This window comes from Varroa jacobsoni, unplaced genomic scaffold (assembly GCF_002532875.2).
Source record: "Varroa jacobsoni isolate VJ856 unplaced genomic scaffold, vjacob_1.0 contig00224, whole genome shotgun sequence".
NCBI lineage: Eukaryota > Metazoa > Arthropoda > Arachnida > Mesostigmata > Varroidae > Varroa > Varroa jacobsoni.
Window position 1 is genome coordinate 38,141 of NW_019214431.1, and position 144,179 is coordinate 182,319.

General features: G+C 38.1%; 9 protein-coding genes and 2 long non-coding RNA genes across 25 annotated transcripts in view; 4 read left to right on the plus strand and 7 right to left on the minus strand.

Moving 5' to 3' along the window:
• Positions 1-2,144: 2,144 nt before the first annotated feature.
• Positions 2,145-10,426, minus strand: Isha (Insulator su(Hw) mRNA adaptor). The gene is made up of 7 exons (XM_022851451.2): positions 10,133-10,426; positions 8,325-8,471; positions 6,489-7,583; positions 5,246-6,311; positions 4,792-4,965; positions 4,291-4,560; positions 2,145-3,604 (listed from the first exon to the last, which is right to left on the minus strand). Exons 1-7 carry the CDS (start codon positions 10,415-10,417, stop codon positions 3,249-3,251), a joined length of 3,393 nt encoding a protein of 1,130 aa, XP_022707186.1. The 5' UTR covers positions 10,418-10,426; the 3' UTR covers positions 2,145-3,248.
• Positions 10,427-10,484: 58 nt separating this feature from the next.
• Positions 10,485-19,035, plus strand: Enoph (enolase-phosphatase E1). 2 transcript variants are annotated; one of them, XM_022851453.2, is made up of 4 exons: positions 10,485-10,733; positions 12,141-12,396; positions 16,159-16,321; positions 17,674-19,035. In XM_022851453.2, the coding sequence occupies exons 1-4, from the start codon at positions 10,570-10,572 to the stop codon at positions 17,988-17,990; spliced, it is 900 nt and encodes a 299-aa protein (XP_022707188.1). In that variant the 5' UTR covers positions 10,485-10,569; the 3' UTR covers positions 17,991-19,035. The 2 variants fall into 2 exon arrangements, with proteins under 2 accessions (XP_022707188.1, XP_022707189.1); XM_022851454.2 differs by having other exon boundaries at positions 10,702-10,829.
• Positions 19,036-22,025: 2,990 nt separating this feature from the next.
• On the minus strand, positions 22,026-23,782 carry RpS25 (ribosomal protein S25). Its single transcript, XM_022851459.2, has 3 exons — positions 23,682-23,782; positions 22,986-23,159; positions 22,026-22,229 (listed from the first exon to the last, which is right to left on the minus strand). Exons 1-3 carry the CDS (start codon positions 23,682-23,684, stop codon positions 22,056-22,058), a joined length of 351 nt encoding a protein of 116 aa, XP_022707194.1. The 5' UTR covers positions 23,685-23,782; the 3' UTR covers positions 22,026-22,055.
• Positions 23,783-23,907: 125 nt separating this feature from the next.
• Positions 23,908-27,166, plus strand: LOC111270960 (uncharacterized). The gene has a single exon (XM_022851455.2). The coding sequence runs from the start codon at positions 24,199-24,201 to the stop codon at positions 26,410-26,412; it is 2,214 nt and encodes a 737-aa protein (XP_022707190.1). The 5' UTR covers positions 23,908-24,198; the 3' UTR covers positions 26,413-27,166.
• Positions 27,167-27,758: 592 nt separating this feature from the next.
• rept (RuvB-like helicase 2 rept) lies at positions 27,759-31,540 on the minus strand. The gene is made up of 6 exons (XM_022851456.2): positions 30,943-31,540; positions 30,258-30,497; positions 29,850-29,975; positions 29,493-29,657; positions 28,853-29,049; positions 27,759-28,376 (listed from the first exon to the last, which is right to left on the minus strand). The coding sequence occupies exons 1-6, from the start codon at positions 31,405-31,407 to the stop codon at positions 28,208-28,210; spliced, it is 1,362 nt and encodes a 453-aa protein (XP_022707191.1). The 5' UTR covers positions 31,408-31,540; the 3' UTR covers positions 27,759-28,207.
• A 1,874-nt stretch (positions 31,541-33,414) lies between these two features.
• Positions 33,415-71,534, plus strand: LOC111270963 (uncharacterized). Of its 5 annotated transcripts, XM_022851458.2 has the most exons (7): positions 33,419-36,614; positions 40,454-40,501; positions 44,404-44,560; positions 44,932-45,028; positions 45,309-46,432; positions 67,516-67,741; positions 70,723-71,534. In XM_022851458.2, exons 5-7 carry the CDS (start codon positions 46,367-46,369, stop codon positions 70,785-70,787), a joined length of 357 nt encoding a protein of 118 aa, XP_022707193.1. In that variant the 5' UTR covers positions 33,419-36,614; positions 40,454-40,501; positions 44,404-44,560; positions 44,932-45,028; positions 45,309-46,366; the 3' UTR covers positions 70,788-71,534. The 5 variants fall into 5 exon arrangements, with proteins under 5 accessions (XP_086828836.1, XP_086828837.1, XP_086828838.1 ...); XM_086972710.1 differs by lacking the exons at positions 44,404-44,560; positions 44,932-45,028; positions 45,309-46,432; positions 70,723-71,534 and adding exons at positions 59,759-59,819; positions 60,620-60,839; positions 61,081-61,273 and having other exon boundaries at positions 33,415-36,614; positions 67,516-67,731; XM_086972711.1 differs by lacking the exons at positions 44,404-44,560; positions 44,932-45,028; positions 45,309-46,432; positions 70,723-71,534 and adding exons at positions 59,759-59,819; positions 60,620-60,839; positions 61,105-61,273 and having other exon boundaries at positions 33,415-36,614; positions 67,516-67,731.
• A 13,186-nt stretch (positions 71,535-84,720) lies between these two features.
• On the minus strand, positions 84,721-85,160 carry LOC111270955 (uncharacterized). Its single transcript, XR_002686571.2, has 2 exons — positions 85,048-85,160; positions 84,721-84,799 (listed from the first exon to the last, which is right to left on the minus strand). It is a non-coding gene; the product is annotated as an uncharacterized LOC111270955 (long non-coding RNA).
• A 346-nt stretch (positions 85,161-85,506) lies between these two features.
• On the plus strand, positions 85,507-126,603 carry LOC111270951 (uncharacterized). Of its 6 annotated transcripts, XR_015315129.1 has the most exons (5): positions 85,507-85,636; positions 96,603-96,663; positions 103,367-105,596; positions 123,140-123,356; positions 126,184-126,603. It is a non-coding gene; the product is annotated as an uncharacterized LOC111270951 (long non-coding RNA). The 6 variants fall into 6 exon arrangements; XR_015315132.1 differs by lacking the exon at positions 126,184-126,603 and having other exon boundaries at positions 123,143-123,234; XR_015315130.1 differs by lacking the exons at positions 123,140-123,356; positions 126,184-126,603 and adding an exon at positions 113,503-114,064.
• LOC111270953 (zinc finger protein 219-like) lies at positions 94,070-111,955 on the minus strand. 3 transcript variants are annotated; one of them, XM_086972709.1, is made up of 3 exons: positions 109,154-111,955; positions 99,528-99,703; positions 94,070-97,984 (listed from the first exon to the last, which is right to left on the minus strand). In XM_086972709.1, exons 2-3 carry the CDS (start codon positions 99,654-99,656, stop codon positions 97,835-97,837), a joined length of 279 nt encoding a protein of 92 aa, XP_086828835.1. In that variant the 5' UTR covers positions 99,657-99,703; positions 109,154-111,955; the 3' UTR covers positions 94,070-97,834. The 3 variants fall into 3 exon arrangements, 1 of the variants encoding a protein (XP_086828835.1); XR_015315134.1 differs by lacking the exons at positions 94,070-97,984; positions 99,528-99,703 and adding an exon at positions 100,822-101,462; XR_015315135.1 differs by lacking the exons at positions 94,070-97,984; positions 99,528-99,703 and adding an exon at positions 108,660-108,988.
• LOC111270950 (kelch-like protein 10) lies at positions 116,918-133,127 on the minus strand. Of its 3 annotated transcripts, none has more exons than XM_022851446.2 (11): positions 132,996-133,127; positions 128,293-128,493; positions 127,675-127,818; positions 126,810-127,023; positions 124,899-125,049; positions 124,593-124,769; positions 123,119-123,383; positions 122,010-122,167; positions 120,435-120,544; positions 119,745-119,923; positions 116,918-118,815 (listed from the first exon to the last, which is right to left on the minus strand). In XM_022851446.2, exons 2-11 carry the CDS (start codon positions 128,405-128,407, stop codon positions 118,640-118,642), a joined length of 1,689 nt encoding a protein of 562 aa, XP_022707181.1. In that variant the 5' UTR covers positions 128,408-128,493; positions 132,996-133,127; the 3' UTR covers positions 116,918-118,639. The 3 variants fall into 3 exon arrangements, with proteins under 3 accessions (XP_022707181.1, XP_022707180.1, XP_022707182.1); XM_022851445.2 differs by lacking the exon at positions 132,996-133,127 and adding an exon at positions 130,210-130,462; XM_022851447.2 differs by lacking the exons at positions 122,010-122,167; positions 123,119-123,383; positions 132,996-133,127 and adding an exon at positions 130,210-130,461.
• Positions 133,128-142,624: 9,497 nt separating this feature from the next.
• The window catches only part of Ogdh (oxoglutarate dehydrogenase Nc73EF), a 13,028-nt gene continuing 11,473 nt past the window's right edge, over positions 142,625-144,179 (minus strand). Inside the window, exon 9 of the mRNA XM_022851450.2 lies at positions 142,625-144,013. Within this exon, the coding sequence (XP_022707185.1) occupies positions 143,852-144,013 (162 nt within the window). The 3' untranslated portion in view covers positions 142,625-143,851. The remainder of the gene's footprint in view (positions 144,014-144,179) is intronic.

Here is a 144,179-nt window from a genome sequence, read left to right on the forward strand (position 1 = left end):
TAGAAAAGTAATGACTACAAACAAAAATTAACTGGCAAGTACTGGATCAAAATCATATCTTTCAAATAATTATTAAGCATAAAATGGGCAGGCCTATTGTTTATTGAGCGTCCAATTTGTAAATTAGAGTCAACAAAACGACTCTGTCTGTTATTAATAGAAAAGACAAATTGATAAAGGTGATTTACCTGAAAATAACGTAGCCAAATTATGGCATAGAGGAACGGGCTTTTTAGTGCAAGACAATTTTTTAAGATGAAACATTAATTTAAAATAAAATCGAATGTTTTCGATACTTGCATTTTATGCAGATGTTGTTCTAATGGACTGCCTACCATGCATCCGGCAAGACCCAGTGCGATAACTGAATGGCAGCGCAAAATCTCTAATCTCATGCCGGCTTCCGTATTTTCTAGGCTTAAGCGCATATAATTCTTCCATTAAAAAGCGCTATTGACTACCTAAAATATGGAAACGTTGTTTTGTTTAATAAAGCAATAGGAGGGTTTATGTATAGTAACAGAAGCATATAGCAAATATATTCAAAACGAACTTCTAGATCACTAGGCGTAGATAATAAAGAAAAAGTCTCTCACTAAATAATAAAAAGAACCTTTGATTTTATTCGTTTATTCAACGTTATGCCAGCTTTAAGGTGCATAAACTAGAATTCTACAATTTAAACGTAACGGCCAATATGATATATATATATATATATACCCACTTTACTACTAACTTTTGTTATTAATATTAACTTGTACGCAGGTTATGTGTCGCCGCCGCAATTTAAAGTAACGGCCCAATATAGTTCATAATTTTTCGGCCCAGCATACCAGCTTCACAACAGTTCTATTAACTCAACTCGGTCTGTGCGGATTGTAAGTATGGTACAACCTTATACGAAAGATAATGTTAATGATGAAAGTAATGTGCATCAAACTAGCAGAAAGAAGCTTTATATTAACAAAGGATTTGATTAATCTGGATAATATAAGATGACCTCGTTTAAATAGGAATTTAGGCATAAATATTGTAATTTCTCTGAAAACAAAAATGTTAAGGTTTTTTCTGCAAACATAGTAGTATGTGCATCTCAGTGTTGTTTTTTATGTGATCATATGCACACAAGATGAATGGTATGAGATCGGACATGGATTCTGATTCAGCGAATAAAAGTTTTCCAATAAAACATATTATTTCCGTTCACAAGCAAGAATCGATTAAAGCTGTCAGGAAATTCAGATTTACCGACAAGTTGACTGAATTATCCCTGAAGGCTATTTTATTTCAATAATATTTGTTCAGAGCTGTATCAATTTAACTTAATCGTAGTAGCAAGGTGAAATGATGCTGTACTCACGATTCTGAGAGGGATTGCGGGGCTCAATTTTCAATAGAGCTTAGAGATTTCTTCAGAGCTTGAAGTTAGACCTCTTGATGTTAGTTCAAGCTTAGAATAGATCGCTCCATTACTTTGCTACTATATTTATTTGTGTGTTAGTTACGGAATATAATTATGAATTAAAAACGTTCTAATATATTTCGTACTCGGCAGGCCACCCCACATCTTCGAGGTTGCCTTGTAGAGGAAGGGTGCCCTTTGCTGGCACCACGTTCCTCTATACATCTTACGGCAACTTTTCTAATAAAAAAATTTTATGTTCTGTGAACGTCTTTTGCTTTTTATATTCTATCACAAATTTCATCGAGTTAAGTTTGGGTTCTGGATTCTGGTACTCTACGGGTTTAAATGCAATTGAGGCTGCGTCTTTTTTAACATCTCCATTTCTGAAACATATGCTTCTGATTTGGAAACGGTAGCACGGGGGGTAAGCACTTATGGTATTGGTTTTAATTTTAGGCTCTTTAAGAAAAATTATGATCTGTCGTAGTCGTACACTGCCATTTCTAATGAAAAGCTTGACAATTGCTAATTTTTCTAGGTGTACTTCTGTGTCGTCAAAGAACTCCCCTACATCTCATCATACTAAGAAAGCCAAGATAGTATCAGCTAGTAGACCCAGTAAGCCGAAAGAAGCAGCTTTTTCTTGGCGTATTAGGATCACCTGTCCTGCATTAAAATGAAAGAAAAAGCCAGAGTTGCCTTTGTTGTTAACTACCACTCAAAAAAAGACCGATCGATATCGCCAGAGTACCTTCATACACGTTTGTGTTTTATTTTCATTTCACATTTTTTAAGGAAAACGCTTTTAATTATTTAATCTAGCCTATATTCGCGCTCCTTTTGGTAAGCGTTTGATGCATATATACAGGGAAGGACAAAGGATTACGTTACTTAATTATTATAATAATAATAGTAATTAATCACTACTGAGTAACTAATAGCAATTATAGATTTTATGCCATGTTTGCGTCAGTTGGCAAAGTTGTCTGCCTTTGCTACTTCTAGGCAGCGCAGTCCTGTCTGTCTGTCTGTCTGTCTAAATCATTCACTTCTTAAGCCAATTACTTACAGCATCGATTTTGGCCCTTATATTTCAACTCATTCATTGCCAGTTAATAATAATTACTATTAGTATTATTACTATTCAATGAGAATAGTATTTTTAATACGCAATAACTATAATCGATTCGAATATCCGATCTCGGCCTATATCTGCTATATTACATCACTTCTAAACGACTTGACAGCGTAAGCGAGACCGTCGTTCACACTAATCATATGAATTAATAAGCAATATTTATTCATATAAACTACCCAATCGACCCCGTATATATATATATATATATAGCAACGAACAATTCTGTAAATAGCTTTAGCGCATCTGATTGTAGTCTATCGACTTGAAAATAATTTTTCCACGTAATGCTTAATAATATGAATAAAATATGACATGGGTTTTAACTTATTCAACTGACAAGCATTCACAAAACAAAATTACTCATTTGGGGTTCTGCTACTGTTTTGCTGACGGTAGTTTTGTTGTTGGTTTACGAAAATCACTGGTGTCGTTTTTGTTGTTACCCGTTGTTACCATCGAGTGTGACACTCGTTTATTTTGTTGAATCAAATATTATATATATATATATATATGCAACCTATTACTAGACTCACTTACCGATCTTCTGCACCATCTGCTTCACCCCCACAACTCTCATTTATAGTTTCCTTTCTTTAACACTTCCTTTCTTGTCTTATTGTAATTATTTTCTATAAATCTTTACGCAATCTGTTGTCCGTCTGTGCTGATGGACGAACGTGTGATTTGGTTGCAATTTTCGTTATGTTACGTCTTAGCGGTCACATTGGAAGTCGGTGATTCACCAAACATATCAATATTACCGTCTCTTTTTCGTCCCTTCGTCTCCTCGGCCTCATGATCTCGACTTGGTCCTACATTTACAGGAACCAGTTCGGCAGGTTGTAAATTGCCTTGAATCTGCCTCGGTGAAACAGCCTCATCAGCGACAGGAGTGCCTTCGCCAGTTTCTTCAGCTTTGAGAGCTTCTGGGGAGACTGTCCTTATGTCTTCCTCTTCTTTCGCAGAAGGCGCACCGCCCGTGGAGGCAGACACTGCCCCTGCGGGAAACTGTTCCACAGGCGGCAATGCAGCTAACGTTGGTGGCGGTGGAGCAGGAGCATCTACAAGGATTATAATCAAAGAAGAAGATCAGTAAAAACCTTTTTCAAGTGAAATTTCGCAGTTACCTATAAATGCATTTTACTGACAGCTACGAACATTTTTTGCTTGACCCTTTCTTAGTAAAATCCTGACCTTCCTAATAATTACATGAGTCCAAAGAGAAAATTTGTTCTTTTTGCAAGATGAATGAACTTCTAAGATTTGGCAATGAGTCCTAAAAGATGAGCATAATAGAGTCGTTCTAAATGGTGCCACAGCACCGTACTGCCATAGTTTAGGGCTCGACCGCGATAGACTGTCACCTTAAAAGCTGGTTATTGTGTTGGGATCAATAAAATGAAGCTCGAATTGCCTTACCACCCGTCGTATTCTACGAATCTACCGCGACCGACTTTCAACTAGAGACTTTAAAGGAATAGTTAGGACGAACATACTTATCGACCACAGAAAAACCATACGCGCTATAAGCGGTCACTAAAGTCTTTTGACGAACTACTATAAGGAGAGGAAAACTTCTGTGCAATGCGGGAGCGTCACTTCGTCAAAAAAACGTCAGTCCAATTTGATAGACTACCGTAGGGTAATCTTCATAAATGATGCAAAAAGAACTAATATTAAGATTAACCCATAGCATTCAGATGTAGTTATATAATGAAGCTACATAATCTTTAAAGGAAATACAAACCGTCTGGCGCGTCAGACCACCGCGATTTTCGTTCTCGTTTTCGCTCGGTACGTTCACCGGTGGAAGAGGTTGCAGTAACTTCCGCGGGTCGTTTTGTTGGACTAGAAACGGAAGTGATGCTAGACGTTGTAGGTATTACTCCTGGCGGTCCCTGTAACTGTAACGGCTGTCTGACCAAACTGGCAAGGTTGCCTGGTCCTCCAGGACCACCCATACCCCCCGGTCCACCCATAGGGCCGCCCATAGGTCCACCCGGTCCAAACGGACCTCCTAAAATTAACGTGATTATGTTAAAATTTTATAAAAATTGTATTACTAGCTTTTTTTGGGGAACACTAAATCTACGCTTTAAATCCACAATGCAGTTGTTTCGTGTACATGATATCTACGTCTATTAATGTGCGAGATGCAACTAAGTATAATCTAATTACCTTATGCCATTGTGATCTTCAAATAATAAGCTGACATATTAGAGTATTATGGATATAATCTGGTGCAAACCTGGTGGTGGAGGACCGTTGAACATGCCCTGTTGATGCTGCATATGCAGCGGTGGAGGTCTAAAGTCAGGTCGCATTCCGGGTGGGCCATGTCGCCACGCCGGGGGTCCCCCTGGAGGCCCGTTCCACTGTCCGGGAGGACCTCGTGCACCCATAAAACCTCCAGGTCCACCGACTGTTGCAACAATAAAAGTTAAATATATTCAATAACATTCTATCTTTTGAAAATATCGGGATATCATGAGGAAGAACTTCAGATTAACAGATATGCTTTTAATACCATAACTTGCTGATTTCCTACCTGTGAAACTGTAAAGATTCAACAAATTATGCACCTCTGGTTCGAATTTCGGTGTAAGGTTTCAAATATATTAAAGCTATTATAGTATTTGCATTGCTCATGCATTATTAAACTACTAAAAAAGGCGGATTATGCAAAATACACTATTACTTACACCTGGGGGGCATATCCATTGGAGTGTCCATATGCCCTTCAGGTCCGTTTCGCATTCCAGGACCTCTCGGTCCCACTGGCATCCGATGACCCATTGGCCCACCCATAGGCCCCATGGGTCCCATCGGACCACCCATGGGCATGCCCATGGGACCTCGAGGACCGCCCATTCCCATATTTCCCATAGGGCCCATTGTTCCCCGAGGCCCACCCATGGGACCTCCCATAGGCCCACCCATTGGGCTTCCCATCGGTCCGGCACCCATCTGACCCATCGGGCCCCGGGAAGTAGGTACCGGACCACGAACTCCCTGAGGGCCAAAACTACCTGCTGAACTCATCGTCTGAGGTGGCCGTGAAAGAGGCTGGTTATCACTGCTAGATGGTGAAAGAACAGATGATGATGATGGCGCAGGTACTGGAGATACACCAGTCAAAGGTGGAGGTGGCGGTGGAGGAACGACACTGCCGTTTGAGCTTGTTGAAACAGGCGACGCTGAAGGTAATTGTGGTGCAGTAGGTGGTGCAGGGGGTACGGCAGGACGCATCATTCCTGCGGGAAGCATTGACATCATCGAAGGCATTTGAGGCATGGGCGGCATCGATGGCATACCGATCATTGGAAGGGGAGTGCCAGTCGGAGTCGGAATGGCGGGTATCGGGAATGCTGCACTCACTGGGGGAACTCCAAACGGCAGCGGAATCCCGGCTGGAACTACAGGTGGTACCCCCATTGGTAAAGTCGTTTTACCACCCGATTTCACCATATCATAGCGTTGACGAAGGTCATCTGACATGGAGTCGATATCGATCATGCCGCCATCCTCCAGTTGTGACAGATCTGTGACAGCTGGCATTCGATCATCTGGAATGTAGAAGCATCCCTGATCTACATCCCAAAAATCTTTGAGCTCCTTGTGGTTCTTGGTTCCTTTGTGTGGAGCCCAAGCAATTTTAATACGTGAACTTGATCCCTTCATGCGGATGTTGCGTTTGTTAAGCAGAGTACGGTACGCGTCCTGTCGTCGGTCCATACAAATGTATGCACAACCTCGCGGGGGAATAATCTGTAAAAACAAAATCGTTACTCGTTAAGAAGCATAGATTATAGGTTCTCCTGTCTGTTCATTTTTAAACTGTTGTTTTGTCCTAATCTATAAGGAAAAGGTCGATCCAATTGGCACTGTTCTTATTTTATTTATTAAAGATTAATACATTGTTACGCGGACTGAGTAATGACTTACATCAATGCTGAGAATTTTTCCGTACTCTCCGAAACTTGCTTCGAGGTCCGATTCGGTAGTAGTTTTAGACACATGGCCAAGCCACAACGTATTAGAGCACAAGGTAACGCAGCCCTTCTTCATAGGAGGAAGTCCTTTCGATAAGCGCTCTCTCTCCTTTTCTCGGTCAACTGAGCTACTTCGGTCTCGCCGTCGATCCCTTGAACGGTCGCGTCTTCTCGAAGATCGGTTGCCTGACCTTGATCTCGACCGCCGTCGGCCACCAGGACTGCGACTACGTCTTCTTCTAGAATCGTCTCGTTGTCGAAGGTCTTCATCCTTGCCACCTCCTCCACTAGTTACAATTTGCTGACGAATGTCGGTGTCAGCCGAGGTTGCAGGTGGTGGTGGTGGTGCTGCAAATGGGTTTGCTACCATAACAGGAATAGCAAATGGGTTAGGGTGCATAACGGTGCTGGGAGGTGGCACCATAGCTAAATTCATCATTTCAGGAGGAGCTGCTGGATCAGATTTTATTATTTGTCCTACTCCTTGTGCTGCCAACGCTTTTTGGATAGATTCGAGCATTGAAGGATTGAGGACACTATTGGCAATCTTGTGCACATCTTCAATTTTCGTTTCCGCTGGGTGAGGGATTGTGACCGGTGGCGGGGGCGGTGGAGCCTGTTTATCATCTTCCTCTTCTCCATAATCAAAGTCTAGTAATTTTCGATCAAAAGCTGGCTTGTTTTCTTTACTTTGCTCTTTGAGTTGAGATGCCATTGTCGAAATCTTTGTCGCCAAGGACGGATCTTCCACTGTTGCTTTAATCGCTTCTTCTCGAGAACCATTGCGAGACTCAGGTGGCTTGATTGAAGGTGCAGCTGCAACAACTTCATGAAGCATCTGTGTAACTTCAATAGGAAATACACCATTCTTTTGCCAAAGATTTAGAACTCGCACTATTTTAGGTCGCTCATCTTCTGGACATTTTACTAGAGCCTGAAATGTGTTTTTGATGTTTTTCTGAAATCGTGGAGCAAACACGTCTTTCTCAGCCTTAAATTGATGCCGGCTTTGTCGGACGATAGAATCGATAACATACAATCCAGGGACCTGTAAATTCGAAATTACATTATTGGTAACAACACAACTGTGTTTTGGTAAAAGGGAGCTTTTATCTGATACCTTCGACTTGTTCAATAACCAGCAGTATCGCACATAAGCGGAATCCACCCACTTTTATGTATACTATGATATTACAGTAGATGTCCCATGCCCGTACTTCCGTATTCTTTACACTTTCTGTATTCCACCTTTGAGCAAATTTCCTTTGCAGCTATTGAGCTCTTACCAATTTTAATTTTTGAAAATGCCATGTGAATATAAGGCCGTTAGCGAGATCAAACTGCTAAACTATTAATAAATTTTAAAAATGTCCAGCCTATTGTTATAGCCAACCACATAAAACACGAAATGGCGTTTTTTTTTTCAAAATCATAACTTCCTATGTACTACGTGGAACGCGAAAACTTTGCAAGTTTTACAGCCAAACGCTTCGTAAATGATCAGCCATGTCCAAACAAACGCATAAAATGTTACCTTGATCCCCGCTCGCACTTCTTAGGTTATGGGGGATTTACCGATATTTTTTCCACCAAACCTGTTTTTCAAATGTGTCGTTTTCATTTCCCATTTTGGCCGTTAAACCATACCTACATGCAAGAAGATGACAAACTTGTTATAAAAAAAATCACAAGAACAAAATGTCGGTACATATATATAAACGAGCGCTTATCTAAGGCTATCTTAGAATAAGTAAAGAAATAAATCCTAACGAATTTTAGTATTGCCAACCTTATATTCGGGTTTACACTTGTGGATGAATTTTTCCACGGAGTGGACGACATGCTTGTAGAGTTTCACGGTCTTCATCGCCCTCTTCGTAATATCTGTCATCTTCGCTTTCGAAACTGGCGGCCTGGTTTCGTATAACGACTGGAGCTAAAAAGTGCATCGAACAAACAAAATGAAAGTCGCCATATATTATTACTATTATATCATACTTTGCTACAAATAGATAGATCTTTACAAATAGATAGATTTTACATATTGAAACAGCAGCGACCCTTGCGGAAAAATTACGCTTTTAGAATAGGAACTAAGGGCGTTGTAACATTATACTCAAATGAGGGTCAATTTTAAGGCCGTCTTCTGTATTCGAACACCTTAAAGGGCAGTGGGATTATCCTTCCGATTTTGTACAATAATTCCAGTTGTTAGCTCTTTTTGTTCTGACTGTTACTTAATTTGCAAGTTTTCCATGTCTATGCTCAGATTTCACAAAAAGCTCCGATTAAAAACACCGTGATGCACGTGTGTTACATTTTTAACCCCTCTTTTGTTTCATTTCTAAAAGTTTAATCATTTGTGTAAAAAGGGTTTCTTCTGAGTCATTTGGAGAACGCTTTAGTAAAATGCCAAACTTAATTGCAAAATTAATAATTAGTCGTTAGGATTAACGCAAATCATTCAATTTTTGAGCACTTAGATCGAACAACGAGCGTCATTAAAGAATGATGAAAGCGTGTATTTGAGCGCATTCGTTTAGCTTGTTGGGCGTTGCAAAAGAAACAGAATGCCAATAACAAGTTTCCTACGTAAGTGTCAACATCTGCAAAATGCCAGCTTCATTTTCCAAGACTTTGGTAAGCCGATACGCTTTACTAATTGTAATGTGCATAATTAGCTTGCAGGAAAACACTTTCCTGGATGCTATAATTGTTTTTGTATGTACACCAATGCTGGAAATAGCACTGGCAGACAGCTCACATAGTCAAAGATAGCAAGAAAAGTTTGCTGAACAGTCAAACTTTAGTCAATATGAAACATCCGCAACAAAACGTACAATTTCTCTTTCACACACTTCATGTGTCTGCTGAAATTAGCTTAGACAACCAATTATGATGAAGAGGTAGGGTTTGGTTGCGATAAGGTCACGTACGTATCTATACATCATCACCCAATCGTAACAACTGTATATTTTAGCACTAAATTTACCTATATTCAATAGAAATACTAGCATTTTCACGTTAAACTTCGGACGAGAACTAAACGTTCAAAAATTGGGAATTACAGCGATCTTAAACAGCTCTACGAACCAGATTTCATACTCGGGATGCCGATGTTCGAACATTTGTTCATTTAAATGCTGTGATATTCGATATAGGTACTTTGTTCAGGACAAGAGGCAATTAACGCGGTGTCTGTGAAGAATTTCTACACTTCCGAAGCTTGAGCTCTAGCATAAATTATTAATAGAGTGGTTTCATTTATCATTTGTAGGGAGTTCGATAAACTGCAGTAGCAGCTGAACAGCGCCTATTGCTAAATGATGGACTAGATGGAAAGACATATACACATCCGTTCTGGCGATATCGTGTATCATCTAAATAAAATAACCAAAATTTCCCATCGTCCACAAATCCGACTAAAGTAGAGGGCAATGGCAGAGACATGATTTTCTTGATAATTGCAGACTGACCATCATCAGCGCCGCCAAAATTGCTTGTAGCGGCGATACTGGCTGAGAAGCTGTGTCCGGCCGAGAGTCGACTCGATTTAGTGCAGGAGAATAGGATAACACTATAATGAAATATACGAACCTCGGCATTAAAAGCCTTCACTTCCTCCATGGCTGCCTCACTAGCCATCGTCAACCACCACACCGAGTCTTTGATCGAACTCGCACAAACGACCAGACTCCACAATACAGTTAAATCAATACAATTCACAAGATAATACAGCGCCGTGTGAGCCGCATTGCAAACAAGCACAAGCCGTTTTACTGACAGTACGACGCAAACAAGATCTTTGTGCGCGTAGCGGAATGATATCGCTTCATCAAGAAGAGCGCCAACATTTAAATGAGTCCAAGGAAGAGTGCTCATAACCACCGGCCGCGAAACCGACCGACAGTCAGGTGATAGCTCATGTCGTCGTCAACGACAACGACGGCGGCGGCGCCAACCGTCTTCGGCTATGCAAATAGCCGCGATTCAGAAAGCGCAAAAGAGAGAGAGACAACTACGCGCGCCCGATCATGATAGCAACAGCAGCAGCAGCAGTCGAGAAAAGGCCGACAGCTACCCAGTCACTGAATCGTCGGGTAGAATCGCGTTATTATCGACGACGAGTCGTCAATCGAAAACAAAACGAACGGGAAGGACACAAACAGCCGTTTAAGTCGTTCACACTGTTAACCCGGTGAGCTTAAATGAATGCGGGTGATATACGTAAGCATTGTATCTGCCGACAAAAACTGAAAACTTATGATTAAAGTTCAGTATTGCCATTTTTAACGTGAGTACCATCCAGTTTTTCGTTGGAAACTATAGAGGTAAAAAACAATTGGCTAAAATATCCGCCTCTAATAATAAATGGTGAACCATTTAGCGCTAGATGGATGAATGTATTGGCGTGCGCAGCAGGCATTCTATGTTTCAGAAAATAAAACTTTCAGACCGACAGAAAAATGCGATCTATATATTGATATCATCAACAATACATTTCAAAGATACTTAACTAGAAAAAAAATTCCCTCAACCTTCCAGCTTGAAGGGATTAAAAGTTACATCTGTACGACTGTAAGACCTCTGTTTAGATAATGTAATATATAAGTGGTACCATTGGCGGTTACACTAAGATGTAATTATTCTGTAATTTTCTCTCAGTCGGGTCACATCGCAGTAATATTTGAACGAGCTTGCGGCTGAGCATTTGTGCGTAATTAAACTGTATCCTCAAATATATTATTTTACATTTTACGCGTTTACAGCCTAGATTACCATTGATTCACCATCAATACGCTTTGATACTTGATTGATTTTAAAAATTAACTTCTAGGTATTAGCGTAAGTATTTTTTTTATCAACATGTTTCGTTAACACCAAAACATTTTATGTCCAGCTATGCAATTTCTATACGAAGTCATTCACATCCTAATGTGTGGGTATTTCATCAATGGTTATAAGGCTTTGTACGCAAATTTTTTACCAAAAAATTGAGGAGTAATGTTTTTAAAATTTGGATCTACGCGTAGCTGCAAGTGGAGCTATTTACAGTATATAGTAAAATCCATTATTGTGTTTGGTTGGTCGGTTATTCTTGTCGTCGCGGCATAAGAACAGCATCATGTAAATTATATTTTGTTGTACCGCAATGGCGCCAACAAGCTTCATTATTTACGTAACTAGGCATTCAGAAATGGCATTTTTAATTTTGAAGATAAGAATATTTACTCCACATGAGTATTCATGCACTTTGCTTATAGATGCTACATAGTGTTGGCGTGTTTTTTGAAGGAACAATATACATATATCTAAAATGACTAAACTCTTATTGATACGAAAATAAAAAACGAAGTTTTAAGGAAATTTCTGTAGAAATCAACTGTTTAATCAATCGTTTGATATCAAAATATTCCAAAGGTTTTTCTTAATACTTAAGATGAATAAATATGATGAATAATATGTGAAAAGATGCGAAACAGTAAAATTGTTAAACCTTGTAATGTGTTAAAACGGTCACCGATTATATGAGCTTTCCGTGATTGAAGCAAGTTTGACAACAAGGCGCTTATTTTCTTGAATTGTGTATGGCGTTTATTTGTAGAAGCAAAATGGAGGAGTCAGCAGTGAAGTACATTCTGCTTGATATCGAAGGCACAGTGCTCCCGATTTCGTTCGTGAAAGATATTCTATTCGCATATGTGCGTGAGCATCTTGAAAAGTTTTTAGAGGAGAGTTGGTTGGGGAGTGATGTGCAGCAAGCCATCGAAGACATTCAAGAGTTTTCGAAAACAAATCCGGAATCCCCTCTCGTCGACAAGACCGATAAGAAATCCGTCATTAAAAATGTTTTCTGGCAGGTAATATTGTTTATATTCTAGAACGAAATATATATTTTATTTTCTTACTAAAAAGGCTGCCGATCATAGTCTTTAGAATAAGAACGGTGCCGTGTATTCCTTTTTTAGCCTCTATTTTTATTTAAACATATCTGCTTGTAAACCTTTCCGTGTTTATTTTTAATCCAACGAACTTACTATAATTCCATTGTCTGACATTACTAACCTAATATTAGAAATCTCGTCAGCAGTTTGCGTTAACTCCTTTTAGCTCTAGAAATAAAAAAAGAACCCTATATAGGGAAAATGTGGCTTTGATTTAAAATGTTTTTTCCACCATAATTCGCAAGCACAGTGCGGCTTTAAACACGCAAGGGGAGACAAAAGCTCATCATAAGCGTGACAGCCGCTCCACCGCCCATGAACGAAGAGTAGCTATCACACAACTTCTTTACGATGGTCCATACACCGATCAAATTTGAAGACTTCCTTTTCCGCCTGGAATTAACAGTCGCAGTTATTGCTAGGGTTCACGCACCTTCTGAAAAATCTGAGGAAAATTCCTTTGAAGCAAAACCTCAACTGGGTTTAAATTTTAAATTTACACACAAACGCACAAGCTTACCAAAATGCTTGCAAAAATTAAGCCTTATTATTTTTGGAATTAGTAATTACACCTTCGGATGTTGGCGGATAAATGTTCTAAAAACATAAGGAACCAACAGGTCCAAAAGGTATAAAAAAGCATTAAAAGTTCAGAGAAGATTAACCTTTAAAACTCATCCGGATATTTCAGTAACAGATACCCTCGACTCGAAAAGTGGACTTTTTCTGTAGATTAGCCTTCTTGAGCTTTTTGCGCCTTTTTAAATTTTTTGGATTTTTCGGCTCTTGTGAAAACTTGTGTTTTTGACACTTTTTCCTATTACTATCCTAAAATGTAGTTCTGTTTTCTGTTTTTCCAGTTTTTTTTGTAGAGCATATTTAAACGCCATTTTATTATGCCCACGTTTGACAATATCACTTAACGCAGGATTACTATTGATAAAAAGTTATCGCGCGCTAAAGAAAAAATACTTCAAAACCAACTAATGTGTAGATCAAGTCCCGAATGCAAGATGCATTCAAGGTGAACAGACATAACGGAGAATAATCATAATTGTTTGAAATGATACTTTTAGCACAAGAAAACAATTACGTTAAAATATCTCTTTTTATTCAGATACAGCCTTGAGAACCATGCATCAGAAAAAGTTTGAATTTAAGTCTAGCATTCCATGTGTATATATATGCAACCGAACGACTTATAAAAAAGTTTCAGTCTTTATGATTAAAATGGTGAGTCGGTGCGACTTATTAATGAATGAGTGACATGCTTTTTTTATAAGATTATTTTTCCTTATCGTTCTTTAACAGCCCAGCTCTTCATTTTACAGCGGTACAGGCTGAGGAAGTGGTCACCCACTCATCGTCCTTTACCTGTACTTGCCTTCTATATTGGTTTGCCGCAATCTAAGAAGACGTTCCTTTTCCCTTAATATTTTCCTCGCAAAAGCTTTTCTTTGCCTCAGCTGTTGCGCCGTCGGGTAAAAACAGATACAAATACTTTCATATCATTGCATAAAAATATCATAACCTCCCGTGATGCATATCGGATACTGCAGAGTACAGACAGCCTCGAGGACACGGTCAACCATGTGCTAACGGTATATAGGGTGTTTACCTATGTTCTCGAGACTCGTTGTGCTTAAAACACAGGTATCTGACGGCGCTTTGCCAATTCTGTGAAGGTGGCTTTAAAGTGTTCCATTGCTAATAAGGAGCTGTGGAAAATAGTGGGTAAGCTCTCTACCAAGCTTGTTATCCAGGTCTCTATATCCAAAATAGTGACTCTCACAGCTGCATTTATCTTGAATCTAAGTACTGCACTGCATTTTTCTTGGCATATGTTGAGGGTTATTCCGGATTCATCCTCTGTTAGCTCAGCTCATAAGATGTATTTTCATTTTAACTTTTACGTCCTAGAAAGTAGTTCTGGCAAGCATCATGGCCACACAATGCGGTACGCTTGAGTGATCCTAAGCAACAACACCCGCTGCGTTTGAACAAAGGCGTCGACGAACGCCTTCGGTATAGCCCAGGTAAGGGCCCCGAAAACCGTTATTATCTCCGCACGACCATAGGTACCTTGTACGACCGTGAATGTTCGGTAGAACTCTGGCCATTTTCATTAATGTGCTGGCTGCATTTTCAACGGTTTGCTTAGTATATTAAATTCCGCTCATTGCGTGGCGAAGTTAGAGGTCTAAGTATCTCGCCTTTTTAACGAGCTTGATCCTTTACCCCTTGAAGGTGAACATAAAAGATGATTATTTTTCCTCCAGAAACTATTTTGCTAAGGCTAGAAGCAACACATAAGCTGTCATCTGTATCAAAATTTGTCTTAGCATCCGATTGGCTCTATTTTAAAACTCCGCGGCCGTCTTCGACCCCACAGTAACTGCAAAATCATTCACATAAGCAATCTCTTTAATCTCGAGAAGGCGTCCCTCAGCCGTAGGATAGCATCATACATTAGTATTTATCAGGGAATTCAGAAGTGATCCCTGAAGAACTAAAGAAACCTCCCCATTGACCACCAATTTGTCCTGTAATGGTTCGAAACCAAAAAGATCAAATGTTGTAATGTCTGTCCCCCTTTTGAGCAGGTGAGTGCTGTCCACAAAGAAAAATTATTGAAAGCTTTTTTCAAGAGGATTGCGAGGAACATATTTCTTACCTAAAGAAGGCAGTTCATAACTATGGACGGAAGCTTATCGGTACGCGGCGCCTTGCCCGACTTAATTCACTTCTCCGCCTGTAGCCACTTGTTTTTTGTGACAAATGGGATCCCCCCGGATTTAGTCCAACATAATCGAAGGGCAAGACCTTATTACTTTCTCCTTCTCTTCCGTTGACGTGTCTGCTTTTTTGATTCTGCATATTTTTCCGTTAACGAACTCACAGAGTCGATTCCATCCGTGTTTCTTTACCAAAGTTCCTCAGACAAGCAGTCTTACTGACACTGACCCCTTTGCGAATGGCTATTCTTTTTTGCTTGTAACTTTTCAAGTCCCCTGGAGCCCAGTTTAGGACCTGCCGGTTTCCTCACGCTTAAGCTACCTTCGAGGCCCATTGCGCTCTATTTATTTCCGGGGACTCCTCCCTCCATTACTAGTTTGGTCGGTATTTTTGGTTTATTTGCTTGAAGTTTTTCACTCCGCAGGCTGCATCCTAAAAACGATGTATATCGTCCCTACTTTGCACCGACCCGTTCCCTTATACCCATTGGTTTACAGCAGCGGTCATTTCTTTTGAAATATACCGAGGCGGGCCCTCGCGGCCAACTAATCCGGGAAGGTCATTGGAAGCGTAATACGAACGCTGTGAAATTAGGAGAGTATTATAATTCCGATCTGTAAGAAAGGAGAACTCTATTACTGCAGACTGTAGTCTTGTTGTTGAAAAGTTTATCTTTGCATTGCCATGAGATACATCAGTGTTTTTATTTTTCTTTTTAAGATTATTAACACAGTTTTCGTTAACAAGCAAATATGTGAAGTCATGTGTGTACTGAAACAACTAAATCACGAATATTTTGAGGAACCGCTAGTGAAATGAAGATCGGTCTTATGAGGTACCAAGTAATAAATTCTCTACCGGAGTTTTTCGGTAGCACATGAATTCTTGTACATTTTGAGGTAATAGACACTTAAATTAAACTTAATCTCATTGCTCTTTCAGATGGATAGAGATTTAAAAACAGCGGGACTAAAAACTCTTCAAGGCTTGATATGGTTTGCAGGCTATCAGAAGCATGAGCTGGTGGCAAATCTTTATGAGGATGTGTATCCTGCGCTGAAGAAGTGGAATGAAAAAGGGATCAAAATCGGCATTTACTCATCTGGTGAGTGATAACCAACTTGTTGAATTTTTTGGGGCTAAAAGCCAACAAGGACTTAATTGGCAATCGAGCTGTGTGCGTATAACAATCAGACTAAAGTTAAAGATGCCAATGTTAGCGAAATACAGAATTCAAATTTCAAGTGAAATTCAGTAATTTTTTTTTATTTACTGATAAGTTCTTTTTTTATTATGTCAGCGTATCGTACATTTATCCAAATTGACGCCTACTATACTACCCATTCAAGAAAACTTACATACATAAAAATATTATGATTATCATTTGGAATATTATCTTTTTGGCAAATAAGTGGCATACACGCACGATGCACAGTTGATGTACTCTATTTATTGGAAAGGAATTATTGAGTTTTTTGCCCTGTAAGGGGACATTTAGTCAGTCTCCACAATGAGTGAGCAGAAAGTCTAATTCAGTTCTTTTGATATTGTGTTCATTGAATGTTTATGTTACATAATTTTTGAGAAAATTTGCACTTGAATGGTAATTTATTATCATATCCATTGTATTATTAGCATCAACATAAACCAAATTTTGTTCTTAAACATTAAACATATAACATTTCATTAAAATCGAAAATTGCATAAGGCAAATAAACCAGCTGTATAAATTGATCGAAATTGCCACTTCGAGCCCGATTACAGAACATTGGCGCCATAGAATATCTAAGTAGACGTAGTGCACTCTATTCTAGGTGAGTTGAAATAGGGCCAGAAAACAGACGGATTAGGGGATAATATATAGGCAAAAATGACACAGGTTGACATGAGGTACCTATGAATGATTTCTCTTTGTCAAACACAGTTGCAATCACTAAAAACGATCCTGAAACTGAGAGAAATGCAACAATTAAGTTGTGAGAAAATAAGTAACACGTTTTGATGTCTGTGGGAAGTTATATATCTACCTTTGACGGCTCTATCGCTCCCATACCATAATAATCATTGTCGTAAGGTTTTTTCAACTTCGTTTCTTCTAAATAAACAAAGTGAAACAAATAATATTGCGTTCCAAAGGCCGTATATGCGTCACATACGTCATTTCTGTGAGGATATGCCGGACATTTGATCAAAGATCACATTTTTATCTAAGTCAATCATTTAAACCGCCGTCGGTTCGCGACAGGATGTACACTGTTATGGTAGTTAAAACAGGAACATGCGCGAGCAAAGGAAAAAGCAAAATAAAAACAAGGAACTCTGCATCATTTTCTAACTGTTTATATGAGGACAATCGGTCTTTAGTGCAACATATATTTGTAGCAATTTATTTATACTACAATTTTGCGTAACATATTTGTTCATCTTTTAAATTAATGTTGTTTTTGTCTTGAACAGGTAGTATATTTGCTCAGCGTCTGTTGTTCGAACACACCCAATACGGGTCGCTTTTAGACATCCTCGATTCATTTCACGATCTTACGACAGCGGGCTCAAAGTCGCAGCCGTCCTCCTACACGGCAATCGCCAAAAGGATCTCTTGCCCAGTAAAGCATGTGCTTTTCCTGACCGATGTATATGAAGAATATACAGCCGCTCGCACCGCTGGAATGCAAGCAGCTGTTGTTTTCCGCTCTGGAAACAAGCTTCTCAGTAAAGAGGAAAAACAAGACGTCAAGCTAATTTCAACATTTGAGGCAATTGCATTTTGTTAAAAATAACCACAGTTTTGTAATGAACGCTTATAACTGTCACATATAAATTCGTAGAATTGGAATAGTATCTCGCGAAGTAAAAACTACCGAGTGCTTGCTCTTTCCTACGCTTTCTTGAGAAATTACGTAGGACACGTACGAGAAAGGTATCTTCCTCAGACCATTGAGGAATGTATTGGGGCCAAATATAGCAACAAAGCATGTTTACAAGTGAAACGCTAAAACAATGTTACTTCTGTGCATTCTTTACGATTGAAGACGATAAACATTATGCCTATTGATACCGGGATGAACTTTTGTCTTTTTTGCAATAATCCTAGCTTAACGCTAGCAAGAAGATCACAAAAATGGAACAAACATTATTTATGTTCTGCGAGCCGTGCATTCAGACGCACTTCCTAGTTCGTTAAATAAATTTCATCGTTTAATAGAAATACACCTTACTGCTAGCCTTCTTTGACGACTTACAACATTCTGAGACGTATTTCGCCTAACATTTAAGGAGCTTAATTGGGCCTGATAAGGCGTAAACTACACGGCTTAAACCATTTCAAACAAAAATACGAGGTATCTGAGAAATTACCAATTTATTGAGAAACTGTTTATTATGCCTTACAGTCGAAGCTACTAGGACTAAAGTTTTGATGGTTAAAAACTGAACGCCAAACGAATACGTGTGCTCTTTCAAGCAATATCCTGTTCACCAAACAAGTGAAACGGCTGAACTACATCTGTGTTGGATGCAACAGTATCATATATCAATAATATATATCAAAATATGCATGAATGCAAAGTATATGTATGTATGCATTAAAACTAAATAACTAGATAGCACTTAATATAGCTTAATAACTCAATAGCGTACGTTATGTGAATGATGTACATGTTCAAAAAACAATCGTCTTATGAACCACATTAAGTCTTATAGAGTAGTAATGTTTACGTAACCATTTTTATTAAAATGTTGTTTATTGAAAAATAAGTGAAGGCATAATAAAGAGTTTTGAATAAAATTATTTGTTTTGGCTATAAGTACTCGTCAATATTTTTTGACTTATCATTCACTAAAGTTGCAAAGTCCTAGGTAAAACATGTAGAGGGTTGAACCTTAAAACTTTTGTATACCTCTTTTGTTTGAGTGAACAAATTTAGGTACTTATGCAGCTCAATAACTGTTTAATACCTTGTTTGAGCAATGAATACTGACTTTCTTCGATTTCTTGTTTCTAATCTTTCTTTTACATCTTACGCAAAATATGCTCTGCAAACGTGTCTGGGCTTTAAAATACGTCAATGAGTCTACAAACCATCCTTACCTTTAGTCAAAAAGCCAGAACTTAGACTGCAATCCCTAAGCCTCACGAACAAACTGCCTATCGATTTGAAAGTAAAAACCTTAGTTGATGTTGTACCTATAGTAAATAATTTTTTTAAAATAAAATTATAACTAAAAAATTGTAAGTAGAGGACTGCCCCGAGTTATATTTATTCTGCGAGATTCGTACTCAGAACTGTAAAGTCCTACGTCTCCGGCGCCGTTCTTAGGCCATCTCGATTAAGCTAGCGGGAATGAACATGAGAAAGTAAAGCCACCTATTAAACTTCCTTTGACGTGATCTTTACGTTGCATAGATAATTGTTATTACAAAAATCATTTGGATTTATGTTTTCCTTGCTTCTGCGAAAAAATAACGTTTTTTTTTGTAAAACAATCCTATTTATATGGCTCAATAGGTCATGTCGGCGTAGGAAATAAAACAGCAGTTATTAAATAAAAAAGCTAGGTTTTTAAAGTATCTTTTTTTCTAGAAAATTCAGCTACGACGCCTCACATATACGAAGATACGATGAATATTCGAAAAAGAGGCAAACTAGAGGTGCAAACTGCACATGTCGTATAACCCTGCTGCATGTACTGAATTATGAATTATTGGCGAACTCCTAATCCTCAAAACTAAATCGGTTTTACTCAGCTTACTTGACCTATTTGTTGTCAATTACCTTTCCAAATATCAACTCTGTCGCTATAATGGAAGATTATATACTTATCAGCTCGTTACAGAGATTATAATTTTTAATATATATTGTAATAGATCAAATATAATAGTACAGATAAAATAAGTACACAGATATGGCTCTGTAAGAACTAAGCAGGTGGCTAAGAGGTGCTCGTTCCTGCCAGCCAGAGACAAGACTAAGTCAGCTTGTTTCATTTTGGTGGTTGCGGTGGGATGGTTGGCAATCTAAATGCACTGGTCAGGAGAGTCATGGAATGTTTAATTAATCAGACGGCGTCTCCTTCGTGTTCGACAAGGTCAAGCCGAAAAGGCGTGTCGAAGGATTTGAGGGCCGAGATGAGTATCGCAAGTAGTCTGTCGACTAGGTTGATCCAAAAGCGCAGTATTATCTGCGAGTGTAATCCGTGTGTGGCTTTATTCACGACCGTGGTGGAGCACGGCTATATGGGACGATCTCAGAAAAAAACTCCTTCCTTTTCTTAAAAGGAAGCCGAGTTGCCCGAACGGTTCCCTTGCTACAGAAGCAACGAAAATATATGGTTTATTTATTTTAGTTAAACCGGACCAATAACTTTTCTTTTTAAATATATAATGTATATGTGATATATATATAATTGTCAGCAAGCCTTTGGTCCCACATAAGTCTAGTAGATTTTTATGGATTACCACAACGTCGTTTTGAAAAGACTGTCGATCGTCCACCTCTTGACCCGAATCTCACCTGACAGTAACAATTATATATAAAGAGAATTTATCATATACATTAGAGGCAAGTTGGCGGCGACAATCTAGAATATCAGCTTTTTGGTGTAGCGCATACGCTGCAAGAAACGTAGATTCGAAACCGAATACAAATTGGTCTTCATAAGGGTTATGAGTCATAAATGGCGAAAGCACAAGCTAACAGGCGAATCGTACATTTGTTCAAACCCCACTGAGCTATCTAAAACAAAAGATAAACAGATTATTTTGCATTTGAACATATTATTTTCTATGAAAACTGTATATATTCGTTGACTGTTTGCATGCGTTAAGCAAAGGTTGTTGGATGAGCTGGAGGTAAAGGTCGATATGACGGGTTCCTGGCTAACGTCCGTATATCTACAAAATCTGCTACTTCTGCGAGCTTCATCAGAGTGGATAGCCAATTTATACGAAGGGTGCGAACTGGCCTGAAACATGCCGCTTCCGCAAGGGCAAGAGAATCCATACTTGGAAGGCTCAGCAATGTTGGCACGCGAAGCTCCAAGGCTGTGGTGCGGATTCCCTAAGCGTTGTCTTCGCCATGGTCACTCCAACTACATCAGTAAACTTGCAGTACCCAGTAGGCCGCGTAAAGCATGGACGGTTAGTACATGCAAGGATTTTGCACATTGCCGAAATAGTTCGAGAGGAGCAGCGTCCGCCAAAATTGCTGCTGTTGGACAATGCAAACCTGTCATCAAAACCACCTAGATGTAAACAATCGTACAGCGGCTGATGGTTCGCAATTTTCCGGACAAAGTGTGTAGACTTTATACGTCCTCGATTTTATACCAATTTTCGGCTAGAAGCCAGGATAATACGCTCCCTTCTACTCCATCGACAACAGGTCTGCGAAGGTGGGAATCAATTCCATTGGGTGGGGCGGACAGCCGCCATAATAATAAGTGCCACCACAACGGTAGGCTCACACACATAGGAGTCCCGAGGAGATCTGAAGTTAAACCTACCGGATGCTAGACACTACCGACAAGATAAGGATAGCTCGCGGGATATGAAGTACATTTTACGCTTTCAACCATAAACAAACACAAATAGTTAAGGAAGGCTGTTTCAAAATATGCTGTTTAATCTTTCTACACTAATCTATATTAATCGGGCACAAATGTATCAACTAGCGAGTAAAACATTTAAACTCAAATCGTTTGCATATTCGCATATGCTACATCATCGAACTAAGTATATACGTGCTACCACGCAGTGACCAAGTTTTGATATAAAAAAGACCCATCTTCAAAATAAAGACACTACCACATTTACTTTCGAGGATCGAATATTTATTCATTTAAGCATCCTCAGCCTTCGTTGTCCTCGTGTAGATGATCTGAGAGTGGTGCTTCGAGACGAGCCTGATTTGGCCCTTCTCCATAAGCTCCTCCAGAGCCTTCTTCGCTAGAGAGCCACGAATTTTCAGACGCTCGGATACTACGGAGGGCGTAATCAGTTTATATGATGGAACCTACAAACCAAAAGAGCAAACATGGTTAATAATTAGACCATAACGGCCAATTTATTCACGAAGATGTTCGTTTCCGGCTAGTTTATTCGTACCCGCATAGATAGCTATAGCAGAAGCTATATTTTCTACCAGTCATGCAAACTTCGTTCTTCACTTTTATCTTGTTACAAGCCTAATGCCACGTTGTAACTCCACCACTAGAATTACGTTGTAGCGTTGATGTATGTGCGCCGTTTAACCTCTGTGTCGACTGTGTCCATTGTAAGCTGATGATGTGAGATGCCTTCCTGACCGCAGTCTTATAGCTTTAGCGAAACAGATAATATATGCAAGCCAAAGCCACAAGACTACGGGAAGGAGACGTCCCTACTTGCAAGACGTGAACACCAATCTGAGAACGTTTCCATAAACTCGTCATTTCTTGCAATACTGTCTCACGTACGGCTGTCTTCTGATCCTTACGGTCTAAGAATTTTCAAAAGTGCGCTGATCAAAATAAAGATTTTTAAGACAACGACGATCCCCTGTGGCACCTAGCTTACGTGCGTGTACATGTTTACCGATGATGATAAGACCTTGTGAAGCTCACATGCACAATCCTTTCAAACCAGTAAAGAAAACACAGACACGGCAAACCACCAAGAGAAGATGGATATATTCACGTCCGCGTGTAAAGGCTTACATTACTCAATATAGTTCATTTAGTTTTATGCAAAACACATTGTGCTTATTTCGTGCTTTGTATGATACACGAACCTCTTTGTAGAGCTTGTCGTACGTTGCCTTATCGAATAACACGAGGTTGTTCAACTTATCGCGAACCTTTCCTTTCGACCACTTCTTCTTTTTAGCCTTTCCTCCTCCAGAACCTTCTTTCTTTTTTCCGGACTTCGACGGATCCGCCTTTCCTTTAGTGTCCTTCTTGGGTGGCTGTAACGTGTAATGAAAGGCTGCAGTTAAAAATCTGACTTTCAGATTTACCATTCGGAATATAAAAAGCAATATTCATAGGAGTTATGAATTCGTACAGAAATATATCAAATCCGAAACTCCGGGTTTTGTCTAAACTGTTGTAATCTGACATACAGGACATTCATTTCGATATTCTTTCAAGTAAATGAACATGTGTTCAAGTTGGACAGACATATTTTACCTGATTAGCATATTATTACTATAGCGGACTAACTGCAAGTGATAAATTAGAATAATTTACATTATGTAGCAGTACTTCACTTCAGCTCACTGATGCGAATTTTGAATTCTTAAGATAACAACTCACAACGTGGTCATTTTCCCAGTCGAGGCCTATACTATTTATGCACGAATATTGGTTCGATTACTCAATATCACATTTTTCGCGCACTACAGCTATACGCACACGTCGTTGCTAAGAGTATTCACAACCCATTGGCAACAGGATAATCCTGAAAACTTGAAAACTTCGAGATTTACCATTTTCCCGATGCTTCAACAACGAGCTCCGATGTAGAAAGGAAGTTCACCACTGCTGTAAGTTTCGGTTTCGATACTGCTGCGGATGACTAAAAAGCAGTATGGCGCAAAAATTCAAAAGAACGATGTGTTGCCATAGCATTTGTTTGTTGTTACATTTGTAATAGCGCAGTAAGCAATCTTCTTGCCTGCTAAACTTAGGTCAGAATCTGGGCGTGGATACGTTTCGTTTGATGCTGGAAGCCATTCATTTGAAGTAATGCCTAACCTAAATAACGGACTAGAAACAAAAAAATACTGTTTATTGTTATTAAGGTAGGCAAAGAGAAAGAGAGAAAGCAAGCTGCCGGCTGTTAACTGTTGTGAATCCGGGGAACCTCCCTCATGTAGCTTTTAGCTTAAAAGAGTTTAAGTACTACACATCATGAACTGAAAAACTCGTTATAGCTCCATTTGTGGTAACAATTTTACATCAAAAAAGAAATTATAGTGATAAATATTGAGTGAAAAATTGAGAATGTCTCGCGTTGATTTACACTTGCAGCTCTCAGCTTCAGGCACCAGTTTTCTCGATCGGTACACACACATTTGTGAACGAGAAGGACTCTCTTTGTTTCGACCAGTGCTTGCTAAATTATCAAAATGTTGCCTAGATGTTAATCTAGATATGATATTAAAGAATGACTTGATGGCCCTGTTGCACGCATTTTCGAATGACAACACTTTGAGGAGTGTTCGATTCGAGAGTCGGTTACTTAAGGATAATCCTCATTTAACTAGCGACCTTCGCAAATTGCACCTGCATAGCCATGGGAGGCGGCTACCAGCGTACGTTGAACCTGAGGTTATGTCGTCATTATGTAAGGCTCTAAATCGGCATATTAGCCAGAACGAATTGAACTTAAAAGTATTCCGTCTTATTGGGCTGCCAGTTGCTGAAAGCGAGTTGGCTATTGTGAGCGCTGCGCTGCAGGCATCCAAATCTCTTCAGTTGTTAAGCTTTGAAGGAAGCCCATTATCAAGTAAGCATCTAGATGTTTTACTCCCTGTTCTGCCTCATGTACAATCACTGACCGTTCTTAATTTCGCCCAATGCCGCCTCGGCCGTGCTGAAATACTACAAATTAGTCAGTATCTACAAGTCGATCGCAAGCTGCAACGGTTAACTCTAAATGGAAATCCTATTGGTGACAGTGGGATAGAACAACTCGTCAAGGCACTTCGACATCATACGAGCCTTAAAGCTTTAGACCTTCAAAACTGTGGCCTGTCTTCAACAGGATGCCGCAGTTTAGAAAATCTCCTGAGAAACAATTTGGAGATTGAAATCTGTGATATAAGGCGCAACACGGCGGTATCCCGCAACTCAGCTCTTGCTATCGCTGAAATCCTTTTCGAGAACACTAAATATCGTCCCAGCGGCAACACGTTTAGGCCTCTAGACCTAGATATGTCACCTTCAATTGACGGCAATCGATTAGCTTTAGAAGATTCAGGTCTAGATGAAGTACGGCACAATCCTACCATTAGAGAAACGCCGTCTGTTAAACTGCCACCAAAGGATCTTCAGTTAAAGATTCAGGGTAGTGATGACTATAAAACTAAATTAATTATATCCGATGTGCCTGCCCATGAAGGGATATATATCTCAAATGATCTATTATCAAAGTTCGAAACATCGCTAGTGAAGTTCCAAGTGCTCCTTGACTATTTAGAGTCTGAACATCTAGAAACTGGACTGGGGCCTTTAGGGGGAGGAGGATCTCATAGCGTGTCCAGAACCTCAAGCCAACAACATAACCCGCATGTTCAAAAGCGACTTACAACCAGAGTTGTTGTGCAAAAATCAATTCCCTCTTCGGATGATCTACCTGGAATGCCACAAGCAGGTGTACTCCTTACTTCGGAAAAAAAAAACTCTCAACCGGATGATCAAGAACCCGCACTAAAAGAAAACAAAAACAGCAGGTGTAGCAAATCTTACACCAATTGCTTTACTGACTGCAAATCATCATCTACGCTTTCAACGAAAGCAAACCTTATTCCCGTGTCAGATAAGACACCATCTGGAAAAGTTAATCGGCAAAAGCAGGACGAGGAGTCGGCGTTTGTCTCGGATCCTACTACAACCGGAGCTATTATTACAAAGAAAAACAACAGCACTGTGAAGAAGAGCTCATCGAAAGCAGTTGATCCCAAAGCCGAACAACAAGATAAAGACAAGCAGGATGAAGAAAATGAAAATGATCGGACAATTACATCTGATCACGAGTTTGATAACGGCAGCTTCGAATTCAACTTCACGGATATTGGAGGTATTACAAAAGAATCGTCATACATGAAAATAGCCGGCGAAATATTCGATGATCCAAAAGACGTACTAGAAAGCACTCGGACCTCATTAACACCTTCGCGTGTGTCATCAATCACTGACAGTCACGCCTCTACAAAGACCGCTACGAACACTAACACGAACGTAGATGAACTTCAAGAAAGACTCCGAAACATACAATCAAGGTATAACGTCGCGTCGTGCTCATTAAAAACACTGAACAGTGTAACTAATGAGGCTGGTGAAAATGTCCAACGCAAGACGCATGCCGATAATGTCATCAGTAGTCTCGAAAATTGGAGTGCTGGTGACGGTAAAAGATCTCTTGAACTTTCGGACGTCTCATTGGAAAGCTCATTTTCTGGGGATCTTACTGGATCTGATTTAGATAAGTTTTAAGATTTCTTCCAAAAATATTCTTAACTTGATCGCACAAATTCCAAATCTGCGAAATAACATGTTGTTACTACTATAAGCCCCAGTCTGTTTATCTAAAAAGCTGGTATTTGATCTATTTATTTGATAATAGATGTTTTAGTAGATCGTACCATAGATGGTGTAATTACCTGGTACGGAAATCAACATCCGAGCTTGTCTTGCTCTTGAGCTACCTCTGCTATTTCTAATTTTTGCTCGCCGTAATGGTTAATCCATGTATTCGAGTTCCGTTCAAGACGCCGTTTGAAGCCAATCAGCAATCTGTACTCACTATAATCGCGATTTGTGTTATATATCAATAGCTTTTTTTTAAATATAATTAATTATTTATTATCAGTTGTTATGTCGAGCAGCTTGCTTTTATTTTTACATTTACACTTGACTAGCATAAGAAACTGAATCAAATTAGAGACAAAAACTTCGAGAATAACCTCCTTCGCGGCAAGCTAACTGTGTAAGGTACAAGATATTGACAGTAATGGTTACAGTAGTCATTATTACTTACGGTAGTACCAGTAATAGTACTAGTACTGGGTAAATGGTTAATTAAAGTAGCAGCGGCACCTGTAGTAATTTGAAAATGTTAGTAGTGCTAGTTGCTACTAAAATGTTTCGCGACGTAGAACTTCAATTTTTTGGTTAAATTTGGTAAAATTAAACCATTGATAGAGTTGAATAATTTTCACGCTGGAATAATAAATTATACTAAAAAATGTGTATTGGGTTTTTCATATGCTGTGATAAATAAAGATCTATTTTAAATGACTTCGAATTCCATGAAATTGCAATACCACATGGCTGACCCATTACAAGAAATTAAAACACAATGTTCTTTTAAACTTTATTTTGTTGAGAGAAATCTTAATAATGGACCGTCAAACACTGAACAACAATACCATAAACAGCTACATAATATTATACCAGTAAGCTCAAGACATTTAAAAAGTTTAAAAAAAAAGCCATGAATAATGCTATAATTGTATAAACCTAGACTTGTATGAGTTAAATCAATAAGGTATTAGTCAGCGTGTATACCCATGTCGTACGGATGCAAAAATGCAACAGACTCTGCCAGAATACTTGGACCACTTTGAAAATCCCCTCGCCAGAATCAGCTTGTACTCGAAGGGCCCTTCATTTTAACCCTTGATCGATTTTCATAATTATCACAACAGTCTGAAAAATTGTGGCCTATAAACTTTAGCAAAGAAAATTATGCAGCCACAAGAATAGAAAGAAAACGATGCTTCAATCGACTTTCGTTAATCGATATTCATCACTATTCGATAAATGATAAAAAAACAATGTAGACAGACTTTATGATTGTTGCTGTTTTTATTCCTATAATATACACGACTTTACTGCCAAATAAACATAACCGTGTTAACAAAGGCAAAACAAGTTATGCTATGCTATACATGTCATTAGGCATCTATGTCGGGTGCGTCAATGCTAACTTGTCATCATTATTATTACTTATTTACTTACAACGTTAAGATATGTATATATATATATATGTATATATATATATATATATATATATATATATATATATATATATGTAACATGGATAGACTGTCTATAGAAACTGATTTCTAACTACTATGATATATGTTACGCATGAGTTTTTTTTTAATATCTCAGTCCATCCACATATTTAATGCTTTTCATAGCCAATCATCTCACAGATAGATTCAGAATGTGCGCACAGCGAAGCTGTGAAGCTGCACATTGAGGAAACGGCTATATGGTATTATTAAGATGTGTGACACAGAAACTGTGCCTGATATTCGTCAAGGAAGCTTTGCGATCTTTTGGAATCGAAGAACATTGAATAGACTCGTTTAATATCAGGAATCGCTACTTCAGTTGCGCCACGCTTTGTCGCAACAAGATTTGCTGTCGTGATCAGCTGAATGGCATACCTGGAATGCAAGAGCATCGATTAGCCAAAATATAGAAATTAGCTTGTTTTATTGGCACACATGTTGTGTGTGCAGATAAATTCCAATCGACGACGTTTCGAATAAAATTTAGAGACACCAGGTAGATTTTTTAATTGACTGAGCCATCGCCGCTCCTCTACAATGCATTTCATTTACATTTGCAGACTGCTAATACTCTAAGTTGGTGAAGCCTACAAAGACTTTCTAGGGTGTCTCACCATTTTTTTTTTTAGAAAGGTAAAATATTACTTTCACTTTTCGTACAAAATGTTAAAGGTGACCGTCTGTTTTCCTGGGTGCGCTTCATCACTTCTATAGCACATGAAACCTGTTGTGTTACGAAATGGAACCCATTGAATCAGACACAGAGAAATCACATTCAGTTCGCTGAAATTCTATAAACTTCGCTTCCTTAAAAACTGTGGTACTTATACGACAGTTACATGTTTATTTACCTGAGGGAGGTTTCAGAGCCGATTTTGGTGAGTATCGCGAGGGCATCGTCATTCATCTTAACATCTTCTTCTTCACAGCGGACCTTCAAAATTTGCTTAATCTCTTTCTCGACATACGGAATCGTTGAAATAATAAGCACACGATCTAATAAGTCCACAGGAATGCCATGAGGAGATGGATAATCTGTGCCTCGAACCTGTCATTCATGAAGTTCAGAGTACAAGACTTAGAATCAGTTCTGCCAATACTGAACAAAATGGTTGAACGCAGCTGCTAAATCCAATACAATCTCACAGAGCGCACCAAGTCGTTGACAAATCATGGTGCATCTTAGTCGTTTTTTGGAGATTGAACTGACAGGAAACTATTATAACTTGTCATAGCCTATGAACCGTCAAACTAGCGCAGTAGGTTTCGGAGCGAGAAACACACCAAACTAATAAGTCTGTAACATCTCTTTTTGGGTGTTGTATCTTGTTTCGCTAAAACCGCTAATGAACTATATTTCCAAAGCCATGTTCAGTAGTTTTTTTTTGCAAAATCGCATAGCAAGTACGAATCACATAATAAGTAACGATTACGAAATAATAAAACAAACCATGGTGAACAGCATCGGCGGTAGTTTTTGGAAATTATTACCTTCGTCATTCCTCTGTTGGTAGCCATGATAAGGATAGGGGCAAGGTCAGTCTCTAAAGCGCGATTAAGAAAACTGAAGCACTCAATGTCCAGCATGTGCACTTCATCGACGAACAGAACGCCTGGGACGATGTCTGCTTTGCCCTCCTCTCGCCACTCTGTTACCTGTCGCCAAACGACATTCAAATAAACGAACATTTATTGTTACGTACAACGGAAATCTCATCAATTAAGAAATAATAGGAGCTTCTCGAATTGCTTGACATCATTTTGGTGTCTGCTACACATTTTGTGCATTCTTACTTTAAGAGATGTTTGGTGAAACCTGTTTACATAAGCTCATGGGTCACTAATTACCTTAGCATTAATCTGCTCTCGGACCTCAGCTTTAATTTCACCTGTATCTCCCGAAAAGAGCGCAAGGAAGCCGTGTGTTCTTGAGTTGATTACGTCAATCTCATGCAAAGTCACTGTATGGACAACCTGGAAATAAAGTAGTAAATTCGACAATATTTCAAGTACTTGAGAATATTCAAATTTGCTTTTGTCTTAAACATTTATTGAAAAAGGCAGTTAGAAATGAAGGAAAATCGAGTATATGAAATACTATTGAGATTTATTTAAATATGTCAGCCAAATAAATTTTAGTTCAGCTACCCGTGGTATATCTATAGATATATTCTGCGACAAGAAGAACTTTGTATTGTAAATCTGAGCAGAAATAAGTAAAGTCTCTGTCGTGCTTTGTCTAAAATGTTTTGTTACCTCTTTCCGCTTCTGCAATTCACCCTCAGGGCATTGAACGAACTTCGACTGCGGTCCGGTGGCATCGTAATCCCGTGCCCTAGTAAAACTCCGTCCCAACTTTGTGACTTTTCCGGTTGCTTTGTCAATAGAGATGATATCCCCCGCGACGACCTTCTCCTTTAGCATCGACTCTATCATCTTTGAACCCAGGTCGTAAACAGTCTCCATTTCCGTTGTCTTCAAAGTCAATTTACCGACCTATTTGATAGTAAGAGAACAAAATAGAAGTAGCAATGCAACATTTTTAATTGTTTTGAAATGTTCGGTTTAAATTTGGTCGTAATGTGTGCATGTCTTGATTTGAATAATTGATATTTTTTTCGGTATAAGTATTTAAAAAGTCGATACCAAGATTTAGACTGCTGCTACAAGCTTCGGGAAATCAGTTGTATACATGTTTGCTTTAGCTTGATACTCGATTTTTCAACTACCTTTTGTTCAAAAGTTCACAAAGCGGATACCACAAATAGGGATAAACGGACATACTGAAATTGTCAAAATCAGATAGAAGTTCATTTGTGATAAGATTTGGTAGCCGCTATTTTTAGCATTTGTGGCTGACGTTTGTAAATAGTAAGAAATTCATAAGCATATTATGAGCGTTCAGTTTTTTGATGTACTACTATTAGTAGAAAACGGGTACCTTGATTCCCTGTCCAGTGGCTGGCCTATCGACTTGAATTTCGACCACTTCGCCTTCGATAATCTCTGTTTCTTCTTTGATGCGCACTCCGATACTCTTTCGCAATGCTTGCATGAGGGCCTCTGTTTTGCTAATATCTAGAGAGTAGATCTCGGAGCCTGAAATAGCGGTGAACGGCGTATCAGGCCCAAGAGCAGCTGCAAGCCCCATAGCGATAGCCGTTTTGCCAGTGCCAGGTTCGCCAGCAAGTAAAGCTGCTCGACCAGCGATTCTGCCCTCTTTTATCATTTCAAGAAGCAGCCCCGCAGCTCTGCGAGCACTAACTTGCCCAACCATACCTTGGGCTGTTGGTTTGGGCTCAAGCTTTTCATCAAGCCCTAAGCCTCGAATGTGTGAGTGTGCTCCAATACGTTCAATGCGTGTTATCTCTCGTAGCTCGCTAGTTTTTTGAAGAGTCATTTTCATCCAAAGAGTACTCTGGCGTTGCGCGTTCGAAACTTTCTACCGTCTACTATCACTGGTAACACATGAAAATAGTACTCACGAGTTTGTGTGATTATTTGAAAACTAACTGCGCTGGAACGTGGTAAATACCAACCTACCGGCGTTTACCCGTCGGCCAGTACCATTTGGCATTAAATAAAATGCACTAACTGTAGTACCGTATTTGATACCGATTTCCTTACATTTAGCTATGTTGATCAATGAATCAATCAATTATCTATATCATAATTAATATCCGACACCTTTTTTCAAGAAACGCGTACTACTCGTTCATACCACATTCTCTTTAAATTGAGAAATGTCATAAAGCAACAGACATAGAAGGTTCGGTCAGTTTTTCTAGAAATCATTGGTATTCGTTTAGATACACCTTGCTAAAATCAAATCACATCAGAGTAGGTGATACCAGCATTAGAGGGTCATAATCTTGCGCATAATTGTGACCTTATCTTGTATCTACCAAAGCACACCCGCATAACCTAGCAGCTTTGCTATGATGTTCTTTTATCTAAGTTTTTTCTTGATACTTTATACCGTTAGCCACTTTTATCTAATACTCGTTTTTATTCAAATTAATATTTGCGTAGCTTCCGAAACAATCTATGTATCCAGACGTTTCAAGAAATCTACATACAAGAATAGACGAAAGAAAATCATCTACTTTCTTTTAAGACTTTTACCAAAACATACAGCAAACAAATAATATTATTATACGGCCGTTTTTGATTGTAGTTTTTACGCAAATAAAAAAAAATCTGCTTTTCCAGATTTTTATTAAGACCTGTATAGTTTAGTAGAGCATTAAAAATTTAATAGGGCAAGTTAAACCTTAAGGGAACTCCTTTTTTAGTTCGAAAAGAAAGAGATACCCATTTTGATCATGGTTTGCTATATATATACCGGTCCTTGTAAGGTGAATGTCTTGAGCTCTAGTGAAATACTATTCACTTAGAGTTAACCCTTTTGACAAAAGCGTTCTTGATGTCAGGGCAGCTCTAAATACCTTTGGTCTCAAAAGAACCGCCATACGTATCAACCGATTTCCAAAGTAAATCTACATGGAATTTACTCGGTTGGATCGGATAATAATTTATTTCTGAAAAAAGAACATAAAGGAACGGGTATTATCCAAATGGAGTTTGCGCAACTCTTGTAATAAAAAAGTTTCTAATAAACCGTTATAATAAACATTATATTTTTGGACGATGAATTAAGTTATTTTCAAATGCGCTATTTATCGCCAACCGGATTATCCGGGATTTATTTCCAAAGGCTGGCAATAAATGCTAGTTATCTTGCCGAATAATGTACTTGATGTTGAATATTAAAACGATTCCTTGATCTTTAATTTTCGAATTAATAAAAGTTATTTATGTTGCAGATGATGACCCTAAAACTTGTCGTTAGCCAATTCTCAGAGTCGAGCGGTCTAATTTTGCGCTGAGCGTTAGGTAAAGCATCATTACATTTTTGCCTAAAAAAACCGTATTATATATAGTTTGTTTTAAGAATAAGGTAGCAATATCAGACTTTGAAGTACATCTCTGGGGTTTTGGCGGAGTATTCATAACCTTGTGCACAAAAAATTGTTTTTTTTTCCTATAAATGATTCAAATAAGAGAAGCCTGCTCAAGCACTAAATATGATCAGGATGTAATATTCATATATGCATATCCATACAAGCGCCAAGAGGGAGAGATCACTTTGTAAAACTAAAACATGCCACCGCTTGTAAATTTTGAAGTGAACCGGTGCAAGTCAAATATCATTGGGATCTTTTAGAGTCAGAAAAATGAATTTTGTTTGCACGCTCCTAAAAGTTGTAGTCAGATGTCAATGGTGAATGAATTTTTCGATTAGCTTGAAAAAATAGCTTTTAAAAATTTGATTAGAAAATTGATATTAGGAGCTATACATACACTGAGAAGTTTCAGTATCTAAACTGTGAAAGGTTATATAAGTAGCTTTCTGAACATTTCTTTTTTGAATCGAACTTGAATAAAAGTTTATTTATATGACAGTAATTTTAAACTGAAGGAATTTGAGCGCGGTAGCGAGATTTTGAATGGCATATCGAAAACATCTTTTGGTAATGTGCCTTCGACACTGTAAAAAACAATGATCATACCGACGTTTGTAGGCACCTAAAATGAACACGTTAGCAATATTGTCGATTAATTAGGTTCATATGACACTTAACAATGTTTACATCCCACTTATCGACTCTTGTATGTGTATAGAGTAAGACAAAAGTCACATGGCAGCTTGCGAGTCTTGACGTTTTTTCTTCACTCACTCGTATTTGTTTTGCATTTATTTTTCTTGCTTTCCCTAAGATGTATAAGAATACGCTTAAATTGTTGAAAGACTTTTTCTAGCTGCCAGTACCTTTGCCCCACCATATACTAGGTATAAGCTTACCAAATCAAGCATTTTTGTTGTAATATTATTAAGCAATACGTAGATTCGCTTGTTTGAGGCTTTTGTGCGATTTATTAAACATGTGAAGAAGCTCTTCCTTGCGTTGTGTTAATAATCGGATGTAAGGCCTTGCCCATCAGTTATTGACATTTACTTTAACTTCTATGTGTTATTGCTAAGACCATTATAAAGTGTTCAAGTTAACACAGCGAGTTTTTCAGTGGGCAATACTTCTTTTTGTGCTTGTTGGTGTGCTATTGTATTTTAGAAGCCGTTAGCTATTAATACGGTCCTAGGAGTTGCCTGAATCACCTGAGCGGATTATGACTGCTTTAAAAGGAGTTCGAACCTGGCGTGAATTGCAAGATTCTTACCATAGGGTTTAGAAATATAATCAAGAGACCTTTCTTTGTTCTATTGCACGCACACGTATGTAGCTTTATGAATTTGGGGCGGTCAATATAGAATTTTGATTTTATATTGACCGTCAATATAAAAACAGCTGTTATATTAGATTAAACGACATTCACTCTAACATACAGGGCACGTGAGAGTGAAGTGACTAAGAAACCATCTTGATTTATTAAGTTGAAGCAGCGCTACCACTGAGACATATAAAACTTATGACAGAAAATACAAGCACGTTATCTAAATGACAATATTTCTTCAACCTTCTTAAAAAAATTTGTAAGCGCAACTCTATTTTTTTCATACTACACTTTTTTACGCTTGATGGTAACAGTTAATAAGTGAACGCTATTATTTAGATTAGGGCAAGATAATTATATTCCTATAATGGATTTCTATTACTTCGAATTATTTATAATATATTAAAAAATTTCAGTAGGTTTTGTAGTACTTGACAGTACTTTGTTATACCATTTATGAGCGCATGGGACACGGTTCTATAAATTATGAAAGCTATTTCAATTATTCTAAGAATTTAAGAAATTTACGAAATTGTTTTCGATTTTTAAATTTAAGAAAAATTTTAAAAAAATGTTTTATAACGTTTCATTATCTGACGAAGGCCGAATAGGCTTCTGGCTCCATTAAAGCTCGTAAGTGTGCGTGAACTAAAAAAGTCCGGTATTGTCTACATTTTTAATGTGTGTTTTTGCTACGTATGATTTAATCTTCATATATTTACTTCTTGTTGTCATGTTATCTTTGGAAGCCCACTTTATAAATCATATTCCCAGTTCATGAGAAAGAGATCCGGGTCAATAATATAAAATCAATGTATGTCGTTTTCAGGTATCTTTTTATTTTGTCCCTCTCTATGGGAAACCGCTCAAAGCGCGGTCTTAGTTGATCGGAGTACAAGACTAGCAAAGGTATAAGTGTTTCGGGAAAAACTAGAGAGCTCTGCTTCTTAATAATACTTTGTTTGTCCCTCTAAAAAAAGCTTATCTTCTTTACTTTCATTTTATCGAATATTCCATAATTCTATTCTTAATGCAGTTGAGATTTTGCAGTGATCAACGACCGGTATCGAGAAGAGTACGTTAATTTCCAATTAGCTTGTCTAGATGAGCATCAGCGCACTTTTATCCGTTTTGCGCCTTTTTGAGCCTTTTTCATTTTTGACCGTTTTATGCTCCTGCACTGTTAGTAGTCCCAAAATCTAATTACGCTGAAGCTCCTTGTTTCTAGCGTATTTTATGATCCAATATCGCTTGATGCACGGTTATTATTGGAGAGTCATCTGAGCATTAACAACTGAATATTCTAAACATTACTAGTAAATGGTTGGGTCAACTGAAACTGCTCTTATGGTGGATGGTAGTTATATTAAATAAGCATGACACACAACGGAAATTTTGATGACAATATCTGATTTTGTATAAAAGCAACGTATAAGAAACAAAAATGGTCCATTTAAACGTGTCACTTATGTGTTACTGTAATGGGGAGCGCGGTTGTAAGCTATGACGCGTCGGACACAACATCGTTTTCACTAAGTAGCATCATTCGGGCGAGGGGTCCAGCGGTAGTCATGTCTGGTAACGTCATGACGTTCCACGAACGTGTCCTTTCCCTCGGCGATTGCGCGGCCTGTTACTACGCTCTCTACTGTTGAGGCTTCTCTCTGAGCCGTTCTCCCAGGGACGATCTTTTTCATGCTGGTACATTGGCACGATTCTGACTGTAACGACGGCGAGTTATGAGTTTAGTCTGTCTGCAACCAGAAAGAGAACGCTTTGTGTCATCGCTGTCGCGCATATCAACGACATCGAAGCAACGTTCACGGAGAACGAGTGATTGGCACTTAGCTAGAGATCTTCCTCGTGAAAGGCGTCTGAAGTCTCATAGTGCAGAAATACAACGACGAACACAGGGGTACTGAACATTTGGTTGCCGTTGCTATTCATAACAACTACTATGGTTTTCTTTTGAAGTGTGGGTGCTAATTGGCTGTGCAACTAAAAAAAGGCGCTTAGTGTTTACTGGAATGTTACTAGAGCTCTTGATTCGTGAGGTTGCTACCGTTAGTCCGACACCAAGCCTTCATTCAATTCAAGTTCGGTGTATCTACCTCTGCCTTCTTGCAAGTTCTGTTTTTTCTTTGCGACGACGGGATTAGTTGTCAAGTGCCGCAGTGCATCGTACTATATTATTATTGTTAGAACCAACAGCAAATTTAATACTGCCTTGAAGATTTTTTCCTACCAGTGGAGCGTGCGACAAATCATCCGATAGGAGTACACTTAACTGTGAGCGCCGGTGCTCTCAGCTGACTTCGGGTAAGTTTCCTTCATTTGAAACAACTGCGTAGTTGGTTGTGGAATGTGCGCGCCGATCCGCGGACAGGTGACCGAGGCCTGGACATTGAGAATTCATTGAGTTCCTACTGAGACGAAAGCAGAAAATATTAGAGATGCCAAAGGGACGGAAAGAAGCGGAGAGATTGAGAGGCGTTTGTTGGGTCGAAGATTGGAGGAGATTCGATTTAGCATAGAACGTAGACCAGCAATAGGAGACCTATGAGGGACAGTGCAACTAGCAACGACAGAATAACTAGATTGCCTATTAAAACATTATTATTATTAACAGTAAAGCAATGTAACATATACTCTAGACGATCAATTTTATGTTCTGACAAGTTTGAGTCGACATGAAATGAAGAGAAGAAGTCGAAAACTAAGCGGTACAAAGAGATTTATTTTAAAAAAGAAAACAAATATCATTGAATAAAAGTTCAAAACTAGATTGTCATATCCATGTTGGAAATATGCCTTTTAAAAAAATTCAGAGTATGTAAGTAATAATAATAATCTGTTGCGCTTTGCAGTTGTATTGGCTTAAAGAAGACCCTGAGTAAAATTTATGGTTGCATCCGAGAATTCACGTGATATAGCTTTTAAAGAGCTTTCTTTCTCATTTTAAAAAGACTAACACTATCCTTGTATTGACCCCGTAAAAGTACCTTGGTTCTTTCCGTTTAAGCTAACCCGTGCGGCTTTGGCTAGTATCTCACCAAACGCTAAACATGCATACAACAGGACCTAAACCTACGATATACCAGTTTTCTTTACCCTGAACAAAAAAGCGGTTCAGTTAAAAGCTTTTAAGTGAAAAATAGATACTAAAGACCTTCTCAAAATTAATATCATTTTGAACTTTCAACTAATTGAGCTATATGTTTAATCAATCAAGTCTACTATCAGTGGGTACGGGTCATCCTTCGCCTCAGTGGCAACTAGTATGCTTTGTATCACCATAAAGGGGAAAAATCTAGAAGGGCAATTATTGACTCGGTTGTGACCATTTGTTGTTGACACACTTGCTAATTCACTTCTTCAGCTATTTCAGCATAACTTGAAGTGCCGAATTAAGCTATTGTGTGCTATATATAAAAGAAAGCTGCTAGATGTGCAACCTTCTTTATCAAATACGTGCTCATAGGTTACTGCCCAGCTGAACTCAAACGTCCACAAATACGACGGTATCAGGCCAACATAGGCTATACAGACAACGGGATAGGCTTATTTGACTTTCGCTCGAGCCCCCCCCCCCCCCCCAAAAAAGTATGATGGCTTGGAAAGATTCATTGGATTTTGAATTTCAGTTACCACATTTAAATTCGGTATAACCCCAGTGGATTACTTGTGCACATGATATATTGTAAGTATGAACTGACCTAGAACATAAATGATTATATAGCTTATTACCAATACAAATGTTTTTAATAACAGATGTCATGTGTGATTTTTGACGAACAGCTTTAGTACCCATGATGCTGCAACGAGCTGTACTCAATATAACTTGTTCATGATGCTGAACTCATATTTTGATGGATTTACGAAAAAAAGTGATCACACTGTTTTTGTCGAAACACTGTTGGAGATGAATCGCGTTCAGATTGCTTCAACATTGGCGAGTGTCCGCCTGTAATTGTTTCGTATGCCGTAATTAGGGGAAGAAAGGAAAACAATTTCATTATGATCATTGATTGGGCTCCATTTAAGCTGGGGAGAAGACACGTAGGTGGTCACGCGGATTGCACCCTCAACTACTCGCAAAATATAGGTACAACCATTTGGTTTCACTTCTGATCTGATTTCACCTGTCGTCTCCGGATAGCGCAAGTTCGCACGGCCTGAAGTTGTAAGCGTGTCGTACCGTTGAAGTCGGCTCTCATGCCCGCTTTCGTTTCGTGGTTCTAAGTTAGTAAGTAGGTCCCTTCCGGTTCAAGCGGACCGAATAGAAGATTCGTATATATTTTATATGACCGACTCGCTGAGCAACCAGACAGGATGGTCTAGTCATCCGCACACGAACTCTTCAATAGCAGTGGCAACAGCAATCGCTTATCTACAACCGTTACCCTTACCGCCTTTCAGCTATTACCAACGGTTAGCTAATGTATCTGATAAGGGCTATTGTATTTGCTAGGGAAATGGTATAGTTTTGTTACTGATAGTAGCCATCACAGACCGGCGGTCATTTTTCAGCTATAGTACGTTAGCTTGAATAATAGACGAACATCATGATAAACCTTAGATAGTATAATGAATTGTCAAACCGTTCTAGGGAACAGAAAAAAGTCCCCTTAAGTATTACTCATATATATATATATATATATATATATATATATATATATATATATGTGTTTGACTGATATTGCTGTTTTAGTAAACGAAACATATTCAGTTTTTTTAGTTTAACGCAGGGCGTTAAATATGCGGACAACCACTGTATGATAGGCAACTATCCTTCATTCGCAATTGCCCTTGGAAATCGTATATTCACCAGTCACTTTCTTCTGACTTTATCATTTCTTAGTGCCTTCTGATGGTATACTGCTTTGGGGTCTGCCCATAGCTATGCAATAATAATTCAAGGCGTTACAACGAGTGCCTGTCGCTGTTTCCTGCTGACATTCTTTTTACGCCATCACCGATATCTTCAACTGGATTAAGTCCATTTCGTCAGACCCCCATTTTGTTCATGTCGGTTTTCACGCTGGGTTCATGATCTTTACCAGTTTCCCGTATGAATTACTCTGTGTATCAACGTTTGTTAATGTTTAAAGTAAACTGTGGTATCCTAGTTACAATCAAGACATTTTAATTATAATTATAAAGTGAAATCTGCGTTTGTACTGCATGCATAGAGTCAATGTGATCAACATACGTTTGCTTGCATAGAGTGCCACAAAGGCCGATTAATTGCGATAGCATTATGAACAACAACATAGCAAAAACACACATTTATTTTATAAATACAGGTATATGCAGCCGTACGTAATAATAGTTATAACGAACGAAATTCTCTACGAAGGTTTCTATTTCTTGATAGCCCTATGCACAATTTGGATACTATCGTAGAAATGAAGCTTACATATATGTAGACTGCTTTAATGATCTCGTTCAATTTTTAGTTGATAACGCTGAGGCTTCTTCCGCTACTCTTTTCAAACTTATTCTGTTATTGCGAGTGTTACAAAGTCCAACTATCTCGGTGTGTAAAAAGCAAAAGAAATCGACCACACTTCACACTTGCTCTTTTTGTCTCTGACTGTTTATTTCATATATTCTACTGGATCCAAGATTTCCCGAAGCTATCGCTGAGACGAATAATGGGTTCACACACTTCCTTCAGTTACTATTGCATACGCATCGATAATAATATATAATAATAAAAGTAATGTTTAAAGGGTTCGATTGGATATTTCGTCGTTAGAAAATATTTTTGAGCCTTGCGACTTCTTGGTTTGTCCGGAAACAAGTGATATTACGATTTTTAAACTGTACAACACAATGATGAAAAATATACGTTATAAGTACAACGTACAATACAAAATTGAAGGTAGATCCGAAGCGATCTGCACTCACCGGACTGTGGAATTTCAGCATTTATCTTGGTCTTAAATTAGAATTCAAGATTTTGTCTGGCATATTGTTTTTCATATACAATAGTCACTGAAATACATGGAGATTTATCAACTTTAATTACTATTAAAGTTAATGATTAATGAACACGAACGTAAAAAACGTGTTTCTTAGAGTTGGAATTATATTATATTTTCATATGAAATACCTAATAACTTCGACTTGTTCGCTTTAAAATATCTTTCTAGGTCAGACCTCGGAATGAAATCCCGTTGGACTTCACTACTTCGAAAGATGTAAGGGCTGGTTTGTGCACTTGTCCATGTGTGAGTTGTCGAAGTTGAGGAAATATGAAACTCTGAATTCATACATCAATTCACAATCGAACGAATGCTCGTTTAACATGTTAACCAAACCCCAAACTTGGCATAGTCATACATACGACATATATACGACTTATCAAGCAGAATGTACTGTAAGTCAAAAGTATTTATGATACATTTAAATAATGGGTAAAATAATGAACTAATGCGGTATCTACATCAGTTGGGTATGTTTAAAAATGTACGTAATCATCCATGATCTATTCGAGACACGCAGATATGTGCTGTTTATGACGCTTAAAATACCATGTCTTACTTACATAATTTAGCGGATCGGTATGAACTTAGGTTGTAGGGTAGTTAGCCCATTGACTGCCCTATGATATGATAACCTAACTGCTCGCCATTCTAGTGGGTTAGGTCAGGCTTAAATCTTTCGTCGTTCAAGCGGACCTCGTTAATAGGGATCGTTTCTAAGATTCACTTACCAACTGACGTACAGCTTCCTGTGAATGTCTCTATATAGTCATCACAAAACTATCTGTTTGCCAATTATCATAGTGGTAGGCCACCGACTCTGTCAAGGCTTTGCTCGTTAGGTAACTGGTCACGCATCTATATGTAGAGTCAGGGTTCACGTACAACGCATTGACAGTTACACTGGCTGCCCACTGCAGGAGCAGAAAACAAGCGAAATCAACATGAGCAGTGTTTGCATTTTGAAGCAATCTGCAAATGGTCATATTCAAGCTTCACTTGAAACGCGACTTTTTACATTTTCATCTCACGTCAAATAGCCCGTAAGGAAGGTGTCTGCATCCACATATCACACAGCTCCGATTACTTTGTATAGAATTTAACTATGACGCCAAGACGTCTGCTTCTGCATACCACTTTCAGTTAACAATAATAATAATGACTAAAGCTCATTGTTGTCATTATAGTAGTTTGCTGGCGAATTGCGAACAGCAGTCGAAATCAAATGTTATGCACATGAATCAATGCATCGGTTTGAGAAGAATATAAAAAGCAATAGCAATAATTTATAGCACCTAAATGAACCAGAAGATCGCATAATACAACCGTACAAAGTATACTTACTCGTTACCATTATGAAGCATGCTCATGACGTAGCCAAGAAAAACTATTTTCAGTTTGAAGAAACGTTGGTGTTCGGTCTACCGGATCTGACCCACCGAAACGAATCCCCTCTAACATAGCCTATAACGGCTTCTAGTGAATTCTTTTTATCTTCTACATAATTCGGGGGCTATTTTACCCATTATTTTTCATTTAATTTCCTCTGCATTGCTAACAAGAACACTTTTTAGATATAATTTTTGCATGAAACAGGTTGGAAGTTTGCAGCAGATAAAATTATATGGCCATGACGACTGTACAGTAGGTAACATTATGTTTGCCTCGCAGAGAAGTGCTTTTCTTTTCATGCGTGTTTGTTGTGTGCTGTGTAGGGACACACGCTTGGTCATAGGCCCTTGAGATTACTTTTTACATTCTTAAACATGAAAGTTTTTTTTAAGTTTTTACGGGATTTTTTTTTTAGACTAAGCCGGATACCAAAGGATACAAACAAAGCCGGACACACTCTGCCATTTAAATTACATATCTGTATATCTAAGTTCTAGGCCTAGGAACTGAAGGTAGCGCGACCGAGTAACAGGAGCCGAGGTAATCTAAAGGGATTTGGATTAAGATTATGGGGACATATAGCACATCAAATTTAGCTAAAGCTCGTCACAGCATTTGCTTTTTTATTGGCTGCGGCACACTCCCATGTCTCCGCCCATCATAAGTAATGTTTAAGCTTCAAGTGCTGAATATGTACGTGCCTAACTAAGGTCGTTCAGTAAGTCAAGTGTGCTCCCTTTAAGAGTTTCATTGAAACTTTCGAATCGTGTATTAAATCCATAGTTTAACTATACGATACTAAATATTTCAAAACTATACAGTCTCTTAAGGTATCCTAACATATTACAATGTTACTTCGCCTTTAGAGAAAGTACGTCCATGGAGATCCTTGTGAAAGGTATTTACCAAAAAGTCACATTGGTGCTTTGAACCGTCGATCGTTCGTGGGGTCGTCTTTAATTCAGAAAAACCTAAATAGTCGAAATTAACTTTGCACACACACATACTCGACTTGTGTTAAAACGAAAATCTGATTTTATGACTTTACTCTAAATATATCATATAATTAATCGAGTTATTACTATATAGATATATACATATATATTTTTTTTTAGTATGGTTTTGCACCTATTGCGCGTTGAATGAAGCGAGAAACTCTGTGCCAAAAATGCTCTCAAATGGCATGGACAGTGAGAACTTAGCGAATCTTTGAAAATTTCATTTGATGCTGGCCAGTTAGTAATGAATTTATTGGTAGATTAAAACACAGAATATATACGGCATTGGACATATATGCTAATAAATGCAGCTTATTTTAGAAGGCTAGTACGTTATATTATCATTATTGCATATTATATATGTTCAAGTTCACATCAAATCATACAATTACGTACACTTTGGAATGCTCCAGTCTTAAAGCCTGTGCTTCTTTATCCAGGTGCGTATCTTGTAAAAAGGTAGGATATTGACAACGATAGCACGCAACTGACGATTATCCAACTCTACTGCTATAATAAGAAACATTCCAAGGGCTTTTCATTGACCACTTCATAGATATAACTTAATAGACATAACAACACCATTGTAGCTAAGTTAGAGCACGATTTTTGTGTTATCATTGTCGTTATCCGTATGGCGTTTGAGAGACTGTCGTATCCTTAATGAGAAGACTTCGTTATTAACGCGTAGTCGAAGCTTACGTCAACAAGAAAACCAAACCAACCAAGCAAACGTAGAATATATTCTAAGATCAAATACAGTTGATACTCTATGAAAAGTCATTTTAGTATGGATGAATGTACCGTAATGATCAATTTTCATGAACCAGGCTGCATTCGTCGTTCATGGGACTTCCTGTTAGAGGTCAAAATCAGTGTTACATTTTTTGTAGCGCTAAATAAATTTATGTATTAGACGAACATTAGGTGTTAGTACTATGCGATACTCATACTCGCATACATTTCAACATATGAACGATCATGATCCATAAAAATATTATCTTTTGTTTATTCGCAAAGGAATAGATCCGTGCCTGGTGTTAGAGTTTGTAGATGATGCGTGTGATTACAGACGAAGTTACACCGGTGGCCAGACTATCTACACAATGTCTCAGTTTAGACTTCCGCTTCCCATACTGATACGTGTTGTGATATTTGCATTCCTTAGATGAGCACCTATGCACCTATCTATGAATTCTGAAGTAGGTACCCCACTGAAAAACAGACTCTGTGAAAAGGTATTGTATAAGAATGATGGTTGGCACTTGAAACGCCTTAGAGCTGGCAATGGCCATTCGTTAAGTACAAAAGGTCTACGAGCACCGGACGTTCCAGGTTGATCCAGCACAACAAGCACGTGAGTCTACTATAATAATCGATTTGACAATCCGAGTGGAACACGATTCCACCAGGGGTTTAAGGATCGACGGGCCAAAATTAATATTTCGTTGATAAATATGGGTCAATATATTTGGTTTGGTTATTTACTTGCTTACCTAATTCTCATGGGATACGGGGCCATAAAAATTACCTCCTTAAGACATTTATGGTCACTCCAAGGAGACTCAAAAGATGACGCTTCCAATATAGCATAATATTCAAGGAAATCAGAAGCAACGCATTGAGTAAATAAATAGTAAGACATTAAGCCGGACATTACAGGTTAAAAGTAGGACATTGTAGCATGGTTAGTATCTAAATAGTTTTTCTTGTTTTTACCTACCGCAGTGCAGGAATCTATTTAAAGAACAACAAGGCTAAATGCGCTATTATAGCCAACGTCGAATCTTACCAAGCGAGCTGCTTTCTTTGTAAGTCAACATTCCAATTTAGATTGAAAGCAGCTTGTTGGTGCTGGAAATAAAGAAGCCATCATACCTATAAAGTAAGCAATAAATACCGACAGATTCTATGCCTTAGTTAAGAAATAATATTACGTTCTGCATTATTGTTGAAATCTGACGTTCGAAAAAGTTTATTGAACGATCGCAGCGCCGCATAATCTAAAGTACCCTGAATTAATTTTACTCCGCATTTGTTATGTAGGTTCTCGAGTTATAATAATCGTGTTCCGTAAACAAGGAGTGTCTTATGCACTTTAAAGACAAAGCATAAAACTTCCGATTCATAAAAGATAGAGTTTAGCTCCTTGAGATACTTGATCGCCCTTAAAAAACCGAAACAAACACAAACATTTTTATTCTAGTATTTTACCTCCCATAAGATTACTGCATGCTTTGGTATTTTTTTTTGTAGGTTGAGATGTTAAGCAACGGGCAAGCAAGCGGCACAATGGCAAAATCACGAATAAATATGGAGCCCCTGCAGCCAGCATTAGGGAATATAAGCCAGGGTATGTCAATGGGACAAAGTGCTTCCGTGCATGGAACTACTAAGACCAGTTTGCTATATACTCGTATTAAGCGATATCTTTTGGAATCGAGAACTGTTTTACTATTGTATTATTTATATGTTATAGATTATTTTCGACCTGCGATATTTTTTTTTTGAGAAATTGCGCACATCGGACATACGAACTTGCAGAACGTCGCAGTTGAAAGCTTGTAGGTGATAGATTTTTATATTTTTATATGTAATTTGGGCTAAATCTTCCCACTTTCTTTTTTGCTCAGACAGAAAAATTGGGGATTCAGCAGTTCCTACATATTGCTACACGTATTACCGCCAGCACCATGATTACGTCTACCAGATCATCTGGAGAACGGAATGCAGACTGTAATGTAAATAACTGTGGATTTCGATTATGTTTTGGCATAGGCCTAGAGCCTTTTTTCTGAATTGCTTGGGGTTAACTTGGCTCAAATTGGCCTTAGGATCAAGCCTATTCAGAATCAAATTACGTTCTGTCTTTCTCCTACCAGTGACTTTGGGCCAGTCTTATAGTTACTTTATTTAGATGGCGATCTTTTTACAGTGATGTAATATGGGCAGAGTGTGTAGCAAGGACGAAATTGGATTAAGGTTTGTTACACACATTGCCGAAACTAATTAAACAACTAACAGAAGAGACATCATACAGGGTTTCAATGTCTTTCCAATTCGCTTACTTTTCATTTTTTTGCTTTTATGCATATAGCGTGAATCTGGAGAGAAGCTGAAATAGAATGCATTATTCATTTGTTGTTTACGAACCCTGCCTAAGTGATCAAGATCTCTAGGCTATCGATCACGAATATCATTAAGAAAGCAGGCACGCCGGAACCTCTGTGTCAGGCCACCGACATAGTTGCATATCACGGCTAATTGAGATGGCCGATAAAGCCATTCGCCTGTTAAATATCTGTTAGTCAAGGTGCTAGGCGGCGTCGGACTGAAAGCTACAGAAGACGCGAGCAAGGTGTTTAAAAATTAAGAAGTAACGTTGTACACAAAGCCAAGCTTAGGAAAATTTGACCCGAGGGACTAAGGACCCAAAGAGCGCAAGAAGCGCGGACGTTGGACAGAGACGTGCAAGGCCCCTTGGAGGGATTCCGGCGAAGAGAACGAAACCTCGACAATGATGAGAGAATGAACAAAATTGTACCGCTTAAGATCGTACTGATGTGAAGCAGTGCTCAAGCGCTTTGACTTGCAAGTGAAGTGCAGGGGCATATGTCATGGATCAAATATTAAAGCGCGGGCCGAAAAATAAAATGGCCAGCTTTTCACCTCTACAATAAAAATTCTACACATGTCTTTCTCTGTCGGAAAAATGTCTGACGATTCGACCTCGTTGATCGTTCGATGGTCGCCGAAGGTTAGTACACTGCCTTAAACGTAAGGTTTTTTTTAACTTGCCAATTTTTAGGCGCAAAGTGTCTCTACTGTTTTTGTAAGGTTTTTGAAGAATTTTTGTAGCATTTAGGACCGAAATAAAGTTGATTTTGTGCGCATGTAGAAGGAATTCCACGTAGCCCTCCCACACGCTCTTTTCCACACCTTAATGCAGTTATTGAAGCCAGCATAAAGAGTCGCGACGCGGGTGTAGAATAGGTGTAATAGAATTGCTTGACACAGTTTTCTTTAGTTTATTATATACGAATCAATGTTGCACTTAATTTTCATAAATATTCATTCTATGACAATTTTTCGATGTAATAAATATAAGTGGAAAGTATGTGACGTGTGTGGTCTTTCTCTACGCTTTTTTTGTGTTTGTGTACCGGGGGGTGTGCTGTAAGCCACCACACACACACGCATCCATCATATAACAGATGACAATTTAAGAGAATGTATGTATAAAAAATCAGTTGAAGTTTTATGTGAACAGCTACGTCCATCCCATAGGAAATCAAATAGCGTTGAATTCTACGAAACAGATTGTGAAAACCGTTCCGGCGGTAGTGAGCTAGGTCAATCGTTCGGTGATTGAATTAAGTAACTACTTACGAAATTATGGCACTTTTCACGAATTTGGTTGTTATGTGGATTCAACCCCAGGACTTAATCAATAGAGTGATTTTACTTAACAATATAGTTGGATTAGAAAAAATAGTATCTATGCTGGACTGTAATTCGACCAGGTTTGGTTGCCAATAGCAAAACCTTGCTTTGAAGGGAACTTTGACAGACATACAAGAATATCAAATAATTGTTCTCACACTTTGTCATAATAACTATGCTATATCGATAATTAACATTTGGTCAATAGAACACGTAAATTAATAACGAGATATCGATAGCCAAGGAAACCGGAATGGAATTCTTTCAGTCCAACGAAGAACTTCAATGAACTCTAAAACGTTCCATATTTGAAATACACAAATAAACGAAGTAAAAACATTTCATAATCTTTACGAAAAAAAACAAAAAGAATATGACATGAAACGAGGATTCGTGAAGGATGGCCGGTAAATATTGCAAATATATTTTAAAGTAAGTTGTAAAAAATAATAAAAGTACATACCATCAACAGGACAATCAATGTAAAAATGAAAAAGTTAATGCATACTTGGCTCAGTTTTATGGATGCAGTCATAGAGCGCGGCTGGCGTTTAACGGGTTGTCAACCGCTTAGAGTTGAAATTTGGCGAAATCGACAAGAACTTCTATAGTAGCGAATCGAAACGGTAAAGCGGTTACAAGTGTTATACCGCGTATACTTACTGTCTCCTATCGTAATTTGACCAGTTGGAAATATTTAACTTAAGCTTGACGTGTTACATAGATATTGAAAATGTATCGCATGCATATTAAAAGGGTCATTAATATTATGGATAAAGTTACATAAATAAATGATTTAAATATCGTTTCTATGAGTTTTGCAATCGTAGACAATATTGCCTTTATGTTTCGAGTTTTAAGTCCGGTATCGCCGTTAGGCTTCTCATCTCATGACCGGCTCCCAGCACGAAAGGAAGCCTGTCTATGCTCGAGCTCGAGCCTAGACCATACTGTGTCCTTAATATTAGTGTGCAAGTACGTTACCTACTAAGCTATTATGGGGACAGGCAATATTGCCTATTGCAGGTGTATTGAATATATATATAGCAATTATAAATACAAATGGCTTATTATGACAGTCTAGGCCATTTAGTAAGTACGGTGGTAAAATATTTAATCATGATAGGCCAGCGTTTACAGCTTTGTAATAACATGGATGCAAAAAAAACTTTTTCGATGAGAAGCCATATGCATGACATCAGGACCACAATGGTGATAATAGAGACTTACGTTTGCGCAGTGTACTTCTTGGCAGACGGAAAAAAGCTGTATATTAAGGATAACTGGTCTACACGACCAACCTTGGGTAAGTCGTTCAGAAAAATTTATAGAAATATATCGGTATTTTACTTGGTGAGTCCTGAGTACGCCGTTTTACGTGAGATTGAGACGAACTTCGCTCTTCTTCATGGAACAATAATTATCATCCTCCTTTCCAGTGATTGGTTTTCTGTGTACGTCGATACACATATATGGTTTAATATTATTCTTGCCATACCCTGCAAAGCACTAGTTTATAAAGAACAATTGATTATAGTCGATCAATGCATTTAAAAAGACAAAAAAAAGCAAAGAAGCACACTGCTTTAAACAAGAAAAGCTTATGGTAAAACTAACGACATTGAATTGCGAACCTAATAAGGATACTTAATTGTCAAGATTGACTATTTTATCCCTTATCAGTGAGCCTTAATTTAGGATCAGCTTTACGTGCAATGGACTACGAAACTGATCTCCAATTGATAAATCGTTAAATCAATAATATTGCACAGTTGTTACTTAGCGATGTTTTAATGTCAGAAGATTTAATATAGTTGAAGTTTAATGCTGATTGAGGTAACTACTTTCGATTCTGGATTTTATTAAGGACTTTGACTGACATTATGGAAAATCTCGTAGAACAGATCTGCAAGTGATGTTATGTTAACGATCATTGCTTTTATTTGCTTGTCTTCCAATGAAGATTTTGGGTCGTCTTGTGATGATCTAAGGAAATCAACTATCCATCCTATAGAGGTTGAGAGCTATGCGCTTGTTAATTTCATGTTTAGAGTGTAGAATTTTTCGCCTATGTACAGTTTCTGACTTCGTATCCATCCGGCTATGATATGGTATTACATTAACGATAAACATTTTATTTACCACCACAGAGATCGGCAATATGACATCGAATCTCATAAGAAGTTCTTTACGACACGACTCGCCTGGTAATCGTTTAAAGCCGCGGCTAGTGTTAATTGTTAAAAAATAATTTTCACGAAGTAAAGATGTCATTTACCGATTCCTCAAGTTATCAGAGCACTTACATAAGGCGGAGGAATTTAGCTGCTAACTTTGATTAAGGTTCCTTCTAGATTGAAGATGCAAGGCAAGGCAGTCGACTTTTCTGGAAGTTAGTTTAAAATTTAGCTCTCCTGAGCTTTCAAACACTGTAAAAATTTAAATCTTTTACATATTTAAGTTGATAGTATAAGAAAAAAAAGTTGTTTAGACATCTGTTGTATTTATAGTACGGTGATCTGTCGACAAATAGTCACGTACGGCATCTCTATATTTTGAATTTGTTTGATTCTAATGTTTATCTCATTTAGCGATTAAAAACAATTGTGAATAAACTATAAATGGTTATACAAAATTACATCTTAAATGTTGTGGATCATATATGTATAAAAAAAAATATATATATATATTTTTTTTTTTATACATATATATATGATCCACAACATATATATAAAAAATACATAATTTAAGCGTCCAAAAAGTTCTGAGTCAAAAATGATTCGCTGACAGCGCTTATTTTTTTTTCAAATCATGCTTGTATCTGTTTAACCTAGTTCAGCTATACACATTCCTCATTATTATTTTAACGATCTGGAGTGCCATTTGGAAATATACGACTTGTTAATATTCCGTTGCATAGATCTACCGGTCAGATTAATTTAATGTAGAAAAATACACAATATATATACACGCACTCATTGAATTTTCATGTAGATTATAAGCTTCTTGGATCTCCCCCAAATTGACAATGTGCCGCGTCTCAAAACCAATGTGCGGTTTCAAAACAAGCAACGCCAGCTTTCAGCACAGTACAACGGTAAATCACAGGGCGAACTTCCCAAGTGATTGCTGCCGCTCCGAAGTGAACATCTGCTGATCGTCCCCTCAAGACGAGGCGTTAAGGAAGAAGTTCAATATGACTAAGCGTGCGACATTACTGAGTGCTCACGAAGATCTTACCTAGAAGAACGCAGACAGATGTTGTCTGATAAAACCAAGATATTTAATCAGTGTTGTTTTCTACTAAATTCATTAATGAATAAAGCATTAGGTCGTTTTCGACTTTTCTCTAACGAAACATTTCTTATCCTCGATGCAAAAGTGGTGCGTAGAAACGAGTGCCGTCTTGCGCATGATTCAGAAGATGTGTAGTTTGAAGCGAATTTTCGGCAGAACCTCCATAATCTAAGTGTGGAGTCCGGTAAAAGAGAGGTCATGTCACCACACTTCTATCAGAAAGACGAGGGCATCACTTCAAAGGTTTGTTTTGATGCTGTACAAATTATGCAACCTCGGAAAGCTAAAGTGTTTGAAGAAAGATTATACGTTTTCTAACCAGATGGTGCACCAGCTCACACAGGCATATTAGTGCAGACTGCTTAAGTACACCAGTATTCTGTAATGATTATATATAGTCACTGAATAGTTTAAATGTTGAACCCATTGAATTACTCTACATGCGTTGTTCTGCCAAAGCTCGAAATGTTTTGATGAAGTTATGACAACATTGATTTGCTTACTCGTGTTTTTGTCAAGAACGCGTTCGAAGACTAGCGAAGCGAGCAAGAGAAACGGGTCCATTAGACATTTAGAACCCAAGTTGAAGCAGTAATCGCGGTGGGCATTGAATGAGTACGAGCGTGAGAAATTAAACTTCATTCAAATTTTGTCGAAATAGCTATTTTTACCTAAATAGAGACTCAGAGAAAAAGAGCTGCCGGTGCGCCTTTCGGCGCAGTTCCGCGTCATTCCGTCTCCAAACATTCTCACTCCCGGAAGACTTTTCGGGCAGTACGATTCCATAGACGAAGACAAATTTGAACAGGGCCTTAAATTTAGACTTTTGTCGCTCGTGCATATGTTGAGCGAAAGCGTCACCCGAGGCAGCAAATTGTGCTGTAGCTCTATGCCACCAAAAAAAAAAAACGTTTTTCTAGAATGGTGTGGATCATGTGCTCAATTATGGTATATAAACTTACCTATACTTGTGCATGTATACATTTTCCACCCGAGATGAGCGACTGGCCAACTGTTTTGCTGTCATACTCTCCAGCATTACTGTGTCTGCCTGCCGCCATCATTGGTTTCGATCTTATTACGAGTGCTGTTCGAGGTGATTATTCGAGCAACTGGTTATTGCGTTATTATTATCAAAAATTAGGCAATATCCATGTAGAACTTGAAACTCTGCCGATTTTTAACCGGTCGTCCAAGTCACCGCGTCGGCAGTCATATGTTAAATATTAATACTATTACGATCAAAATTTCAATCCACACAGAATGAAGCACACACCCCTTACCAAAAAGGCAACGTAAGTTAATTATCAAAACATAAATCTTAAGAATTTATTATCTATATGCACTAATTTGTAATACTAAGTCAGATTGTACTGTATAAACTATTTTAAACAGTTTTTTTTTTATTGAACCGTCATCGAATACTTCATTTTGTTATTTGACTGAATTTGAGTAGTGCAGTTCGCTGATTGCGGAAACAGGGCTGGACCCTAGCAAAATACCGACGTTCGTGAACATGATGAGCAGTAACACTTGAGAAGCTGAGGTGCCACGGTGGCTGGCATTCATCAGGTTAAGCATGAGGATCCGATTGCGTCTTTGGCCCTGGCTGTGAATAAGATCACGAGCGATCTACGGCTCCCCTGAGCTGCGCACGCAGTTGAGACGGGCTGATCTGCCAAGGACACTAGCCAATGCAAACTGAACTGGTGCTACGTTCCGTGTAAAAACAAGGTAGCCTAAACAGGTCTATCACAGCATATTGCTCGTCGGTACTAGGTTGGACTAGTGATCATAGGCGGAAGCCATCCAAGACAATGAGCCGTTTTGACGGCAGTTCCGATAGCAGCGAACCTTAAGCATCTAGTCTCAAATCGTGGTGCATAAGACCGAAAAAGCCAGCGCAAGTCACGGACTTCTTAACCGTCGGAAAAGTTCAAAATTGCTATGAAGTTGTTCCTTGACGGATGATACCAAGTAAAAATAAATCTTAAGTCACGCTTTGCTGAACACACCGATTGCGTGGAGACTTTTCCAGTCGTCGGCTAGACATTTTGCGACGGAGTATGGCGTGTCCCTCAGTTAGTTTCGTCAGGCGAACCCCCGTAGGATAAAAACTTCAGCATCGGAGGTTGAAATTCCCTTTTTTCCAACAAAGTAAGGGGTTCTACTGTGTCCAACCAATATTTAATGTAGCCTTATTGGTGAAGTAAGCGTGTAAATGATATAATTACTGTAAATATACCTCCACTTCCGGCTGGCGGTGGATAGATCACATTCCTCCGCCCACTAGCCGATCACCAGTTCTAAGCGGTCGAACTTTGTCATTGCTGTGGCACCTAAAGGAAAACTTCCTTTGTATGATTGCGTAGCCAATATCCCGAGCCTGTTATCATTTTTACTGGATGTACTCACTAGCTTCCGCAGATGTGATGTTGTACGGACAGGCAATATCAATAAAACCTTTTTTACGATAGACGTAGGTTTCAACCAAAAAATTAGCCGAGTTTCCTGTGAATGAAGCCGCCCTTATAAATATTGCTGTCTGCCCTATTACAGTAAATTCGTTCGGGGTAAACGACAGCCAGCGTAACATAATCACGATGATCCACGAGCGCGTTACAGCTTGACAGTAGAGTCTGTCTGAAATCAGCAGCAAGTTCCGTGCAAATATTTTAAATGACTTGTTAACCTAAGGTATACTTTCACTGTTGCTGTTAAACTACAGCGTACAGATGAGTAGACTTCCGGTGCTGCTAGTATGTCCCAAACGGAAAGCAATTCTTGCAAGCTTGCTAGTAGCTAATGGCAATCTCGCCGTTGCTGTCCGGGCCGTGCTAATTAAGGTACGAAGACTGCCGCGACTATGCGTGCATTTTGCAATGATACGACAATTTGCACGAACTTCTAGCATTTTTTGTGATGAGTTGAAATAAGTGTTTAAAATGGCTCATGGAGCTTGCTTTCGCCGTTATTCGGCGACATTTCCATGGCTGGCATGGTGAGCTGAGCTGGAAAAATTGGTTTCAAGGTACCGCGCTATTTGAAGATTAGGCAAATAGGCAAACGGTCGAAGCTGCAGGTGTAATACGATGCCAGCGACAGGGCATATATTTTTGCTGGGTGTTTCAGGTGTATTTCAGGGTGGCATACATTTCAGGGTGGTTAATTACATCGAAGGCGAAACTAGTGGATTCAAGTAGTTAAATGTACTCACCGTTTTAAAAATGAGTTGATGAAATACGATCTCCAAAAAGTAAGAGAACTTTGGGCATCGAGTTGGTTCCTCTAAAACCGCGGTGTCTCTATGGTAAGGCTCAAGGGTGCTAGGCTTTGGTTGGATGATGGATAATCATTTAATTTTCGAGGACCCGACGAAGCCATACAAGGTTCGACGAGCAGCATGACGCTACCCAAAAGAAGTGCAGGTGATTGATTCTCTGTTCTAAGGTAGTTGTCTGGAAATATGGCGGCCTGTTTCGGGCGTGGCGAAAGGTCAAGAGTTCCGAGCGTATCGACGTCACATCGGTTTGGTGCAATTGGGAAATAGGCTCCGTTAGCAAACCGTTAGAAATCCGACCTTCGATATTGTTGATAAAGGTCTCGTTTCCACTTAGCACGTGCTGTTTATCCAAAGTGCTAATTACGGTAGGGTACGCCATATGAAGACCGACGCTGTGCTGAACGAGTTTCGAGACTTCGAGAGTTTTGTTTTGAACGAGAGTGATATGGTGTTGTGAGAACACGAACGTTAGCTAAATATGTAATCCAGTAGAATCAATGTCGATGTGACGTCGTTCAGACGGTCAGCGCTCGAGAAGCACCATTACAAGACGACCGGATCAAGATGGCGTTCCCACTTTCTAAGCGAATCGGTTTGCATTCCTCGGGGAGATCGAAAGTGGAGGCAACGAGCAGCATAAAAAAGGCATCGGTGGCAATGTCTACGCGTACTATCGTGCGAGCCGCGCACTTGGATGTGGTCAAGAACTTAACTGCCAAAGCGTGTTTGGAGGCCACTCGAAGTATTGTTGCGCTGTATGGTATCTCCGCCAAGCTGATATCGAACAATGCACTGATACCTAGACAAGAAAGCCACTAAATGCTTAGTTGGGTTGTGAACAGCACTAAGAAGCAATAATGTTCAAAATCATTTAGGCCATTGAGACGTTGCCTTGGCCTTTACATGTCGAGCAGAGCCAGTGATGGGTAGATACTACGAAGGACTCGCTAGGTCTGCTCGCGAAAACTGATGAGGCCCAGACAATGTCACTAATGACTTTGATAACTGCACACAACAATGCCGAAGAACCTTGGGCGCTCTTGCCAAGTGTGTTTTTCTCGCCAACGGTTCCTTCGACATTGCTGCTTAGAAAATTAGCTAATATCGCCTTGTATAGGTGCTTGTAAAACTGTGGCGTCAAAGGGAACAGATGACAATCTCTCTGAAGTCGCTGGCAAAGCCAGTATTCCCTTGTACTGTAGATTACTAATCGATGATAAGCTGATAATGGTGTTACTCCAGCTTTCGATGCCCTAATGCTGGTAGCAACAGACTGATAGTGATAAAACTGATGATCCCTGAAAAGCGGACCCCTCTCTGCTGTGTTGTGATAGTCTGCCGTGCGCATTCTAATGCCTGCGGTTAAAGGCGTTTGCATAGGCAAGAGCGGTATTTGATGACCTCGATTTTACCGTAAACTCGAATGAGAGAGAAAACCGTTATAAGGCAATTTGAACTTACCCAACTCTTTTGTCGGAATGAATAAGAAAGTGGGTTTAAAATCAGGCTACTACATATTAGATAATTTTTTTAAAAATTCTTTACGAGCAGGACCTCATCAATGCAGCCAAAGATATTGGTTTATTCGAAAGCAATTACTTACTGAGGTTCTATTACACATTGGGGTCTAAATGGCGTTCTTTGAGCAAGGCTGCACTTATTTAAACATGAATTTGACGTCCTTAAATAGTTGACCCAACGTTTCCTTTCCATATGCCTTACCCTTCAATAAATTCACCTGTAGCAATTATCTATGTGACATTATAGTATTCTACAAGTATCTAGGCATGATTTGATCTCTTACCAGAAACTATTGCACCAAACTTGTTATTATACGTACGTGTTATCACCACGACTAATATTTGATCTAAAATTCTTACAGAGATCGTTAAAAGTATGGGCTGTGAAGAAGGATTAACGGTTTTTTTAGCTTGATAGGTTCGAGATAACCTATCTCAAGTAAAATAAGTTGCATAGGGCTTGAATTTGTGCCATTTAAAAGCTGAAATTCAACGGTAATAGAGTACTGGGATACCTTTATTCAGACATAAAATAAAGCGCCTTGAGTACGAGTTTGAATTTTTGGCGAAGATTCGTTTTCTTACAACTTATAACGATAATGCACAAGTGCTGCTCAGGCACATAAAATATTTGTCTACAATAAAATATATTTATAAAATAAAATACGTCCAAGATACGTTGTTGAACGGAACAGCCTAAAGATGGTTTTGTCGTTCCCATTCTGAAAACTTCAATCTAAAATATGTTTTTTGACCATGTAATGGTCGACCAGTTACAAAAAAAATGTTGGTAAACTTAAAGAGCAAGACCGACACGTTAGTAGCCATGACATCGTTAAGATACTAACCATCGATTCCAAAGCCGTTTTAAACCATTCGAAGTAAGTTGGGTACAAAAAAGCTCGATGTGTGGGTACCACACGGATTCACGTAAAAGAATTACGTTTTCGTCTGCGAAACTCTACAGAAATATATCAAAATAGAGATAATTCTAAAACGGTTGATGCGAAGTGAATTACATATGACAGTCATGTGCAAAAAAGCAAAATTCGTTCCACAATTTGTAAACGTCAAAGAAGGTGATGCTGCGAGTTCATAGGCGTCGGAAAGGATCCATGCATTGTAAGTTGCTGATCGCTTGGCGAAACGATTGATTCAAATTTCTGCTATCATTACCTAACTATATTACAACAAGCTATCGAAACAAAATCGACCATAACTAGTGAACAGAAGAGGCATCGTTTTCCACCACGACAATGCCTCATCACAAACATTTTAAAGCTATTCAAAAAAAACTGGGGGAAAAATTTCAATGTATCCGCTGTGTAGCCCGGATTTTGGATCACCTGTTTCCGTCTTTGCCTAACTCCCTTAACAGTTTTAATTTTGTTTAAATGGAGACATGTAAAAATCACTTGTTGAAATGTTTTGGCCAGAAACCGCAGGAATTCTATAGTAATGAGGTTATAGCATCACAAACCGGCAAAAGTTCATCAATCAAAATGGTATACAGTAAGTTTAGCAAAACTGCTTTGAACTATATGTATATATATGAAAAAATATATGTTTCAATTTTGTCGTAAAAACCGTCAATATATTTTCGACCCCTCAACGTATGATGCGCCGTGCGTAGACGTATGTAGGTTAGATAGAACAATAGACTGGAATATAGGCCCTTTAATTTAGTAGCTACGAATGATCCACTATGATATACATTTTAAAATGAAAACTCCTTGAAGTAATACGACTACTCTTAGGAGCTTTTGTGAAGTTCAGCAGCAGTTGCGGTGCCTATGTGCCTATTGAATATTTTCATGGAATTGGATCTCTTGTCATCTGTCGGCTTCGGTCTCACGAAGGCTTAGTAAAAGTTCCAAGATAATTAATGGGACGTAACTACACACGGACCTGAAAATACGCAGAATTTAAAGAAACAAGCTATCAGTTTAGGAAAGTAAATATTGGTATCGAAGTGTGCGTGTGTATGATAAATATGGTGTATAGCTTACGAACACGTAAGATAACTTAAACGAAAGGATCTCGCCGCACTGGCCCTTAAAAGTTAGAAAAGGGCCATCATATTTATTGGACACAAATCACGGATGGTATAGATGGCAGTTGGGTGTGATTCAGAACATACCAGGACAACTGCATAGTGAATAAGACTGTAACATAGCCGCCATGAATGAGAGGTGGGTGGTTTTGTGAGCATGTTGAGAGAAAAATTTGCTGCTCGATATGAGCTACCACTGAAACTCGCTGTACCAGATTAGTTAAGGCCTAGAAATATAGAATCTGTCTATACAGATGTAACACTCAGTCGCTACACTCTCAACAATAAATAGATACTAATGAATTTCTGTCCGACAAGTAGGACTTTATGTCGTTGGAAGCACGCTATGTAACTCTAACCTTAAAGAGTGAAGGCTTTGGATAAACATTTTTTTACGTGTATTTATCTGTTTGCCGACTCTCATAATTGTATAAGGAGCTAACTGAAAATAAGAGGTACTATCGTATCTATGGCGAAGAAAGAACATCCAGTAGGTCAAGTTGGAACCAATCACACGGCGTAGCGTTATACACAAGTAGATGAAATTAGTAAATGTTACCTAAGCGCATAGAAGATGTTGTTGCTTTACAGATGGTATCGCTGTTGTGGATTTGCTTCCAGAGTAGCCGCTAGTTATCTATTTAACAAGCTAAAACGCTTGCGACAGCTTCCACTGGGCGAAATTCCTAAATAAGTATTGGTTGAATTAAGAATGCTTTTTTAGGACGTGAAAGGGGCGCATAAAGATTTGCAAGGAGCGGCCCGTTCTTGGTTCGATTTGAGTACCAAGCGGTCACTACTAGAACTCTGAAACTCGAGTTTAGTGTGTACCTTAGTAGCGCTCGGACAACAGTGAGATTAGTATTTTTTGCGAAGTTTCTTATGGCAGTGAAGGTACCCTCATACGGAGGGTTGGGTGATGGAAAATTATATGCTGGAAAAATATGCTATTTGTTAGTAAGCGAGAGTAAACCAACTGTACAAGCTCCGTGTGTGACCACTATCAGGCTCGACGACAATGTATGGCAAGAAAATTGGAAAGTAAGCGGCCTTTTATCAAGGCAGGGCACCCTCCACTATGTCAGTGCAAATTACAAAATTAATCCGGAAGAAATTATTTCCGCCCTAATGTTTTCTTAGTGTCGTCAGGGCCATCCGAGTGCAGAAAAAATTTTTTGGCGCCTGATGGCATGCTGTTTTCCGGATATAGGGATTCGGGCTAGAGCACGTTCATATATATGTACACAGCTGCAACGCATGCCGCCTTGCGTGCGGCGAATAACCGCGATCGCTACGTGCGCTATCATGATGTTCAGGATAATGGAAAGCCCAGTGGCGTGAGCCTGTAGCTGCAGACTCGAGTGGGGCATCTCTAAGGGGCATCTGCTGGGGCACACTGAAGACCAGAAATGGTGCGACCCATTAATCGGCTTTGGAAACAGTGCAACCCCGATGTCAAGGAAGTCTGGACAGTGCGAAGTGACATTGGACCCACTGAGCGGCAGAGGATGTCCGTTTAAGCGTGGCAAAGTCTTAATAGGTCAAATATAGTTTAGATATAATATATAAATAACTACACACTACGGCTACATAAACACAAAGCGGAAAATTAAGTGTTATGCAATGGTTTCTTCTGCACTCCAGATGTGGTAGGTCTCGAAATGGGCTTCGCAACACCTATAGCATAACGTTACACTGCTTAGGCCGATGTAAACGATTCTGATTAATTTTGGCAATCATCAGTAAATTTCAGGATTCCTCGACCACGTCTCTTTAAATATATTCAACAATGTTCGCGACGGCAGCAAAAGCGTGTAAAATTTTTTTTTTTGAAGGAAAGGATGAGCTTCCTTTGAAACCTGTGCTTTGATGTTACCCTATATGGCACATATCTTCTGATATGTAACGTGGTTTCCCTTCGAAAAAATTAAGGCAACCGGAAATGTCTGAAGCACAGGAATTACCATCGTCATTACCAAACATTTATTTAGCGAAGATGGCGCCGAAAATAGGAGGAACAACACAGGTCTAACTTGTGAGATTAGAGTCGCCCGAAACAGCTTTTTTCTTTCATACCAGTAGCGCAGTAACGTGACATGGTGAGACGTGTATCTTATTCATTTTTAGCGATCGTTCTGGTACGTTTACTCCACTTTGAGATCGTCGTACGGTACGGCGTAAGTACGGCGTAAAGCGTTGCATGCATATAGGAAAATACATACCGCATGTAAGTACATGCTACACATACCGCAATATACATGCAGTACATAATATTCTATAGAATAAAAAGACGAAAACCAGATTGGTGATGCTAACCTCTTTTCAGCAGTGCAAATGTGTAGTTAGTTAAGTTAGTTAAAAGTTAGTTAAGTGCCACAACTGCCTGCATTGAGGTTGGATTTCTCGGGAACACTTACATACTATGGGCGCACGGAGTGTTTATGATGAATAAAATGAGACGTTCTGTTTGCGATTATCGAATTACAGGAGCAGGGCTGTAGAGTCGGATGTGGATGTAGCGTACACAATTAGCTCGACTCTGTATCATGTTAGTTTATGTTTTACCTTGTTTTAACATGTTAAGTTTTAGACTGAATCTAAATTTAGATTGAATATTATATACTAACCTCAGCTTTCTATATTACTTAGCCAACAGAGCACTGTTGATTCTAACGCGCTTCGACAAAATCTACCCAAGTTTTTGTCGGTTCCCTTATACTATGAATATGCCTTTCCGTAGTCGATTGACGTATTTGCTACATATACGAACTGGAAACCTGTTGATATTTCCATTCCGCATCGATGGCTGTATGTGACAATACGTGATTGTCAGTTGCCGAAAAACATGTCACACCTTCAATTCGTGCAACATTCAGAATATTGACTGCAGTAGTAAGAAGCGATCTAATTCGTGATGCTCAAACGCGCTTGGCTAATGTGCCATGGCCCTATGTAATGACACATTAGTATATCAAGACAAGCTATAGCGCATGTTTTTGCCTCCAAAAGAATCTCACTCCTATATTTTAAATACCCTTTTTACCAACATTTCTTCTATGTATTTGTTTGAAGTATTAAAACCTAGATTGAAAAAAATTTGGTCATTGTTTATCAGTTAGAAAAACGATTCTGCATGTAATCCCATCAATTTTATTTACCTAAGTAATAAGGTTATTTTTTTATGACCTTTATATATGCTGCTTGACATACGGTGCAATTTTTTTCTCGGGACTTGAGCGCGCCATAGACGTGTTTTGTTTCTAAATTCTCTTGTAGTTTTATTGGCCTATTCTAGTTGATGACATCTTTCAAGTAAGTATTCAACGATCGCTATGCTTCTCGTTCCAGTCGTTGTCCGTACTCCGCATCTGTCCGAAACAGTGTAATACCTTTAACTCTCTGTACTTGCCACGCTGCTATTCCTGGAAGAAGGGAATCTTTCAGTCGAAATGCAACCATTGTGATGAAAGTAATCGTTTCCCAGAAGCCGTTCAGCTGAGAAAACCATTTCCGTTTACCTTGCCATCTACCTATTTATTTCCGACCAACGCAACAAAGCAGATGAAAGGTTCCGTAATTTCAGATAGTCTGAATTTCCTATATACGGGGCAGTTTTACTCATTTAATACATCTCATTTTCATCGTACCGCATCTATTACTAAATAAAGCCCAGAGTTAATAAAACCTATACACTTGTAATTTTCTGAACTGTATGGGATTTCTACAATCAGCTACGGACGACGCTCTTTCTTTTTTTCTAAGAGAAAATTGAAATACAGCAAGATAACAGATTGGCCGGAAAATTCCAGGTTTGTTATACTCGTGCATTGCAGTATATCGGGTGACTAAAGAGCATGGTGTATGTACGAACAGTGACCGGCAGCAGTGCTTTTCGCGTGAATATCCAGAGCTACTTCGAAAAATTGCTTTATTGGCCACAGCCTCGTCAGGGATTTCGTCGGCGAACGACGTGTGGTGCAGGAAGCGTTCGTTACAAGGAAGGTACATGATACATTTGAATGTGGGCCATAGAGAATTAGTGATGGCCTGATTTACAAATTTACTTTAGACGCTATATGATATTTTTGTACCTATCCAGTCTGCTATTCCGGTGAATCTATCTAAGTGCAGTAGCGTCCAGAGAAACATATAATTTAAGACATTACCTACTTTTAAGATGTTTAGGAAATACGACTCGTTATTTTAGCCTTATTATAAAGGGATTACGTAGACAAATAAACTAAGAGAGCTGCCCTAATAATCCCTATTAGAAGTAACCTCAAGATGTTGTATCTTCATATCTAGTTAGAAAAAAGAAAAAAACATTAGCAAATATCGACAAGGCTGTCCCATTGCTTCATTTGATCGCTATGTTTATTTATGCTTCCGTAGGTAAAGATTTGACGTAACCTTGAGTCAGCGTTAAAGGGCCCAAAAGTTAAACTCGAAATGACTAGGGTTCGCTTTCGTCATATAAAACTAATTAGGCATCCAAACTGCCTAATTGTCCGAAGGTTAAATACAAAATATGTAAGCGCCTTAAATTATAATAAATTACTTTACTATTAAATCTGCAAATATAAGACCGCATGAATTTGTATGTGCCGGATTAAATTAGAACTGGCAACCTTGTCTTAGGGTTCGGTGCTACCGCCTACTTCACCCCGCGGGTACTTAACTAGAAAATACTTTTGTATGCAGCACTAGTAACTCTAATGTCTGAAACAGTTAACTGAACAGTATATATGAATATGTTTATAAACTGTCCACTGTTATTGGTCCGTTAATCCTGGTTCCATTCTATGAAACGCAAAATAACAGAATAAAGAAGAACTTTTATGTATAAATCCGCGTATATCGCGTGACGGGGCACTGAAAGTAATAAGTAACAATTATGGGCAGAGTGATGACTGTATCAGCTACTGCATAGTTTACTTTAAAAATTTAGCTTTAGTAATTTTATAAGCTTAATCTGCAACTACCTTTTGTTTTGAAAACATGAGAACCAAACTCAAATACAAATCTGCGTTCGTCTAGAAAACTGTTCTTTGAGACCACAAGCCATTGCGAAACGCTTTACAACAGGTTCTTTCACAAGTAAATCAAACGAACTAGTTATATTAAGCTAGAAGCGTTTTTGTAAATTGTTCGACAGGTTCGGCGACTTTGGTATGGGTGTTTTAGGTCGAAACGCGAAATAAATAAACAAGCCAACAAGTTACACTTTTTGAAGATGAAAACAGAAAATAATAGTTATCACAATGGTAACGACAAGATTTGCGTAAATTATCAGGCGAAAATTATGAATATTCTTATTTTCTCTTGATCTCCAACAGGCTTTGGCCTATTGCCGTATTAGTCTCTTAGGAATCGATCGAAGTTGAAAGTAACCATCGAACAAGTGGCATCTTATCAGACGCACTCCGAAAGCGAATGATAACGTGTTAGGTCTTTGTGGTCAGAACTATAGTACGAAATGTAGCGTAGTTGAAATTGGGAAATATTATAAATAAACTGCTTGAATAGTCAACCGTCGTCGAGAAAGCTGTGACCACTTTCTGTTTAATGCTCTTCTCGTAAGTATTTTTCATTGTATGAAAATGTATCAATGAAAAGTAAACTTTTCATTCGTACAATGAAGTCATGGGGCCATTATTTTTTGTACCGGCTAAAACGAAGCGACAGCTAAAGCCGACAACTACGTTTCGTATCGTGTGCCATACCAAAATATGAGCGACACGACGTTACGCTGTACTTCAAATGAGAGGGATCTGGGACACTACGTGGCTGCTCTAACACACAACTTATTCACAGATGGAACATATTTTTGCACGTCGTTTGTGTGTGTCTTATGGCTGCTCCGAAGTTCTGAAGTCGTCCATGTATTGTGGTCCAATCTCAATCATTGCACACACGCACGCCTAATGATAACTGACGATATCGGCCTCTAGCAACAGCGATGCTCTTCTGCCTCTTCTGCCTTGTTTGCGGTTTCTCTTTGTCGCATGTAAAATTGTTGGTTCTGCTGCTGCATGACTCGGCGCGCAGTGCCTTCTATATACGCTGTAATTTCTGGATGAAATGCCTCTGGGAGCTCCAGAATGAGATTAGGGAGTCTGGGAAAACTGGTACGGTAAAAAAAGAAAGAGTAGTGAGTGTACGACTACTGATGCCCAGTGTCTAATGGGTCGTATTAGCTAGCGGCGGTGGGGTAATAATAGAAAGTGGGCCCGAATTAAGATTCGGGATATTATAAGAACGAGAGAGTAATATTTCAACCTTATTGTCCTTAAACTTTACGAAAGCTTATTTGGGGACACTATGAAAAACGTAGTGTATATAACGTAGATATAAACCTTGGAGAGAAGTCCTTTGTTCGAAAGACTGTGAAACAAGGCAGATCGTATCATTCGAGTTATAGAGAAATCATGCTAAAAACGCAGGTGTTTATAATTGAATAGAGAACTGAATGCATGGCATGCAAGACAAAACCAGAAAGCATATTGTGATTCACTTTGAGACATTGGCCACACAGGCGATAAAATAGTATGAGCGCAGGTCTTTAATGAATGATATATATATATATATATATATATATATATATATTACTGCATTTTCATGTTAACATTAGGCGGGTCTCAAAATATGTCGCGTGATTCAATCCTCTATTATGCTTTCTAGCCATGTGTAGTTCCCTTTGTAATATGCGTTAGGTTATATCTAGAGAGGCTGCCACACATGGGCAGTACTAAACGTAATGTCAAAAAGGAAATCGGGACCTCTAAAAAGACTACGAACTAGAATATATCGGCCTCTGTAAAAAATAATTATACAAGGGAGGCTCTAATATCGATGGGAGGACTTTGGCAGCCATCATCATGATTACCATTATTTTTAATATTCTGTGTAGTAGATAATAATATGCTACAAAGATATACTATCGAGCTTGTTTTAGCAAACATTTATATGACAAATAATATGCTGTCTCATTGAATAATCGTATTTTCTTTTGATTTTATATATGAATGACCTATTCGTTAGGCAGTTCTGTGTTATCTATATAACAACCCACTAGTCCATGGTAAATCGTTTTCGTCTTCTTTAGGCCGATTTAACCTACTATTTGATTACCATTAAATGAACGAACTCAGAAATACAATTAGCAATAAGAAAAATAAGTACGATGCTAAAGTCAAGTATATATTAAGCTAGTCATAAGTAAAAAGAAGTAAAACTCTGAGTCAAAACAGAGAACCCAAGGAAAAATTCGAATAAATAATAATAACTGTGATACAGTTATGGAACATCACCTGAAATTAAACAGGGAACTTAAAAGTGCGGTACAGTCGTAGATGGGGCACTAGGTACCCCCTCGAGCTTCGATTTGTGCTGGGCGCCAACCGTTTCATGAAGTGCCTAACAGAGGTTCAAAGCGTAAAGCTCGAAGCATTCAGGTACCGTCTAGTGTTTACAATTCCTATTAAATTTCTGCGTCTTCTAAATATTTACTCCCGTATCGAACAGTAACATCGCCGTATAAAAATAAAAAAAACGATGGATTTAAAGAGAGAATTACGACCGTAACCAAAATTTTGTTTTTATGTAAAAACCTTGATCTTAGTAATGTCAGAAAGCAAAGACAAATTCGAGCAAATGAATGATTATTCAAAATGTTTTCTTGCAATGGTGCACCTATACATAAAACAAGCAAGCAGCATATAAGAGACTCTATAAGTCATTTACAGGTCGCTTTTTAGAGATTTTTGTGAAATGTTTTTGTGAGACTTGACGAATATTGCTGTTTTCAAACTTGGCAGCTGATTATTAATACGATAGAACACCTGCTTATCAATGACGTCGAATCTATCGAGGTCGGTGGAATTTATAACCATTTACTCACGTTGAGATTTGAAGGTATGCGCTTCCAACTTGGTGAAATTTTTTCGCGCCTTTTTCGAATTTGAATACCACGTGGATGCTGCGTATGTCATAAGCGGTCCAACGTATGTCTTGAATAGTTTGATATAAAAAGTTGGTTCTTAGAACAAAAGAGTGTAAGATCCAGATAAGTAACCCATTGTGGGGAGAACTATATCTGTTATATGCTTTACGCATTTTAAGGTAATTGTCGTGAAAATGCCTAAATCGTGGATGGTTCTTACTGTTTGCAGGTCGAGTTCGTCAATACAGTATATACTATATTTTCAATACTAGCAATAAATCAAGGCAGAGATGTCTGTCTAGGCAGCTTTCCAAATGTTCTCAATGCAAGATTCTAAGTCTTAGTAATACCTGCATGAGAGCTTTTCTAAAAGCAATTCTGCAAATCACTCAAAAACTCATGGAAGTTTAACAGTTTTAGCGGCAACTTTTGGTTTTTTCATTTCTTGTTATGTAAATATCTGCCAAGATAGTGGCGTTTATTTTAGAACAAAAGAAAGGAAACAATCTAGAAAAAATGGTCTCAGAAGATAAAAATGTTTGACTATAAATTTGAGTGGCCAGTGCGACATACCAGGCTGTTACAAGTGAACACGGCAGACTTTAAAATGTAATAACTGGCTTTTACCTTTTACACACTCCCCATTCCAGCGCTTTGGTAGCTTCCGGACAGCCGTATACCTATAATTCGCGTTTCTATATATGATCTTTTCCTATGAGTTCTTGAAGTAAATATATAGTGAGCTACGCTTGCCCGCTAGTTGCCTTTTTAGAGTATGGAAAACCACGAAGTCACAATAACCTTGAGAGAATAATCAGATTGGAGCCGTCGCTGCATTTTCTTTAGCTCAAGCCAGGAAGTAGTTGAGGCATAACAATGAGGCCTAAATTGCCATCAAATCACCAGAGCGCATGCTTTCGAGTGCCGCGCCAACGGTCCATAAGTTTCGATACAGTGTGTTCTGGGAGGATCTCATATTAGCACTTGATGTCCATTGCAAGTACTGCCATCACTTTACGTCTGAACCTACTTAACATTATCACCGAAATCGATGTCTCTACAAGACGATGCCATTCTCCCGCCTGGTCGTTCTCTGGCTAGCGGTAGAGATTGAGCCATGACTCGTCTATGGGGACCGTATGCCCCAGTGGGCTTTTTTTTCTGTTTATTGACGTTCCATAAACTGTATGTAAAATACACCGTGCGCATTTTCAATTGGCTAGGACGGATGATCATATTTTTTACTCGATTCCAGTTCCCATTTTCAGTACATCGACTACAATACTTGATGAATGATAAGTTACGTGTAAAATGCCAATTTGGCCAACAGAGCTCTTAGGCTCCAAGCGTTGTTTGCATGTAAAACCTTTTCGGTCGCGATAACGTGCTTTTGTCTTTCGGGTCTCGACACCTGATTACCTCTCCGCTGGTCTTCAATCCCTAAATCTCCTTTCTAGAAACGTTGCACCATTAACATACTGTGCTTTCACATAAGGTTTTCTTGCTTAATATGTTTCTCAATTTCTGGTGAATTTCTGCAGCACTATAGCGCTAAGAAACAAAAATTTGACAACTGAGCGTTGGTTTTTAAAACGAAAAAATATTCTTCCTTCTGAACTCATAGTTTAAATGTTTATAAATGTTTCAAAGTCCGCCTGATCCATTTATAAGAGCCCAATAAATCGGAACCGTTTCCCTTAATTCTTCTTTAGATTCGATATCATTATTATCTGAATATAGGTTTAAAGAAGACAAAGAACCAACGTAGACTGCGCAGATATTTATTTTCAAAATAACAAAACCTTGGTCAGTCTTCTATAGTGAAGCATGTCTTCGTATATCTTCTGTATCAAAGCGACGTTTCTCTTATACTATGCTATATTAATTTATATTTATTTGAAATTTTCGTTGCTCGTTTCCCTTCCTTGTACACCTTAAATTGCGAACAAATTGCACACCGCTAAAAAAAATGTTTCATACTGTACCGTCAATTTAAGTGTTACCTTAGTAGGTGCCGGTAATGGTTTTAATTGTAAATATTTAAGAACATAAATTTATGGGTGTTCCGCACGTGTTGCACGAATATAAGCAACAAGGTAAAAGTGCTTACCACTGTATGAGGGTGTGTCATTGGTTTGACAATTTGCTTGTGAGCCTTAATCGTGGGGTTGCATTTTTATTCTATTATTTATGGTACAAATTTGAGCTAGTGTACTGTAATAACCTACATAAAATAACCGCTGATACGATCGTGCCGTTAATTAGAGTCTGTATTATTGTCGGTTTCTTTCCGAATTTTTAGCGTGGGCATCGTATGGCCTCTGGGTCTGCGGGCTCTAGTGTGGTCCCCCCGGCTGACGAACAGCTCGAGGCATCTGTCGCCATGAACAACGAGGATAGCGCCGACGGCTTTCTCAATTCGGGTAGAACGGGCAGGCGAAACGCCCTACCCGATATCCTAGACGAACAATTCACAGCCACTACCACAGCAGACCTTCCGCACGAACTAGACAAATTATCCTGTTCAGGTAAAATTGAAGATTTCAATTGTACTAGGTATTGATCTACAACAAGATCTGAAGATGCCGAGAAAATCACGGACAAAGTGAGCTGATGAATACCTCTAAAAACTTCTCCGATTTCCCAAAAAGTAACGGCTATTGCAATTTTTGCTAGGATTACATATATAAATGAGCTAAAGTAAATTTTCAAAGAAACAATCAGACGGCAAGGTAATAAAGAACTTCGTTTCTTACTTTAAAGTCTCTTAACTGTTTCCTGTTTCTAAGAGAATCAATTTTATAGGAGCTATCAACGGTTCCTAATCAAAGTATACTTCCTCAAGTCTTGGGCACGTCTTCCAACTAATATTTTTCCATTCACAAAAAAAGTATTCCCCTTGCCCAGTTTGCTCAGGCCCGTTAAATGCCCAAACTAAATAAGCCAGTGAAGAAGATAGACGGAGCTTCGACAACAATATTCCTTCTGCTACTTGATAAAGTCATTTTCCTGCTGAATCCGTACTGTGAAACCATCTATGCAATTTCTAGGGGCCTCTTCGATAAGTTTGTAAACGTTATTTCGTAATTTCGTTAAAAAAATCTTGTAAACTTTTTGCTTCTCAGATCTTTTTCTGTTTCGTCTTAACTTGAGTGTTGTTTCTTGTTTGCGTTTTTTTATATCTATCAGTATGTTTAGCCAGACATAATGGGACGCACCATTGGCTGGGAACCAGATCGAAGTTACTTCATTCCGGCCAGACACAACAAAGCTAGAGCTCATAACGCGCTCTTCAAATATTCTGTTTCAAGATACTAAAAAAATGCTTTAATGCCTACGAGTTTTTCGTATATTGACTCAAAATCACAACGCCAATTTCCATTGCGGTGATATGGGAAAAGGACATTGGACAACTAAATCACAACGTAGTTTTGCTTGCTCAAATATTACTTACACTTATTTCTTTGTCAGTTAAGCTAATCTTAAGTTGAACTTATTGCTTTTTAAATGACAACGCAGTGATAGGTACACACACGAGAAGCTAAAGTAAAATCCAAAAATCTTATCATTGTTTCAGCTGGGCACATGAATCCAAAATAATTATTCATTTATACAGATGTACTGCTAGTCTACAGATCTGAATCCTGGTTAAGAAATAAACGATCTCTCCTCCTATTCCTCCTAAGTGTAGGCTGTTAGTGAACGACTTGAAAAAGGTCCTCTACCTACATAGAATTTGCATGTTTAAATATGGAATTCCCTTCGATTTTGATCTTACATTTTCAATTTGTTCTCGACATGTATGAAACGAAAAAAGAAAGTTTATTTTTACTAATTCAGTCAGCACCGCTCATTGCATTGTAGAGCTAATGTAAAAACGACGATTTCGATAATTTGCCTCAGTCCAACGCCAAATTTATTGGTAGCCGACACATAACTAATCAGATAGGTTTCGTATTAGTAATAAATATGACGAATATTTTATACGGCATTGGACTTATTCAGCTGTAATCAAATTAACTTGCCAAGCCAATCTGAAACTATCCATAGGCAGCCTACATTCATTTTATTTTATATCCTTGTCATAATTATTATCTATCAAGTAATCTTTGTTCGTTCGGTTGATAGTTGCCCTTTTATATCTCGATCCAAGGCCGACGTCGGCTTCCAACCGAATCGTTCGCTTTGGATTTTTTCCTACCCTATGTGACAAATAATACCCTTCACCGTCTAGTTGTCTTTAGCCTTTTTTTAATTAGAACAAATGAATTAGAATAGAAAGCGCATCAGGCGATATGTTCCACTTGGTGACGTGCATACGCTTTTTTGCCCAAGTCGAACACGTAAGCACACGTTACAGCTAACGTAAATGCATTAAAATCAGTGAATATTTCGTTATTACGTTTCATTGTTATTTTTGAACAACTCTGACAATGGCAACTAATTAACTGTTATATCATTCAAGTCGAAATAGAATTCACACATTTGTCGCGTGTTGTCAACGAAAAATACCAAAACGCCGCAAAAACAAGCTAATTGCTTGTTCGTTATAGTCGTGACCGCGTTCAGCACATTCGTTAGGACTATATAATGGCCTAGTAAATATACATCAGGAACCCTGATTGGAACAGAAAGTTTCACATAGCCTCGAGTTTGTGTGGCTCAAGTTCGTCAAGAAAAATAGGACAAAAAAAAATCAAGGAAGGATAGGACTCAGATGAATTGCGAGTATTTTCAAATCCAATCCGATAAAAGTTAAGTAGAAGTTTTCTTTTACTATGCACAGTGGGATGAAGCTTTAGTGCACTGCGTAAATGTTAACTTTGAAAGTTTCGGGTCAATATGTGCTATGAAAGAAAGGTTTTCAGAAAAGGTTTTTTTTTAGACTAACCCCAACCTTATTCGAGTTTTTACTTCAGCTGATCGTGCTCGTCTTAAATGTTTTTAGCTAGATGCTTGTTAAAAGCTAAAATATCTCATATTGGTTAGACTATCCGTAAGAACTAATAAACATTAACACTGCAATAACATCAAATATAAACATGATGGCCTTTAACAAGCGGAGATCTGTATTGTATAGTAGTTTTCGAAGCAACACTTTCACATTATATCATCTGATAGGGAAAACAATGTGTTGCGTCTGGATCGGTAAAACAAGCAAAATCGGTGCACTACTTCGAATCTTGCGTATGTTTAAAGCCAGATTTTTTCGTTACAGACTATGATTCAGAACTGTGAAAGTGCGTTCTTTTTTGAAACTGCATCAGTTAATTGCTATCCTGCTAATCGTTTACCTGTGCACACGAACAGATTAGATATGTCCAGCGGTGCCGTATCCCACGTCTCTAATTTTCCACTTGCTATCCAGCTGTTTCTTTGCTTTGCTGAATCCACTATTATCATGCGTGTCTGTCAATATATAGATTTGTGTCTTTGCCGTTTACGTTTCTGAACGTTTGCCACTTGCTTGCTCGGTCTGTAATGCTGTTTCAATTTGACTGAATTCCAGATCAGGGCCCAAGCCCCTCGGGTGTGGGACAGAATCAGCCTTCAACATCAGGTGGTGCTAACTGACTCCAGTTTTCGAACAAGACTTCAGCGGGATTTGAGCAGAAAGCTATTAATTGTGAAAAGAAAGCACCTCTTCATCAAAACTACTAGCAGACTCATAATAATCACCATGATACAATTGAACAATTGCCGCAGGAACGGCCGACGTGATAGCGATAGTACAGATACTATAAATTAAACAGCTATACATTAGACTGAATAATGACATTTCGAAGAGATGTTCAAAAGCACACCCTATATCTGCCAACAAGAAGGATGCATAAGAAGAATATTGTTTTTCGATACAACAAAAATAGAACTTTTTATATTACAGAAGTATCAACCAAGGAATCGAATCTGAGTCAGCCACAGCTACGGTGCGTGGTCAAATACAAGCTATTACACAAATGAATCATTAGCATCAATCCACCGAATTACTAGTTTCTAGCATTTCACTCATGCATATATGAATTGAGAAGAACGATTGTCTTGTAACGAAGAACGATTGAACAACTTGTGTTGACCACAACAATTATAATAACCCTTGTATAAATCTTCCGTCTGGTCATGTTTAAGCCATTCGCTACGGTACCGTTCAATAGCTTATTATAAGAATGATGATGAAACGAAATGCGCTAAGTCACAATGGCGACAGTGATCCCGCAAGTAATGATCGAAAAAGCCAACACTTGTTGTTGTGCCAAAGAACGACGATTAACAACAACGCTTATAAATAAAATGTATAGTTATTTAAGTAACGAATAATAACTATTTACGTGTGTCTTTTGATCTAGGTAAAGGATAAATTTACTATACAACGGCGTAAGGTCCCGTCGCCGTCGCGCTGGAAATTTTGACCAATTAGTTGATGAATTTATTGAGGAAGATCGACACGCTGGTAGCCATCGTATTATCAAAAAATTAAATATCCATTATCAGATTGTTCTAAGCGAAAAAGGCTGCCTACAATAGTTTGGGTGCCACATGAATTTACGCAAAAGAATCTACTCCATCGTTCTTTATACGAAATCGAGCTGTTTCTAGAACAACTGATTACGGCCTGTGCAAAATGAATCACATACGACAGTAATGTAACAGAACTCTCTAATAATGTTAATTTAAGTGCAAAAATCATCTGTCACAAATTTTTCGTTCACCTTCTATATATTTAATAATAGACTACGTACCACGATATAATTTTATCTACGCATACATATAATCAGTAAGTACTGCTGCGTTTCCTGTCCTTTTTATCCACAGTTAGTTTATGTATACTTTAAGCATGTACGATATTTTTATTCTAACACAGGTGGATCTAAGCTGAACAATGGAGTGGTTATACGGTATGGGGTGAGTGTATGGGTTCATAAAACTTTGATCAAAGCTACAAGTCACCGTTTGAAATATACTTAAGAGCCCACGCGTCGCCTAGAAAAAGCTACGCGAACGGAATACGGTGTAAAGACTGGAAGTCTCAACCGCAATAGTTACAAATATAAACTATGAGCCAATGACGTCAGCAGATCAGTTACAGCGAGAAACTCGTAAAAAGCATTTGTGTGAGAGTGTTTTAACATGATTATTGCTATCACGATTCTGTCATTGTAAATTAAAATGCACTGTTTTACTAGGCTACCATAGGCAATCTTGCGGATTTTGGAATAGGATGGCTACTTAGATTAAATAATTATTCTTATTGCGTGCTGCTATTTGTTTCTTACACGCTTCCTGCCCCACCGCTCTGGCAGCTCCTGGACAGCCATATCTATCACTCGCGTTCTCATCGAAAATCGTCTATGGCTTCTCGAAGTAAATCGATAGTAGTGCTTGTCCATCAATGGCCTTTTTCGGGCATGAAAGGACCTATAATCACATGCACTTAGGTTGGAAGAATGAGTGGGTTGAAAACGGCGTTAAATACTTCTTTGCATAATGCGGGTAATAATTGAAGCATGGCATTGGGGTCTGGCATTGTCATCAAGCAACCAGGTTGCGTGCATTTGATGATGCCAACGATCCATAAATCTCTTAAGGACCTCGGGACAGCAGGCCATATTCATTGTTTAATTTTCTGTGAGTATTTCATAACAGTCAATGTCCCTGATGTCCATTACAAGTGCTACGATCCCCTTACGTCCGGACACCCCAAGGCGGCGCCGCCCTCTCGCCTGCTTTGTCTCCAGCTAGCGATTGAAATTAAACTATACGTCATCTATGGCATCAGGCGGGCTTTTTGATGATTCGTCTGTAAAAGGCATATATAGTCTAATTAGTAATTTAGCATTTTACACTTTCATCCAATTGTAAGGTTCTACCCATTTTGGATTTATTTAAAAGCCTTGCTAAAAATAATTCCGTGCATCTAGACAAATCCACATTTGAAACGAGGCAACTACGTGTTAGTAAGCGCAAGTTATACTGTCATAATCGAAATTTTGAGGCCAATGACTGTGACAATGACATTCATAATAGCAGAGTTTACCGAAATAACCAATAACTACATGCCACGAACCGGCAATAGCTCTAAAACCATCGGGCATGACAAGCAATTATGTTTACTTATTGAAATACGAAATTTCGATGACATTATAACTAGTCCTCTTTTGCGCAATCCTTTTAAAATCACTACTTATATGTATATATATAAAATTGCAAAAACTATTTCATAGGAAATCTGAGGAATTGATTTAATAGTTGATCTCACGTAGAACCACCGGCGATTATTACCTAGGAGCATCAAATGGCCTTTGCCTGTATATACATTTTGTCGTTGTCTTTTGACCCATAGCATAGATCAACACATACGAATGACAGTGCTATTTTCTAATCTGTTAAGTAGCTGTCTAACCTTACTTTTATTGCCGTCATAAGCCGACTCCTATGTGGGAGCCTTCTCGGGCTCCTGACAATGGATGGTAATAAAATTGACGCATTATGTTAAGTGTCCTTAAGAAAAGTGCCACCTATGCAAACACAATGCTCTCATAACAAGCGGTTTATACTTGCCCCTCTTTTGTAAAAAGGGTACGCGTCGGTTATGTGTATAGATATTTGTAGAGCCGATGTGCACAAGAGGCGAGCGGCAACTCTTAGGATCGAAATATCGACGATTTCCTTCTCGACTAAAACTATCGAACATTTATAGGAGATATCATGTGGCTTTCGCCCTTTCTCCTAGAATTAACACGGAATATTCAGGGTTAAAGTCAGTCCCAGCTTGAAAGTATAGAACAACCCTAATCGGGTCACGGGTGAATGGGAGCACGATGAAGGCTCGGTTACAATAAAACACAACGGAAATTAAGCCATGTGATAACTGACACATGAAAACAGGGCCGCAACTGCTAGAGGGGTGCAAGTTGACTAGAATGAGGAAGTGACGTTTGAGAGCAGGTTAACGACTAATGCATTATGCAGACTAGACTTCAGTGCTACTAATAACGTATTCATCTGATACCGTAAAACCCTCACTTACTAATCCTAGAACTCTCGTCCGTTAGCATGAGCTTTGCTCCAGAATATCTAATAGAATATTTAAGTTCGGTAGAATATTTAAAGCAAGGTAGAAAATAACCGGGACAATATTATTGAACTGCTAGATTCGTGTATGAGGATTACATGGAAAAACTACGGAACATCGTCGACGCATACTGAGTTTACTTTTAGGTCAAAGTGGAACAAAATATATGGATAGTTTTGGGTGACATAAGTTGAAACTATGTGTAACGAAGGGGTTAGAAGTTTTAAGCGTTGTAAGCAGACAGTACCTAAGTGATCCTATTCGTCTGTATGTCTATATATATCTGAAACGTCTGATATGATAAATGATACACGTTTGTCGAACTTGCCCATAACAAGGGTCATACAAATCGTCGTGCTTGCCATTATATTTTAAGTGATTTGTCACTTAGACAACAATTCGGAACTTTTTTACAAAATATGCGAACGCAATTTTCAGTAACTTTGCACATAAATTAATTATATAACATACGTTTTTTTAGCTCCCCAACTGTATAAGGCATTGTCCTGTAGACCTTGTTTTTCGAAAAAATCCACAGGAAAAGGTCAGTATCAGTAAGTCGCATAAGTAGTATAGTCATGGCTCGAGTAGGCCCTTAAAAAGATAATAAATTCATTTAGATCTTCTAATTTCAATAATTTTACTGTACACATTAATTCAGTCACTGTTTTGACTGCGCAATGACAGTTGCCACCATCTTGGTGGAACCACACTTTGGCCAAGTGAAATTCATCCAGGTCTAAAAAGTGTTCAAAGACATTTTTCGCCCAGAATCCGCATTATACGCTCACTTTAGCTCCTGATTATTCGCAAATAGGTTTTCGTATGCCCCTCCCGTCTCTCGCGGTAACTGTGCTCCCAAACTGGTCCAGTCAGGTAGAGATGCAAATCAACTACGAAGATGATCTTCCATAGCTGAATCGAAGACTTTCAGGGCCGCGCTGCAGCCACTAGTAGTCTTCGATTTGTATAGTTTAATTGAAAGATGTTATACAAGCAAACATGCCAGGTAATACGGTGCAACAGGCCCAACTATTGCGATCGACGAAACACTGAGGTGTCTAAATTCCTTAATTTGTGCTCACTTACTGCATAGGCGTGACTCGTTGCGTGTGACCTTTCCGTGAATGCTTGTCGCTTTTTATGGACGATAGTTGGTCTGTATCTGCAATCTGCCTGTAGTGGAAGTATCTGAATAAAACTGATGTATTTGGAATGTGTCAGTCATATACAGGGTAGCCGATTTAAGGTCAGTTTAAAGCTGGTCGTTTGCAAATGCAAGCAACCAGAACTGGCATTATTAAAAGACGTACGCTTCTCAGAGGACGTAGACAAAACTTGAAGCCATAGAGGAAAACAGTGTGTCGTTTTCAAAATATGAAATAGTATCCGCTTTTATCATTACATACATTGTATTTCTGGCAGGGCGAACGTACCAACAAAGAAGTTTATCTGCGCGTTCTGTAAACTGTTGTTCGATAGGTAAAGTATCTAAAAGAAGGCCACACATTTTCCAGGTGCTCATATTTTTATGCTAGCCAGTTAATGCAGGATCGGCTGCTTGAAAATATGGCCAAGTAATGGGCACATATAACTGTCGTACGGTCCGGATTTGAGCTCGTTATTGAACGAATGTTTAATAAATCTTGGAATGACAACGTCGATTCGGTCGTTTGTCCATTCAAGAAGGCGTTCGCGTGGCCACAGAGAATGCAAATTTGAAACAAGCCTTTAACCGGTTTCAACAAGGATGTAATCGAGATGAACTTAGGCTACATAGGGTAATATTGACCATAAAAAATGACACAGTCGATGTTCGCTTTGCAGACATTATGTCGCCGCCTAGATATCGTTCTCCCACATGTATGTTCCAACAATAGCTTTAAAATTTCTTGCTATAGTTTTTATATTAATCTGCTAATATCAGCTGTAGTTGTAGCTGATCGGTTGCATTCACACTAGCATTTTTATCTTCATGCCAATTGCTCTATGAAAGTAGCTTCATTATCTCTCTGTTGGACGGTTTAGCCATACCATGACCAGCCCCGTAGGTTGAAAAGGTAACTGGCCCGGATTTCGAAACGCCAATATAAATCAAAACAAATTTTACTCTTCCTGTGTAAAAGTAACGCCAATATTTCATTAAGTTAATCAACCCAAACATTAACTTATTCTTAAACCAAGACCTGTTACGCTTAAATATCTCTTTGCTTCTCCTGGAATCTTTTTATCCCTATACATTACCGTATTCTTTGTATATTCCCCCATTGAATTTAATTAATTTTCCAACTTTCACAAAGAGATTTGCAAAATCTCAAAAATGCTCGCGGAAATCAATATGTTGTTGTTCAATTGCAGAAAAAGAATAACTATTCATTCGAGACTTCAATTTTGTGTCTACTCCGTTGAACTTAAAAACAAATATATTTCCAACATAACTGTTTGAGTATTTGTCAGGACTTGACCAACTAGCCCAAAGAAGATTAAACCTGGCCAAATCAACATTAGGCTCTGAAAAAAAAAGATATCTCACCAAGCATTAGAATCTCACACGTTATCTACTTCAAAATGCAACTTCAATACCTTTTCCCACCCACCCACTTAAACCGACATGAGTGGTTTTAGTCACGTAGGCTTTAGCCATGTACTAAGTAGACAGATCTGCGGGCCTTGTTGCGTGTTTATTTAGTACTTAATTTAACTTGTATTTAGTCTAACACGAACTACAGTTATCCCGTTGCAGCCCGCCTAACCCGTAACCCTTTCTATGTTCTAATATGATTCGCTACACATGTAAGCTAATATAAATCATTCGATAGACCTACATCTGATTGTAATTCTCTTAGGATACGAATTGCTTTGAAGTTTACGTAGTTAAGAATTGCTTCAGATTTTTCCAAGATACTCTCCACAGCAGATCTATTAAGATACTTCAGCATCAAGTTCGCCGTTTAATTCCAATAGTTCAGTTCCTCTGATTTAATCCATAAATTACCCTGCTTTAATAACGCATTCACATGGGTGCGATCATCCTAGCTTCCGCTCTACTGATCACAGCCATATATCTTACCTACCTGCACTTATTGCCACTATTGCACTCATTTGTTATTACATCTACTACTTGAAGAAACAAGGCATCAAACTCCAATTAATTTTACTTCACTTTTATATATAAATACATAAAACAAACTTTAGGCCGTGCACGAATAGCTAGACCGAAACCTTAACTATTCCCAAACATCCACCCGGTTGCAGTTATTTCCCGTTCGTATTTAAATATTATTATAACCTTGCTGCACATCGCATTTCGTTATTTTAATCCACAGTTACAAATTAATATTACAGGTTACAAAATGTACCCAAGAATGTTCTCGAGATTCTGTTTTGTACCACAGTTCACTGTTTTGAGGATAGTAAAAAATTGTGGCGTGATTGTATTTAATACGGTGGGGGTTGTTTGAAAGCGAATAATTAAGATTTAGATCAACTGGGGGTTATTGCTGTTGTTTACAGGGGCATCCTGTTTTCTTGTTGAATCACTATGACGGCAATAAGTCCGGTACATCGCGACACTTTTCTCGCCCACGTTGTTGCTACTAAGTCGTTCGACATCTCGTGGCTCTTCTGTACAGCTGCAAAAAGTTGACCACTTTTTAGTAAAAGCCTTTTAGAAATCAATTCAATGATCCTCGAAGTCGCCAAAAAGGGACCAACGAACCTAAATTAGTATTATGTTATAGTATTAATGAAAAAAAGCTTTCTTACGGAAAAATTCATTCAATCGAGGAATTTCTATTATAAACCAAGCTACTTCGATCACTAACCAAATTAGCATTACGCCCACGATTGAACGAAAGTACTGTTATTCCGGAAAAATATTCACACACTTGAAGAACATGAAACATACGTTACTATAGTTCATGCTTCATCAATTATCAATTGAACCTCAGAAAAGTCAAACATCGAAAGGTTTTTTCTATATCAATAATTATCTTGTCGAGATTGAAATGAAATTAAATTCCCAATATGAACCTTTTTAATATAAAACTTTCAATGGCTAATCGAATGAAGTTACCAACGTGATCAAATCAACATTAAGCTTTTGAGAAGATAACGTTTTTTTACAGAAAAGTGTTTGTCACCTCGGTTTCATCCCACGCGAAACGAATCCTTGAGTGCTCTTGATTGAGTACTCCTGAAAAATCAGTTCTTCGGGAGATAATTTGATCCGTTTTAATAATATAATAGATAGATCAACATGACTCGCTTCGCGTTAATTAAGCAATCTGAGTTGTTCCATCCAACGTAACGTAAAATACAACTCGGATGCGCCTTAGCAGTTATCTTGTTTGCATCCATTTTATACTTCTGTGGCAATCTTCTGACAATCCAATCATATTGTTTTTTTTCTTTAATCTGATTTCAATATCAACGAAGTTTACATCCGATTCCCACACAACTTAAATATTGCACGTTTAGGTTAATATGTTCATAACATCTCGTTGCAGTCCCTGATTTAAACGCTCAGTTAACGTATCTCAAGGAGCCCGTTAATTTGGTGTATTTATCCTTTTTCACACCACCTATATATCGACTACAGTTGCCCTCGTTCAACAGTCCTGTTTTTCTCAGTGTGCTTGTATTCTGTCAGGACGGCTACAGATCTATTACAGTTGTTACCTAGTCTACATCCTGCAGTGTTAAAACAGTTCTGTTACCTTGTCACATCAGCTCGTTCTGACGTGTGAATACGTTCCACACAATTTTGAATCAAAAATAACCTTCTCACAGAGCTATGCCTTCATAGTTGTCCGATTACCGAGAGCCCGTTATATTAATTTTAGGGCCGGTTGCATTTTAGTACCCAATGAGAGCGATTCTGTTTCCCCGATTCGGTTCTTTCATAACTTTCTGTCAGTTCCCCTATTACGGTCGTTTCATTTAAGCTATACTATATTATACTCTCTGTTGTGCGAAATGTCGGTTGTTTTATTGCTTTAGTTGCCAACGGGACATAGGCTCTACTATTCAAAGAAGAAATAATTGATCTCGAATTCAAAATTACGAAAATATCCTCTAAAAAATTTTACTTCATTTCTTTACTTTAACACATTAAACTTAACTTCCTGTTACACCTATTTTTGTAGTTCACGTTATGATACTGTTTTCGATTCGTTACTGCATGATTACTCCATTAACTTATGCAACCTTCAATCATTAAGTGTAAAAATGTCAAGACTGTATCTATCTTGTAAAGTCTGAAAAAATAACTCTCCGAACTAAGCCTTTAAAAAGTTCTTAGCTGTTGCAAAACAAAAAAAGTTTCATCTCACGCGTAGCGCAGCCCACGATCACTCTTCTAACGCACAAATGGACAGCTGCTTGGGATGTTAGAATCTTTCGTGGGATTTTTAAGTCAGCTAGTTCGAGACTCTTTCGAGGGAGATAAATGCTAGGCCTGTTTTTGATTTATATTATTCGGTGTTCAACTTTGGTCCACGTGTAAGGCCTGAAAGTGCCTAAAAAAGGACAAGTAACGAAAAAGCAGAAAAAAAACTTTCGTAGATTCGCAAATACTTGCTGTTGCAATAACGCAGCATAATGTTAACGGATCCAAAAAAAAAGGGGCCATGTTGATTTTCGCGATATGATAAATAAAAATAATAACATAATTTCTGGTGCGTTCAATAAATAATGGGGAAAAGGGAACATCGGAGTGTTAACTTACAGTTTTGGCAAACTGCGTTCACATTATGTTCTTATCTATGAATGAAGTAATGCGATCTGCATAGATGCGTATACGTACGTATGATACTCCCACTAGGCTATCCTGTATGTGGCCCTTGTATTTGTCTACCACTGCGAGACGAGGTCTCGCCTCGACAAATTTCTAGAGTTACGATCTAACCTTCTCAATGCTCGCATGGAACAGTCTGATTGGCCAAGAAAAACCAGGAAATGTGATGGCGTGAAACTGCATGTTAACAATCGTCTTAAAATGCATTCGAATAGCAGCCTATACTGATCAGTTATAACAGCCTGTTTGCTTACTGATTTGTACGCAAACTCTTTTATGGACACTGAATTGTTCAAACCGTAAGAGGTCGAAAAACTTGACAGCTATCCTGTAAACTGCTTACCGACAGCAAGCGAGCACTGTTTCAGAAAAAGGCTTCCACCAGTAAGAAATGGTTTCGGTTAGGGCCCTGCAACGGTTTGCAGTTTTCTCTGCGGTCTCCTTTCTTAAGTCATAGTGTAACATATGTATGGTATGCTTCTGAAAATCATATGGTGTTTATTCTGATCTGCAATTTCGTTAGTATAAATAGATTAGCTATGCATCCCATTAGTGGTCCATCCTATGGCTTTCTAGCTACTATGCACATGCATCACCTTGTCTATGTTTCATTACGTAGATTGCTGTGCCTTGAACGGCAGCATAGATTGGCTCGAATTAGTCTCCATTTGTTCAGCTAATCCTTTTTAACGACGAAAAAGATCCATTTAACGACGGGAGTACCGAATGTAAAGCTTAAAATATTTCTGAGATAGACAAAGTTCCCCATTCAGCCCTGTCTTCCAGTAAGATATTTGCAATATAAGTACACATACGTCTTTGTTCCGTGATCTTGAGAAGAAACGTGATTGTTATGAAGCAATTCCGGCCTGCTAGTCATGTGACTTTAACTAGTACGTGCATACGTCTGCTAATGTATATGCTAGTGTACTTTTTTTGTCGATGAATATATTTTTCGAATAACTTTTTTTCTGAATTAGTAAGTGTACCGCTTGTATAAAAAATTGTGGAATAAAGCAGTCGACATGAGATGAAAAGCCAATCTTCAATTTGCATTAAATGATATAATACATTTTTTTTTAAAGCCTCAAACTTGATAGAAGGAAATACTTAGAAAAAAAAAACTAAAAATATTTACTGTTTTAATTAAATACAAGCTTATTTCAACCTATATCAATTTTTCAATGGTGTTTTGTATATGCTAATCCTATCAAGGTGCTGTCTGCAGATTGATCATATTTTTTTAAACCAAGGCAGGCAACATTGAAATACACAGAAGGGTCACATATAGAGACAAATATTTATGAACTTTGAAATGTTTTCGACAACTGCTACGAGTAACCCCAAAGTAAACACCCATAAAGACGAATTAGAATCACAGCGATTTTCTGGCCCAAATACTCGGAACATGTCATTTGGACAGTTGAGCTAACAAACAAAGAGAAAATGAAATATGATTCAATCAATTGGTGACCGAATTTGATATGGCTGCTGTTTCATATGTATTTAAAACAATGTTTATTCGCAGTTAAGAGCTGTTTTCATACCACCGAACCCCATTCGTACTTGTACTTGACTTTCTCATGTGCCATTGATTCACAAGATAGAGATACATTTTAAGTATGTCATATGTTTGCCCCAATCGTTGATATGACGATATCGTAATGAAAGCGGCGCTCTTATTCCGATGTCGCAAAGTCCAGCAAAAGCTTGTCCTTTTTTGTGACAGGGGATTGCACAGTTCATTTATCTGGATACATAATTTCTGAGACATTCTTAAGTTTAAATCTAATCTGGCTGAGTTTTAATTTCCTAGACTGGTCTCCGAAACGGTACATTATGCACTATTTCTTTGAATTTGGAAGATGTGCATCCATCCAAGAGCCGCCCAGCATTCTATTCTGTCGGTTACGTCTCGAAACACAAATATAATTTGCCTAAACTCACAAAAACTCCCTTTATGTAAGCTTACACTTAACAATTAACGTTCTAACCAACAAGGCCGATTGGTTCAATCAAGCTGCTGCAAGTAACGGCGTATACGACAACCGGAGAAACGCAAAAATATCTCTATTAATGCAATTATAAGTGGCAAGCAAATGCTTCAAAGATGACCGGTCACAGGAGGCAACAGAATTAATTACTATTTACCGATTTCAGGAGTGTTTCATGCGATAAGATTTTCATAAACTTAAGATAACTACCAGGAGGCATCACAAATCATACAAAGTGGCTTGATCACACCGGAATAAATAAATTAGTGGGAGTGAGTTAAAGATTTTAAGTAGTCAAATGATCATTTCAAATGAGAATTTCTGGAACAGTGGTCTAAGTCGGGAAATTGTTAGCTGCACTCCATTCAAGATACAAGGGCACGTCGGTAAATTTGTCATAAGTTAAATGTGAATGAGAAGGCAAGGGAAAACAGACATTTTTAGAATACTTCTGTTGCATTTTACTTATTTTTAAAGTATACCAGTCATACATTTCTCTGGTAAAACGACAGAGCACAGTATAGTTGCCGTGATTTAAATAAGACTGCCCGATGATGCCAGCCATGCTAATATTTCAAAATTTTTTCGCCGACAGTGAATCGTTTAAGCACGCTTCTTCTGAAAGGGGGCCAGTTGACTTCCGAGCTCAGAAAACCCGAGCACTGCGCAGAATGCCCCCTCTATCGCCACATTAGACACTGATTGCAGAAGAAAATCATCTATACTTAAACAGAGATCATAGTGAGCACCGCAGTGCTAAGTGTGGTACGCAACTGGGCGAAAGTTTAATAGCAGACCCGCATCAATACGCATACTTGCGTCGTCGAGCCAAAAGCCGGTAGAAGTTGACGCGACAACGTGTAGCCAGGCTCCTATTCCTGCACGATACACGTATCAGTTACAGTCTTGTCAGACTGCAACCCCCGGTAGAGTTTTCCAATACGGTAACGTATTTTTCCTAGAAGAGAATTTTACACTAGGTCCCGTCAGTGGTCAGGTCAGTCGATAGCTACGTAACCCTGTTGGAAATGGCCTTCTCGACGACATAAAGCCTGCAAATACGTACAAGGACTGCCTAAAATTAAGCATCGTCTAGTACGAGATTCTAAACAATCTCTTTAACAGAACGAATTGCAATCGCGTAACAAGCTTGTACTGTTGAGACTAGCTAGGTAACTAGTAATAAACGACATTCGTCTGAACTTTTTCTATGAAGCTTCTAAGTCGACTAACATTCGAAACACACCCTTGACCGCTTTTTTCAAGCGACTGAAGTGAGATGGACTTCAAATGGAGGCCAAGGACAACGTCTAACCAGGGCCATCAGGTCCGGTACCAGGATAAGTCAGGACCGGTACAGCGTCAGAGAGGTTTTCTCTTAGCGTTTCTTAATTAATCAGTAGATACAATTCTAGCAAGACAAAATTCATTTCAAGACCCTAAAGTCAGAAATTACGCAGTCGCAGTCAATTAACTCCTAAAAAAATACGGGCATTTGACCACTGATACGAAGACCGCTAGCAATTGCCTAATCAAGCACTCTTTTCAACGCTGAAGCGAACTGCAGATAAATCTGTCCCACATGTTTCGTCATCCAAATTCTAGAGGTTGCCTATGGGTCATCTTTTTACCCCTATAGTAAGCATGATCCTTTGTGGCCTTAGTATCACTTGGGAACTTTATGTGTTTAATGTCTTAAATTGGAAATACCAGGTGGTTCAGTTACTTATATAGATTATTTCAGCTCAAAGTACTGAAATTGTATTTTTTTAAGATTTTTTTTTTATCATGTTCATGAAGTTGTTATAGTGCAGCAACGCTGAGGGCTATAAATTACATTTCTCAAGACCGTCTCATGGTATCTAAATTGCTTAGGTCTCAGGACTATATCTTTTCATAACTGTGCCTTGAAGTGTGCGTCTTCGACTATGACTTCAATTAATAGTCACCGAAGCATTCAATGAAGATCAATACTTTAGAGTTACAACGTCTTAGTTACATAATCGAGTATGTATGAAAAGATTACAAACTACTATAAAAAGTTCGAAAGCTATTTAAAATAGGCGAAATCAAACCCGGTTGCTAGTCAATACATATCTACACCTTTCAAAAAAAGGAATATCAAATATATACACTCGTATTAGATTTTTATTAGAGAATCGTTTTATAACAACCTATATTTATTTGTGATTAACAATGCGCTTTAACATGACCCTTAGATCACAAGATATGAAAATGCCCTAGGAAATGTCACTCTTTTTAAGATGGCACAGGCCGGTATGCCCTGAAACGTCGTGACGCTGCTCACGGGCATTTTTCAAGTTAACCAAGTTCTTTTTTACTATAAGGCTATCGAGTTCGACCCTATTAGGCACATCTAAAGGATGGCCTAAATCCGCTTCTGTTTACAGTGATCGTCAGCGATCCGTAGATCGCTGACGATCACTGTAACGGTTATTGGCCAATAAGACCATCTAAAAATTCCACATATTGTCAAGTTGAATCAAAGACACTTTCATACACGAACAAAATATCTGCCTGGGGCTTTTTTTACCTAAAAGCTGCCTCTATCTACTTTCTAATCACGTGACAATACTCTCGCTAGAAAGCAATTTTTGAGCTGCTGTAAAAGAAAAGGCACTAAGATGTATGCTGCAATGGTTTTTATTACAGCATGCGAGCCATTATGTACAATTCAGGCATTCGATTTCGTCTTCATCCGTTCCTACAGAGACACAGAGGATTCGAAATGTAATACAGTAATTAACGTTACTTTCATCAAGAAAAACTGGATATACCGAAACGAAAATGGTATATAAAGCATCAAAGAGACAGTATCTTTCTCGAAAATATTCTTAACTGCATCAGAGGGTAGTAGAACGCAGAGTCACCGTAAAACTGTCCAGTATCGTGTCGAAAGAAATGAATTTCACTATAATAAATCAGCCCAAAAAGTCTGGCTAAGCTACGTACAAAGGTACACTCGTTTCAAGTAGACTAAACAATTTCAGAATTACGACGGGGTTTGTCATACAGCTGAACCAATTTTAAGATTGCTACCCTTAACATGTCTACAGGGTCTTCGGAGAAGATTCGACAAGCCATATGCAATCCACATATGCAAGCACAATAACGGTGTAAGTCGTGATGTCGAACCACGGTGCAGGAGCCCAGCATTTCGCCAAAGGAAAGATGAAAAACGATGATACCGTTGGGTAGTTAAAATGAAAATACCCCGGGTACGACAGTGCTTCGTTGATAGAAGCTTCAAATTAATGCATAACAAGTTATTGTGTCATGTGACAAAATGTGTCTCAGAAGCATTAATTGGTGCTGAAGTTCTGCCATGGTCTGGCAATTCACACGACATGAGTCCGATCGAAAACGTGCAGCATTATGTCAAACGGTCGGATAAGGGATTACGGACATCTCACAACAGCTACTAGTGTGGGATGCACGCTACATGCATGACAAAGATGCAGGAGAAATGCATTCGGAATATGCCGAGTCTAGTATTAGCAGTGATCGTAGCCAGGACTGGGAGAACCAAATACTGGTATCAGTAAGTACCTTCTTTTCCACAGCAATTTAACAATGCTTCTTCAGCAACAGCGGTGGCACATTTGCTATCATCAGGAACCAGTAGGGGGTAATTTTAAGAACATAAGAAAGGTATCTGCACACAGATATTTAATCCGGACGCTCAGCCACTTTGGTTGAAACTGGATAATGTGTGAGATCTCTAGATGGCCTTCCTTGACTGATCCATCATTGTACCTAGCGAGAGAAATCAAGAAGCGACACCTGGTAGTAAATTATCTTCTGTAAGTGCTGTCCCCTTGTTTATCATGGGATGGCATTGTATCCAGTGGGAATGGAAATCTTTGAAAGATTTGTCAACGAACTCGGGCCCACTATGCCGTATTTGCAGCATCATTTACTTCTTAGTAGAGTAATTGGCTGTTTTACGCGTTTTATTTCTGCACGTTTAGAGACGCGTGTTGCTTACTGAATATATATTAATCTTAATCAAGACCTAATCGTAAAATATATTCAACTTAATCAAGACATTTTGGATATCGAAGTATTCCCAGTTAAACTTTCTTGCAAGATAAGTTAAAACAAGTAAACGAATAAAAATATAGTTTGGTATTTACCTGAAGTCGGCAATTTGAAGACATACCAAAGACGTGCGCGGTCTCAAGCCAAAATGAAGGTTATGGTTTAAGACAATGTTGTTTATTGGTCAATGTTAAAAGTAAACTAATGTCTCCGGCTCATACATATGGCTACCTGAGGGCTCTATATACGTACAGCTTGAATTGAATTTTTTTCTTAAAAAAAAATATCCAAAAACCTTTTTAAACAATTACTGGATTCTTTTGTAAGTCTTTGATTGTTTTCATTTGTTTTCTTTACAATACAGTACCATGCTGCAGCTAAAGCACATGTATCAAAGTTTTCCTTCAAGAATAGTGAGACTTCGAGACACAAACGAGTCCCGCAATTGAATTTGGAGGACTAATTTGTGTTAGTTGCCATCTAGTTTGGGCTAACTGTTATTGATATTACACAGCTTTTCAAAAAAGTAAAATAGTACTGATAATAAATGTTTAACAAACAGAACTTCAGCTACTCTTAGAGCTCTGCCGATTATGTTATGTTTTTGGGTATGCATCTGTTGGGCGCATATGAAATGGCGTGTCCATATACAGAAGCCTCTCGTCGATGCGTGTGTATGCATACTGTGCTAGTTTTTAGAGAAAAATTTTTTTGTTACTTAAGAGGGTGATGACGAAATATCTTCCAGTCACTTACACTTTACTCATTAATTGTTACTTAATAATAATAAGTTACTTAATTAATTAACCAAATAGAAGATAATATCTTGTGTTACACTCTACTTCCGACACTGACTTTGTACCGCTCTGAACTATTCTTATCTTGTAGCTTCTGGAAATAACAGGTTTTTTTTATTTAGTCAGATATTCTTCTAAGAAGTGTCTTTTGCGTATACATTTTTCTACAGTCTACAACTAACTTCGAGTTAAACCTAAAATCATGTTCAAGAGGTTAGCTGCATTTATCGCAACTATGTTATCGAACGGCCTGAATAGGTTACTTACCGCTAGTCGCGAGAGTTAGCCCAAATATATCTTAGAACGAAATATAACTTAGCTAGATGCTTAAGCAAGTGAAACTGAAGGCCGCTCTGGGCGGAGGCTGCACCACCGGAGTGAGACTACAAAAAATTGTCATCAAACCAGGTTGACCTATAAAAAAAAAAAGCCACAAAAAGTGATCGAGAGAACGCTTGCTTCAGCATCAGACAGCCAATGTTTACAATAATATAAATTATGACGAACAAATGACCTAAACGTTTATTTAGGTTACAAATTAACTGAATACGCACCCAAAATATATCTAGGACAACCTGTACTGGAGTTTTTTGGGCGAAAGTTTAGAAACAAACAAAATAGTTTTTTGACGTATATAATTGCATCTATTGCATGATATCAAATCGCCTAAAAATTGGTGCACCGTGGAATCAGCGATGCGAGAGCGGCTTGGTAAATGCTCGTTTTTTGTTGAACGGTCTAAGGTTAGGAAATACATTGGAGATATTTAAAAAAGGTTCCTAAGTTTATATATATAGTCCGTATCACACCGATTAAAAAGAACACCTATTCATTTCTTCGTACAATTGTAATAAAGTTGCAGTGTTTATGTTTGTGCATCAAAAACGCGATTTTTTAGATATACAAATCATGCTTATAAAACTGAGAGTGAAAATACAATGAGAACTGAAGATACATATGGCTCAGGCTTAGATAAGTTATATGAAGGAAAGCGCTCAGCGCACGATATTAACTAAGTTGAAGAAATCGTGTCTTTTGGCTTAAATAATCGCCCATATTCTTCCGAATTTCGCCTTTGTAATTAGATGAAGTAAAAAATATGAATATTATGTTCTACTCTTTTAATTGTACCCACATATGACCCTTTATCTGTAAACACTATAGCTTACAAAATTAGAACTAACTTTCTGTTCGATGGATTCATGTGATGATCTTTGTCATTGTATTAATTTTGGACGGCTAGCCAACTATTTTTGCGCTTAGAAGAACAATCAACAAAAATATCGAAGGTACTTGCTATACTTGTTAAAGCCAGTACAGAAGCATCCCGCTGTCATTCTATTATTAGGATGACGCGAACTGACGAGTATATCTATTGTCCTACGAATGCGGTCATAGTAGTGTCGATAATACTTTCTTATGCTTCACAAAAATATACTGACACCTCTCTTAGAGCATGACTTAATGCTAAATTTTCGATATAGTATTTTCTATAGTATCACGTTTAACTGATGTGTGACACATGAATTGTAATAAATGTTCGCGATTGACTAGTTCGAAAGCCGGCTGTAAAATTGTTTTGTTTGTTTGTGTTTCTTTTTCTCCCGATGCCCTGAGTTCAAACGCATTTATAAAACGGTGTCGTGTATTTTTGTTGATTCTCGAGGACCGTCTTTGGCAGTGCACCGAAAGAAAATTTAGAATTCCAACGAAAAACGTAATTTAACATATTAATTGACTTAACATACTAATCGCATAACAAAGTGTGAACTATAGTGTACAATAACGTTGCTCCATCAGACCTTTTTATAGTTACTTCATTAGTCGATTGCAGCACGAACAAATCTGATTCTCGTTAATATTACTATATTTTTGCTCATATACGTTTACAGCTGCGATACTCCTTAGACCCTATCATAACATCAATTCGTTACCCTGCTCTAACTGGTTCATTATAGTAACTATGCCTTCCTAATTCAGAGGATATTCTATTTGTTTTTAATTAGAAGCCACAGTTGCTAAAGCGCTTTTAGCATTTCCTCTTCTGTTCGAGGCGTTTTAATGGTCCCCTTGATTTCATTTACATATTGGAGTTCATGTCCGACAATTTGTTTTTTATCTTTCAATTGGGCTCAAAATGATGTTGGAATAGAAACTGCACAGTCGTAACAGGTTACAGCATTTTCTCTGATTATGATCTTGCTTTACATTCAACATATACGCGTGTTGACGGACTCGATCTAGCTCGCTTGACCATTCGGGTGATATCAATTGTATGCATCTATAGACTTGGTTAATAAATATTTTCGTCATATCTCAGCTTTAACTGAGGATATTTGTGTATAATCTCCGGTAGATTTGTTTTGTAAGTCTGCACAGTGAAATTTTTCGATCGTTGACAAATGAAAATTTAGGAGTGGTTATTAACAATTTGTAACGATCTGAACTTCTTCACCGTCCATAGATATCCATTTACTTTCCGAAACAGTAGTAGAAATAGAAAAAGTTGTATTTGCCAACATGCTAACTAGCTGTTCCGAAGCACTTTTTTTGGTTGATCGGTATATAGACTTATCTTGTCGGAGACGAATCCCTTTCGCCTTTAATATAGATGATTAGGCTGATAATCGTAGGTTGGAAAGAAAGCAAAGAACTTCCCTGCGGCCTTGATAGTTTGGGAAGAACACGTAGTAGTTGCTCGCTACTGTGCAGTGCGATCTAAGTAGAAAACAAGCTAAAATTGTCCAGAAACCTTTCATGAATAGTGAGGGTCAAGGCATTGTTGAATATCTTAAGCGGTCCCTTCGCGTGCTCTACGTATATCCTATTTGAGGTGAATAGTACTGGGATTTGAATGTTCATATCTATATAAATGCCGTACACAAGATGCGTAATGTGAACGAGTTTCAGGTCAAAAGTGAAGCGAATAAAAACTTCCATTACAATATATATTATTCGGTTACGATTAGCATTTTTGCTTATTACTTTTCAACTGAAAATAACGATAAAGGAAACGGTCAAAGCCATAAATCCTTTTCGTGATACCTGTAGACAGGTAATCTATTTTTCTATCTAATTTTAATGAAATTTTTCAGGTCAGCCGAAATTGTGCTAGTTTGGTCAAGTCGTGTCCCCCTTTTGGAAAGTGGTAGTTCCATAATCCTCTTTGATTTTTAAATGTCACTTCCCTTCGTAAACATGGAGGTCTGGTGGATGAGACATCGAATGTTGGTCGAACAGATTGCATATGAGCGCATTCTAATTGAATAATGTTTGCGATTAGATAACTAGAAAAATTGAATTTGACACGCACCTATGCTGTTTCAATCCCATCACGAATTTTTGTTTTCAACCTGAAGTGTGACTGATATGTTGAAAGTATACTTGTTAGCGCAATGTAGCCTCGAATTATATGGTAGGAAGACAAAAAGGATCTGTCACCTATAGCCGCCTTTCACATACGAATTACCGAAAGAAACTAAGCAGAATATATGCAAAATCAATTATTTTAAGACAAATGTCTGTGCGTAACTTTGATAATTTTAGGTAACGGTTTATCGTACAGCTGAAATGTCTTCGTACATGCAACGCACATATATTTGTCTCTAGGCGACATCTCTATCAGCAGATTCTTTGCAAGACATAATCGAGAACCTTGGCATTTATCATTACAATGCTATAATTAAACAGTGTACAATCGGAATGAAACCAAATTGTCTTGGCAAGTAATTGACATAGCAGTAAGAGAATACGTGATTCATAAATGCTGTTAGTATATTGATTTTTGATGAGGTTGGTTATGAATTTTGTCGCGTCAACGCCAGAAGGTGCAAATACAACTACGGCCTGAAGTATGACAGGGTTAAAAACAATCTCGTTTAACAAAATCAATAACAAAAATCTTATGAAATAGTTATTTATGGTAAACCCCATAATTTATGCGAATTGGTGTACTTTACCAAGTGGCCGCTTCACTTCGACTTATAATCGGCAAGCAAAATTGGCGGATGACCGAAAACGATTCGAAAAGAAGTTCGCTCAAATATCGGGCACGAGCTTTCGATATTACCGGTGCACTATTATTATGCACACCTATGGCGATACAGAAGCAAATAGGAGTCGGTTCGGGTCAGCAAAACATTCAGCTCCGCTCCATATCTCCGTCGCACATATCAAAATATTAGTTATGACTAAAACAGGTGTGGTCCAACGTCAAAACGATCCGTCAATTCGTAGGCTAGAGACGATTTCCTCGATTCATAAAAAAATTAGTTAATTCATGCACAGATTATCTGCATCCGCTGAAGTATGACGCTAAGCTATTATTAAAATACGCTGAGTGTAATGAAATTAACGCTCAGTTCTGAAGTAAACGCCATCTAGGCTGAACGTAAAACATGTATTGAGAACTTCGTGTTATAATACGCGCTTCGACAACAACCCTCGATTTGGTTTTACGCAATTTTTCGAGACTTTCGGGCTTTACGAGGATCATGTGACGTTCATATATGACCGCGACGGAGTGTTTAAGGGTCATCAAATAAACCTTGAGGTTTGCAATTGCATTCAACCAGCCGAACATTTTAACTGTGAAACGGGACGAAAGTATACCCAATGAGAACAATTCTAGACGAGAATTTGACCCAGTATGCGTAGATATACCGACACATAGTATCACATTATTTACGTATAAATTATTTAGGAACGATAAACGAAGTTTACAATAAGAATCAAGACTGCGAGACGATTAAAAAGTCGTTATCAATACTTTTATCGTACAAAAGCGGCTTGTTCAAGCTGCCAACTGTGTTCAACATAAAGGCATACCAGAGGTCATACCATTAGATAGAGCTCGATGGGAATTTTGAATTCAAAGACAAAAGACTAGCAAAATATCTATAGTAAGTGCAACCAATACCCATAAAATTGAAAGCGTTTGCAGTCTGAGAACAACTAGCTTGTACTGCCAAAATTCGGTTTTGAACGAAATCCTCTATTTGTGCATTCCGGTTTATAAATAGAATAATCTAGATACAAAATTTTCCTCGACTGAGCTTCCTCGTGTAACTGTGCTCTCGCGGAAACAATTAGTTCCCTTTTGAAATTAGTCGTCATGTAAGACTAGACCTTTCAGTACTTATGCTTGCTTTAAAGGAATTCTTCCGCAAGCTTTCCCAATAGTACAAACAATATTCTGATAATGACATGACATTTAAAAAACCTCCAAAAGAACGACTGAACCTTTCAACATATAAGAACAAATAAAGTGAACTAACTATAATGCAGATTAGTTGGCATTCTGCTAATTAAAGGACACCCTCTGTTGGTTAGCTTTACGTTTTTTTTTTTAGAACAAGTATTGTGACAAACCTCTATGGAAAATATTCGGTGCCAATGCACCAACGTTCCATCGATTGTTTACTTTATTCACTAACACCGAAACTATAGCTAAAAAAAAGTTCTGTTGATATTTGTCTTAGATCCAGGTTAAACTAGGGCAATTTAACTACTGATCTTGGGCTTGCTTTTTTTTACACATTTTTTCCAAGACGCCGTAACTTCCGGCTGTTAATGTTCAACTTGTTTTGAAAGCATTTGAAGCGCCAAAAGCCAAAGTACCTGTACAAATCACATTTCCTGTTTAAAAGGGCCACACCTAGTCAAAAACGTATATCTTAAAACGCCAACAGCTCAACATTTTCTTGACGTTTACTATGGATTTTTTAAATAATTTTTTTAGCGGGGAAAAACGGCATCTGCTCAAAAAATTTTCATTAGTAGAACTCGGTTCAGGTCAAATATTCAGATTTCTACTAATAGAATATATGCTTAAATTATATTTATTGATTACACAGAATTAGTATGATCTAGATATTTTGATAAAAATGGAAACAAACATGGGTACTCCCTGAGGGTGTTGCAGAATTGCTCCAGCTTAATGACGATGGTAATATATATATTAATTCACGTATATAATAGTTGGGAAATTACATTAGGTGTATAGCGCTTCCATCAGCAGGCGTCATTGTCGACGTCGCAAAGGTCCTCTTACAGGTCGACTTGGTTGTATCTGATCACCAAGCTTAACGTCTGTCTTCTACTTATAAAGTTGCCACTTTTGAACTACGCGCATGACTAATGTCAAAGACTCCTAAACAGCGCATATCTTATTGGTAATCGGCGAAAACTTTTCCCTTTCGAAAAGCACACAGTTGATACCTTAAAAATCCTCATTCGGGTTTGCCATTTTTTTCAACACAACTCTACAACCACAACTCGCATTCAGTCGAAGTTAACAGATATGCACGACTTCCTTATTGAGTAAACAAATCGGATACCAACATTGGTTCTCTCTCTTGAAGCAAGCCAAACAGGTCACACTAAACTCGGCACGGGCTTACGCACATATCCTAGGCTTTATATAAACTATCTAACAATCAAAACAAGTCACTCCCACCACACACATTAGTCGCCCTCAGCAAGATGCATGCAAGCTTTCGCCAGTGGTATTATTTTTTAGCATGAAGTAGCACTAACTTAGATCCTTGTTAGCTAATCATTTATGATACTCGACCCCAATTACGACCCTGTTGCTTTTTTTATCGTTAGGAGCAAATGATATATCGACCAAATCTAGAACATGCTAAAAATAGCTATACTCTTTCTTGGCTGCTAAAATATCTAAAATAAAGACCATATTAAAAGTTAGCTTTTTAATCATTATTATTATTATTATTATTGGTCACTTCTAGACAATTCTTCAAATTTTAAATGAATTACATAACTTAACAATTATGTTTTAAATAGGTTACTCTTTCATTGACTGAGAAATAAAAAAAAAAATTAAACCCAAATTAAAATGCAAACAATATATCTAAATAAAAACCAATTTTGAATGCCTAATAAGTAGATAGATGCGACCTCGATAACGAACACTCGATTTCGAGTTACACCACAATATTCATGTCTTTTATTACATATGAGTCGTTAACTTTTTTGCATCAAACTTTTCAGGCGTACCGTATAAATGTATCGGCTATTCCTCCATTTCAGAGCTTCTTTTTAAATAGTTCTTCAATAATACCTATACTTTAATAAGTAGTACATAAAATACAATACCTGACTGAAGACATGCCTTAAAAGGGATATTTGAAATCATCATATTTATTATTTACAAAGGATTTTGACTATACATACGAATTCGGAACTTTGTTAATTGCCTATTTTTATTAAATGCGGACGTTCGTTTGATGCCGACACCAATAACATGATTTTTATTCGCTGGTTATGCCCTAGAGAGTTAACCTCGGCAAATTGGAGGCCGAAAATGAGTAGGATTCTTTTATTGCAAAAATCTACAAAGATAATTTCATGAATCGATTATGGCTATAGGAACCAGCATGTGGCATCATACAACGCTGAATTATGATGAAAACTTGAGGATCATATGTAAAATAAAGTCAGCCAGTAAAAATACAAAATGACAGTCATAAGAAAGTACCGATAAACGCAACCTGTACACGATAAATCGTGAAAGCTTTGTGCTTTCGAGAGAGGGAAATGTTTGTTAGATGAGATTGCTGCTCCGTCTTACCTATGGCTATATTCATTATATGATACTTAACAAACGTCAGGAGCACCGAAATGCCCCCAGGTGCAAATAGGTCGACACTGAAAGAATTAAGATATAGGTAAAGTCAATGTGTCCCTCAATTGGTAATCGGATGAGTAGTACTAAATGCGTCTTTATTCCGTTTTTCCCAATATATATGAAGTACATATGATGTACATACAAAGAGGGCTGACGTAGAGTGAACTATGTGGAAAAAGAGGAATGTGTTTATAAACTTTATGCGGTCATAGAGCAATTGTACATGTTTTACATCAAACGCTAGCGTATATGAGTATTATACAAGAATTTTGTGGTGTTACATTAGGAAATGTCTATTCGTACGAAAAGCTTGAAGGTGTCACCGAGCCGTTGCCCCACTAAATAATATATGATCATAAAAATATAATAAATCTACTTGTTGCTATAATATATAAATAGGCTTTTGTGTTATGTATAACAACGCCATCTATCCTTCTTTTCTTATATGTATAATAGCTATATATTTTTATATCCCTCCACCAACGTTATCCATAGGGTGCGGCACCTAAACTGAGACATACCTTGGCGAGCTACTTGCCATAAACGCATTTATTAATCCGCCATCCGTATGTTCTTTTCAAAAAAAATAACAATAAACTTGTCATAGCGGAAAACAGTGCGTCGTTTTCGTAACTTAAATTGAGTTAAAATTAGCTGCTATCCACTCTCTTTACACTTGACGAATTTCACTAAAATCAACAACCTTCTTTTCCGTACAAAAAATATGATCCACATTATTCTCAGTTTGCATGCAAATTCTAGAAAGGTCCGAAATCCTTTGAGACAAACCGAAGTATCTCTAACAAGTTGCAGATTTGAAGGGCTCAAAAATTCATCAGAGTGGCTCAAGAAGCCATTTTTGATACAGAAACTAGAAAAATATTAGTTGTCAAATTGGTATCCCTAGCGAACTCCAACGATTGAGATCCTTAGCGCTTGTTTGCACTTTTTAAACATTTTGGCCTTTGTGAGCCCTTGTATTTTTGGGACTTTTGGCCCTCTACCCAAAATCTAATTTCGCCGGAATTTCTTGTACGTAGCGTACTTAAACAACACTTTTATGAGTCGATACCTACTAATATAATTTTTTTAGCTAACTTTTTAATAAAAGTTACTTGCCGATCAAAAAAGTAATATTTTGACAATGACTAGTGAATGACTTGGGTTCCGAATCGAAGCTGTAATCACGATGTTTGGTGGTTACAGTAAACAAACAAAACTTTAGAACGTCTTCTAGCACATGTAAAATAATTCATAATAAAATATGTGTTCGTATTTAAATACTGTCTTAGAAATAAAATTTAAGAGGTCCCCATTTAGGTGCCGTGCCCTATATATATATATATATATATATATGTATATATATATATATACATGTTTCTTACTATAAACGTGTGTTTTCGTTTCGGGACAGTATTCCTCGAATGTAATTTTATATATTTTTCATCTCGCTATGATAAAACATTGCACTTACGGAAAATTAAGATTGGAGAAGCCGCACATTAAAGAATAATATTTCAGTATCACTTTTTTCGTTGAGCCTAAGCTTGAACAATAGAAAGTCTCTGTCAGGAATTTCGCCTAATACCTCAATTAGCGCACGGTTCTTCAGTGCATAGACTTGAATTTGAAAGAGCTTGATGTTCTTGTCTGAGTCAATGTAATCAGAGCCTAGTTTGCAACCTTATGACGCAGAGTGACATAAAACTTTTAGACTTAAAAGAAATCTTTACTAGATTCTGTATTCTGCCGTGTTTTATTCTGCTGCGTGATAGATTGCTAAATAGATGCGATTGTTGGCGCTACCCTTCGACACTCTTCCACATATGCTTAATTTGTGAAACTTACTTTTATTCAATATGACTTATAAGACTAAGTCTAGGGGCTACTTTCGACCGCCTTTTAAATATGAATGATTTAGAAATTTTTCTAAATTTCTAAATAATGATATAATTTAAAAAGGAAGAAAGCTCACTTTAAGAAACAATGCATACTAATTTCACTCAAATTCTTTTCAGAGTTGATTTCTTCCGTTTTATTTCGAAATGCGGCCGGAAGCAAGCGCGTCAACACAAGCTCGTAAGTACTCATGAATATTACAGTACAAGATGCCGCTGCTCACCTCATGTTTCAGTAACTTTATTATTTCATAAAGCCTTTTTTTCTGGAGAAGAGCCTTTAGGGAAAGCAGTCAACATTCGCAAACGCAACCACTCGAAAGTTCATCTTTCGAAGTCTGATGCTTGCCAAAAGAGAACTTTTTAAATAAGCATAACTTTTACGAGCAATTATGTATGCAGGCTTACCATCACTCAGCCATACATAATTGTAACTTTAACAAGATAAAATTGTATTAACTAGAGAATAGTTGATAATGTCAGCTAGAATAGGAAAATCTATCAAGAATCCCCAATAGTTGGTAATCAGTGTTAATCATCATCATTCTACAAGGACAGGCATTTATCAAGTGTATAAGTAGAATTTGTCTTAACGTTTAATACTGAAGGAAGATCCTTCAGATTTGATGATGACATTTTTACACTCACCATTTCAAGCACGTCGTATCGAAAACACTGGAGCATCAAGTAATCGAGTAGATTAATTGCATAAGGCCAAGAGAGCAGCAACTATTATTAACTATTGCAAGTGTATCTGCGACTTTTAACTTCATGTCTGTGTTTCTCTAGTTCCTCCATATTCTCTTTGATCGGAATTATAGAGTGAACTTGTTTAAAAAGCTTTCGTGGCAAACGATTTGCCCCTTCTGGTTACGCTATTTCTACAGTTTAAAATTTAATCTAAAAAATTCCCTTTGATTATTTAGAAAGGCAAAGATTTTCATGACAATTTCATACATATATCGATTGTAAATTGTTGTGTGCTTATTGCGTTTGGCTTCGTACACGAGTGACCTGCTTTAGATTGTGTCTGGTGACAGAACAAGTGGTGTATCAATATTTTGTGCTAGTACACTGAACATATATAATAGTATAAACATACCATTATGAGATGAGAGGTCAAAATATAAAGTATAATTACTTCATAGTTGCTACATACTCACAATAATAACATCGATCGTAATCATACGTTTGGCCGATTTTTGTTCTTGAGTCATCATTAACCTGTACTGCTGTTCCTTCTGTTGTATTTATCGTTGCCATCTGCCGCCTGTTCCTACATTCGCTCTTCATCTTCGTCTTTGCCTGTTTCTATCTTTCGTCCTCATTTTAGGTTTTAGATTAGACTGCTTCTAAAGGGGATGTCGATGTTGTTGTAATTGAAGTTGTCGATTGTGTCTCTTCATGTGCGTTTGCAAGGTGACCTTTTGCGCAGCTCGATAGTCACAGAGTGGACATTGAAATGGTCGTTCGTTGGTATGAGTCCGCAGGTGGACAGTTACCTGAACAAAAATTAACGGCATTCTTCTCAGCAAGACGTAGTTTGTATATAGATAAGAACAAGAGTTGCTTATGTTGGGGTGAAAGCATATTTTATATTTATTAATATTATTCTAGCGAAACTAGACGTTTAAGTAAATAACTGGAAATAGTCAGATTAATACAATTGTTGTGGCAGAAAAACTAAAGAAAGCACAGCCATGCAAAAAAACTTCATAATGAATGCACAAAATTGAAATTATCTATAGCACGATGACCAAATGCGCGCTTTTTTGTTACCACATAATTAGTACATTGGTCACGCTAACGTGATTCAACTTCATAAAAATCTGTCAAATTTAAGAATCATGCAAATTAATTAAATAAAGATATGGGTTTCTTAGGTTATAATTTGTTCGTTTTTGGCACTTATACACCTTAAAAATTCTGCGGATCGGCGCTTCTTTATTTTTCAGAACACAAAGAGCCTTTGATGAGCTATAGTCTGCCATTACCCAAAAGTATTTTACTACATTGTAGAATATTCTTCTATTTTAATCAAAATAGATTTGACTCATACCATTGATGACACTGATTAAGCAAAAATCTTCAGCTCTCGTTTATATTATAGGCGTACGAATGTAAATTCTATTGGGTTATCTCTCTTCGCTTCTTAGGTTTTTCCTTTGAAGAAAGATGTTTAAAAATAATATAAAGCCCATGCCAAATACTTTGCACTAAAATGCTTCAGATCGTAATGATTCGTACTCAACAGGATAAATACCTTTACGTTTTTGAAGCCACATTGGTCATAATTCATTTATTTTAATGAGCTTCAGTGTATTGTCTTTTGCTCGGTCTATTCATTGGTAGAAAAAACGGTCGATAACAAAATGTTTTGGCGGAACAATAATAAATTAAAGATGCTCGAACTGGGATACGCACAGCTAGGCTTGTAATATCTCGATTTTTTTCCAAGTAAAAACAACATGCAATGGAGTCTTTTACCTAATTCTTTGTACTGAGTTGGTTAACACGGTTCTAAGAGCTTTTTTCAACAGACAGGTTGAAAAATGCTACCTTTTTAGAAGCCTAGTACGGCAACTTAGCTTCGTATCTGTTTATCATAGAAATCATTGCATACATACACACAAAATAATGTATGGAACCTATCAAAAATGCAGTGAAACAAAATTGTTTAGAAAAAATAATTTTTGTATTTACAGTGATGCTATAGTACTTCAAAAACATACCATATACTTTTTGGTACGTGTATGGATCTATAAAACCGTGTAAATAAAACGATAATGGGTATTAATGCTGAACAATGTTCAAAAAAGCTCTTAGGTTAAGTATCGCATGTTTAAAGGTTCGTACCGGAAAGTCAAGATAATACGACTAACAATAGCTCTTTAGCTGATTAGTAGGATGGATATAAAAAAATTTCAACTAAATGATTGTCTATGAAATTTAATTAAATGCACTCTTCAAGTGGCAAATCATCATCATCATCATCAAGTTGTCATCAGTCGCTTATTTCAGCACAATTTAGTTCTTAGATCCAACCTTGTGGGCATTGTAGAATCTCTTGAAGCAGATGGGACAGGTGCGACGATCGAGTGAGGACTGTTGACGTGAAGTTAATGTCAAAAGGGATGAAGGCCCAGCTGAAAGAGTATCGAATGGTGTCGGCATCACTTCGAACGACTCCGGAAACCACACATCGCTACCAGCAGTCGGGCCTGTTTACGTGAAGAATAACAGCAAACCAGATGAGAGCGTCATCGAACAAGATTCTATCCATCAATGTTTGCTAAGTTAACTTTTGTCTAGCAGAATATTGCATGAGAATTGAGCCCTGATTGGCTTAAACATTTAAGTAGCGCTCTGTTACTCATTAGAAATAATAACTGCCAGATATTACTTTTAAAAATTCAGTTAACGTTAATCCTTTGCCATCAAATCTAGTAGCAAAGAATTAATGTCAATTAGAGATCATTTGTAATAAATTACTTGTTATGCTAAGAGCGCTAGCGATCAAGATATACATCTCTAAAAATGTTCACCTTTGTTAGTTATATATACGATCATTGAAATATAACCCTGCACAAATATTAAGTGGGTACCGAACAGGCATTAGATTGTGCGAATATTTCGTTTCTGCTTGTAAGGTAATCTCTCACAGCACAAACATTAACGATATTTCCGAATATTCATCATCACTTGACAGAAGAGCGAGCTTGCTTCTGGTGTTCAAAAGTGTTTATAATCTTCGAATAACAGAAAGCTTGATAAAAACTGGTAGCATAAGCTGCACCGATAGTATACAGTGCAAGTACTCGTCTTAAAAAGTCTTTACTGTGCACAAAGAAAGTCATATTTTATTGATATTTTAAATTTCTTTGTTAGTTTTTGTGTACTATTTTGACAATAGACCGTCCATTCTCCCACGATTGTGCAGTTAGCAATGTAGATATGAATCGAAGGCGATATAACTACCAATAGTTAAACTAAAATCGACATTGGTTGTAGTTTACCGGTCACTTACTTAAAAACATTGTTGTCACGATACACTGTATGTAGCATATTTCGAGCCAATTTTATGTCTTCTGGAGGACAAGTGATTATTACGGCATGCAGTAACTACATAATTTCCTGGTATCAATTAACTTCTATGGTTCAAGATCAACGAATGACAGCCGGAAGTAAAATGAGGATCTCTCAAACGAGCGGCCTATAGCCGAAGCAAGCCATTACAATAATAACATGTCAGTTGAAACAAAAAAATTGGCATGTCAATATTTATCTTTCGCTTGCTAATAAAATCTGTTTCATTAAAGAAGTAAGAAAATCACCCAGGTATAATGACGAAAAAAGATTTATTTGATGATAGATTTTTCATCTAGCATACGGTAGAATGTGTTGCGTTAGCTGCTGCTAATCTACGTATGTTCAATATTAATATCAGGTACCAAAGATCTGAAAAGATAATGGAGTTATTAGCAAAATAAATTTTTAAACTAATCATATATTGGTGCGATAAGCTCTATAGTCACTGATAACATAGCCGATTTTTTTGAAAATGTGATTTATTTTCAAGCTCAGTAATATGTACTATACAAAGAGTTTATTTCAAGGGCACATATGAATAGGCCTGGCTAACTCGCTACATAAGATCTGTACATAAACAAAATCATTGAGCCAGCCAGAGATAGTGCGGTTCACTTATATTTATCATTTATACATACTATATGTTTTGTTACTCACTATTAATAATAATAACATGCTCATTAATAGTGAAAATGATTAGGTTTTCTCACTTATTAAGTTAGTGTGTTCGCAAAATACAAATAACATCGTTAAGATGCCTGTGGTAGCTGATTTATTAGAATATGCATTTATTTCGATGATATACGGATATGCGCCGTGCAGGTGACGGTTTTGGAATTCAAAGCAAAGTTGCCGCAGTCGCGCTATGACGTACATTAACGCTAGGACAACCTGTAAGTACAAGAACTTTATTATTATTATACAAAAATAAAGCTTGCTTTATGCTGCAATGAATGCATATTTGTGCAAACTTCACTTCGCTTTTTTTTTCATTTCAGTGTCACTGTACTTATCACCAAGGAGGCGTGCTTTTACGTAAACTACTCTAAGAGCGAGACGGTCACATAACGCTCCCTTTTTGTGCCGTATAATCACGTAGTGAAGTTTTCTATACAGTGTTCATTATCAATTCATTTCCATAACATGTGGAGTGGGAGCGGTCATAAGCATAAGTAAGCCACTTATACCAAATGTGATTTGATCACTATTTTCCTTGAAAAATTAATTGAATCGCATAAATAAAATGACGTAATTATTCGTCTGTAATAAGCTAATGCTTTTCCCGAAGTTTGTGCCGATGAAAGTAGTGAAACCGATGAATCAGATGCTACAGGCAGGGATTTGGACTCAAAAGTTGACAGGTTGCATAAAAAACGCCCTGAATAAGGGTGACGGGATCTAAGGACAAATGCTATTACAAACAACAAATAGAACCACTTAAGTTATCTGACAAAAAAGAATTCGATAATGTTATGTAGACATGAGGAGCTGGGGTATGACGTACGTCTACGACACACAGAAGAGAGTAACACTGCTACAGTTAAAACCTATAGTCGATTCAAAAATGAGCTAGTTTTGTAAATAAACATATGTACATTAGAATCATAATGAATACGCACATATTCAAATTCCATAATCCAAATAAAATACCCCGAAAAAGTCTTTTCTAATATGAGTGGATGCCCTTTCTAATATACTTCTTCTTTAAGCAAATAAGTAATTTATTCTGTTTGCGTGATCCTTAAAGGACTACAATATCTAAGCAATAATATTTACTTGCAAGAAACATTTTAATAAAATATCCATTGAATTAAGCACCTACATAGCTGCAATAGCGTCTCTTGTTCTTCGGTTTAGTGTATCTCATACATGACGATACTGAAGTTTTGCACTATTGTGGGAAACCACGGACCAAACTATTACATATCTTCTATAACCATGAATGTAAATTGCATTTATTTAAATGCTCGTTCACTTCGTAAGAACTGAGCTATAGATACTCTTTAGTAATACCTAAACATGAGGAGAATAACCGTTGCTCTAATAACTGAAAGATGGCTCTTTGAGGAACAGGTACGTCAAGCTAAGCAATGACTTGTTCAAAGTTTTTAGAAAGGACAGAATGTCGCGTAGCGAAAGGGTTGTTATACTTGTAAGAATTGAAGTTCTGTGATCCGAAATTGATATAATATCTTTATCGTTCAGAGCTGTTGCTCGTAGTATGACACTCCTGCGTAGAGTGATACAGCTTGTTTCATACTTCTTCTCGGCCAGGGGCACAACTCACCCACAGATTGCGCACTGACACCAACTGAAGAACCGAAAACGTTAATGAAATATTAAAACACTATAGTTAAAGGTGATTTAAACCTGTCTCGCATTGTCTGGGACACACTAAGCATACCAAGAGTAAGTACAGAGAATTCCAAGGCAATAATACTCTTTAATTTCGGTACTAACCATAGGTCAGAAGAGTTTGCTGCGCATCCCGTTTGATGCACTACAAGCGCAACGTTTATTTTTGACATTATTCTATGCAACGACAACTAGCAACTAGACACTGAAGTGCTTCCCAACTTGGTTAGTTCAGACCACTTTTTGGTAAAATTCTGTATTACCGAGTTTATTTAATCCACAATGAGCTAAACTATTTACAAAGAGTCGACTAAGCAAAAGGAAATAATGCAGCATCTAATGAAACTGCAGTTTAGAACTAGTGAAACTCAAGACAAACTTTCGTCATATTTATCTGAAAATCAGAATCTCATTCTGTGTTCCCTTTCACAAATTTTAAGGTGATCTACCGACAGTGCTCAATGCCGGACGTATTCCGAATAGCTGAATGGAGTGCCTGGTGTACAAGAAGGAAACTAAGGTTGGGCCTGCCAAGAAAAGGCCAGCATCGCTACCTGTGCTAGTATACAAACTACTTGGATGCGTCATCTGTGCAGCTATATACAAGAACGCTAACGAGCGAAAATTTATATCTGATACCTAAAAACAAGGACGAAGTAACGCTCTGCAGGTATTGGAATACATTTTGAGTGGGCAAAGTTCATCAATACGTGTCAGCGTTTCGACGTGGTGTGCCTCGACCTCAAGTCAGCGTTTGAATCAGTTACTTATCTCATGGTTGTCAAGATGCTTTCTCAAAGCTTCGGCGTCAACAAATGATTGGTAAAGCGAATCTAAATTTTTCTCAGTGACTATGACCTTCTGTGTTAAGAGTCATTAAGACATACATAGATCTAGTTAGAACCACCTCGGGTTGCTCTCAAGCCATAATACTGATACGTTTTCTGTATAATTTGTATGTAAATTTGATAATCTATATATTACTCTCTTTTGTATTTGTAAAAATGTTCAGATGATGTATAAATACGTGCAGGGGTCAATAGCGGCAATAAATGCTTCCTCTAGAAAAGTTTTTAGATCATCAGTGGATTAAAACCATTGGTTAGAAAATGTGTCGTTCTGCATTTTGAGCGCAGAATTTCCAATAATAATTTATATTAAATCGGTGAACTCAACCAATAATATAAATATAATATAATAATAAGAAATATCCACGACTTAATGTTCGTCGTGAGTATTACTCTAAAGTACGCAGAACACGTTCGAACGTATCAAAAAGCATCTTCCAAGACCGAAAGCAGTATTCGGCACAATCGGGACAGGTATCAGGTCCCACAGCAACGTTTAATCAAATCTTGTTTTTAAAAAGTGGCTTGTAAATGACCTACCTTTACACAGTCTTTCGCGCACTGTGCAATCTTAAAACAGTGGATATCATACTTGCTTTGTGCATACGTCCAGCATTGTAAACAGCTTTTGAATAAAATGTTTAACTATATGATACACTCGGACTCTTCGAACAATCTTATTTGAGTATTGGATCTGGCGATCTGCTCGAGATCTCAGAAGCCGGGTGACAAAGAACTTTTAGTTAGAGAAAAATTTATGAAAAAAGACAATTAAGCAACAATAAACTAGCTTCCTATAACCGTTAGCTTCTTACTAAGTAAACAAGAAGCTTGTGTTTATAGCCCAAGGAACGGTTTTTATTGACTCATTCCGTGAAATTTCATGACCGGTTGTTCGTCGAAAAAGGTTTCGCATCACTGTGATTCATGCTATAAATATAGCATTCCATAGCATATTGAGAAATCATGTGTTCACTTCTAATCCGTAGTAGATAGCAGGACTCAATTTTTCATTCACGATTGGAAACTAGATTTGGCGCATCGTGTACAAACATACGTACAATGTATATATGCGATTTTACTTGAATCACCTTCACTTCAGTTCAAAGAAAAACAGCTTTCTAGTAACCAGACTTGAGATACTTGCTTTGATATAAAATATCAACAATAAAATATTAAGATTTTTTAAAAATAATGGGTATGACTGATTACTCACAGCAACTAATTAGCTGAAAATGAATATTGTCTGTTTCCATAAAAATGAATTGCGAGCAGATGTGTAATGATGTTCTGCCTAACGCTTTTAGTGTATTACAAACCCAAATTGGACTATCAAGCTAGAAACTGCAAGTTGCATCGAACATTTTTTTATACATCTCTGTTATTTTTTGAGTATTGCTATTTGCTTAAGCCACATAACTTCGCATTAAAGTGGGCAACCATCAAAATACAGTTCATGCGTTATAAAATCTAAAAAGAAACACCACAACTAAACAAAGACAAACGTTTTACAGCTCAGATCCGCATAAGCCTTAAAGGTATTAAATTGTGCTTGTCGTAAACATGTCTATTTTCCGCAGGGCTTTGCTCAGTGCGGCCCTTACTATTACAGTAGACGCAAGAGACACCTGTTGCCCTTGCTGAGATGCTATGATGACGCTTTGGCATTCGTACGTTGTTGCTTACATTAGCGTGCGCTAAGAAAGGAATCATGAGTAACCTGCAGTAATGACTAATATTCAAAGAAACTTAGATGAAATTAAGTGTGATCTACGATGAGTGTTATTGTTTGTAAACTTACGAGGATAACGTGTTATAACAAGTAAGTTCCATAATTCTGCATTATGTTACTACAACAACAGGCATCCTTTGGAAACGCCATCTCTGACAGACGCTAAATTATTTTAGTACACTTATTTAGTAGTTTAGTCCTTACTGAAATGACTTTCAGACGTGAAATCAATGGCTGCAAAAATATTTTTGGAGGTAAAGATGCGGTAATTTAGTTGTACTCCAAAAGTAGTAATGAATTATATCATCATTTTTAGCACACATTTTTAGCCACTGGAGCAGAGAAGTACGAAAAAATCTCATTCACGGTGTATTTATATATATGATTGCCGACCGCTTTGTTAGTCATCCTCGGTCACCGCTAATTTGGTCCAATCAATGTCCGGAATGCTTCAGATAATCATCAAGGCTTGAGGTGTCCTTCGAAATATTTAGTTTACTGATATTTTTCATATCGTCCAATCTCTTTGAAACGATGTGATAGTGATTTTTTTGGTCCTTTAACCATGAAATAATTCCGTCCAATTAAATATTTACAGGTAATATGAAATAATTGTTTATTTGAGAACTATTCGTTTCATTTCAATCATAGATGTCTTGGTTAAAATGAATTCGTCCAAAGTAAGAGAGCAGTCGAATACTGTTGGGACTTACTGTAAATAACTGCTTTTTTTTTTCTATTCTATAAATCGCATGTCTTTATTATAATAGCAGTAGCCATTGCCTATTTATGTACATAATTAATTAATTAGCCAAGACAGTTACGCTAATACAGTTTCCATCTAATTCAAACAAATCAAGCGTTCCTAGAAAAAAATTTTTGTAGACCTTCAGGTTCTCCTTCCAAACTTAAAATAATAATTAAGAAATTGGCATATATTTGATATGTTTTTTTTATGTGGATAGGGTGACGGTTGTGCCCATTGCAAGAAACAACACGTCTAGCGTGTCTCTTCATCAACAGCAAACGAAATCATCAAGGGTCTGATGAAATCATCAAGAGACTAGAAAGCCAGGAACCCATAAAAAGAAACATGATACATAGTACTTCACCTACAGACTGACACTTCTCAATGTAAGCCTGCTCTTCTCGAGTATCGGCAGGGGACTAAAGTGCACACAACTATGCTGTAAACCCTGTCTTGGATGACCCACTTCTAATACATTACGGTTCAGATCGGGGGGGGGGGGGGGGTATCCGACATGAATCAATAAAATATTGTACTCATTAGCAGACGTTTCCATATGGTGTATTAGTGTTTTCATAAGAAATAGAAATTAAATTGGAGTAATTTTAGAATCATTGATGTGCCCAATGCGTTCTTGATGCCTGACTTTATGTGTGCCAAGACCAGGTATATCAGGTCTCTTTGACTGGATTTTACAGTCAATTCATAGATATTACGTAACTCAATAATGCATGTGTCATTTTTGTTAAGCCCAGCAATACATATATTACTTCCTGGTTCATCTGATCAATTCTAAGGTTGTTCAGTAAATTATTCTCATTTAAATAACTCGAACCAATCATGGATTTTTTATCGAATACTCTTTAGAAAAAATGATGCTTATAAGCTGTTAATGTGGCGGTAAAGCTATACAGACCTCTACGCAAGAAATTACAGGTGTCTCCGCCAAACCTAAAACATATCTTAGACGAAAAACATCTCAAAGTGCACCGTCAAACTAGAATTGGTAAAGTCGCGTTATCTTTTTTAAAATAATGGTGTCATAAAAGCTATCACATAGTTCCTTAAACATATACTGTGCCAGATGGTGGACGTGGACATAAATTGCACATTTTCGGATGAAGTATTACGGTACTTTAGTACAGATTTGAGATATACAAATATAACGATGCTCAGCGATGACAGCTAACGACATGCACCACTGATTGGGACCCTGCTGCTAGGTAGTGGAATTTTATTATTGCTTATATGACAATAAATAAAAAGCTCTCTAGTGTATTCGATTTATGTCACAAGATTCCAACTTCTGTCAGGATAACATCTGAATTCTAGATAATGTTTAGTGATGGTCTGTAAAAGGGAAGGATCGGATTCAGTATTCAAGTTGGTCTAAACGTTTCAATATGGTATATTAGTATTTTCATGAAGAAATAGAAATTAAACTGGAGTAATTTTAGAATCACTGACATGCCCAATGCGTTCTTGATGCCCACTTTATGCGTGCCAAGACTAAGTATATCAAGTCTCTTTGACTGGATTTTACAGTTAATTCATGGATATTGCGCAATTCAATAATGCATGTGTCGTTTTTGTTAAGCCCAGCGATCATCCGATCAATTCTAAAGTTGTTCAGTAAATGATTCTCATTTAAATAAGTATCGCCATGCTGCGCCTGCGTAATAATTTAAATGTATTCTTAACAACAGAGGTCAGGTTTTGTAAAAAAAGCCGGCCAATAGCTTAATAACTTGTGAGTTGATTCGCCGCCTTCCGCTTGCGTCTTATTTACTTTAAATTGGAATAATCATGTTTACGGTACTAAAAGCTTAGTACTCAATTTCTGCAAAATATTTGTAGCATGCCATACAAAGACTTTGTCGTTAAGTGTGTTTACTTTTTAGGTGATTACCCATGTGTAAATCGCATTTCGTGACCCATAATGTACTTTACTCAAATTACTTGTGATAACGATATCGTGACAGGTTTGCGGATGGGCCCACAATTAGGACCGTGTTGGACACCCCTTCAACAATTTGGTGAATTGGCTAATCTGCAACAAAGATTATTACTATAAATGTATACAGATGTTTCGGATGTTTACCACACGATCCTTTATACTTAGTCCCGGTATCCCTATTCGCCCAAAGTTTCGCCATTTGTTAGGTTCCCTATTCGCTCGTGTTCATATATTTCTCCATTAGGTTTATCAGCCGTGCCAAAGCTGTGATATCATACTAAATGCTGATAAGTAATATCGACAACGAATTGTTACATAATATTCAAAAAGATGTCACTGAGGTATCATGTTCTACTTTAAATTATTGATGTCATTTGCAGTGGTCACTTGCAGACTAGTAAAACATAATTTTTAGATTTAGCGACCTGGTAACAAAAACACGTCTTGATAAATAGTTTAGATCATGTTATTGTTCTATGCTTCCGAGTTCAGACTTAGGTCTCAGAGGTACTAGGTACAAATTACTATGGAACCCAAAATGTTTAAAAAATAAATTACAGTTGCAAGCAGTTAGCCCAGGCTTTACTGCCGGAAAGGAGAGAGAAACGTATAACGCAAACACGGTCTCTTCTATAGGTAAATCACTGTCGATGTTTACTCAAAAACTAATCTCATACAGGTCTATGATTCACACTACGTATCGATGAGCATAGCTGGTTTTAAGTATCCTTCAGTGGCTGAACGAGATGATCGATGAATAAGCACAACTATTAAGCCCTGTCAAAGCCGAATGCACACTTATTAGAGTTTAATGGGATTAATTGAGTACGTAATATCATCAGAACCATCTTACCAAGAGGTAAACCACAGTAAAAATGTATGTACAAATGTATTCGAATCAAGGCTATCTACGAGGTCGTAATTTAACTCATTTTCAATTACCTGACCTGAATTATCGCTATGTAGACTTATTAAAGTTTTTAGAAGCACCGCTTGTTAATGTAAGACGAAATATATAGCTTGAAAATTGATAAAGATGTATACACGAACACTTGTTGTACAGTCCGGATTCGCAAGAAACAACTTGCGCTTTATAAAAGAGTCAAAACGGCAGTTGCTGTTGTCTGCTGCTTCAGTTTGCTCACTAAAATATTCTGTATAAACAGAAAAGACGTCGAATCGGAGAACGATAGGGTCATAGCGTTTATTTCTGCGAATCCCTTAAAACGCCTGTTTTACTGAAGCAGCTTCCATCTTACGAAGGTGCCCAATCTTCCCATGTGAACCATTTTCAATAAACAGGACGTACTTCGGTACCAGCAATAACGAACTTCGGCGTCTTTCACATACTATAACCTTCGCACATCTTCGCAGCGAACACAAGTTTCTTGGGGAAAACGAATTCGCATAGAATCAGCACAGGCTGTAGTCTACCATTTTGTATAAACCCTCACACATCGGATACGCACTTAGCACTTGATGTGGTCGTTACAACCTGTTCACCCGTTCCCACTTTTGATTAGCTTCAGGAGGGAAACAGAAAGGCATTTGGTATCAGCAGACTAAAACAATGTTGATTTACCCAACAGAACGAAAGCACAGATCCCCTTCGAAGTACATGTCTTAGCATGACGATCAGAAGCGTATCGCATGTCGGTATATACAGATATTTATTCGCTACTACCCCATGCTTTCAGTGGCATTCAAGCCGAAGACACCGACTCCCTCTCCCGGCTATCCAGACGCACGGCCGTTCGATGTAAACATTCAGTACATACGAGATGTGGCGCGTATCTGGGATGGTGCTCCAAGCTAGCGCAGACATCCGACGAAAAAGCATTCATTAATGCCTTATTGCGCCTACCAATTAGCGTTAGTTTTCAGCTAGATTCAGATTAGATTGAGCTAGATTTTCAATGGTAGTATCCCTTTGTGCTTGGCATCGGACTTCATCAACTACGATATTATAGCATACCATCTAAAGCTGGCTAACTACGGGGATCTGCTGAACAACTAACAAAATTCAAGATCTGCAGGAAAATATTCAGTCATTATTTAATATTAATTTCTGTTTGCAAACATCACATCGCGCACATTAGAAGCGAAAACAGTTATAAGCAACTATGAGCCTAAGGAAGAATTAGAAAGAGTATCAGACAAACAATATCGTAATCAGCTGTAAGCTAACTGATTGTTTGTTCGAACGAATTTGCACACAGATCTTCAATATAACACTTATTTTTTCAAGAAACTAAGTTTGAATTACAAGACAATTTTGAGCTATTACAGTACAAGAAATTAGGAAAATTTGTAACGTTCGATTTAACTGGTTGAAAGTCAACCGTAGCATGCGATTTCAAACAGGCCTATTCTAGCACTTGATGTAGAGTGGGCTGTCAAACCCTAAAACAAAATCAATTTGACTAAAGAATTCGCTGTATGCAGTGGCGATTGCTGTTACGTAAAACTTATGATATTAAAAACCGAGACTAAGAGTTAAACTATGAAGTAACCTTCTGTGGACGTTATCTGCATAGGTATTTGGGTTCGAAAAAAATGAGAAAAGAAATTATGGTATGTTGGTTGTACCGAATTTCCGTACAAACTTTACGATCATTGTCAAATTTATCCTGACTTTTTGATTAATATTTAGTGTTGAACTGGATCTCCTGGTGCTCCTGTGAGGAGGAAAATCAATTCGGGTCTCCAGTGCATTGACGGCTATGCATTTGGCACTACTAGACTACAGCATTTACCTTTAGTATATTTAAATCTAATGTATGGCCACCATAAGATTTGATTTAGTGGCAACATTAACCATAGTGTGAAGCTGCACCTTAGTATTGCTTGCATTACTATGCACTACATGGCTTTCGCTGAATACTGTATCTAACTAACAATACTAAAATTTCCCCAAATTAAAAATGCAATTGAAACAGTAAAGTAGTAATATTGGAAGTATTGCAATATAATTATGTATAACTATGGTGAGCTATAGCTTTGCATAGTTGACTGTTAATATCACCAGTCTCTTTGCAAATATTGTAATTCATATGGTGAGATTGTTTTCAACGTTGCTTTTACGAACTTTGTTTTTCAATTAGTCACAAAAGAGAAAAAAATCGAGAAAATTTAAAGCCATCGCTACGCGTCGAGATTAGCCGACCTGAGAACATAGCATCAGACAGATTGATTCTTTCCTTCATTTTGTTGGAACTAAAAGGTTTTTTGTAAGGTTTAAATTTGAGGACATATCGGATATAGCTAGGTACTAACTGTTACTGCGATTCTATCATAATTTTTGAAAAGATAGGCACTAGAGACACTTTTATCATACAAGCTGCCTTGAACACGTAAAATGGTTTTTCGACATTCATCCTTGAGTTCTCTGTGTTCCAAATGTGGCAGTTTTTGTATTTATATGGGCGGTCAGCTAAAAATTAGTTTTACCAGAAAAGGTGATATAATCAAAGAACTCGCTAGCATGTGCATTACATTTCAACATGTGATTAAGAAAAATAATTCCTATGATGGTTTTGAACACACTATTGTTGAGTTTACTGTAGCTTGTATGACAAGAATGCGACTCTTGCTTGAAAGAAAGACGCAGAGTGCTCGTCGATAGCCCAGGTTGTGGAGAACGACGACTTGTTGAAGTCGCTGGATCGGCATTTACACTGCTCGTTGTTGCAGTGACTTGTTTGTTTGGTTCATGCTCTCCCCGGGCTCCCGCTATCGCGAGTAAACCAGTATGTTCGAATTCCTTCGTTAATTACCTGGCTGTTTCTTGTGTTAACGAGAAGTGTCGTGCGTTTTCTGTGTGACATTTGCAGATTTTCATCGTAACTGATTCACTTAATCAATAGCAAACTTTTACGAAGAATGAACGTTGTGTCAAACTGTAACGTCCAGCCGCCCAACAAGCGCTGTTGTGTTTATCGTTCGATAGTCTACTAGTTTCTTTGCCTATTTACATATACGAGGAAAGAGGGACAAAGTAGGACGGCAACTTCTTACACATTCTAAATCAGGTCATTCTAAATTACCATTGGCGGGGTGGCTAGGACAGTTATACTTTTAGCTCAAACAGCCGAAGACCATTATGTTAAGCGTCGACGAAATATACTACATAATAGGCGTAATTAAATAAACCAACAAATAATGGTGCACTGAAAACAACCAATTTTTTTAAATCTCTCCCACCTTTTACATGTATGCCTACCCAGGGTGGGGCATAGATATCGGGGCTTTTTCTTTCAAGTCATTTTTAGGAGACAAAACACCTAGAAAAGTTATTGTCTTCGTTTTGTCTCCACCGTTATTACGAGCTAGCCCAAATGAATACTCATAACGCAAACAACATAGCTTTTGCGTTTCTTGGATGGCTCCATATGCAGGTTCGGGACAGTCCAGATGTCAAGACCGCAAAATCAGGTTCAAAATTGAATCACCATATTACCGGATAGCTGAGCGTTACATTGTATTTAGCATTAACCTCTTTGAGGGGAATCTGACATTAATGTGAGGGCTGCAAAAGCGTTATACAATTTTTATTGCAGACACGTTGTGAAAGAAATGATAAAAAAAGATATCAAAAAGGTGTCTTTCTGAGTTTCTGTTGTGTACATTAATCGAATATTATATAATATTTTAAAGTTTTTTGCCTACCATTCTTCTGTAGAAGAGAAAGCCACAGAGAAGAGGATCGCAAAAAGTAAACGTGCAATTTACGAGCAAACAAACATTCCGATTAAAAATGTTTTCATATATTAAAGGTGCTATTCCCGACGGTTATGTTTACTCAATGTAACTTTCGTCTATTCCGATTACAGCTTTAATTTGGTGCTTAAGGTACCAATTATTTTAGTTCACGGGAAACCTTTGATAGTAATTCTGCCTTAAGCGATATTGGTAGGTGCAAACCAGTGTAAGTGTTGTTTAAATACGCGGCATACAAAACATAAAAAAGTTACGAAAATTTGAACGAACTTATATAACTCAAGTTGGTATTTTTCAAAAGGCAATGGCTCATAACGCTCAAAGGAACTATGAGTTGAAGCTAATCTGAATGACCCATTGTCAATTAATATGCTGTTATCCAAAACGGTCGTTAATCTCGATATAGAAAAGCGAAGTATATGAACAATGGCTTTGTGGGCCATGTTTACGAATCTTCGAACTCTTTAAAGCCTAATTATATTAAGGACCTTTCGTTTGCTTTATAAAAAAACTTCTTTGTATTTTTTAAAAGTATCATGAAATTTCACAATAATGTAGATCATTTATTTCAGGCAAAAAAGTTTGATAATTTTATATGCCGCCCATTGCCAGCAGGAAGCGGCAATAATTTACTGTTTTATTATTCATTGCGGTATATCTAGTATTGCGGTATATGAGACCGCGAAATCAGCTGTCTCACGAAGGAATCGTCTCTGCTCATTTGCTTGCTAGTCTACCTGCCCCTGTCGTGGTATTGTTTTTTCAAGGACTGTGTGTACCGCGAACGCTAAATTTTCGGGACATCATCGAGATACGCAGCACGTGTTGTCTACGATCTACCACGCGCACCTCGGCTTAGAGAGATACAAAAACCATTTTCGCAAGAATCGAGTCATAATTCCGTAGTTCGGCGTAACGCGCATCCGCTATGTGTCCAGCGACAGTTTTAGTCGAGGTTTGGCTGATTTAATAAGGCACGTTGTTTATGAAAGTATTTTAGGTGTATATGAAGACCTTTCGCAGTTCCAATGTCATGTTGTGTTTTTAGTGCTGTTACTACACGAAGTGGTTGTAAATTTGAAGTTCCACAATAAATATGTAGTACTTTTAAAAGTTTGTTCCATCAACAGCAAAGATGGCGTTGTTATTGCCTAAACCGGACAAGGCGCATTTTAAATACTAGCTAGAATTAGGCAGTTGTTACGGATGTGTCTGTCTAGGGGTCGGATTTTAGGCCATTCAGATACGCCCAAATACAATTCTGAGAACTATTGTCTTTCTCAATGCGTACCATCTTTCGCTTGTTAAGTCTTCGAAACTTGAGCACTGTAACAACCCAAATTTATGCCTGTAATAATTGAAACGGTAGTGGGAATAATAATATATGCTAGGTAACTTAGCGTAACTTGCGTGTTTGAATCCGGAACAACCAAAAAGGTTTACCTGCAACAGCCCAGAATAAGGTGAGTTATTTTCTCTGCTAAGAACATTTTCGAAGAGAAATAAGTCTTAGCCTGTTAATATCGTCTAATTTGCGATAATAATCGAAACTTTGTGGTGAATTTGAGCAAGAAGGTATTGAAAAAGATTGCAAGATGCTTCCGGATAGAAGTTGGGAAAGTTACGACCAAAACCGTATATAACTTAAACACCGTTTGACCCGTACATTTACTACATGTTGTATTTGTACTTACATTTAGTCTGAACTCTTTTTTTTATCTTTACACAGTTTTACGATATCAGGTATTCTTAAAAAGATTGAACTCGAAAAAAGCGAGTTGTTCTGTTGGAATATTTGTTGGAATTTTTAATGTCAGTACAAGTGTACTTTATCACCTAAAGAACACGTAGTAAACCTGTAGAATAACATTTTATGACCATGAAACTACAACCGTTTGTTATTCGGCCGCGGATATTTTCAGTCTCTAAGGGGTTTTCTTTACCGGTGACATATGCTGCGCTGTACCATATTTGTGGGCATCGCTAGCGACATTTTTATTTGCGATCTATTCCACATCTTAATGAAATACGAAAATAAACTAATAGTCCGTTATTTCTTCCAGCCATAATCCAATCCTATATACACCTTTTTTAGAAATACGATAATTTATCACACGTGATTCGAATACAATTTTACATACTCAAAGTCTAATAATAATAATAATTTGTGTTTATGTGCTGCCGTACCCCATTGCCATTATTTATGTCATTGGGGTACTTTTTGTCATTATTTTAGTTATCTATGTCCATTAGTTTCGAGCATAAAGTATCTAGATCCTTCGTCCGTTGTCTTTGTCAAGATATAATATTTTGCCTAGAGAGCGATCTTCCTTTGGGTTAATTCATTTCGATAACCCTGGTCAACATGTTTTGAGCTTAGAAGAAATGCGTAAACTATAATGATGTTGCATTTATTAGAATGACTGTGCGTCATTCAAAGGTAGATCTGGAAATATAGGAAATACTGTGAAATGATTCGCAAAGCCCTTTGATTTTTTTGAATTTCCGGGAAAAACTGATGGTGATGAAGACGGCGAGCGTACCTGATTGATGGCATTTTGATTAAATTGCGCACTCTAAGTAAATCGATGGACGAAAATGATCGAATGAATTGCGAACGTTTCCTACATGCTACGCAGAAGTTCAATGCTTATTATTCGTTTGCGAAGCGATATACAAGGTGCAGCATAAGCACTTCACGGAGGAAAAGGAACGAGGAGATAGGCTCATGCACTTCGCGTTTTAACGTCGAAATATATTGCCAACCGGTTGCTAACACTGGCACACACCTGAGTTCGAACATAATGCAATGACCGAACGATCGTAGTAGATCTTAGTTATCATTTGTACAAGCTATCAAGCTGAAGCTAATTACATTAGGTAGATATGTTTTATGCTAGGTTTTAATCGAGCGATCTCTATTGTTTCCAGCTGTGCGCTCAACAGTAAATGAGATGATACTAGTTGCAGGAACATTGTAATTTCATTTATATACATTACATTTTCTGACAAATTTCAAGCATTTGTAGCAGATCTTCAATTCAATCTTCGGGCAATCAAAAATGCTGAACACTACTGAGTGAATAGCATTTTCTAGTTGGTTAGTCTTTTTTCTAATTACATTTTCTTGACAATTTATTAGATGATTTGCCCCCAGATAAACCTACAAATTTTAAGAAACTGCACAAATGAACCAAGTAACGCATTATCTAATTACTTGTAAAAAAACGCCTTTGCTTTAATCATCAAAACCTTGTGCATCGATTCAAATTGCAAATAATTCCCTCAAAGCCTAAGACAAGAGGTGTATTCCGTATTTCCACCATAGAGATTGTAAATTATCATACATCGTAAAATATTGATAGATAAAGGTCACTGTGTGTTATTATTCTACAGTTGTGGCACTTTAATACTGACCATCGAGTAACGATCATTGTTGTTTGTACGTGGTGCAAAATTGTATATCACCACTGTTCTTGTTTGCCCATGTACAATTTACGCAGTGGAGCGCCGTTTATTATAATGTGTACACACTAAAACGGATGAAAACTAAAGCGTGCAATATATATATATATATATATATGCTAAAATGAGTAAAAACATCGATTGCACATTTTACACAACACATATATCTCAATGAGAGCATTTTTTGCACCGCTATAAAATGAATTTCTGTCTACTTGACGTCAAGTGAAGACGGGTGAAGTGCAAGTTAGCAAGCACGTATGCAAGATGTTTGGTGCTTCTCAAAACCCGCTAGCATAGTTTCTTTTCTGCTTGCGTAAATATTGTGACCTGCGTATATCAAGGATGGAAATGGGGTACTTTAAGTGTTTTCTTTTGCAGCTTGATATAAACATTATTTAGACGAAATTTAAGGATAGTGTTTTACTAAAACAGTATATTTATAATTAAAAAAGTCCGTGTGATAGTCATGACTCGACTGGTTTCTGGTTGGTGAAGGTTTATAAACAAAAGAAAGGCAGGTTTATAACTTAAGAGAGCCATAAATTTTTATCGTTGAGAACAATTGCTGATTAGCAGTGGTTAGTAAGACGACCATAAGCCTCAACATCATTTACAAGGGTAGATGCGATTTCGACCATATTAATTGGACGCATGTCAACAACAATGGCAAGATCATGGACAGCATCTAATAATCGCAAACTCGCTAGACATCTACAAATTTCGCGCAAGGCCATTCCAATAATTATGGAATTTAATAAGTATATTTTATTATAAATTGATTCTAGAGGAGGATTGACTTTCTCTATATATAATTGCTGATTGGACAAGTCAAACAAAGCACTTCGACGATTACAATGAGGTCGTTATCCACACCAGAGCGTCCCCTTACGACTAAAAAAAGTAATCATGCACACAGAATGCGCTGAAACCCTTAAGACAGGTCCTCCCCCGTAGATGCTGATCGTGGTTAAGCAAGCAGACTATCATCCTCACCGTAATCGTCAGGGCTGTTCGATAAAAGATTCGTCTCGTTTATTAGCATAGTTGAGCACTAGGGTTTGTCACCTAATCATTGTCACTACTTTTGCTGTGTACCTTGAAGGCAAGAACAGCTTATTAACTGGATACTTCGTAATGTCCAAACGTGCTGTCTGGTTTTAGTCCTTGTATTAACAAAAAAATGGGCTCAAATAAGTACGATATCATTACCAGGCGAACCAGGCGAATACTGAAAAGTATCTGGTGGCGAAGCAACTGTTCGTTGGCATTTAAGATCGAGCGAACATTCATATTTGTAACTAGGCAATTTTGATAAAATCGCCAAAGCTCAGGTGAATACATACTCAGAACCATAAGCTCGCGTAGCGAATCATTCTCTAGATAGCCTCCATACCTGTAAAATAAGTCTACTGCAGGACGATTCTTATACTGTAAGGCTGACCATAGATCGAAGTTCAAGGTGCATACTGTTCGTAAGTCGCAGTGCAACTATGATAGTTGTGTTATTATTTGAGATACAGATTCTATGCGTATTTTATCTTTAAATTCTAATTTAGGATATGACACAGCATTATATTGTAATGGCAAGTCGGCTTGACAGAATTCGCTTTACTGGACTTCGCACAGTCATCAAAGTGGTTGATGGAACAAAGTTCACAGACGGCATTTTAAAAGTGCATCGCACGTACCTGATTCGACACTTATGGTTTATATATAAACACGTTTTATCCATTTACTGGCCTCAATTTAATTTTTTGCTCCTGGTAATTTAGTTCTCGGCAATATCTGGCTTTTGATACCATACGCCAGAAGTGACTTCGCATAGTGCCGCATTGTAAACGTTTTGTCATCATTATCCTAAAAAGTATGGCTGACTTTCCTTCTAATCAAAATCAAAGTCACTTACGGTTACTGTGTTACGTCTACTTAAATTTAAATTATAGGTTATCACCATAAACACTAAGAACCAGAAAATGACTAAAGCGGACTTTGCGTTTCTCCAGTTATAAAATAAATGAGTACAATGATTCGTAGTGATCCATTTTTGTCTTGGTTATTATTCATGTTATTCTATGTCAATGATCTCTATCTCCGTTTTTGTCACATACACTTTGTCTTTACAGCTTCATTTTTGTTACTCCCGCACGATCATCCCGATTCGATGCTTATCGTACGACGGATTTACTTAATGAAGAAGAGGTCCGGGCTCAACCAGTTAGCAGACGCTTTACCAGTTGAGTTTTATTGAGCTGCCCTGCTCGGAGCAGGAGCTCTAGGCAATGCTAATCTATCAAGAGCCATTTGTGCATTAAAAGCTGCAGCACTGGCCGATGAATGCCTTGTTAACATTGAGTAGTACTCGGGATCCGCGGTTTCACAGATACACGCGCCTAGAGCGGATCGGGTCACAGTCATGCCTGCAACAAAATTTTTTCCTTTACTAACACAGACTAATTCTACACAAGTTACACACTCTGGCATACCTTGCCTATCTGGCATATAATGGCTAACTATCGAGGCTTGCCAGATATAAGAATGTATACTCGAATATTCAGAATGACAAACGACCCACATAACTTCTATTTTTTCGCAAAGGTCACTAACAATAAAGCGGAATACAGTACCAAATGCAACGATTTACCATCTAGCCATACCATGTTCCACCCTTATAAACATATCAATGATCTATTACCATTCATCTCAAACCTGACTTTCGAACGCCACCTGAAGTACAAAGGTGAAGTACTGGCTTCGAATAACAACGTATCGTTAATCTATTATGTGAGCGAGAATCCATTCGCCAAACTCTTTGCTCTCTCGCTGAGGAGGTGCTATATTTTCCTAAATTCTTAAAACGCCGTTTCTTCGGATCAACTGTATGTTGACAAAACCTTCACTAAGTAGTAACTTCATATAGGTATATCCAATAAATTGGGTGAGGACCGACAGCTCTGCATAAACAGTTTTTACCGCCTAGGAAGGGGGCTTAACCTTTGTGCTATTTCCTAGATCTGTTTGTCTAAGGTAAGCTTTAGACTAAATCTTCAATTTTAATATTTATTCTCTGTTATACAAAAGGCAATTATCCAGCTCATATAAGGAGAAGTTAAATTACTAATTTGATTACTATCTCTAATTAATTATGCATATGGAGAAGGCTTCCTTCTTCTACTTCTGCTAATTAGCAGTACGCAACCCAAAGGAACTAAACGATGAATATGAAGGCCAAAACAGAACTGCTGTATTCATATTTCAATTAGGATAAAGAAGAATATGAACGACGCAAATGCTGTGTAGCTATACTGCTTCTTGTCAGGCAGTAAACAAATGACTGATTTTTCTATACCTTGTAGAGTCGTCCATCTAGCCGTGATAGGGTCGTACGCATCGACCTGCGAGATTGTCGATTGACCGTTGAAACCTCCGATGGCAAAAATGCGTCCTTCGAACGACGCAGCTCCGAAATTGCTTCGAACAGTTGGCATGTCACCCAATCGTTCCCAACGGTCGCGACGTTCGTCATATCTGATAAAAGTTACAAAAAAATCAAAAACCGTTGATATATAATTTAGCACGTCTATATACTACTTTCACACCATAAGAAAGAAGTGATAGCGATTTTGTAATGTTAACCGACATGGGAAACTTATTTAAAGGGGGAAAGCCAACAAGAACGGTACAGCACTGTGATTGGCTCATTTTAAGAGCTCGGTGTAACAATAACGGTAAAATAAGTGTGTCAATACGACTAAAAAAACGTTTTTTATATAATATCGGCATGTTCTTATTAATCTTGTCTTTCGTTACGTCTATAAAATATGAAAAATAAATATATGAAATTAAATAAAAATAAAAAGAAATCGAAAAATCGTCAGTCTTGTAAAAATTTTTAAATATTCGGGGGGCAGCGAGTGTGCAGACTTCAAAGATGAACTCTAGGCGTTCTCATCAAATTCTATTTCTGAGGTGCAAATGGGCGCACCAGTAAAACAGGACAACCTAAGCATATTCCGAATATTTACGGTTCTGTATATACCTTTCAACAGAACAAAGTCTTTCTCTTCCGTTATATCCGCCAAGCACTACAAGTCGCCCATCGTGACTCACGCAGCGAACGCCACTTCGAGGAGATGACATACTGCGCACCTGGAATTATATTGAAGTAATTCAAAACGCATACGTATTGATTTCTATTCGACCTACAAGTTTAGTAACAGTATTGTAGTGAACAGTATGAAATAAACATTGCAATTCTCAATGGCGTGTTTAATTAAGCGTATTTTTTAGCGTACGCCAGAATATAAAGCAGATACACACGCAATTCGTAGAATTCTTCTGGCGTCTCAGAGGTATTGAGACCTACACGGCCATATGAAGAAATCCAAGATAATGCAGCACATATCCTTTCTTATCGTGTTGCCCGCGTTCCAATCTGATATTTTCGGACGATCACATAAAGCAACCCTTAAGCTACGTCTATATATAAATTCGGAGATGCATTTTCACTAAATATGCTTTAGCCAAGAAAATGCCTTTCACCTAACGGAGCACAAATTGTTACTGCATAACATTATTTTGCTTGGCTATCTTATCTATTTAATCCACTAATTCTCCCGCGTAATACCAGTAGAAAACGGAGACAATTATATCCAGCATCACTCAAGAAACAGGCGTACCCTTTTTGTTACATGCGGTCTGCTTTGGACATAAACAGATTTATATCACTAGAGGTAAAATACCATAAGTGTGCAGAGGACATGAAAAAACTGCTGCCTAGTCCATTCGATTTCGTACTATTGTCCACAAAGCCGCCGACAACACCGTTCACAATCTGTCAAAAACGGCATGTTGCTACAACACAATAAATGCATTGTATGGAACTGACGCTCTTTGACTTACGTATTGGTTGATGCCGTTAGATCTCTGTCGCAAGAAATCGCGGCATACGCATTATAGCTAGACGTAAGTTCGCCGTCATTGAGGTGTTGCAAAAGCAAAATATAAAGTTTCCGCGACATGATAAAATACCATGGTAAACCATTTAAATTTTACACGTTAACATTTCATTACTCCTAAAGTATATGTAGATACGGAAGATTTTTTCACTTGGCGCAAATCCAAATGAGCCTACCAAGCCGGATGCTCATCAGTTTAACTCGTAATAATAAAATGAGTTTTCGCTACTGTGATGTTTACTGTGGCATTGTATGGAAATGTAAGATCGTATATACTACAGCAATCCCCTGTGATTAAATGACAACGTTGTCTATTCTTTTGTTCTATATTAAAAACCACGAACTCTGCTTTTTGACTAGACTTTTCATGGGAACGTCAGTAGGAATTATCTGTGCAGTTTCTAGAAACAGTCATTAGTTACTATTTAAATTTTCTTAAGTCGTTAAAATGCATCTTTTGAGTCTACACACGGCGTGCATTGTACGCGCATTGTATGTTCAAAATGTAAGCAATCATAAATCCTTTAGTTTTGGTATTCACGTTTGAATGAGCAACAAAAGCAGACAATTTGTATATCTATAGGCAAGTCAGAATTAACCGAATTCTACTTGTTTATTGTCTATGACATTTTGGTAAAATACTTTATATTGCTTACCAGTGTCCAGGCATTTGTTTTTGGATCATAGAATTCGACGGACGGCAAAACTCCGTCACCAGTAAAGCCCCCTACAATGAAAATTTTCGAACCGACGGTCGCTGCACAGGCATCGCTTCGAATCGCGTTCATCGGTGCGATCATAGTCCACGTATTTTCTACACGTTCACACCATTGCAATCGCTATTATTGTTAGGCTAAAGTAGAGAAGAGCCTTAGAGTTTTGGTAATGTTTCTTTTGAAAAAAAGGAATATCATTAAGGATCGGGTTAAAGATTTTACAGCGGAAGTAAAATTTTTGAAGAATCGGTATCTTAGAGATACAACACTATGCTGTGCTTACGTAGGTGTAAGCACGAAATTGGCTTACTCGACCTTTTACACACTTCTTGAATGGCCAAATAGGCTGAGGAGATAGGCCCAAGATAGGTCTACACAACAACCACAAAGAATCTATAGTAAACCTATCGAATGTCCGATCACTTCAATATATTTGTTCTTTGCGAAACTGTTTAAAGGCTGCCCTCGCAGGCATTAAAACATTAAGCAGAGGAAACATCATCTAACCAGATTTGATAATTTGTTGAACAGAGCTGTAACGTGTTTCAGAGGGTTTGAGCAAAAACGATGGCGAAAACGAATATCTATATAAAAATAAGCTAAAGCTTTAGGCGAACTAAAGAAAGCTACTCATACAATTTCTTCTCTCTGATTAAGAACGCTAGTTTTCACGAATTCAAGGCCTCAAATGACATACGCATTCATTTTTCGTATGAAATAAAGGAATAACAAAAATTAGAATTGTTTTCTATAACGATTCTAATTTAAATAAAAGGAAATCCTAACTAACCAATTGCCAAAGTTCTAAAGGCAAGGTATTCTGGGTCTAATTAAACGAACGTGCCTTAACTGTCATTTTCGTACTTGTACGTGGGTTTTCTTAATAACTGGCAACTACCACTGTGCTGTCACAAGCATTATATGTCTATATTTCAATGAACACCTTGAGCTTCTGGCCATTGGATCGCTAATATAGAAGCACTGGATTTCCAAAAATCGTTTACTTCTCGACTAACGTGTCTATGATCACCTTGGCTGACATAATTCACCTTGAATGTCGTACTTTTCAGCAGTGTTTGTTCGCGATGTTCCATCGTACCCGCCTAATGCATAGATGACCTTTTCGTCAAGAACTGCTGTCGAGACGTAGCACCTTTCTCGGTGCATTGGCGCTCGTTCGCTCCAGCGGTGTGCGCCACTATCATAACATCGAACGTCGTTGAAGCAATTGGTGCCATCAAATCCCCCAATCATATACAAACGCGGTCCTACGCCCACAAGGCCGTGGTAAGCGCGAGGTTGGACATCGTTATCCTAAAACAGACCTTCGGTCTCAATAATACAGGCCCATATTTCACAGATCTTTCTCAACTATTACTAAGTAAGAATCATAAGATTATCAGATTAGAAAATAGGAACAACTACAGCCTGCCTAGAGCTTTAGGAACTCTAGCAGTTTTACAGCGATTAAATCATTTTTGCTGTAAACACTATTTGAGTTTCCTTTGAATTAAAGAGCAGACTGAATTATAGAAGAAGCACTCGATTCACACAGTCATCAATCGTTGTCTCTGGGAGAAGCCCATCTGAAGAATACCCTGTAAAACGGGGTTAATTTGCAGTTGAGGTTTTACGACCCATGGAGACCGTCCGGGCTTTATCAATTTATGCATTTTCTGTTTATTAATTAAACCCAAAGTGCACTTAAACAACATGGAACTATATATAATTTTTAATATGTTTAAAGCGTTATCTATAACAGCTTAGAGGTGAAATTTCTTGTCGCATCCGATAAATGGTTGCGCACTCGAAAGTATTTTTTTCCGCATTACTTTAAGTTAAAACTTCAAATCCCAACTAGAGTACGAATGAGAGTAAGTGGCTGCTTGTCGGTGGCTACACTCAGTTTGACGGCAAAAGTCTTCGTTCTTAACGAAATCATCTTTTCTATTTACGGACGTAAACTTCCTGCGGCACTGCAGTTCATCTGCAGTTTTCTGAAGGGTCATAAGTGAGGAAACGAATTAATAATAAAGTGCCGTGTTTATCAACAGTTAGGTTGTAATTATCGAAACCACAAGCTTTACTGTGGCTTAGCAAGAAATACGTATAACGTCTTCGGGAGGCGATATATACATCGCCTCTTAGGAATGTATATACGAGAGCGCGCACTGTAAAATGGCAAATAATTAAACGCAGATAAAGCTTCAGTTACAAACTGGCGGAAACACGATGAAACCTGGTGTGTACTTTTGAATCAAAAGTGCACTGGTGTTTAAAACATCCCAGAACGTATAGGTCTAAATGGCCAATAGGTCACAAAATCGGTCGTAACGACTAAAGTGTCTAAATCAGTTAATCCAATAAGAACAGTTTAAAAATAATGCCAAAAAAATGGATAGCTATATAAGCGAAATTAGTCAGGGTTGTACTAAGTTATAAGCACAATTTGCTTGGGATTAATGAGTACGTATTATGATGTCTATTGGCATTTATATAGTGATCGAATATTGTCTCACACACCTGTGACAAAGCATACCATCTGTGGGCGCGGTTATCGTAGGCCTCTACTAATGCGGAAGCTTGACCACCACTCCACCCGCCTATGGCAAATAGTGTCTCGCGGCTGACCCGTGGCCGCAGCATGTACAAGTCGACGTCCATGAACGTTGTCGGCTGCCGCTCAACGTAATGCATGTTCTATTTGCAGAGCATGAAAGATTATTTGGTTGATAGAATAGAACAACTATCCATAAATACAGATCCGCAACTATTAAAGTCTTCAACAGAGAAATTTCTATCAAAGCACTTGGCTGTTGATTACGATACCTGCTGGATACTTGTTACGACCTTAGCAAGCTCGGTGCATTCAGGGAGCGATGCAAGCGCTATCAGCTGCGGCAGTGCCTTAGTCCGCAGATACGACTCGCCGCAATATATAAAACGAACTTTTTGCAAAATATCAGCAAGGTGGCGGTACCTGGTGGGTTCAAATGAAGAGAGACAGTAAATTCATGTCATTATGTTCTTACGGATGACGCAGATTGCTTCCATCCTGTATTGAATAAGCAAGTTCCTTCCACTAAACATCAATTCTTTTTCGCGCACTCGTCCTGTGCCTGCTGCTTGCTAAAGAAGTTACGCTCAAAACTCGTATGCGAATCGAAGTTAGTTCGTTGTATAAAGTTTATTGACCGTCAACATGTTTTATGTTGGCCTTCATGAGAGCCTATTAACAAAGGTGTAAGGCATTATGAAATTGTTTTATATAATTTACTTATAGTAGTGACGTAATAAGTCATCAGATAAACTTCAGAGTCAGGAACGTATAAAAAAGTATGAAGTTAGTGTTAAATGCCTGGTCTGCAGTACTCATTAAGCTGCAAATCCCCCATATTATAACGTGCCCACTGTTACTGGAATGCATTACCAGAAACAAATCATAAGTTCGCTATTGCTATTTTATATTTCTATATAGTTCCAACCCTTTCTTTCAATAACTGTCTTTAACCAAAACTAAATACCCAGTGTGACAAACATGTAGGATTTTTAGATATAAATGCATCATCAGTACAACGTTTAGTTGAAGATCATATTCGAATTAGTGGTAACTTGAGACAAGGGACGGAAGACAAGATAAGAAAAATAGTGTTTCTAATACAGTAGTAATAATAGTTGTAAAAAGAATGCATTATAACACTACCGTGATAAGTACCTAGATATGAGGCCCAGTGTCCGTAAACAAGATTCGCAGATTGCAGACATTAACTCTCTCATCACACACGAAGAATTTTTATAATTGTAGTATTTATAAGACTATTGAAAAGAAAAAAGTCGTCATATACATATACCTAAAAATGGCCCGCTGTACCCTTACCACGAGCTACCTTGTACTACAGCTTTTAGCAATAATCATTGTTGGTAATTGATTAAAACTAGATTTAAGGACCCTTGACCAAACGTGATTGTCTATATTTCTAAATGTTTGTGTTATTTGCAGCAATAATGCCTATCTGTCTGAAATTGAGTTATTCCATGTGATTCCATCTAGCTACCGTTTGTTACTGCAGCACTTTACTTATTTAGGTTCTTTTTTTTAATATGACGCTTTCAGCATAAGTTCGAATTTCGATTATGCCGCAATAGGGGGCTTTAGTCATCATCTACCGGCTTCGCGGGCCAGCAACACACCTCGGAATCCAACCGATAATATTATAATAAATATAGAATCTGACAACTAATTTGCTAAAGGAAATCAATTGAATTGATATGGTTGATATTGATTGATATGAAAACACTGAAGGAATAGTTTATTTTGTAATAATACAGTGCTAGTGTGCTCACCACAATCTTATGTATAGGCTTCTAACAGCTATAATGACCGAAGAAGCTGGCTATCTTCCGAAGTTCTTAATTTCGGGTTTGAGGTAAGTATTTTGTGGTGAAGGATTAGTGCGACTGGCGGGCAGTTTCCACCAGTCGAGGACCGATACCTTCAACAATTAACAACAATAAAACGTCACTATACCTGAAACTGCTCTAGACTTTTGGAGGAAATGTTTGGGTGAAGAATAGGGGCAAGTCTCAAAAATATAGTGAAGTTAGTTGTAGCTGACGGTTGGTGATACTAGATAACCAAAATCGGATGTAGATGTTTAACATCTTTTATTATATAGAAAACTCTAAATATAAAATTCCTCCTCTATTATTGTAATAACTGGCAGACACTAGATATAGTACCTTTCGTTTTTCTGATGGTTAGCCCATGTTAAAACTGTTTCGAATACAGTAATCTCTTGAGGGGCATCTAGGAGATCACTTCGTATGACTTCAAGCAAAATAGATGCAGGTAACTGAAGAAGCTGACTAACTGATCGCGAAACGATGGAAGAAAAATGAGTGCTCAGGATGTGGATGGCGCGTACACGTATTGGGTTGATTTCACGACGTATACCTGCCCAGTAGAAATCAGTCACTATTAATCTCTCCCGATCACTTCTTGCCGTAGCCAATCCTAATTAAAACACGTACATTAATCAAGTTTTAACAAGCCACTATCCTAGCTTGCCATATTGCCTTAAATAAGCTCAAGAAAACCAAAGCTAAGACTGCTCTACGCTTCTGTCGACCAATACCGACGAACCTTATATAACTACAGAACAGGGTTTCGTGAACAACCTAAATGTGGGTTGTACTGTGACACTATTCACCCAGGTCCATCGTTCAGACGTTACCGAAGCTGTCTAAATTGCAAATGGTGTTTTGCAAACAAAAATAAAAGGTGCAAGTACCATATGATTTAACATATTTATCGAAAATTGTCTTAAATAAAGCTGAAGCAATATAAAACGGTTATTTGCGTTTTTTTTTAGGTAGCCTTGATCTAAAAATGGCCGCGTATGCAAAATCTTGAATTCTGAATTTCTACACGAGGCCAATAAGCATCCCTATTATAGAGCGACCTTTTGACCATTCCTGGCAACTGTCGAATGGAATCAATGCCCTAAACGTTATGTGCTTAGAACTTGCTCATTTTGGTAATGACAATTTTCTTCAATTCCATGTGGCAAAATTACGGGGAACAAACCATGTGAGTGTCACGTACCAATTTCCAGCAACATTTCAAGGCAATTGTACTCGTCCAGACAGCGATGCCAAAATGTCACACAAGCATCAACAGCTTCTCTGCAACCAAAGAACATGGCTGCATCATGAAGCTCCGTCGCATTGTTTAGCGTGATTGTGAAGGCTGTAATCAGATTAGAAAGTCAAGTGACAGTAATTATAAATACTATAACTATCACCTGACTTGGCAATGCACTGGCAGTCGTTAATCGGGACACCGATTAAAGAAACCACTTCTAGTCTGAGAAAAATTATTGAATTAATTAGCCAAAGTTCTTCAATATAACTGCCTTATAGTAATCTTGAAGTGCTAATTTTGAATTGGATTCAATTAAGCGTATTATAAATAGTGCTGAGCAATAAAATGCCCACTGAAAACCAGAAGCTTTTTTAATTTGCTACTTTTATGAGGGTTCGTTGCACAAGAACGGCGGGCAAGACCGTATTTTATACATACATACTAGTTTCTCACTATCATCTGCACTAGTGACAAATGGCAATATGAAAATTTCTACAAAAAATAGTTTTTAGTTAATTTTTTTCAAATTAGTAGACGAACAGCAATAGCTTTACGAAAACTACAGACATATCCACTTACGCGGGTTTCCCATTGAGAGGGTACGGTGAAGGTATTTACATAAGATGCGGACTGCGTCTACAGAAAGTGAGTCTGGCAGCTCCAATTCAATGTCTTCTTTATTCAATCCTAACATTTGCCTATGCGTAAGTTCCTGTTGAACTGCACTGCAATCTCGAAGAGCAGGAATCCATACAGGCAGACGGTGCTGTTTTCCTTCCCCTGGAATTAATAAGGTAATCTTTTTGAATGAATCTACATGAGTTTATTACATTTTTTATGCAAAAGCCTATTAAACAAATCAGTTTCCCAAAACTTTCATCTCTACCCACACCTAACAAAGCTATTGACGTATTTTCGACCCGATGCAGCCTTCACTCTTCTTGAAAATGGATAAGATACGAACGGATTAACTACGTTACTTGGGCTAAGCCCAACTTGATTTCTAATCCTTCCGATAATCTACGCTTACGAACAACGGCCAAGTACATAATCCTACAACAAGATATATGCCATGAAGTGTCAGTTGATCGACACGTTTTCTTATTCGTTAAGAAAATTATCGCTCCGATGCCTGCGAAATAATGATACGTTTGGTTGTACTGCTAGCAGTATTTAATTAGTCAGTTTTTGTTGCTAAAGAAAGTCTGGTATTGATAAAGCGACCAGATCAAGTGGTAGTAAAATTAACTATCTGTTGCCTTTATTAAAATAAATGATCATGACTGATAGGGTAGCGCTTGTTAATGCCTTTAGTAATCAATAATAATATGACAGCTATCATCAAACGGCATGATCATCCATAACAGTAAGGTTGGCCTTCGAGCAGTTATCATAAAACAAGTGTTATTGCCAACTCGTCTTTTTTGGTTCCCTATTGCCACGCTGGTATAGTGCGAGCAGCACTGAAAATTCATACAGTGTCATCATTCTGTGGTTAAAACGCCAATTCAGTGAACGTTGCTCAAACCTAAGCACAACTGCTCGCTTTTTTCGTTCTATGTTTACTAAGCCCGAAATTACAGGCAGATGTGTAGCAGTATTGTGATTTCCTGAAGTACCCACAAACGAATTATAGCTTGGTATAGAGCCTTGCGACGAGACGCTGATTTTTGGTGCCTAGTTTTGCAACGGGATTCAATCTAGTGCCACGGTTCCCATAAGTGTTCCGGTAAAAATCACTTGTAGTCACCGTAAGTAGTCGATTAACGTTTTTAGTCCAGCGCTTGATTTAAAATGAGCCAAAGAAACGTTGCAGACAGACAATTATTTGCTTTGCAGTTAAAATCTGCTTAGTTCTTGTCCTATATATATTTAACCTGTATAGCTACACGCTTAATAAATAGATAAATGAAATGAACGGTATACGATACACGGTTTTCACGATAGGTTCAGTACAATAACTACGGGCTGTGCTCGTACCTTAACTAAGTTTCCAATTAGATTGATGACTACCTATCTGTATTCTGAAACAAGAGTACAAGTACTCTCGACGTACTTAATAACGCACAATAACTAGTATTTTATGCCGAATATCAATACAGATATTCAGAATGCATACAGAATTTTCGTCAATTAATTTTCCTTTTTCTCCCCCTGGACAGTCTCACTTCGTGTATGCAGTGGAGCGAGAATTCTTTAACAATTTGAAAAATGGGCTAAACAAAAAATGTATTTACAAGTTCTCTTTTCTGGAACAACTTAATGAATGGGCGTTTTTACAAAGTAGATAATCCTACCGCATGCGACCATTTCGTGCACAAAAACCATACAATTGGCAAAAACCTCTCATAATTTTCGCATGAATAAGAATATTTGACGCACACATACAAATGTGTATGTCCTAGCAAGTACATATCACTTGCTATATATATATATATATATATATATATGTGGTGTCATGGTGTCATAAAAGGCTTAAATATGTTTGACACAAACCAGTGGAGGCAGGCTTCTTCAGTGAGAGACTGGCATCGTAAAGAAGAGCATCGTCTACCTCTTTACCGGGCCATTCGACGGCATCAGATACCTCATCAGCGATCATCTGAGGTAGTATGGCCTGCCTTTGTCCTGTTGCAGTTGTAACCATCACTTTTTGGGCAACAGGGATACCTGTTGTTTCCCCTAACTTTCCCCGGTCAATCGGTCTTCGTTGTTATCTATGCGCCGCGACAGAGAAATCATGGTCATCATCCCGCGCGCTTGGCATTTTAGATTTCAACTATCGTCATCGGACACAAACACGCGCCTATAGCACTACATACATATTTGAAATGAAGAAAACTTGGTAGAACGTCATGTTAGACTTTGCAGACCACAAACGGTCTTGGTCCCATTCAAAACATCTCAACCAAAACGTCGATTTACCAAATGTGTCTATACGTCTCAATTCATCATCAGAATCTACGTTAAATAGCGTACTTAATTCGCGAGCAATCATATCAAAACTAATATACGTAGGCGAAACGAGACGCAAGGTAGAACATCGAATCTTTAAACTGTATACACCTACGACTGTCATGAATGATAACGCACACAGAATATTCAACGGCACGGACGTTTTCAGGCCTAACTTAATGTTGTAATTTGAGACTCCTCAAATCACATAGAAAATGTGAGCACGCACATCTTCTCCACAGAACTATAGAAAAAAATAGCTTTTAAAAACGTTTGGTTACAGTAGGAGCAGTATACTGGTAAAACATAGTAACCTGGTTTTACGCTGTCTCATCGACAGTTTTGATTTGCAATTAATTTTAGCGGGTTGAAAATAGAACCAGGACTATTAAGGTTTTATCATAAATTCTATTTGTTCTTAAAACTAAGTCGAACAAACATACGTAAAGAACAGACGAATACAATTCAGTTTTTGACACGTCTAATCAGTGCTGAGGCGACCGGGAAGACGTGTTAAAGGTAAGCTCTTGATTTGGAAGCCTTTCAACGCCAGTAAGTATGGGAATAATCAAAATACGTAATCTCCACATTGCTTCCTCGTGAACTCCTACGGACGGCCAAAGAGGTTTCTTTAGATTTTTTTTTTTAGAAACATTACATGATCGTATGCGCGTGAATCTGCACGCTAGCTCAGACGGCTAGATCTCTGGTTGACAAAGCCATGAATTGCTGGCTGCAGACACGATCTACTTGGTCTTGTATGAACACACCCTTTGTGAAATAGAAAAGGATAATAAATTTTTGTAAATAAAGAAATCTCTTTGATATTCGGGAAAATCAAAGAAAGCTCGCTACCAAAAGTGCAGAACTCTAAGTTGCCTAAAAACCTTGAGGAATGTGCAGGATCTGTGTTATTATTAGAGCATCTCGAATTATGCTTTATTTGGATTCTTATTCTTCTGTCCGTCATTATATACATTTTTGTCATTAACCTCTCGTTATTGGTAATCCCAGAAGTTTTAAATGTACGGGGCTCGTTATAACTAAAGACTTCAGCATCCACTGAAACATTTCTGCACACTTGAAACCGGCTGGTTGGCCGGTCGATACCAGCGTAGGGGAGCCAAGTCACGAGAATTATTCGTGAAGACTGGCAATGATGCATAATAACGATTGCTCCTATTAACGATTATAAATTATCCAGTAATCTGTAAGGTTGTTACAGGCGAATAACTTCAACTATGTGGCACTAACTGACAATATCTGGCTGGTAAATATTCCAGTCTTCTAGAAGCTTGTGACTGAGGCCAGGTTGAGTTTTTAGAAATAAGTTCAGGACGAAAAATACCTTTTACGCTCAAAGATAAAAGCTCAGTAATATAGGTTTGTGTTCCTTGAAAATAAAGAAAGGTGAAGGTAAGGTGAACTGAAATAAACAACTGTACGAATTAAGGCAAAGGCTCATTTTACGTGACTACGGAAACCTAGCAATTCCCTATGATGGCGAGTTCATGTATGTTCAAAAACGTTTGAAGAGTCGATTGAATACAAACAAACAAAGGAACCCGAAGTTTATATTCCAATTTTCCAAATTTTCGCTACGGCAAACCTCCTAATTTTTTTCGTTACATGAATAAATTTCAATTTACCCTCCAAATGCATGTGTACAATCTACATATCACATAGAGAGTTGTAGTAGTAATACACCTTGACTTAAACCAAAAGGAAAGCAAAAAAATAATTTAGTTCAAGCCACTACCGTACTACCTATGAGGGTATACCGACAAAAGTAGCGCACCTTTAAACTTACATCATCTTTGAACTAAACAAATGGAAACAATTATTTTCTAGTAGAACTGCAAGATGTCTTTTTTTATAAATTTCAAATTAAGCCGAAAACATCTCGAGCTGTTTGCTTACTATTTGCTTTACTCTAATTATTTTTATTGTACATTACATCTTTGAGACAAATGGTATCTGCATTATAGGCATGGCTCACTTCCTAATAATCACACATGCTTCTAGTGGAAATACAATTACATAAAGATGCAACCTCAACTAAAGTTCTCTGATAATAATTTTATAACTCACAGTTCGAAGAACACCAATCTTAGGCGACAGATATTCTAAAGCTTTGGTCCAAGATCCACTAACAGATCTTACAATTGTATTATAAGATCTGTTATGGTATCTCATCTTGATGCCATTCTACCTGAACACCTGTCATTGAAGCTGTACTCCGCGTTTTCTCTATACGCGCCTTATAGTTTCATTAACAACTCTTAATAAATGTCAACAATAAACTTGCCTTAAACGAACAAACTTACTGATCTTAGACTGCAAGGCTTTCGCTACTCATTCAACTGGTGAAGGGATGTTTTGTTTGAAAACTAAGCGATTATCTGCTTTCATTGGTCCGCAAGCGGAATTTTTCTGTAATATATACGTTTACGTAAAACGCGTAACCTGATCGACCTATCGACAAAGCCTAATATCTTTTGCTTTGCACCAGTTAAATTGCATGGAAGAACCAGCTTTACCCTGAGACAATATAACTAGCGATATCTTTCCGGTACGTGCTTATTTTAATTACCACCCACGTTTTGGCTTAAAAATGCTAATTTTCCTAAAATCTACGTTTTTTCTCGCGTAATCAGACCGTGACACAGAACGATAACCGTAACGATCGCTCCTTCGTTCCATCGAAGTTTGACTTCAGCAGATCATAAGCTGCTCATTTTCCGCACAAATTCAACAGAGTGGTGTGCACCAGAGCCGTAGGCATAAATTTGGAATTGCAGAAGTCGATATTCATAGTCTGCTTCCTTCCCGGTTGGAGTGAAGACGAAGGGGAGGAGGCCGAACTTTATATGCATATTCTATGAACAGAAGTTGGCATATATACAAACAAAATTCCATCAGTTTTTTGGCTGAAACATTTAGCGCCTACAAGTCATTACTTATTACTCGTTCTCGTACTGTATAAAGGAAAGTGGAAGCCTTCGAATTCTTGTGGTTCAGCCATATCAGTTCCACTTCTTGAGTACTGAAACACAACTGCTACCGAATTCAGCTGAACAACAGTGCGTACATATATATATACATATAAGAGGCGAAACATTACTGTTTTTACCTTTAAAGGCGATCAACCGAATTTCGCTTCCTACAATTATTTTATATGTCTTGCGTCATCGTTAGGGAATAACGAATTAGTTAGATCTTTAGCTGGGTAGAAACTTTCTTCATTGAAGCTGTCGTTGTAAAAGTGATACAGCTGCGCCTTATTATTATTTTATGCAATACATAAAAAATAAATATACCATACAATTATAAATGTTCTTTATGGTACCAATGGCTGTATAGCAAACAATGTGTATATCAAACACTAATCAGACGAAAGGCAGAAGTGAAAAAATTGATTCCTAGTATATATATTCGACGCACCCTCTTTGGTGCATATTGGTTGCATAGACGCGCCTCTCCGGAGGTGTATTTATGCAACCAATGCCACTGAATGCTCATTGTCGCACGAGAAATTGAAGTCTAATATTGGGATCCACAGCGGAATACATTGTCAATTAATATAATAAAATTAATAACTATTAATCTTTAAAATAAAAAGGCCCCGCAGGCGATATTTCAATTGCAAGCCGTAACTGGGTCAAGGTTCTTAAGAAAACACATCAAATGTTAGTTTTCTCAAATTGGTTTCTGTTTGTATTGTGTATTGTATATCTCAGCAAGTTCACAAAAAAGTTTTGGCCAAATTCGTCTCCGCAAAAACAAGGATATAGGTGGGCTCCTTAACGTGCTGCACCAGGCGTATATCTTAATCAACCAATCCTCTTATCAAACAATGCAGTTTTGATCCGTAACAATACAAAAATTATTTCTGTGCCCCATCCTGATTCCTCCTTAACTGGCAACAAGCTGCTGAAGGTCAGGTCGCCCGTGCCAAAGAGTACAGTGGTTATTCCTCCAGGTAATCTTTTTCCCATTGTATTCGATTGAGTTTTATCGCTCGCATTTAGATCGCGAATCACATTTGCGAATGTAGGCTGTCAGTAGCAAAGGATCTTGTTTATGTTGAACAACTCTGCGCGAAATCCGTCGCGCAAGGACGTCGTTCAGTCAAACGGCAAAATGATCTGCAGGAGTAGGTCTTACGTCGCAAGATTCCAGAAGTACTCATATTCCCATGTGGGACCATTATGCTTGCCGCATTAATTATTTTGTGATTACAGAGCTACTTGATTCAAAAATAACACCCCGTAGGTTTTCTTAAGATCTTCCCGCGCATCAAAATTCTAATGGCATAGTCGTAGGGGAGGAAAGGAACAAAACTGGCATCCTTCCCATTTGTTTACTTCCCTTTGCCTTCCGTGCTTAGTTTTTGAACTTACGATTTCATTCTGTGAACACATTCGAACTCGTATAAGAAAGTAACCAAATTGTGTCTCGGCTATCTACAGCAATTGTTTTGCAAAGTTGCAAAATTGGGTCCATCGTGGATCCTGGCTATGCTATGCAGCCTTTTCAATCTCCAATGGCACTGCTAATTTAAGGCAATCAGTTTTACTCTTCTTTTTGCTTTCATGAAGGAGCTCCTGGAACACCATCTACATGATTAATAACAATGGTGGGTTAGGACACACTGTCTTACCCCCACCATACTGCTTTATAGATGGAGCAAGTGGATCACCCTCTAGATTATTGAAAACACGATTCACGACGTATTCCTGAAGGACAATCGAACATCTGATCGCTTCGCTTATATATACGACCAAGGTGCGTTTACTTGAGCATCTTCTTCCCGAACTTTGTCGAGGTAAACTTCCAGCACCTTACAGTTCATCATTAGACCTCGGTACGTATGATGCATGTGAGTCTTTTGAGATTTACACTAATATAATTTAACCAATGCGTACAATAATGGTACAGCTTTATGCTCAGGCTTTAATACGGGTACTATACGGTGGTACTACTCTGGTAAATGAAAATACGCGCGGATGCTGAGAGCCGCATTGGTGCAAGGAGGACTCCTGTTTGCGCAGAATTGAAACTGTTTGGTTTCTGATGTCTGCCAGCGTTTTGGTACTTTTATTCGCCCTTTGCAGAAGTCATTTTAACAGCTGTCCGCAACTTACGCGACGATTTGAATACTCTCGAAGCATGAGGAAAATTTGTTGTTTATGTGTATTAAAAATGGCCCTTTCCTACACAAATGAGACTGACGACCCTTAAACTGCAAGCGACCTGGTTCTATGTCAACAATGTGGAGGGCAACACGCCTGGTAGGACTAAAACCCACTTTTAAACCCCTTTTTGTTACAGCTTCCTCGATAACTTTTCCATACGTCAACAAAACGAACATAAATGAATATAATGTGAGATATATAGATGCAAACGTTCTAAACACATTTTTACGATGCTCAGTTTGCATTTCGCTTGCTCGTCATAACTACTTGCATAAAAACCGAAATAGACAACCTTTGAACTACTCATTTCAAGTAGTGAAGATTCCGGTTATTGATGAAGAATGCACAGTTGAAAATTATCTTCACGAGCATACAAATAATTTTATATAAAAATATTTTGTTATATAATTCTTAGTAACGAACACGAAGTTTTAAAGGATCATGCGGACCACAGTCTTTGCCTCCAGAGCTGGGACGACATTATTCGTTCTCTTTTGAAGCCTACGAAATCTTCTATTTGGGAAAATCGTTACCTAGATGTGAAAGAACGAACTTTCTTCATAGAGGGTGCTCTCATAGGGCTATGGCTGTCATTAGCTCTTCGAGCATTGATTGTCTCTGGTACACGGTGAATTGCCGGTATTTTTCGGGCTATGAATCAGTTTAACTGCTGATCGTTTAACTGCTGATCTACAAAGTTTTGGATCTAGGTTCGAATCCAAATTTTTAAGTGTTTATGAAGTGGTTATTCCAAAACTTTTTTCTTTTAAGTTCTAAAGTTAAAAGCTTAGCTAGAGCTGATATACTTCCTCGATTTATTGGCCGATCTTCTACTTACTGACCTTCACCTTACAATTGTTAGCAATAACGCATTGCATAGCATTATCAAGAATAATGACGCAATTCCGCAGGTGCAAATGTATATCATAACATCTTGTCAGGATGTTGCTATGTATCTCAGCCCGCCTTTAAATAAAGATAATAAGATAAAATGTTTGACGTTACATATTCAAAGCCGGAAGAATGCACTAAATACTAAACCTCTACTCTGCGCAGCGGCAACTGACTCTTACTATTAGATCATGCAGTTTTGAACTGATTCTATCTAAAGACTTTTTTTAACATTTTTTATTATCTCTCACTTTTTGTAAATCGTGAGGTCGTTCTTGGTGACACCCGTAGGTTGTCAAGTGAGTTAATTTTTAGATTCTGGTGTCATTCGCTAAGCATCTACTTGTTGTTTATACTTGTAGTCAATTCTTCGTTCTCTTTTTCGGTTTCAGTTACCGATATTTAGTCTCTCTTAGCAGGTCACTTTCCTTTCTTTGTGATTTGTTTTTGGAATTTATTAGCCTGATGGTCACCTTCGTTTAATTGGGTTAGTTATCAGTGGGTATTTGACGTGCTGCTTCGGTGTTTCGTACCCGGCTAGTAGGATTCCACTACAGTAGGCACTTTCAAATATAAAGGGATCTCAACTGCATTTTTGTTCTGTCGTGCTATCGTTTCCACGCTTTCGGCTTCCGTTTATATAACTTTTATATAACTGCTTGACTCGTACTACATATGGTTTACAATACATATAGTAATTCTACAGCGACGTGTCTGTAGCAATGTGCTTATTGACATTGCATTCTAGCCCGTTGATGATCTTTGCTTTCACTACAAAATCGACGTGGTTGTCGTGTCTCCTCGTAATTCTAAGCATACCCGTTCGCTGTCTGCCCCTAGTCCGCGTGGAGCGATGACGGTCTGTGCTAAGTGGTTTCAAGCGCTGGCAGCCGCATAATTTGCTACTGCCCCATCGCTGATATGGAGGTACTATCGTTGTTGGTCGATGAAATCCCTGTCTGTATTCGCTGCTGGTATTGGGTCACTGAAGGCGCCCTGAGTTGCTACGACCTCGTCGAGACCAACCATATAGTAGTCAAGAACGAAGGGGCCGAGTCGGTCGATTGTGCAGGCCTTTGCGGGTAGCGAGCCATTTTGTAGCCATCTCGGGTGCACAAATAACAGGTCCTCTAGTATTTCACTGGAGACCATGTTCTGTTCTGATTAGCGACATTCAACCGGTGCTTTTTTCAGAGGTTAATGACTAATGCAGCATGCAAACTTCAATATTGTTAATAAGATGCTTGTTCGGTTCTGTTCACCCACTAAACCCCAAATATTTCATGCTTGGATCTTAGTTTGGAACGTCTGTGTAGCAGTGTCCCATCAGGTCCCATCATTTAAAATCCTGCGAGGCCATCTGCACTACTATTTTTTCTTGTATCGTGGAGCAGACATACTGCTGCCGCGGACACGCCTATCGCTTCTGTGAGCTCACAGTCAGCGGGCCGACTCTTTGCCAATTCCATCCCGGAGCAATTCACCAAAGTGTCACGGCATCATCAGTACTGTGGCAACCGTGTATACATTTTGACGACAGTGCCTGTCTTATTTTACGCAGATATTCGTCGAAGTCTCGCTTTTTCGCACAAAGTATTTATGCACCGCAAAATATATACCTACATTTAACATTTTAATTTTAGTTAACCGAAAGACCAAAATCTCCTACACTTTCCTTCTAACTAGGGCAAGCTTTTTACTTTTTGCTGTGGCTAGGGCCAGGCCATTTTTGTCATCCATATGTAAACCTTCGTAAATACTTCTTTGGCCCGCGTTCCAAATAATAGTCTTTGTGCTCTCATTGAGATAGCCAAGTGAATGGTCTAAGCAATTAAACGGCTGCTAACGCGGCTCCTAAGACTAAGGACATCACAAGCTAGATCCTATAACAACGCGCCTAAGATGTAACTCAGAGGAACCTCTGCTGCTTGGCTGGGGCTCGACGCGTTGGTCTCGTCACTTCGCTCTTACAAGATATTTAGAAAACTAGTAGAGTCGATATGACGATATCCAGGTGGTGCCCCATATCAGGCTATTGAAAGCCTTTTAGCGTCTAGTAGTAGAATAACCACGAACACGTTTCAGATCGCAACAATACGACTTAAAATTTGTTTGAACGGAGCGGTGCTTCTGGAAACCATACTGTGCAAGAGTCATAACCGAACTCCTTAGCAAAACCTCATTTTTCTATGATAGATTACATTTCTTTAGCTATAATTTCCAGAAAATAAAATTTGTAGAAGCCGTGTCCGCTCGAAATCATTGCTTCGCTCGATTTTGGCTTCGAAGAAAGCTCCCTCTCTCGAAGTCCATTAACGGAAGAATTTTTAAGAGGGTTTAGACAAATCTATCTTTTTTAGTGACTAGGGAATAGTTTTCGTTTCTTTTTCTCTGTTTTGAGCGCAACCTTTTAGTTTTCATTTTCCTAAGGACCATAGTGTACAGATGGCCTTCCTGGTCTTTGTTAACTCTTTTGAGAAACTGTTCAACAACAAAAAAAACAAAACTTCTCACCCCTGATCGCATTCAGAGTCGTGCAGAGTCTTGATGTTGTTACTAAGTCGACTAGCTTTTCTTAGCAATCCCTACGTGATGTCTCACACAGCGTGTCCTGATATATGCCCATCGCTGGGTTGATTTCCTCACTCCACTAATATTCAAGTCAAACAAATTGTTCTCTTCAAAGTACTGCAACCTCTAAAGAATTTTTTGTGAAAGAGGCGAAGGTCAAAAGCACTTTTTTAACAAACGAAACATTCAGCGCAAGAGAACGGTACAACCGATGTTTCCTTTTACAAGCCTGAGCACCTCGTGTTAGCTCGTCTCGTCTGTCAAGAACTGGTACTTCGGTCGCAAGTGCTTGTTTTTTCATGTTATTGATTTTTTAACTAGTTGCGATGCTCTCTTTCTCACCACTTAGTTGCAGTAAATCGGTTCGCCTCACCCCTGCGCTTTTTGCTGTTGGTTGTTGATGTCCAGTTTTGCCTTCTAGTCGTCGCAGCTTCCACTAAGAATTATTAAGCTTCATGAGTTACGTCAATATATAAAATTATGTATATTTATATACATAATTACGACTAGATACATAAGTATACCCGTCTGCTCGATCTAACGCCGTTAAGCTAGTAGCCGTATGTACTTCACAAGTCACACACCTGATTGAACTTTTACAAGCGATTAAGCCACGAGGATTCACGTTCAGCCAGCTGCTCACCTAGCTAATTCCTTCACAACTTAATGGCGGCTTTCGTGAGCTTCTGTTGATTTCAGAGCACTTCCCCGGCATCCAGATTTCCAGCATTCCCATAGCCGGAAGGCCCTCCAAGCAGTACAACTTGGTGACCGAAAAGCGGTATCAAAGGTTCTCGTTTGTGGATGGGCTAAATGAAAAGGCGAGCCGCAGCAACAGCTTAAGGAGCAAGTTGCGTTTTCAGGCCACCAGGGCCTTCAGCTTTTCCTTGTGTGACCGTTTGAATCCACGCTCCATCACTCTATCGCACCTGTGTGTTTGTAGTTTCGCTGGCAGCAAGCCGCGACCGCGCGCCCTGTAAAGTAGGTTGCGTTGACGGTCATCGCGCCCAAGTCCTCAAAAGAGCACTGCGCGGCTTACTAAGCCCTAATCACGGCATGTGACAGCGTCCTCGACAGGTACCAGCTGAACAAAACTGCTGCTAGTAGAATACGAAGACTTGGAAACTTATTACCGTCTGGCAATGCCAGCCCACAATATGCACCTCAATTTTTTTGACGAGAAGTCCCGAGGTCAACACAATGCAATGCGCATCACGCCGCTTTGGGCTCTATAAATGACATCTAGCCTCAGCACAACTCGAACGGTGGTGTAAGTGATATACATAAACCGGCCTTTAGGTATACCAGCATCGCCCTAACCCTGCCCCGCTGCACGATTGCTAGATCCTGCCGAAAACTGTACAAGGCTCCTTTCTGATCTTAGGACTACAACAACGGAAGCTCCTACTTCCTGGCAGATACGAGAATAGACAAAATTTTCAGTACCCATACTTTCTTGGGTGAAAATTTCCACAAAAAAGGCATATGCCTGTCTTCAAATGTAGGCCGGCGGAGTTCGTAGCCGCCAGTATTTTCTGCCGGTGGGTCATAAGGTTGTTGAAATCAGATGAGTAAGCAAAAACATCAAGCTGGAAAAGCTATCTAGTAGTTTAACGCTCTGACGATTTTGTCTATCAGTCCCTGAATCATCGCGGATACGTTGGCGAGACCGAACGACGTACGCTTGCACTGGCCGAACCTCTTTCTAGCATTGAGAAAGCCGTCTCTCTCTTGGCAGGGTACATGTTGATATGCCAGTACACGCTCATCAGATCCAGGGTATTCAAGTAGCGGACGTGACAACGTCGTCGACGTATAGAAGCCAATACACGTTTAATGTGCAGTTGCCGACTCAGAAACGTACCGTTCCGTGTTTATTTTTCACTGAAACTACTGGGAAATACCACGAATTGTATGACGGCTAAATGATGCCGTTGCACAGCATAGCTTGAATCTTATCCTCTGACTTGCTTCGCTGCAAGTGCAACTCCCCATCACTGGGAGTAATCGGAGGTAAATGCCCCGTCGGAATCATGTGCGAAGAACCGTATTTGGTTGCAAACCGAAGGCGTATTTGGTTGCCAGAAGAAATAGCTGTATTGGTTCATTGGTGTTTTAGTATCTGGCTTAACTCCTAAAGTGATGCAATCTCTTACTCTGATGGGATAATCTAATTGCGCGAGCAACACTTACCTGCTGCTTATTAAAAAAGCACTGCAAAACCACATTCAGCAGTAGCATCGTGCGTGAGAGGGTATAAAGAGCCCTTTGATAAGGATTAAATTTCTTACGAGGTTGTTTATGAATGGCTTCTCCCAGCCGTCGTTGACCGCGTGCAGAGCCGTTAGTGGGGTGCGCTGGGCTTCAAATCAAACAGGTATACAGACCAAATGCCATAGGATATCCGGCTTATCTATCAATTATAAAGAGAACCGCCCCAGAATCGATTACTGTGATCACCTTCCTACAGGAAAGTGACCTCAAACAGGAGTGAGTCATTAGCGATCCCTTTTATGTAATTCGCACCCATTTTTAAATGACCCCGCCACCTGCTGAACGATCGCCGGGCCTTTTCGCTGCGCCGTATCCGCCACCACTCATGGATTTTGAGATACTCTTACGTAAGGTCCGAGAAAACTCTCGAAGGGTTCTGCAGGATCCTCAAAATTAGCTGGAGCAGTCCCAGTGATAAATATTTGTTGTCCTATAAGATTTCGAAGGCCTTGAATGAATGCATGAAAACCTTTTTCTGGCGTCTTTTATGGATTTATTACTCAGACTGGCTGTGAATCACCTTTTTTTTTAGAATCTTTCAGCTTATTCACCCGTGCTCAAATTGCTTCGAAAGTCGCCTCTCACGTTGGGTCCGAAAGTTCTACCGAAAAAGCTGATGTAGTGGCCACTCCTAACAGTTTACAGCAGTAAAGTCCGTTTGGCTAGCGCTGAATTATTTTGCTGCGGCGGGTCGGCTGGGGGCCAACGGTAAAGCTATCGTGATGTGCGAAGGGCCTGCTTCTAGTGCACCCGCATCGCATGCATCCACATGTCTCCCACGAGCTAATCAACGTCGAACATCGTCGTCTATTTTGCGTAGCTGTTGTTGGCGAGCTGCGAATTCATCGACCCCAATAACTCCCTATGCACAGATATGGACAGGCTTTACCTAGAAAATGTAAATAACTTATATAACACGTATACTAAACAAATTACAATAATAATAGTAAACACATGTAGTGTCTTGCGCAGGTAAAACAAATACATGTGGTGTCTTGCGCAGGCAAAAAACAAATACAATATTTACTGAAGTGCAATAGCCTTCGCTGCTCTTTATTTCCGAGCTTTTTCAATTAATTTATTAATTCAGTCAACAAGTTTAATGTACATCTCCGGTAAGTCGTAATTGGTGGACTGAGCCAGTGTCACCGTAAATGGGAGTAAGTACATATTTGCAGAGATATATTAAATAATAAATGGTCCTTCTCGGTTCTGCTGGTTCAGTAGTTTCTCATCACTCGCAGGAGTAATGCTTTAAGCCTCAGAATTAGGCTAAACGGTTCGGCTAGCTGTTACTCATGTCCGCAAAAATCACGGTGGGGTTACATTGTAAAGAGTAACATCTCACACATAAGCGACGCGATAATTTTTAGTCAATACGATGCCTTAAAGAATATTCTGCTTCCTAAACATAATATAATGAAGACCAATAGGTCCTACTTCCATAAGCTTCCGTTCTAGAAATTTCACATTAGGGTCCGTGAAACTATAATTACTAGAAGCAGTAAATCCAGGTCGTGGAATACTCAGTTAATCAAAGTTCCTTCAGTAATGAATTATTGATCGGAAAAAAATAGGAAGCGTATGTTACACCGGGGCAGTTCGTTTGTGCCATCTCACTAACGCTTGTCATTCTTGTACTGTCTAAAGTATTTAGCGCCATTACCCCCTCCACTTGTTTGCTTTTTTTAACATTAATTGGATCTACTTGTCCGCATGGCCATTCATTGCTTATATATATAATTGTTTTAATATGTCTTACCCTTATTAGAATTTGCTATTATTACTACAATTATCATTAATAAATCATTAATGTCTTCAACAGCAGCTACAACTTGATCAAATGCTGCTAAAGCTACCAGGAATAGAATCAACAGTAAATCTTACATTTATCTACACTTAAGTCTAAAGAAATAGAATATGAATTTGCAATGAGAATAATAACAAGCCATATTACTGAAGTTACGAAATCTCTAACAAAATTTTTTTGCCTAAACCCGCTTTACAACATCAAAGTGTCCGTGTCGTTCAAAGAAATCACTCTTGTTTTTGGATACTTTTTAAGATTTGACGTTGCAGGAGTCTCTTGTAGATGGGAGCTCAATTCCAACCGTACAGCTGGTATGGTGGAACCCCGTTCTAGTGTATCTAAAAAAAAGACAGTTCTTTTCCACATCATTGCTTGTTAAATATGATTCGACCAGGCGAGCTAGATGTGCCACAGATGTGTTCATATTTTTAATAGATCTCTAGTAATCCATAGCATCCTCCATGAAAGTTTCGAATTCTTTTTTATGGATGTATTTGCTGCCAGTAGCTGTTGAGGGCGAAACACCACGGCCTACATAATAGGCAGGTCGTCGGTAGCCCGTGCAGATGTTAATACGCGGCTGAACAAAGGCCCAGTATCCCTGGAAGTTAAAAAAAAAAATGATTGTAATCACATGTACTGACCAGGAATTTTGACTGGATGAAGCGAATTAGTTCGCCGAAGCTTTGCTATCGTACAACGTTTAGCTTCTATTAAATATGTTTAACACAATTTGAGCAAATTTCGTTCCCACTACCTCCTATTGA

Coding starts and splice junctions, on each gene's coding strand:
- LOC111270953 (XM_086972709.1), bottom strand. CDS start 99,656: ATGCCGACACCATTCGATACTCTTTCAGCTGGGCCTTCATCCCTTTTG. Junction 97,985..99,527: donor GATTCTACAATGCCCACAAG/GTTGGATCTAAG, acceptor ATTTTTGTTCAG/GTAACTGTCCACCTGCGGAC.
- Isha (XM_022851451.2), bottom strand. CDS start 10,417: ATGAGCACTCTTCCTTGGACTCATTTAAATGTTGGCGCTCTTCTTGAT. Junction 7,584..8,324: donor AGTGTAAACCCGAATATAAG/GTTGGCAATACT, acceptor TCGAATTTACAG/GTCCCTGGATTGTATGTTAT. Junction 3,605..4,290: donor GTGGTCTGACGCGCCAGACG/GTTTGTATTTCC, acceptor TAATCCTTGTAG/ATGCTCCTGCTCCACCGCCA.
- LOC111270960 (XM_022851455.2), top strand. CDS start 24,199: ATGTCTCGCGTTGATTTACACTTGCAGCTCTCAGCTTCAGGCACCAGT.
- RpS25 (XM_022851459.2), bottom strand. Junction 22,230..22,985: donor ACGACAAGCTCTACAAAGAG/GTTCGTGTATCA, acceptor TTTGGTTTGTAG/GTTCCATCATATAAACTGAT.
- rept (XM_022851456.2), bottom strand. CDS start 31,407: ATGAAAATGACTCTTCAAAAAACTAGCGAGCTACGAGAGATAACACGC. Junction 29,976..30,257: donor AATTGCAGAAGCGGAAAGAG/GTAACAAAACAT, acceptor CTTTATTTCCAG/GTTGTCCATACAGTGACTTT. Junction 29,658..29,849: donor GAGAGCAGATTAATGCTAAG/GTAATTAGTGAC, acceptor GTTTGGCGACAG/GTAACAGAGTGGCGAGAGGA.
- LOC111270950 (XM_022851445.2), bottom strand. CDS start 130,360: ATGGTTACAACTGCAACAGGACAAAGGCAGGCCATACTACCTCAGATG. Junction 125,050..126,809: donor AACCATCAGAAAAACGAAAG/GTACTATATCTA, acceptor TGAACCCACCAG/GTACCGCCACCTTGCTGATA. Junction 118,816..119,744: donor TAGATGGACGACTCTACAAG/GTATAGAAAAAT, acceptor ATTTTGTTGCAG/GCATGACTGTGACCCGATCC.
- Enoph (XM_022851453.2), top strand. CDS start 10,570: ATGATAGCAACAGCAGCAGCAGCAGTCGAGAAAAGGCCGACAGCTACC. Junction 10,734..12,140: donor TCGTTCACACTGTTAACCCG/GTGAGCTTAAAT, acceptor GTTTATTTGTAG/AAGCAAAATGGAGGAGTCAG. Junction 16,322..17,673: donor AATCGGCATTTACTCATCTG/GTGAGTGATAAC, acceptor TGTCTTGAACAG/GTAGTATATTTGCTCAGCGT.
- LOC111270963 (XM_086972710.1), top strand. CDS start 40,467: ATGAAATCCCGTTGGACTTCACTACTTCGAAAGAT. Junction 40,502..59,758: donor ACTTCACTACTTCGAAAGAT/GTAAGGGCTGGT, acceptor ATCGAATTACAG/GAGCAGGGCTGTAGAGTCGG. Junction 60,840..61,080: donor CGCAACAAAGCAGATGAAAG/GTTCCGTAATTT, acceptor GGAAAATTCCAG/GTTTGTTATACTCGTGCATT.